The 144179-nt window shown below is 47.4% G+C and overlaps 1 protein-coding gene and 2 long non-coding RNA genes across 5 annotated transcripts; 1 reads left to right on the forward strand and 2 right to left on the reverse strand.

The window, feature by feature from the left end:
- Positions 1-4672: 4672 nt before the first annotated feature.
- Positions 4673-18297, reverse strand: LOC137434305 (uncharacterized). Of its 2 annotated transcripts, XR_013624697.1 has the most exons (4): positions 18159-18297; positions 13922-14233; positions 5954-6066; positions 4673-5750 (listed from the first exon to the last, which is right to left on the reverse strand). It is a non-coding gene; the product is annotated as an uncharacterized LOC137434305 (long non-coding RNA). The 2 variants fall into 2 exon arrangements; XR_013624698.1 differs by lacking the exons at positions 4673-5750; positions 5954-6066 and adding an exon at positions 6511-7120 and having other exon boundaries at positions 14068-14233.
- Positions 18165-109318, forward strand: LOC137434306 (EP300-interacting inhibitor of differentiation 3-like). 2 transcript variants are annotated; one of them, XM_078785478.1, is made up of 11 exons: positions 18165-18226; positions 20662-20784; positions 37529-37609; positions 54993-55123; positions 55299-55522; positions 64416-64515; positions 67250-67340; positions 79359-79450; positions 79704-79752; positions 104903-104985; positions 108944-109318. In XM_078785478.1, exons 1-11 carry the CDS (start codon positions 18196-18198, stop codon positions 109022-109024), a joined length of 1086 nt encoding a protein of 361 aa, XP_078641604.1. In that variant the 5' UTR covers positions 18165-18195; the 3' UTR covers positions 109025-109318. The 2 variants fall into 2 exon arrangements, with proteins under 2 accessions (XP_078641604.1, XP_078641605.1); XM_078785479.1 differs by lacking the exon at positions 20662-20784 and having other exon boundaries at positions 18167-18222.
- Positions 73439-77925, reverse strand: LOC144894018 (uncharacterized). Its single transcript, XR_013624699.1, has 2 exons — positions 77798-77925; positions 73439-73483 (listed from the first exon to the last, which is right to left on the reverse strand). It is a non-coding gene; the product is annotated as an uncharacterized LOC144894018 (long non-coding RNA).
- Positions 109319-144179: the final 34861 nt, after the last annotated feature.

The following is a 144179-nucleotide window of genomic DNA, read 5'->3' on the forward strand; positions in this document are numbered from 1 at the left end:
CACAACATACAGCACGACTCACCTTGGGGATTCTTCTCCTTCGCTCCAACACCTGCAAATCTTTATTGGGGTTATTAAGCACAGCATCGTGATGTGAGCACGGACTTTGTACAGTTTCCATTCCTTCCTCCAACTGCTGGGCTACCTCCGTCGTCTTTTCAATTTCAATTATACTCACTACTGCTTTTTCTTTATTCACCACGACGACCGCTCGCTTTATTAAAATTCCCTCTTCTACCTCAGCGGTCGCCGGCTGCCCCATACCCCGGGTCGCGATTTCTACCCCGGTCCAGTTACCTGTGCTTTTCTCCACTCTGCCCAACCAGTGCTCCTCGACCCGCTTTACCTCGTCGTGCACCCTCGGGACCCCTCGCCCAACCTGCGGTCTCTGTCCCTCTCCGCTTCCCTTCCTTCATATGCGGCCTGCCCCCTCGCCAACCCCTCATTAATTTATTTGGCTTGGCCAATTATGCTCTCCAGTTTGTCCCCTAATCTGCTTCCGACTCCCTCCAATTTGCTTCCGAGTCCCTCCAATTTGCTTCCTAAGTTATTGGTGTTGGCCCTTACTTCTTCCCTCATTGGCATTGCATCCATCTTTTCCACCTCCTTACTCAATCCCCCGAATTTGGTTTTCCAATCATTTCCCATTGGCTCTCTATCGGCCCTTGATTTGTCCCCCTCTATTCTGTTACAAACCCCTTCAACTATTTTGGCCATAAAGGCCCTCATTTCAGCCAAACAGGTTTGCATTTCGGCAGCCGTTGGTGGTACAAAGGGTGCGGCTGCTGCTACGGTCACGGGCGCGGCGACATTTGGTGCCGCTGCAACCACGTGCGCGAGGGCGCCATTTTGTGTACCTGATACCCCCACAACCCAATGTGTATTGCGCTCCTCCATTACTCCCAAATCCTCCCCGGGGTCCTGGGTTGATTCTAACCCCTCTTCTAACTCTACCCCCACCGGCATCCGATCGCCTTGACCATCCATGGCACGATTTTAAATTTAGGATATTATATAAAATTGTGGGCCACTCGTAATTTCAGCGCGCTAAGCGTGCTTCAGTTCCGAATCCCACTCCTGGCACCAAATGTTACGGATCTCTCCGTCGGCCTCTTTTCCCCTTATCGAGGGGGGATTAATCCCCTCGTCTATGACTGACCGACGTGGTCCTGAAGTTGCACAAGCTCCCTCCGGAGAGGCAGGTGCGCAACCTCGTTCGCGACCGCGGATAGATGTTAATTGCCGAGCGGTTTAGCAAACGCGGCACGAACTATTAACAAGAACTAGACCCGATTCCTATTCGTTGGCCAAATCGTGCCACAGGTGTCCAATGGGGAAATCACTAAAGCGACCGGACGAGCATGAAGAAGAAGAACAAAGGTCGGAAATACAAATATAATTTATTACTAATATGTACACAATCAAAGGAACCAAGGAGAAGGAAAGATAATAAAATAATTTACAGAAAGTATGGAAGAACCAGAAGACACAGTGCAGTTATTAACTTACCTAAACAGTCTTACCTAACCCCAGGACAAGACAAAAGACAGACTACGGTCAGACTCACACGAATGGATGGATGAGGCCAGGCACGGATGACTGGAAGGGGAGGAAGGTTCGGCTGGACACGGGAGGACGGCCGGGCCGGGAGTGAGCAGCCGCCGCCCTTCCTCAATCGTGTTCGCCCGGCGGCGGCGCTTCGCAAAAGCTCAAAGCTGCCGTGGTCACCACTGCGGTTGTCTCAAAGCTTCGATGGTCCCAAAGCTGCGGTGGTTTAAAAGCTCAGGCGTGCTTCCTCAGGTGCGTCGCGTGCTCTCCAAGGACTCATCCTTTGGGGGCGTCGCGGGACGGGTTATATAGACCACACCCTCGAACCTTCGTGAACCTCCCCGATCGTTCTCTCTCCGCCCCTTTCAAGCCAAACCCCTCGTCCTTGGTTGGTTAATCGGGGTTGGCTCACTCCTCCTTCCGATGACGAGGGCGGAGACACGCCTTTCTTCTCCAAGCTGACCACATGGGCAATGGAGGGTGAATGCAGTTGGCAATGCAGGCTTTGCAGAAAACCGCCCAATACAGTTGGCAATGGAGGCTGTTCAGTTGGAAGGGGAACTATGTTATTTCATTCGATGCAATGAAGTGTCAACTAGTGGGAACAGAGCCTTAAACTACATAGAATAAGGAGATAACTATTTAGAAGAATATATGATTCGCTACGTGCATGTATATGGATTAACTAGGGGGACGACCTCTGACCTTTACAGCGGAGGGTGATATTTACAACAATTCTCATGACAACAATAAAAAAACACAGGATTCTCAAATCCGCAACAATATTTTCAGAAGTGGAGCCACCCAGAAAAAGTCAGCCGTGGTGGCTGTTTTTTAAAATGCATTTTCAACTTTAGGAATTGTTCCTCGTATTGCAATTAAATTAACTTAGAGGTGTCCATTTATCATAATATCATCCATCCCAGATTGATAGCATGTTGCATGTATGATGTAACCTGGAAACTGGATTGGTCCACTAATAGGCAGCATAAGTGCAGAGTCAGCAAAGTGAAATATGTTCACCATTGTTGTCACAATTTTATGCCTCCGACGACGAATTCTGTTTTCCGGTTGTCCGTCCGGCTGTCTGTCCGTCTGTCCGTCTGTCCATGATAGGTTTTTGTTACCTCGATAACTTGAGAATGGCTGAAGGGATCCAAGTCAAACTTGGTGCAAATATGTACAATGAGGTAAAGATGAACTGATTAGGTTTTGGGGTCATGGTGTCAAGGGTCAGAGGTCATGTTAGGTAAACATCCTGTTACCGTGATAACTTGTGAACCAGTGATGCGATTTTGACCAAACTTGATAGAAGTATATATTATGGTGCAAAGATGAAATGATTAGATTTCGGAATCAAAGGTCAGAGGTAATGTCAGGTAAAAATTTGATACTTGAGAACAGCTGAAGAGATTTAAATCAAACTTGGTACAAGTATGTATAATAATGTAATAATGTGGGTGGAGGCATATCGGTTGACGTCACGATGGCATATGAGGAAGTTACTCCATTTTTTCTTGCTCTGTCCACGGGCCTAGCAGAAAACACCGACAAGGACATGGAGGTACTGGAACAATTCACCATACTACTATATGACCGTACAAGCAGTATGCTGAACATAGACGAAGCTCGGCAAAAGTTGTTCACGAAAAAAGGACGAGCCAAGGATGCAATTCCCCAAACCAAATCAGCCTTGGTGAAACATATAAAGAGGGCTGAGTACTAGTGGCCCAAAGATGTGGTAATCCGAAGGGGCAAGGTCTGGCGAGTATGGTGGATGAGGAAGACACTCAAAATGCAGATCTTGTTGCAGCTGTAGCGCAGGCAGTATGGGGCCGAGCATTGTCATGCTGCACAAAACACCGGTAGTGAGTAGTCCATGACGTTTTGATCTGATTGCTGGTTTCAGATGATTTTAGGAGGTCGCAGTATGATGCACTGGTGACTGTGGGCCCCCTGGGCATGTAATGCTCTACAAGTGGGCCTCTGCTATCCCAGAAGGGCGTCAGCAACACTTTCCCAGCGGACGGCTAAGTGCAGAATTTTTTGGGTTTGGTGAAGTTGAATGGCGCCCCTCTTTGCTTGCCCTCTTCGTTTCAGGCTGAAAGTAGTGGACCCAGCTTTCATCCCCAGTCACTACACACTGTAAAAAAGCATCGCCTTCTGTTTCATAACGTTGCAGAAGTTCTTCACATGCGTCCACTCACCGTTTTTTCAGTTCTGGTGTGAGTTGTCTGGGCACCCACCTTGCAGACACTTTGCTGAACCCCAGCACGTTGTGAATGATATGGTGTGCTAAACCATGGCTAATGTTCAATTGGGAGACCACTTCATCCAGCGTAATGCGACGGTTTTCCCTTAGTAAGCACTCAACTTCTGCAACCATTTCTGTTGTGCCGGCTGTGTGAAGCTGGCCCGAGCAAGCAGAATCTGCCACACTGGACACTCCACTTTTAAACTTCCTATCCCAGTCGTACACCTGCTGCATCGATAAACATGCGTCACCATATTGCATCTTCATTCTGCGATGGATTTCACTGGGATTCACACCCTCACTTCCCAATAAACGGATGCAGAACGTTGCTCCTCCCTGGTGCATGCTTCGAAGGGAGCCCCTATCTTGGAACTGCTCTACTGATGTCATACACTCAATGTTGCCAGATATAAAACAGGCAAACCATGACTCTTACCCATAGATATAACATATGTCGTCTACAATTATTACATACATTACATTCTCGAATTTATAATCGCCATTTTAAGGTTACTTATTGACTGGCGCTCGTACTTCCCGTCCTTTTTGGTGAGCTTCTAGTTCAGGCATTTGTGCCAAAAGCTGGTGCGTTAGCCTCGTTGAGTTGACAAGTGGTGATTCTACTCCCAGTTGTTCATGTCGCTGTTTGTACAGTTTGACCAAATCCACAAGTTTGAATCAGGTGTGCCTATCTAACCGAATGGAGAGGATTAGATAGCATTTGGGACATGAAGTAATTGCTAAATATCGAGTACAAGTTAATTATCTGACACTGAACCCAATGCTGGGTTACACAGCAGTGATGTTACCAGGGTGCCCTGGTAGTGCATTAACATTCACTCTTTTTCATCATTGACCTCTTGCCACAACTCCTGGTTTGTTGACTTTATTAAACTTTTAAACATTGCCAAATGAAAACCATATAATTCTGATGACTGTATACTAATGATTTGCATAAAGAAAATACTTTTCATTTCTGTAAGTATAAACTGTAAATTTCTGATCAGTGATGACACATACTTTCATCAAAACAACCAGAAATCATGGAAAAGTGTTTTATAGGATTAGAATTTGCAAAATCAGTGTCTACATACGTAAAAACATGTACATCCACACTTAGATATTTAAAATAGGATAACAGTATCAATTTCAATGAGGAAAACAATAATTCATTGGATCATTGGTGGCCATCTTGAAAAAATAGTGGCCATATTGGATTTTCAAATGGGTTTCGAGTGATCTATACACGGCAGACGCAATATATCATGACAACTGCAGGAAGACTTTCATGTCTCCATGTTCTGTCTCTGCAGCATCCCGATCGATGACCGCTGAGGATCTCGATACATCCAGAATTATTTGCGCTGATCTATGAAAACACGCGATTCTATTTTCTGCTTCTTCTGTGCAAGTCCCAAGTTCCTGCACCAACTGTATGGTGTTGCTCAATATAGGATCTGCATCACATGCTTATTGAGATATAAACTTCAAAGAGTAAGCAGCACAATGGGAGTATAGAGCTAGGGGAAATAATTGTTTGGTAGCCATTGTACTTTCCATGCATGTTTGCAGCTCTGGCGTATGTTTGCCCATATAGTACGTTGATGTTAAAGCCAAGCCGAGGTTTGTTCAGCGCTGAAGCTACAGCTTCATATCAGCATCATTTTCAATCTGTAGGTTGCACAGTTTGCCAAACCTTGTCCAAGCAAAAACCTTATAGATTTGACAATTATTCTCATCAGGTACATTGTATTTTTGTTTTGCTGGTTCTTATGTGCAGAGACATGTTCGTCTGATACGTTTAACTGCCCCCTATTTTGTCGATCCAATTTAAATACTGCATGTTTGTGGCAAGCTGATTCTTGATGTATCGTGAATTTCTCAATTGCTTTCTTCCAGTTGCTAAAACCAGTAGTTGCAGGAGTCTTTCAGCATCAGCTGTGGCACACTGAAAACACACAATTCCTTTTATTTGTGATGAATAATGGAGCCAAGGAAACCACTCGTACCAATGTTGTTGAAAATGCAGGGTTCTGAATTTTTCTGTCCAAGGTGGTATGCTTTGTGCAGGCTCGTGGTTAGAATGGTTGCATCCATCAATAAGTTGAACAGCTGTAAGTGGTGCAACTATTCCCGGAGACGTGGTGGTACCTTTGGCAATTTCCATGCAAGAAGTTTCAGGCCGAGGTGTCACACACGTACAAACGTCAGTTTCTCCCTCAATGGTACAGGACTGAAGCAGTGGCTCCCTTATCTACTCGTGGCTGAAAAGTAATAAAATAAAATAAATCAAACAATTCAACATTGCACACATATTGAAAAAAAATTTCCCCTCTATACTGAACAACAACAAAAAAAAACACACAGGAGTGCATTTCTAGGGGTACTGGTGCTGGCCTATTTAATAATCAACTTTCAATCAATAATAATCAATTTTAGCTCTTTCACGAGCCTCGATTCAGTATACAAAAAAAATTAAAAAATCCAGCTGCTGTGTATTGTCGTGTGTCTTTCCTGTAGTGAAGACCTCAGGGTGACAGATGGCCAAATGAGCTTTAACTCCAAGGCGTATAACCAACTATGGCGGTACCTTTTGCATGCGCGGAGGGGTGGGGGTGGGGGTAGCAAGTGCTTACCGGCACGGCCGGATGCGATCCGCGAACCCCCAAACAAATAAGCCTACAAGACAAGGAATTAAAAATGTAACAAACTAGAACGGGCACTCGGTAGAGCGCATACCTTCGCCGCAGCTACTGTTCTGTACTTGGCATGGGAGTGTAGGGAACAGAACAACAAAAATACGATTTTGACCTTTTCGTGACCTTGACCTTGACCTTTGACCCGATTGCTCCCAAAATCTAATCAAATGTGTCCCGTATAATAACCAATCATCCCACCAAATTTCATGCAATTCGGTTGAATACTTTTTGAGTTATGCGAATAACATACACACACACACACAGACATACAAATAAATACACAGCGATCAAAACATAACCTTCCGCTTTTGCGAAGGTAATAATGGGTTTAATGAAAATAATGGCAGGATAACAAAAATGAATGTACAGTGAACCAATTCCTAATTGAGGCTCCTCCACCAGGACTCGTTTACAACACCAGGGAAAGTTAAATGAAAATAAATAATGTTCCTGCCTGCCGGCACTTAACTTTGGTCTGGATGGCACGAATCGCCACACGGCACATTGAGCCGTGAAGCGGGAGCAAAACTCCTTCCTCCTCCGCTCGTTCTACGCTCCACAAAGCGCCGCTGTTTCTCAAGCGCACACAGCACAAAGCACAGCCGTCACAAAGCCAGCACTGAGAGAGGGAGAGAACGAGACGGACTCTTCCTCTTTACAATTGCACGCAAGCCAGGAATATGACTAGTTAGGCAGCTTAGCAATTTTTGGGGGAACGACTTTACAAAAGGACCATTTTTATTTTAGTGGTTCATTGGACCATATCCAATAGAATTAGGACCGGAGGCAAGACATATACAGTGTTTGACTTTTGCGCAAATACGACTCGCACAGCATAATATCGAGCAATGCATTTATGCAAATAAATCATCAGCTATTGGAGTTAGTCTAAAATCGTAAATACATAAATTGCTGGACAAATTACCTTGAACAACATGTTGTCTGTTCTAAAGCTATATTGTCATTACATCCTTGTAGTTGCGTACATGTTAAATATATGAAAGGTGCGCGAGTCACAAGTATAACACATTTGTATAAACACTCGGTATTATCTATCTATAATTCCAGTAATCTCTGTGTGTATGTGTGTGTGTATGTGTGTGTGTGTATGTGTGTGTGTCGTTTGTCTGTGACCGCTGTTTCTCGACAACCACGGGTCCGATATACTTGAAACTTGCCAGGTATATTGCTGGGGACCTGAGGATGTGCCTTTTCAAGGTTTCATATTAATCGGAGAAGTAGTTACCGAGCTATGGCGATTTATTTACCCGTACTCGCAAGCCGTTCGCTTTGGCTTTGCGAATGGACCAAACCATTTCATGTAAATAGAGGGGGGGGGGGGGGGGTTCTACCGTACTCGCAAGCCGTTCGCTTTGGCTTTGCGAATGGACCAAACCATTTCATGTAAATAGAGGGGGGGGGGGGATTGTCACCGTACTCGCAAGCCGTTCGCTTTGGCTTTGCGAATGAACCAAACCATTTCATGTAAATAGAGGGGGGGGATTGTCACCGTACTCGCAAGCCGTTCGCTTTGGCTTTGCGAATGGACCAAACCATTTCATGTAAATAGAGGGGGGGGGGATATAATTTTAGATATATATATAGTACGGGCATGCCCTAGTCTATCTATAATTCCAGTAATCTCTGTGTGTATGTGTGTGTGTATGTGTGTGTGTATGTGTGTGTGTATGTGTGTGTGTCGTTTGTCTGTGACCGCTGTTTCTCGACAACCACGGGTCCGATATACTTGAAACTTGCCAGGTATATTGCTGGGGACCCGAGGATGTGCCTTTTCAAGGTTTCATATTAATCGGAGAAGTAGTTACCGAGCTATGGCGATTTATTTACCAAACTCCGCAAGCCGTTCGCTTTGGCTTTGCGAATGGACCAAACCATTTCATGTAAATAGAGGGGGGGGATTGTCACCGTACTCGCAAGCCGTTCGCTTTGGCTTTGCGAATGGACCAAACCATTTCATGTAAATAGAGGGGGGGGGATTGTCACCGTACTCGCAAGCCGTTCGCTTTGGCTTTGCGAATGGACCAAACCATTTCATGTAAATAGAGGGGGGGGATATAATTTTAGATATATATATAGTACGGGCATGCCCTAGTATTACTAATTATTATTACATGGAAGCGTAAGATTTATTATGCAGGCATGCAGAAGTTTTACAAATAACACTGCATGTAATGAAATAAAAGTTAGCCTCCTTGTTGAAAATATATACATAATTGGTTTTTGTCCTTGGTTTTTGTCCAATAAAAAGGTGAAGAACACTGTATATTTCTTGCCTCCGGTCCTAAATCTATTGGATATGGTCTAATGGACCACCAAAATAAAAATGGCGCTTTTGTCAAGCCGTTCCCCATTTTCGATAAATATGCTGCTAAGCTGCCTGACTAGACCGCCCAGGACAGAAAGAGAATATGCGACTGCTCGCGACGAAACCCAACACAGAGAGAGGGAAATGCGTCCGCCTGCGACCAAAGCCAGGACCGAGATAGGGAAATGCGTATGCGAATGCGACCGCTGTGTGAATAACAGAGAGCAGGAATTGTGACTGCTGTGCGAAGAGCCCGGGCCAAGAGAGAGAACACAAATGCGACTGTTCGTGATCAAGCCCAGCCCAGAACAAGAGAGAGAAAATGGCGGGACGTGTCCCTTTTTGCTCCGACGCTAGAATGTTCTCTCCGACGTCACCCGCACTCCAATCAACGAGCGCCATCGAATCGTCCCAACTAATCGCCTTTCAGGGTCTGGCCTCATGGCCAGACCTGGCACCCATCGAGAAGATTTGAGCTGGGTGGTGTAGTGGTGTCTGGTATCGTCGGCGATTATGTTATTTTACAATTACGTGCCGATCGCATGGCTGGCCGAGTGTGCTTTATAATAACGAAGGGAAAAATACAGAGGTGATTACTAGACTACGGATTTTTATGTGAAGAAAATAGGCCTTTTATGTTTTGAAAAGTGGAATTTTTTTTTTTATGTGAAAAAATCCCGAAATATTTTTTTCCCCCATTTTATTCATTTTTTATTATTACCAAGTTTTTCAGAAATCAGTCAAAAAAAGAACAAAAAATGGTTAGCTTTTTCCTGCACAACATTAAGCACTCTGGGCTAGTAAACAGGTAAAAAATGACGTTCAGGTACCTTTATTGCAACCGCATTGTTTGATAAGTAGAGGACTAGAAGAAATTGACAAGACCCTTTTAGGAACGGTTAAAGTAGGTGTTTGAAATCATTATCTTGGTAATGTTCTCCTTGGTGAGGCGGTGTCGGCGGTCGGTGAGGACGTTTCTGTAGACGGAGAAGGACCTTTCCACGTCGACGCTGACGATGGGGCAGTACCTCAAGAGGGGGATGTCGGCAAGCTTGACTCCAGCCGGCACACCAACCTCAGATCCGTGCTGATCTCCATCCAGGATCAAAGCCACTGTCCTCAGCACACCAATGTCGGGATTGCGCTGCAGCACCGCCTTGAACTTGGTGAGCAGGATCTCCTTACGGCAGCCTCAGATCTTTTCGAGCTCCTCCTTGGCCTGATCAAGGAGCTGGAAGGCCTTGGCCAGCTCCATGCCGGCCTCCTCCAGCTGCTTAAGGATCTTCGGGATGAACGACACGTGGGCATTTAAGAAGACCAAACTGAGCTTGATGTCCGCCTTTCCGAACAGGTCCTTGGCACTCCGGATTGCCATCGCGTCGTCATCGTTCAGCTGGTCCACCATGTCCTTGACGGCCTCGAAGTGCCCGGCGTAAAACACCGCGGCGTTGATCCACGTCCCCCACCGAGTCAGAATGGGCTCCGGGGGGAGAGAAACATTGGGCTGCTGCTCCTTCCAAAGGACAACACGCGACGGGGCTTTGACGAACACCTTCTTCGTCGTGGCAATCAGGTCGTTGACGTCCTTGAACATTTCTCGGACTGTCTCGCAGACACGGTGGAGCGCGTGGGCAACGCAAGTCACATGCAGCAAGTCCGGGAAGAGTTCCTTCAGGGCATGGCCGGCCTTGATCATATAGGCTGCGGCGTCGCTGACGAGGACCTTGAGGCACTCCGGCTTGAAATCAGGCCAAAGATAGCACAGCGTGTCATTGACTGCGCGCACGATCTCCCCGGAGTTGGTCTTCTCCGGAAACATGCACTGGACGAGGTGGGGACGAAAGTACCCCTCCTTGGACAAGCATCCCGCGATGATGTTGGCCACATATCGACCTGCCGAATCGGTCGTCTCGTCGACGGACAGCCAGATGGGCTGCTGTCCGAGGTCGGCACGGATCCCCGCCAAGGCCTCGTCGTAGCACTTGTCGAGGTAGTGCTTTCGAATCCAGCTTTCATTGGGGATCTGGAGAGTGATGTGCTTCTCCAGGAACGACCGGAGGGCAGGGTTTTCAAATTTCGACCATGGGATGCCAGCGGCCTGCATGGCCTGGCACAGCTCCTGAGCCACGACGTCGCACTTGTGCCTCTTTCCGCCACCAAAGTCCTCCGTGGTGGCTTGCGTGACCGTCCTCTTCTTCTTCAAGGCCAAGTTGCTCTTGTGGCGGTCTCCTCGGACATGTTGGGCCAGCTCAGACTTCTGTTTCGCCCAGAAAGTCTTTTCACAAGCTCAACAGAAAGCCGTGTCACTCGACACGTACTTGAAGGTGGCCCCATCGCCGCCAGCATTGAATTCCTTCAGCCACTTGACACGAAGAGCAGCACTCATCTTGAGAGGAGACTTGTTCACACTTTGTGTACACTCTCTCACTGTAGTACACCGCCTCACTGCTGTACACGCTGGGGACGCAACGCACGCAAGTGGACGCAACGTTTTGTTTTTGAGATCGATCGCAGTTAAAAATTTCGAAAAATTCCCTAATTTTTTTGAGCGTTGCCAGACATTTTCGACCAAAAAGGCCATTTTCTTTTATTTTTCCCGAAAAAGGGCGAAATATTTTTTTTCTCCGAAAATAGCAAAATAATTTTTTTGCGCGCAGAAAAGCTGTTTTATGTGAAAAAATATTTTTTATTTTTTCACATAAAAATCCGATGTGCAGTGATTACACACTGGGAATTTTATCCATATGCCCTAACTAATTAGCATAGCTCCACCCCCCACATGGAGACACATAACGCTTACCCGGACATCCGACCATGACTTGTATACAGGAAGGTGGCTACACGGCATACGGCACGCGCTAATCTATAGGATCCTATATGGACTAAGGTATTTCATTGCCTACTCTCATACATGTAAATGTATTCTACCTGACAAAACCAGAGCAATTCGACTGCATCGCCAATATGCCTCCGAGTAGTCCCTGCCCATGACAACAGGTAGATACCCTCATTGGCTGTCCTAAGAATAAACAAGTTTGATTTAAATCCCTTCAGCTGTTCTCAAGTATCAAATTTTTACCAGACATGACAGGTTTCACATCGATTGGTGAAGCAGTTTCGGAGAAGGGTTTTTACGGCGTAGCTCATAGGTCAAAGCCATCTAGAATAGTGTTTGTCTGTCCGTATGTATGTATGTATGTGTGTATGTCCCTCACAAACGTACACCAATCAGAGCTGATGATCTGGTCACATGGCAGGGGTGATGTGAGGTGATTACATCTGTGATGTCGTTACGTCGTATGTCGACTGACTCCACACACCGTCATTTTGATTTATATGCCATTCAGGCCGAACATGTTGTCGAACCTGTCATATATCACAATCGCCATGCTTTACCTTTACGTTTTCCATTCAATGTGAAACACAAACAAACCGATTGTTAAATTGACAATCATTGAAAGGTGTATTGAAAGCATAGGTGTTATGGGTGTTCCAATGACAGTACGTTTAGAACTTAGGCTTCATGTCTTCATGCCTCACATTCAGGCCACTTCGAACAAATTAGCCTAGGTTTCCTAATACAGTAGTATCGTTTTCGTAATAATAATGTTACGTTTGTGGGGGTAGATGAAGGAATCCCATAGTAAAGGTAGGACTGTATAATTATAGCGTGGACGTGTAGGAGAAATCTCGATGTACTTAAGTAGGGAGACTGTAGCTTAAGATTGTTCATGTTTCTTAATACGAGGGGTGAAGCAGTGATAATTAGTTAGGTATGAAGGTTGGTTTTCCCCAATATGTGATCTTCCCTCTGTAATTTTCCCTTTACGTTTTGCTGACAAAGCCAGCCATGAAAACCTCCATTAAACAACAATAATCGTCCACTGCAAGCCAGGCAGGTTCCAGGACACTAAGCCCCGCCTTAATGGACCTCATAAGCAGGCCCTGCCCAGTCGAGGCGGAGAAACAGTGGGCGGTCAAAAAAGGACATGAGACCACGCTCCAAAGTTCATGATTGGCTGAGAGGACCATGGAGTTTCGCCAATTTGATTTCCATTTTGCCACAATAATCGCCATTTTCGGCTGCTCGCCTCGGGAGGAAAAACTGTTTCGGCCATCCCTCATCAGGCGGTCTTAAACGCTGATGACAGGACAATAATAATAACGTTAATAATACATTAAATATAATCGTAACACTTCGATCCCTTTGTCATGACTGAAAAGTTGCTGGATTGAAGTGGTGTATGGTTAGTTCATTGTTGACTCAACATGTAGAATAAACCAGTGTCTCAATGCAATCTCTTCATGTCCATGGTGACATACAGCTTAGAGACTTACAGTATTTCAAAAAATTTAATACTTCCATTATTTGCTAATACTGCTATTCCCACCCAGGTCATACTATCCTCTTCAATTACAGTATCAAACAAGCCCAACTATGCCGCTGTTCGACTTTCGGTCTTGTTTATAAATATCGGCTTTCAAGCAAATTTGACTGCCACACCATATGACATGTGACATAGAAATGTACACTATGCATAATGCATATGCATGGGTAGGGGATCACGTTTGTAAAGTTTCGTGTTGATCGGATAAGATTAGTTTTTCTATCCAAGATGGCTGCCAAACCATGTGACCTACGTCATCATTTTCAAACTATATGCAGCAAGTGTTAGATGACATTTGTAAAGTTTCGTGTCGATAGGGTAAGTGGTTTCTGAGATATAATTATTTAATATTTTCCTTCAATCCAATCTGGCTGCCAAACCATGTGACCTTATGATGTCATAAATTTAATATTTCAATACAAATGGGTCATATATCACATGCATGCAATTTCAGATTTTTAGGATAAGGTATTCGATTAAAACATTTATGGCTGGTATTCCACTTCACCAATGACGTCATCATTATCATACTTTTGTTCCCCATTGGGAGTACTTAACAATGTGCCCAGTTTCAAATTTTTCCATTTAGCAGTTTCTGAGAAATAATTTTTTCTGTGTGTGTGTTTAAACGAAGATGGTTGCCATACCACGTCACCTGTGATGTCACAATTATCATAAAAACATTCTGCATGGGTGTCACTCCTACCCTGAAAGTTTCGTCTCAATTGGACATGTGGTTGCTGAGAAAAACGAGGTTTAGATCGTACGGACGGACGGACGACCCGAAAACATAATGCCTCCGCCCACTTTCGGGAGGGCATTGTGTGAGGGAGGAAGAAGAAGAAGAGCCACCTTTAGAGGCCATTTTTCCCTGCAGAGCTGGGGTTGGCCTTTTCCGGGCACCGTGGTCCCCTTTTTGAAGCAATGTTTTATGGCCAGATGCTCTTCCTGCCGCCAACCCTGTTAGTGCCTCTTGCGACACACAGGGAATTACCAGTGAACTGGTACTCAACTGGAACTGTGTGAGGGAGGGAGGTATAAAAACGTTAAATAGAACAAAGAGAGAAACTTACTCGCTTCGACACTGATATCCATGTTGCTAATGTCATTCAGATAACACTGGTCTTCTGGGGTCCAACGAATTACCCAAACTAGCAACGGTACCCGCCCTAAGGGCGTTCAATTGGGAAGCCGAAATGAAAAGGCAAAATATCAGAAATTTAAGGCAGAATTTTTTTTTTGTAAACGATTTATATAAACATCCGTCAAATCATATCACACGTAAATCATCAAAATCAAAACAGTATCTTTAGAATTTCAATAAAAGCCACATCACTGTTCATATCGGTAAATATTATTACATCGTGTTTCAAATTGTGATATAAACTTTTCTTTAGGGAAAAGAATTGAATGATTTTGTACCTCTTCTTCAGCTTATAACTTCAGGATAGACGACATTGCTGATAAAAGTTCCTTTTCTCTCTTTGAAGTTCTTGGCAAACATTTTTATATTGTCACTGCTGCCAATGCGACTCATGGCGACATAAAGCTGTCCATGGCTGAGGAAATCTGTCTTTTGGTAGATGCCTACCTTTTGTAATGTCTGACCTTGAACCTTGTTACTGGTCATTGCAAAGCAGAGTCGGACAGGGAATTGTTTTCGCTGCATCTGGAAGGGGAACAGGTTTTCAGATGGAATGATTGGAATCCTCGGTATGAAGATCTTGTTTCCAGCATGAGGCCCAGTAGCTAGTGTCGCATCGATGAGATTCGGCATCAGGTGTCCACAATGTAACGACTCCCATTGCAGTGGCCATTTTTAGGGTCAATGTTTCGCAGCAGCATGATCGGAGCTCCCTTCTTGAGGCAGAAGAGCATACCGAGGATTCCAATCATTCCATCCAAAAACCTGTTCCCCTTCCAGATGCAGCGAAAACAATTCCCTGTCCGACTCTGCTTTGCAATGACCAGTACCTAACAAGGCTCAATCAAAGTCAGACATTAAAAAAGGTAGGCATCTACCTAAAGACAGATTTCTTCAGCCATGGACAGCTTTACGTCGCCATGAGTCGTGTTGGCAGCAGTGACAATATAAAAATGTTTGCCAAGAACTTCAAAGAGAGAAAAGAAACTTTTATCAGCAATGTCGCCTATCCTGAAGTTCTAAGCTGAAGAAGAGGTACAAAATCATTCAATTCTTTTCCCTAAAGAAAAGTTGATATCACGATTTGAAACACGATGTACCGGTAATAATAGCCGGCGAAGCCGGTGAACGACAGTCACACATTGCTGTTGAAACGGCGCTATCGTCTGATCTGTCGGCACTGATCTTACTGCAAGCTAACTTCTTCTGGTGGAGGAAGCCGCAGTGCCTGGAGAGAACCAGTCCTGAAAGCGACTGAAGTTAGAGGACTACACACATACTGTGAAAACATATATTAAGCCCAGTTAAAATTTCTTAAAATAGGCCCGAAGCTAGCACATCGTATCGTTACTTCCTTAAGCTTCTTGTGACATTTATTGTATGTAGGTATTGGGGAGGACTGTCTGCTCTTCTCTTTTACCAAGTCTTACCAGGTACGGTACCTACTACACCTACCTACTACCAACTACCTAACCCACTGATGCCATCGTGATGGGTAAAATAGTGGCAAGAGGCTTTGGCTTCACCAGTTCATTGCGGCTTTGCAGTCGGGTACTAGTAGCCGGCGAAGCCGGTGTTGTCAATAAACGCGTACGTATTATGTCGAAAACCTGATTATGCTGTATCCCTTGGCTTGAGAATTCCGAAGCGCAATGGAGGCCGCCATCTTGCGGATGCGGAAGTATGCATAACAAATTGAAAAACGTTCAATAGGAGTTTCTTTCACCCGTCGTTGTTTGATTCACAATCTTATGCACCTCTAATTTATAATTAAAAATACTTTAAGACCAACCTCGGCCCGCACGGGCCTGGTTATCTTCAACGAAAGGCGTCACCAAACACCGGAACCAATGAGATTCGAGCATTTGAAAAAATATTTCTAAAACCAAATCACGCAATGTAGGCCACCATTGACCGGATGCGGAAGTTTGCATAAAACAATTGCGAAAAAGTTCAATAGGAGTTTGTTTCACCCGTCGTTGTTTGATTCACAATCTAATGCACCTCTAATGTGTAATTAAAATACGTTAAGACCAACCTCGTTATCTTCAACGAAAATCGTCACCAAACACCGGAACCAATGAGATTCGAGCATTTGAAAAATATATTTTTAAAGCTTATTACGCGTTTCGGACGCTGAAAACGGCGTCAAATATTCTAAAATAGACGAAGAATTATTTTTTAGAAATCTCGCAGCTGTAGGGGATAGTTTTTCACGGCCGGAAATATCCGAAGTTGAGACGGAATTCACCGAATTAATCAAGAAGTAAATTTTATCAATTTTGATCTCATCCAGAATGCAAATGGTACCTACTACACCTACTACACCTACTACACCGACGGTACCTACTACACCTACCTACTACCAACTACGTAACCTACTGATGCCATAGTGATGGGTAAAATAGTGGCAAGAGGCTTTGGCTTCGCCGGCTCATTGCGGCTTTGCAGTCGGGTACTAGTAGCCGGCGAAGCCGGTGTTGTGAATGAACGCATACGTATTATGTTGAAAAGCCAGATTTTGCTGGATCCCTTGAGAATTTCGAAGCTTTGACGCACCAAATCGCTCAATGGAGGCCGCCATCTTCCGGATGCGGAAGTATGCATAACAAATTGAAAAAGTTCAATAGGAGTTTGTTTCACCCATCTTTTTTTGATTCACCATCTTATGCACCTCTAATTTGTAATTAAAATACTTTAAGACCAACCTCGGCCCGCACGGGCCTGGTTATCTTCAACGAAAATCGTCACCAAACACCGGAACCAATGAGATTCGAGCATTTGAAAAAATATTTCAAAAACCAAATCACTCCATGGGGGCCGCCATCTTCCGGATGCGGAAGTATGCATAAAAAAATTGCGAAAAAGTTCAATAGGAGTTTGTTTCACCCGTCTTTTTTTGATTCACAATCTTATGCACCTCTAATTTGTAATTAAAATACTTTAAGACCAACCTCGTTCCCCGGGCCCGCACGGGCCCTGGTTATATTCAACGAAAATTGTCACTAATTACCGGAACCAATGAGATTCGAGCATTTGAAAAAATATTTCAAAAAAGCTTTTTACCGCGTTTCGGACGCTGAAAACAGCGTCAAATATTCTAAAATTGACGAAGAATTATTTTTTAGAAATCTCGCGGCCGTAGGGCATAGTTTTTCAAGGCCAGAAATATCCGAAGTTGAGACGGAAATCACCGAATTAATCAAGAAGGAAATTTTATAAATTTTAATCTCATCCAGAATGCAAATGGTGTCATTTTGAACTAGGTACGGTACCTACTACACCTACCTACTACCAACTACTTAACCTACTGATGCCATAGTGATGGATAAAATAGCGGCAAGAGGCTTTGGCTTCGCCGGCTCATTGCGGCTTTGTAGTCGGGTACTAGTACTTACCGATATGAACAGTGATGTGGCTTTTATTGAAATTCTGAAGATACTGTTTTGATTTTGATGATTTACATGTGATATGATTTGACGGATGTTTATATGAATTGTTTAAAAGAAAAAATTTCTGCCTTCAATTTCTGATATTTTGCCTTTTCATTTCGGCTTCCTAATTGAAACCCCGCCCTTAGGGCGGGTACCGTTGCTCGTTTGGGTAAATTCACTTAAATTTGGGTACATTTGGGTAATTCGTCTGACCGATAAACAAACAATCAAAGGGTTCTCACCGTGTATGTCGCCTATTTATTTCCTTTGTAGTCATTTTAAATGTGGTAACTTTGTGGCCATTTAATTGGGGAAATCTACAGAGAGAGAAAAAAATTGCTTGTGTCGTGTTTGGTAATACGTACTGCGTAGTGACGTGTAGGGGCGTGGCTTCGGTGGTTGATGGCGGCTCGTCATGATGGTCGTGTGGTCTGTGAGAGCTTGGTATTGTCTTTAATAAACCACTTGATTGAAGGAGATTCCTGAACTTACTACAGCTAGGGCGTCCGCATAGCTTTGTACTCTAACTTTCCACACCTTAATCATCATCCTCTTCTTCCTCATCTTCTTTTTCTGTTTCTTTATTCCTCTTCCTCTTCGTATTTTTCTTCATCGTCCGTCCTTTTCTTCTTCTTCTGCTCCTTCCATTTACCTCCTCTTCTTCTTACGGTTTCTAAACATGACGAAAACAGTTTTTTTATTTGATTTTTTAACGAAATTCAAATTGATTAATTAGTGTTCTCCATTTTCTCATAATAAAGGTTTGTTAAAAATTTGATGACAAAAGCTCAAATGGTAAAGTAGAAAGTATCTCAAAATGCAAGTGGACAAAATAAATAAATAACACGGAATTGACGGAAGTGATGTTAAAAACGCGGGAGTTTTGCTCATTGCGGTAGCGTGCGGTAGCTGGAGAAGGGGGTGGAGGTGGTGAGTTTGGAGACTAGGGGATGTGGGAGATGACAAGGAGAGGGGGAATGTGGGAGGTCAGACTGGCTTGAGAATATAGATTATGGTTTGTAGTAGTTTGTAGCGAAAGCAATGCTGGCGATAGAGGTTTAGAAAGAGGAATAGCATTGATTGAAGGCAGGGGGAGGGCACATTCGGTTAGGGGATGTGGTCATACCATAAAACCGCTCGGTAAATAACATCCAAGCCACGTCTGTAACAATTGGTCCAACTGCTCTCCTCAAAATCACCAACGACCTTCTCCTCTCCTCTGATGCTGGCAACCTCAACATTCTCATCCTCCTCGACCTCAGCGCTGCCTTTGACACCATCGATCACACCATCCTCCTCACCCGACTTGAAACCACCTTTAACATTACCGGCACTGCCCTCTCTTGGATTAAATCATACCTCTCTGACAGACGTCAGTTCATCTCCATCAATAACTGCAAATCCCCCACTGCTCCCCTCCCCCAAGGTGTCCCCCAAGGTTCAGTTCTTGGCCCCCTCCTCTTTATCCTTTACCTGTCCCCCCTCGGTCACTTAATCCGCCGTCATGGTCTCCAATTCCACTGCTTCGCCGATGACATCCAGCTTTTCATCTCCACCAAGTCCATCTCCACCGCCACCCACTCTATCCTGACAAACTGCATCACTGAAATAAAATCCTGGCTTCAAATCAACTTCCTCAAACTTAACTGTGATAAATCTGAAATAATCATCATTGGCCCAAAAACGCTCACCAAGTCCACCCATAACTTTGCCGGTTGCCCTCAACATCGACGGTTTCCCAGTGTCCACCTCCCCTCACATCCGGAATCTTGGCATCATCTTTGACCAAACCCTCTCCTTCGACAAATACACTAAACAGATCACAAAGACAGCCTTCTTCCACCTGAAAAACATCGCCCGTCTCCGTCCATCCCTCTCCTCTGTGGCTGCAGAAACCCTCATCCACGCCTTCATCACTTCCCGTCTGGACTACTGCAATAGCCTCCTTTATGGTTCACCCTCAACAATCACCAATAAACTCCAATACATTCAGAACTCCGCTGCCCGTCTACTCACCCATTCCCGGACCCGTGACCACATCACCCCCGTCCTTTACAAGCTTCACTGGCTCCCCATCTCCCAGAGAATCCAGTACAAAATCCTCCTCTTGACCTACAAAGCCCTCCATAACCTGGCCCCATCCTACCTGGCTGACCTCCTCTCCAGACACACTCCCACCCGCAACCTCCGCTCTGCTGGTACCAACCTCCTGACCCCCCCCATCCGGACCAAATTTAGATCCTGGGGGGACAGGGCCTTCTCCATCGCTGCTCCCACCCTCTGGAACTCGCTACCTCACACCATCAGAGACTCCTCCTCACTCACCACATTCAAAACATCACTCAAGACCCACCTGTTCAACACTGCATTCAACATTTAACCCACAGCATCTAACCCCTGACTATCTCCTCTCCTTCTCCCTCCTTTGTGCTTTGAATATTTCCCTATTGATTCTTCTTTTTTTGCAATTGTCTTTATGTTTTGCTATGCGTTATGTTTTGCACTCTGTCAAAGCGTCTTTGGGCTTCCTGAAAAGCGCTATATAAAATAAATGCATTATTATTATTATTATTTGCTTTCGGGTGTATAGCTGTGATTTATCGAGTGAAGCTGGTTCCAGTTTTTTTCCACTTGCTGTTATTTTGTTCATCCCTTTGAAGTGAAATTTATATAGGACGATATATCTGTTTCACAAAATAATTATACACAAAATATACAAGAATATAATAAAATTCTGACAAATGTCAGTCAACGGAGTCGCGCCAGAACGGAACACGTGATGTCATCTGTACTTGTTGTTGTTTTTTATGGGATGCGCATAAGTGTGGCAGATTGTTGAGGTGATCCGTCCTTTTCACCGCACATCAGCAAAAATAACTTCCACCATGGCAGCACCAGGAAGAGTGAATGGAGACGACAGAAATTATGAAGAGGAACAAAGGCGTCGAGAGATTCGGCAACAATACCGTACTCTCATGGACCAAATCAAAGGTAATCACCAGAGACGAGGGACAGTCCCAACGCTATAACTATAGAGTGTAAAGCAAGGCGACATTGCTCATGTGAACAAATCTTTCTGAAGACAGACGTGAAAGCATTCGTTAATGTCCTTGCGTTAATCGTTGTCGTTTATCGTTAATTGTCGTTATCGTTAATGTCGTTATCGTTAATGTCGTTATCGTTAATTGTCGTTATCGTTAATGTCGTTATCGTTAATGATGTCGTTTATCGTTAATGTTAATCTATCTATAATTCCAGTAATCTCTGTGTGTGTGTCTGTATGCGACCGCTGTTTCTCGACAACTACCGGTCCGATATACTTGAAACTTGCCAGGTATATTGCTGGGGACCCGAGGATGTGCCTTTTCAAGGTTTGAAATTAATCGGACAAGTGGTTCCCAAGGTATGGTCACCGTACTCGCAAGCCGTTCGCTTTGGCTTTGCGAATGGACCAAACCATTTCATGTAAATAGAGGGGGGGGGGGTTCTGTTGTCGTTACTGCCACGTGGTTTCACCGTACTCGCAAGCCGTGCGCTTTGGCTTTGCGAATGGACCAAACCATTTCATGTAAATAGAGGGGGGGGTTCTGTGGTCGTTACTGCTACGTGGTTTCAAAGTTTTTTTTTATTGTTGTTTGCACGCACGTACGGGCAAGCACGTACGTGCGGGCACGCCCTAGTTAATCTAATGTGGAAATAAAATGTACAGTTGCATTAATACTTGAACCCGGTTCCCATCAAGTTTTTTTTTTATTTTTTATTTTTTATTTTTTATATACTCAATCGAGGCTCGTGAAAGAGCTGACAACCGCGAGGGAAAGACGGCACAGGACAACCGCGAGGGAAAGACAGCACAGGACAACCGCGAGGGAAAGACAGCACAGGGGGACCGCGAGGGAAAGACAGCACAGGGGGACCGCGAGGGAAAGACAGCACAGGGGGACCGCGAGGGAAAGACAGCACAGGGGGACCGCGAGGGACAGACAGCACTGGGGGACCGCGAGGGAAAGACAGCACAGGGGGACCGCGAGGGAAAGACAGCACTGGGGGACCGCGAGGGAAAGACAGCACAGGGGGACCGCGAGGGAAAGAGCACAGGGGGACCACGAGGGAAAGACAGCACAGGGGGACCGCGAGGGAAAGACAGCACAGGGGGACCGCGAGGGAAAGACAGCACAGGGGGACCGTGAGGGAAAGACAGCACAGGGGGACCGTGAGGGAAAGACAGCACAGGGGGACCGTGAGGGAAAGACAGCACAGGGGGACCGCGAGGGAAAGACAGCACAGGGGGACCACGAGGGAAAGAAAGCACAGGGGGACCATGAGGGAAAGACAGCACAGGGGGACCGTGAGGGAAAGACAGCACAGGGGGACCACGAGGGAAAGACAGCACAGGGGGACCACGAGGGAAAGACAGCACAGGGGGACCGTGAGGGAAAGACAGCACAGGGGGACCGCGAGGGAAAGATAGCACAGGGGGACCACGAGGGAAAGACAGCACAGGGGGACCGTGAGGGAATGTCTTGATGTATATGTACGAACCACTGATCTCTATATTAACTGGAAAGGAGAGGATGCTCATTTTTGAAGCCATTGTCCACCATGTTTGTTCATTTGTTGGTGTATGCACGCAATATCGGAGGTAGCTAACACGCACGTCTCACAGACAGACGCGCGTGAACGCAGACAGACGCACACACACACACAGACGAGCGCAGACAGACGCACACACACAGACACACATATACATACATGCAGGCAGACATACTCATTCACACACATACGCACGCACACAGGCAGGTGCACGCAGATAGACACGCTCAAGCGCAGACAGACACACGGACATACACACACACACACACAGGCAGACACACTCATGCACACACACAGACGCACACACACAGGCAGGTACATGCAGATAGATGCTCGCGAGTGCAGACAGACAAGCACACACACACACACACACACACACACACACACACACACACACACACACACACACACACACACGCGCGCATACACGCACACACAGATAGGTACATGCAGATAGACGCACGCGAACACAGACAGACGCACGCTGGAAGACTCGCTCACACACACATACGAGTGCAGACAGACGCATGCACACAGGCAGGTGCACACAGATAGACACGCGCGGGCACAGACAGATGCGCACACACATACACCCACACGCAGGCAGACACACTCATGCACACAGATGAACGCACAGACACACACACACACACACACACACACACACACACACACACGCAGACTCGCTCACACACACCGACGAGCACAGACAGACACACGCACACACAGACGCACGCACACAGGCGGGTACACGCAGATAGATGCACGTGAGTGCAGACAGACAAGCGCGCGCACACACACACACACACACACACACACACACACACACACACACACACACACACACACACACACACACACACACACAGAGTTTATCTATGAATGATATGTGCTTGTTGGGATTGGGTAACTATCAACAAGATGTTGATTTTAAAAAAACCCAAAAGAATGGAGTGAGAGAGAAAAGAGCGACAGATCAAATAGAAAGCAAACGTGCTCACATTAAGGATTAATATTTCACAAGAAAACACAAATAAAACCCTTTTGTTCCATTGTTAGTGGCTCACAAACTTAATTAAAATGCCCAGGCAACTAATCAACTGGAAATCAAGACACAAAGTTATCCTGCGTTAATGGCTCGGAGTAAACAATCAAATCCTGATTTTGAAAAGAATTACAAATGTCAATAGGAATGTTTCATATCCCAGCAAGTTTGTGAAAGTCCATAACACTGGCATATAATACACGCAGTCACTGATCATTCCGAACCACAATCAAATTTGGCATCTGTTTTGCAACACGTGTCCCAATAAGAGCTTCTGTAGCTCGTTTGCAAAGACGGAGCAGTTTAATCGTGGTGTAGCAGGATGATGCCGTCTTCACCAGTATGTCATCGTCAGCTACCATTTATTGTCATCAACATCTGTACCTGATCGTCATCTACTGTTGTGTCCAACAATGTGTGAAGAGTCGTCTTTCAGCAGGTAACTGCCGGTGCCATTCTTCACATTGCGTCTCATCAGGCGATGCTTATACGCACCTTGAAACTAACGAGCAGTCGTGTTGTTATTAAAGTTCCTCACATGCTCTCGGGGCAGGAAAAAAAAAAACACAGTTCCAAATGGTCCTGACTCAGCTTGTATATGAGATAGTAGTTCATAGGGGCATTTCGGGGCATCTACTAGTGTCGTGAAAATGGTGGTCACGCTTCTGATACAAGCAACAAATCACAGAAATCCTGTTTTCGGAAATCCTTCTTATAGCTTCGGCCCTTTTAGAGAAAGGACAGGAAAGAATAAGTAACTCTTATACCTCTATATGGTTAGACAGGATGCATATTGTTGCGGTTTTGGGAAACCACTAAAAAGTAATGGCAACCACCATACAGGTCCCTTAGAATAGTTATTTCATAGCAGACCATTAACTTAGTCCTTTTCCCTTATTTCGGGTTATTATGTCTTTATGCGTTGGGGAAAGGAAGGACAGGTCCTCCACTCATAAGGGATAATTTGCCAGTCAACGCACCTGGCTCAAAGGCACACCATGGTGTCCAGGCTCAGAAACCCACCAATCAGGTCCTGAATCATTTTGGGGGAACTTGTGGGGTGGAGTAATGAGCTCCACCAATAGGGAGCAAGGACACCTACAAGATTCCCCCCTCCCTCGACGAGGGTGAACAAAGGGATTGAACACGTTTTTGCACTCTCTTGGGCGTGGACTTTGTGACTCAGCACACGTGCATTCGCTCGCTCTGGCCATTCTCCCTCGGCCCACTCACCACGTGTCTGCAAGATTATTCGACTCTGGGCATGTCTCTCTCTGCCGGGTTCACTCAGCCTTTGCACGTGATTGCTCTCTTGGCCGGACTCTCCCTGCTCCCTCTCGCTGCACGTGGACACGGAAAAGAGGCCTTGAACTTGCTCGTTTTGCACGTGTTCATTGTTCTCCACTGGCTGCCGGACTGTCTTTTGGTGCACGTGTGCACGACCTTACCTGCCCAAATCCGTGATGATGATCGACCTCACTCTGCCGTGCTGGGAGGTATCCAGAGCATTGTAGCCTTTGTGCTATCAGGTTTCCTACGTTTGTTTGTTCATTCCCCTTCCCTTCCCCCGTGAAAGTGTGCTGGGCCCATGTGGTGTTTATTTGTAGTAATCGTAATAAGGCGTAGAATAAGCTAAGTTCCTGCTTCTCGCCCCTTTTTCTTTCCTATTTAAATAATTACATTGTAAATATCTGTAAATAAATCAAATTGTTAAAACGTTTTCCTTTTCTCTCTGTCCGTGAATGTCTTTTCCTCCATTGATCCGCCATTGTTCGTACCCAGAGTAAAGATTGGCCGTAACGACATTACCATCACTCTGGTGCTTACCAACGGTTTTCGCTCGGCCATCTAAATTGGTGTACCGCCGGAGGGTTCGGTGTTCAGTAGCGGGATTCCTGTCCGAGCACCGTAACGTGTTGGTACCGGGAATGGGATTTCGCTCCGTCCACCGCAACAATATTATTAGTAGCACATATAAAAAGAGCCGTGTCTTTTTATTATATTAGCACATATTAGCACATATGCATATTAGCACATATATTTAGCACATATTATAAAAAGAGCCGTGTCTGTCTGTTTGTCTGTTTGTTGTGTTATAACTTGAGAACAGATTTCAATAAATCCAACTACGGTTGATTTGGTTACTCCCCGGAATGTTTGTGATCCCCAAAAATTGTTGAATTTTTTTATTTTTATGGCTACATGGACACGAGTGTCAAAACTGCGAATGCCAACATTCGACGTTGGTTATCCCTGCACGGAGAGCAGGATCTCCCAAGAATCCTTTTTTTTTTTCTTCTCCCATATATTAGCCATCGCAGCAACGATTGGTATTTCTGTCAGCAAAGCGACAGGTCTTATATTCTAGTCTATATTATAAAAGGTAGCCGTGTTTGTCTGTCTGTCTGTCATGTTATAACATGAGAACGGATTAACAGATTTCAATAAATCCAACTACCGTGGATTCGGGTAACTCCCAGGAATGTTTTTCATTCAAAAAATATACAGTATATATATATTTTTATCTCCACGATCCAAAGTTGGTTATCTCTGCACGGAGAGAAGAGTCGCCCAAGAATCCTTTGTTAACTTGAGATTGGATTTCAATGAAACCACTCTCAGGAAGTAAACATAACCACGTATCCCTCTCCCTACAAAGATGTTTTATCCACCACGTTGATTCCAAATCCACGAAGCCATATCATACTCATTTACATTATTTTTCTCCAAAATACAAATACATTTCCCAATACAAATTTATTTTTCTCCATTAACAAAATCTGTTTTTTTTTCACAATTACACAAAGATTGGTATTCCCATCAGCGAAGCGATAGGTCTTATATTCCAGTGTATACAAAATTCTAGTGTATATTTCTAGTGTATATTTTTCTAGTGTATAACGCCAGGGGGGTTGACTCAGCCTGTCATCCTTCCGAGGTCGGCAAATTGAGTACCAGTTCGCTGGTAATTCCCTGTTTGCCGTAAAAAGGTGACAAAAAGGGTTGGCGGCAGGAAGGGCATCCTGCCGTAAAACATTGCTTCAAAAAGGGGACCAAAAAACAACAACAACCACGGTCCCCGAAAAAGGCCAACCCCCGCTTGCGGGGAAAAATGGCCTCTAAAGGTGGTTTTATACAAAATGCAAAGGTAACCCCAAAACGAACTAGAGTGAAGTCGATGATGCGCCATCACAAATTCCCACGCCTCCCACCTAATGATAATCATGATTTTGAAGGTGATTGGTTACCCCCGAGCTAACTTACAATTGCTATTATAAGGGGGTTGGCACTTATCAAACCAAGATATTATAGTTTTGTATTTCTAAATAATTTTCTGAAATTTGTACAATTAGTTTTTCACTTGCAAGTTGCGGGATACGATGTGCAAATAAAGGTGGGAAAGGTCTGATTTAATGCAATTTAATTCCAGGCTAGAATCCTTTGTTAACTGAATCCAAATCAGACAACAAAAGGTGAAAATTTTGAAAGGGGGTGTGGACTTTCTATAGGCACTTTATGTATGTGTATATATATGTATGTAACTTTATTTATTTATATATATATATATATATATATATATACAGTATGTATATATATATATATATATATATATATATATATATATATATATATATATATATATTGTTACGTGGTCCCCTCGGTGACTACCTGGTCTCGGTGACCCCCGGACCGTGAGAGGAACTTCGCCAGAAAGTGGTATTATATATGCGCTTTCGCAACGCAATCCCTATGAATTCCACCCAAGAGAAAACTGATTTTCAATGATATATTTCAATGGTAATGATACCATACAATTTCAATGATACAATCAAGGATATATTCCCCGAGCAATCCACCATCCACAATTCACACTCAACAATCAATCCCCTAGATGATTAAGATGGCCATCTTACATACGTGTGTCCCCTTTTGTACTCACGACCCCCTTTGGTCTCTGTCCCTCACAATGTCTCTGGGCCCCTCCTGACCAAGATGATGGTCGGCTTCGCCGCACTCGGGCGGTTGAACGAACCCCGGGTGGACGTTTTTCCACCGGGCAGGTATCGTACCGGGAACCATGGCTGCAGCCCCCTCCTGGCCACGCGAAGCGGGTACTGTAAAGCAGGCAAAAGCCACACGCCGCTTGCCACGCATGTTAGGCCCCAACGTGCGACCCGTACGCGTCTTTGTAGACGGTGCCGCGAACGGTGCCAGACGCTGGGTCGGTGCACGGCCCCACGGCAGCTTGACGTGTCCACCGGGTAGGTACCCGTCCCGGTAACTCCTCTCGCCAGACGGGATTGGGAACGCCGCTTTTCCACACGGCTCAATATCGATCCCACCTCTCGTCGGAGCGGGGCGAGGAAGAAGAATCCTCGTCGCTTCTCTCGACCTCGTGTCTTTCTTCTTCCGTTTCCGGTCTCTTTTTCCAGAAGGGCTCCTGACCCTCCAACCACAACAACCCTTAATCGACTACACATTGATAAGCAAAGACCTGAATAGTAATTCACATACATTCCCATAAATATGTAACAATATACATATATATATATATATATTGTTACAGACGCGGCTTTTAGATGTTATATTGACCGAGCGGTGGTGTATTTAACCGCGTCCGAACAGTTACTCCCCGATTAAAACCCGATTCCACCCGACGTTGGCCAGATCGCCCCACAGATATTCAATCGGGAAATCTCTAAAGCGACCGAAAGAGAATGAAAAAGAAGAAGAAGAATACGGAGGAAGAACCGATTTATTATACACACACAAGCAATGGATGGAAGAAGCAGTAACACAGCGAATCCTTAACTTACACTATTCATTTTTACTTAGCCCCAAGACAAACGAGCAGGACAGGACGTTCACACTTACACAGGGGATAATGCAGGCAGGTAAGGCTTGAGATGGATTGCTTGAGAGGGAGGCAAGGTCGGGAGCGCGCAGTTCGCAATTCCTCGCGGTTTTGGCGGGAAACCCTCCGTCGTGTATCCACCGCGGTAGACGTCACGCGCTGGTTCGGCACACCTGCTCCTCTTCTTGGGGCGGGGCCGTCTCCCTCCTTTCAGCGCGTCTCTCCAAAGCTGGTCTCCTTGCCGAGCACCTCTCCTCTTTTGCTCGGAGCGTTTCGCATCTCACCGCTCCTTTTTGGTGCAGCCTCTTTGCTCCTCTCCCAGGGTCATCTCCAGCTCTTCTCGTAAAGCAGTCCCTTGCAGTCGCTTTTATCACCTCGCGCAAAATCAAGCCGCCGACTCCGAGGGCACGCCTACCGGGTCACTCACCGCGGTGTTGATTGGCTGGTAGGGCTGGTTCACTCCTTCCCTCTTATGACGAGGTGGAGACACGCCTTTCTTCCCCAACCTTACCTCGTGGCCAATGGTGGTTTGAAGAAAACCGGCCAAAATGCGGAAGGCAATTGGAAGGGAGGTTTTGGGGAAATTGGAAGGGCATACGCTTATTTTGTTTGATACAATGCAAAGTCAATCTAGTGGGAAAACACATACTTAGCCTACATGGAATAAGGAAATACACTATTTAAAAGATATATCGTGGCCTGCGTGTACATTTCATGCAATTAACTAGGACGCTGACTGCGACCATTATTTACATTAACAGGGTGTTACCGTACCTTTTGTAACGTTCACATTGTAACGTTCACATTGTAACGTTTCCACTTCGTTACACTTCCCCCAAAATTGTTACACTTCTCAAAAACCGTTACACTTCTCAAATTCGTTACACACTTCTCAAAATCGTTACACTGCACCCCCCTTTCTTCGGGTCCGTACTCGGGCCTATTAAACTTTAACTTAGTGTGACACGTAGGTGTAATTCCCTCTACAATTAACCTGACCCTGAGTGTGACAATTTTAAAACACAAATAAGTATGTCCCCCTATTGCATTGCACCCTGTCTAACAGACTCAAGCCCACAGCTAACCGAATTACGGAATTATTCTCAAACTATACATTTACGGTGGGGAGCATTATTTACAATGACGTGATTTCTTATTTACAACGCAACCCAGGACCTGTGTTTTTTTCTTTTTTTTCTTTTTAGGGAACAAGAGAAAGAAATTCCTGTTGGGAGGGAGGAGACAGCACGCATTGCATCGATGCACCAGTACCAATACCATCAAAGCACCCAAAAGCACCAAACACCACAAAGCACCCAAAAGCACCATCCAGTGCGCAGTCACCATGGCTCATAATAAACGCAACAAAACAACTGGTGGTGGTCTTCTCTTTCTCTGCTGGGCCGATGTTCTTCCCGACGTCTTCTGGCTTCATGCGGCCTAGTTGGAAATAATAAAAAGCACAACTTGTGTCCATTTTTATTTAGGGCCTCAGGGGCCAACTAAGGGTGGTCCACCTGTTTGGCATAGGTGCCACCTTACCGAGGTCCGCAAGCAAGATTCCCTGGCCACTATGGCCGGTTTCCAACAGAGGTGCCCTGCCCCAGAACCTGGGGTCCATCAAGTGGTACTTGGCCGCAGAACAGCGGTCCATAAAGTGGTACATCAACGCAATGCATGCTGGTTCTGGGGATCTCGGGCGCACAATGGCCACCTCACGCACGCTCCCATCGGCACCCAATGGCGCACAGGTCATGTGGGAGACAAAAGAAAGACAATTGAGCGAGGGGTAAGGTCACAAGGGTACACGTCAATAAGGCAATGCAAGGTGAAATGCGTACGGAGGCCGAAGTGAGAAAGCTCGTCCCTACCGTACGTCACCCCCCTGTCACCTACCCTACCCTTGTTCTCACCCCATATGTACAAAAATCTACACATTTACAAATTCGTCACTACTGTCACGTCTTCCCCATATTTCCCCTATACCAAATTCGTCTCCACAATCCCTTTACTTCAAAATTTGCCATCACCAATTCATCATCAATCCTCATAAGGAGGGAGAGATGGAATTACGCACAATGTCACACCCACGTCATGATGCGTCTCACAATCCAAACATTTGCATCATAAAAAATAATCAAAACATGGCATGGTGTGGAGTACCTGTCACCTCAGGTGAGTGGATGCAGATGGTGCGAGGAGATCCTTCATCCTCACTATCCTCTAAATGACTTTAACACACTTTACACTACCCGGGGTCTTTCCCTGCCAATCCATTGGCCAACTTACACTATGGGTTCTAATAACCAATTCCCATTGCCCAACTGTGGTGCTTCTCAATTTGGGGTCTCACTCCCCCGATTCATCTCCCGGTGCTCTAGCACAATTTCTGGGCTGCGACGTGTACCTCTCCCAGCAGGTCTACCCACCTGCACACCTCCACCACTGTAGTTGCCACCCGAGCTTACCTAGCTCCTCACCCTAACCTAACTAACTGGGGACAGCCCCTCTCCTGGCTCTGTCACCCCATGGTGCCCTCTGGCACTGGGCTACCCGGGTCCGTCCTCCGGATCCTCGGGCCCCATCCACAACAACTACTACCGGCTCCCAGCGCCCACCTGCGGCCTCACCTGGCCGACATCCTCACAGTGGTGGAGTGCCCAAACCAACTATACACACTAACAGGCTACACGCCCAGCCATTTCCACAACACCAATGCACCCATCCACATACCATTCTGTCACCCGCACCACAGATGCCAATATCCAACCACAATTTACCTGTACCCTCTACCTAACACTTACACTACCCGCCCCGGGTATCCGTGATGGGGGTCCACTCTTCCCCCATTCACACCTTCGCACCATCCACTCCACTCCACAATTTCCACCATTCTCACTCCACGACCATCCAGTCCAATACTCCAGATATTCCACACTACCATTTATTCCACACAGCCACATACACCTGTTCTTCATTCACCTGTCGTTGCACACCTGTGCAATCATACCTGGTGCCACCTGCACCCTCCTTTCTTCCTGGACCATTTGGTCAACACAACACGCAATCACCGCTACTCCCTCATACACTGCTCCACACACCTGTTCAGTTGCACACCTGTGCAATCACACCTGTTCCATTCTCACCTGTTCAATCCTCACACAGCATCATCTCATCTAACTACTCCCCTCTGAAACTTGCGCTTCCCAGTCGTCCCTTTAAACGATTGCGCTCCCACGTCATTATAATCCACACTAATCTACCTGCGTCCCCACTACAGGTATCAGTCACTAACTAAACTTAACGTTACCTAATGTCAATCTCTTCTAGGGCCCTACACACGATATATCCTAACCCACCCGGGCTAGTTTTCACTGCCATACACCCCATAAGCTATCGCGCATTTGCCCCACCCGTGAGGGATGGTGGATTTGCCATCCCACCACATCGGGGGTCTCTCTATCAATTTTGCTCGTCCAAATTCCAACCAATTCAAAAAATTTTCATTTACTGCCAATTCTACCCACTTTTCTAAATTTCGTATTAAATCACTATCACTATCACCCTCACCCGTCTACTTATTACATCCTCTCGGTGCGCCAATTCACGTCTACAGCCCGGCTTCGTACAGCCGAGCAATGAACGCGATTTCTTTTGTGCTGGCGGCTGGATGCGTCCCGCATTCGGGGCAGGGGCGGGGGCTTACCCGGGCCGAGATCCCACGCACCACCTCGGCGTGGAGCCATCCAATGTCCCGATCTCGACCTGCCGGCACCTCTCAACAAAACGTGGTCGCCATAACGACCCTTCCTATCCAGCCGCCCGCTCCGCCTAGTGGAGCCCGGCCGCGGCCGTTCCACGCGAGGCCCAGCGTGGATCGCGCACGGCGGTCCTTTCGAACCCGCCGTGGCTCGGATCCCCGCTGGTTCTCGCGGCACGCGAAGCCCGGCACGCACCGAGGGCCCGATTCGGCTATAAGTCGCCCTAACCGCTAAACCGGTTACCGTCGACGCTTCACCTGGACGCTTACATGTATACGCTACCCCTTTCTTGCTCATACATGCAGCCGTTCCCATTCTCCTCGTACCTTTCCTTACACACCTCGGTACACTCACTCCGCTCGCCGACTTGGTCACACACCTGACCACCGAACACTTTGGCACACATTCGTTGGTCGAACACCTCACCAACACACCTCTTCGCGCCCCCTCCTCGGTCACTTCCTCTGTGACAATCACAGGTGTGCTCTCATTCGCACACCCAACCACGTGCCTCACTACCAACTCAAATGTGCCTTCCCACACACGCTCTACCATTCCAGGTGTGCATCCTTCCATTCCAGGTGTACATCCTCGCTCACCTGTCACAACCAACTCACGCTCCGTTTCACTCTCACTACTCTCACCACTACTCTTGACAACGCACTCTTTCCTCATGCACCTGTCCGTTACACACCTTTCTCGCGCACACTCTCCCGTTACACCCTCTGTAACACTCACCACAGGTGTACACTCTCTCGTTACTTCCTCTGTAACACTCACCACACCGCGCTTCCATGTACCCCCTCGCACACGCGCTTCGACCAACTCACTCTTGACGGCACACTCTTTCCTCCTGCACCCGTCCGTTACACACCTTTCTCGCGCATCCTCTCACGCACACTTTTTCGTTACTTCCTCCGTAACACTCCCCACACCGCGCTTCCCTGTGCCCCCTCGCACACGCGCTTCGACCAACTCACTCTTGACGGCACACTCACTCCTCGGCGTGCACTTTGTCCTCACACACCCCATGGTCGGACATTCTCGCACACCTCTTTTTTCGCACACCTGACCTGTCACACACTTCACCAACGGCCTTTCACGAACACCCGGATCCAAACCAATCCCCAAGCCGACTGAAGCTTTCCTCACATCTTATACATTGCCACTCACCTCCGTACTTCGTCTCCGCACCTCCTTTGCCACCTGCAAACTCTTTATTTGGTTAGTGAGCATCACATCATGATTTGAACACAGACCTTGTACATATTCCATTACCTCCTCCTGGATTTCTCTCTTAGTTTCTGTCCGTCCCTTCTTAATTTCACTCACCTCTTCTTCCACTTCCTCTAGTTTTTGTTTAACCTCTTTTATTTCTCGGTGCGTCTCCTCAAGTTCGTCCTCTAGGGTTACCGTGACCGTCTCTATGTGCATCCTCACCTGCCGGTCCTTTGTCTCCATTATCTCTGTCACCTCCACCCTCATTGTCAGTTCCTCCCGTACCATCTGACATTGCCTCTGCGTCGCTATTAATTCGTTTTTAATTTCTTTTTGTGTCGCCTTTAACCCTCCTAGTACCGCAGTGTTCTTTTGAACCTGCTCCACTAACTTAGTTTGTCCCTCCGTCAGCTGCTCCACCTCCTCCGTCAGATCTTCTATTCCCCCTTGTAACTTTGCCGTATTATTTCTCACCTCTTTCTCCATACGCTTCTCCCCTCGCTTTACCTCCTCGCGTAGCCCCGAAACCTCCTCACTTACCCCTCGTCGTATTTCCTCCATCTCTTTTGTAGATGCCACCCTCATCTGTCCCAATTCATCCCTCTGAGCATCCAGTTTGGTTTCTACCCCGATTTTCACCTCCTCTATCTGCTCTCCCATTTGTTTGATTTCCCTGGCAGATTGTTCCCCTATTTCCCGCAATTTGTCCTCCATCCTATTTTCTAACCCCATTAACCCATTTTTCACCCCCTCTAACTGATTCTCCTGGGCAGCCATTCTGTTTTCCACCCCCGTTAACCCATTCTTTACCTCTTTTATCCCGTTGTCTAACCCCTCAAAATTTTTGTCTACCTTCTCACCGGTACCCCTCGCTTCGTCCCTCATTACCCCCATCTGGTTTCCCATTACCCCCATTTGGTTTCCCATCCTGTTTTCCATCCCTTTGAAATTATCGTCTGTTTTTACCATAAAGGCCATCATCTGTTTCATAAACAGGTTCCAATTCATTGGCATCTCGGGTTCGGCTACCGCGACCACGGCCGCGGCTAAATTTGGTGCCGCTACACCCACGTGCGCGAGGACGCCATTTCGTGCGCCTGATACCCCCTCAACCACACCTTCTTTACTCTCCTCCACCCTTTCCTCCACATACATTTCCCCGAGGTCCTGGGTCGATTCCACCCTGTCTATCTCTCCCACCGACATCCGATCGCCTTGATTGTCCATGGCGCGATCTCAAAATTCGGGTTTTGCTTTATAAAACAAAATAAATTTCGGCAGCTTGTAATTTTGAGCGCGTTAAGCGCGCTTCGGGTCCGATTTCGGGTCCGATCTCCCTCCTCGACACCAATTGTTACTCTAATAGTACAATTGGTGTTCCAAAATTTGGGCCTAACAAATTTAGTCCCAGGTCCGAATCCAACTCCTCGACACCAATTGTTACAGACGCGGCTTTTAGATGTTATATTGACCGAGCGGTGGTGTATTTAACCGCGTCCGAACAGTTACTCCCCGATTAAAACCCGATTCCACCCGACGTTGACCAGATCGCCCCACAGATATTCAATCGGGAAATCTCTAAAGCGACCGAAAGAGAATGAAAAAGAAGAAGAAGAATACGGAGGAAGAACAGATTTATTATACACACACAAGCAATGGATGGAAGAAGCAGTAACACAGCGAATCCTTAACTTACACTATTCATTTTTACTTAGCCCCAAGACAAACGAGCAGGACAGGACGTTCACACTTACACAGGGGATAATGCAGGCAGGTAAGGCTTGAGATGGATTGCTTGAGAGGGAGGCAAGGTCGGGAGCGCGCAGTTCGCAATTCCTCGCGGTTTTGGCGGGAAACCCTCCGTCGTGTATCCACCGCGGTAGACGTCACGCGCTGGTTCGGCACACCTGCTCCTCTTCTTGGGGCGGGGCCGTCTCCCTCCTTTCAGCGCGTCTCTCCAAAGCTGGTCTCCTTGCCGAGCACCTCTCCTCTTTTGCTCGGAGCGTTTCGCATCTCACCGCTCCTTTTTGGTGCAGCCTCTTTGCTCCTCTCCCAGGGTCATCTCCAGCTCTTCTCGTAAAGCAGTCCCTTGCAGTCGCTTTTATCACCTCGCGCAAAATCAAGCCGCCGACTCCGAGGGCACGCCTACCGGGTCACTCACCGCGGTGTTGATTGGCTGGTAGGGCTGGTTCACTCCTTCCCTCTTATGACGAGGTGGAGACACGCCTTTCTTCCCCAACCTTACCTCGTGGCCAATGGTGGTTTGAAGAAAACCGGCCAAAATGCGGAAGGCAATTGGAAGGGAGGTTTTGGGGAAATTGGAAGGGCCTACGCTTATTTTGTTTGATACAATGCAAAGTCAATCTAGTGGGAAAACACATACTTAGCCTACATGGAATAAGGAAATACACTATTTAAAAGATATATCGTGGCCTGCGTGTACATTTCATGCAATTAACTAGGACGCTGACTGCGACCATTATTTACATTAACAGGGTGTTACCGTACCTTTTGTAACGTTCACATTGTAACGTTCACATTGTAACGTTTCCACTTCGTTACACTTCCTCCAAAATTGTTACACTTCTCAAAAACCGTTACACTTCTCAAATTCGTTACACACTTCTCAAAATCGTTACAATATATATATATATATATATATATATATATATATATATATATATATATATAATATAATTCCAGTAATCTCTGTGTGTGTGTGTGTGTGTCTGTGTGTCTGTGTGTCTGTGTGTGTGTTTGTTTGTCTGTAACCGCTGTTTCTCGACAACCACGGGTCCGATATACTTGCAACTTGCCAGGTATATTGCTGGGGACCCGAGGATGTGCCTTTTCAAGGTTTGAAATTAATCGGACAAGTAGTTACCGAGCTATGTCCAAAAAACGATTCAACCAATCAGAGAGCAGCGAGCTATCACGTGTGCCGAACGTGGCGAACAGACTCTGCCTCGGACGGCACATTTGAGAGCGTATTCATTTATTTCACAACTATGTTGGCGCTATGTTGGCGCGATACTATGTTTTAAAACTAATTTGCGATTCTTTCGCTTTCCTGCGCGTTTGAGCACGCTATGGCGATTTCTTTACCAAACTCCGCAAGCCGTTCGCTTTGGACCAAACCATTTCATGTAAATAGAGGGGGGGGATTGTCACCGTACTCGCAAGCCGTTCGCTTTGGACCAAACCATTTCATGTAAATAGAGGGGGGGGATATAATTTTAGATATATATATAGTACGGGCATGCCCTAGTATATATATATATCTGGAGGCAGAGTGCCGGGAGAAGGGTTGGCGCGTTTCGTGTCAGCCATTTGAGGTGGGGTGTAGAGGGTATATTGGCAATTCCTTTTCTGCATTTCTTGCTGGGCTGGGAGTGTGTGGGACAGAAAGAAGGAGGATGTGTGACGAGGTGGCCCAGGTTGCCTTGAAAGGCTCATTTTGGATATGGAGGAAGTTTATGGAGGCACGTCGAACGGTGTAGGTTGGTTGTGTGTATTTTTTATATTTTTTTATTTTTATTTTTTTTGTTACCATTATTACTTCTTATTTTGTGTATATGAGTGAGTGGGTGAGGGTGTGTGTTTTTGCATGAATTAATTTTTGCATGAGTGTGTTTTTGTGTGTTGAGTGGTGTATGATGTAAGTGTAGGTGGTTGTTTGGTTGGTGTTCTGTATGTATGTGTGTGTATGGGTGTGTATGTATGTGTATGAATGATCTGGTGTGTTTTGTTGGTGAGTGGTGAAGGGTGTAAAGGTGGGTGTTTGAGTGTTCCACCATGTTTGTTTGGTGCTGTGGATTCTGGATGTGGAGGTGTTGTTGTTGTTGTTGTTGTTCGCACTGGCTGGGGGTGGGGGTATGTACGCATCCAGATGCAGTTGCTGCATGTGGATGTGTACGTGCCCCTGCTGGCCCACCTTAGCTGACCGTATCGAGGTTGAAGGGCCGAAACGGGATGATGCTGAGGACCTCGACTGAGGACCCGGTCAGTGCGGCACACTTGTGACCAGGTGTGTTTTGAACTTATATATATATATATATATATATGCTTATAGACTCGTATATGTTAGTAATAACAACGCTTACAATGTCAAACTGAAGTGCTTCCTTCGGTCACAGGTGCGAATTGTTTTTTGTTTTTCTAATACCCTGATTCCATGCAATATTTAGACATTGATATTTCAAGAAAATGATTTGCTTAAAAACTTTGCTAACCAATTTAATATTGTTACTACCGTGGTTTTAGACAATCCTGAAGAAATTATGAGAGCAGAAAACAATGTCCTCGCATCTACTCTGGAACAAGCTGAGGACCTCATTGAAAAAGGTTTGTAGAACACCGACTCACCAGACAGACTTCCATCGGCATCCGAATCAAGAAGTTTTTATTAGGTTTCCTCCACATACAATGTAAAGAAATACCTATTGTTATTACTATAGTTTATTCCCCCACTCTCCCCCGCCTCCTATTTCCAGGTCCAAAAACTTTAAAATAAATGTTCTCTGCAACCGTTGGTCCGATTGGCACACATATTTCACCAATTGATTAGCTAGACCTGTATAATTTTTTACTGCTAATTATGACATAGGTGTTACGTGCTCCTCCAGCCTGGTGTTGGCTTAGCGGCTAGGGTGCCAGCTTAGGATCCTAGGATCCTGGGTTCGAATCCCGGTCGATCGCTGAATTAATGCCAGGGGGGTTGATTCAGCCTGTCATCTTTCCGAGGTCGGCTAATTGAGTACCAGTTCACTGGTAATTCCCTGTGTGTCGTAAAAGGCGACAAACAGGGTTGGCGGTAGGAAGGGCATCCGGCCGTAAAACATTGCTTCAAAAAGGGGACCAACAAAAACAACAACAACCACGGTGCCCGAAAAAGGCCAACCCCCGCTTTGCGGGGGAAATGGCCTCTAAAGGTGGTTTTTGTTTTTGTTTTGTTTTTTTGTTACGTGCTCCTCCCCGACCCCCTGGTCACGGTGTACCTCCGAGCCTCGAGAGAAGTCACGGCAGAAAAATGTGTTATTCTGTGTGTCAAAGATCAATGGAGAAGCCACCCCAATTGTTACTCACAAACAAATATTGTATTAAGATCACACAAGAATAACAGTACAACAACAATAGTATTCAAAAGTACAATCAATATGTCCTATGATGGTACCATCAGTTTTGTAATATATAACTCACTGTGCTCCAAGTGAGTGTAACAAGAACATTCCCCAATGTCTCTTATTCCCGGCTTCAAGACGAAGTTGATTTGCTTCAGCGATCGCGAGAACGCTGTCCAATCGAGACCAGAATCCCATGCGGATGGCAAGGGCAGTCACACAGCCGAAGCTGTACAAAGGCGCCCTCAAGGTGACTGGGAAATCCAAAGGCGCCCTACAGGCGACTGAGAGATCACACCCTCGGGTATGGACGAATTAGCCTTCAAAAAGCCACGTCACACACACGCCCCAGATCGACGTCTGAATGCGGTGAGAATTGTCGAAAGGAAACGAAACCGCGAGCGAAGCACAAGTCCTGCACGAGTCAAAATGGCCGACGGCCTGGTCTCATGGCGCAACAGCACTGCGATGATTCTCTCCTGAATCAATAGCAAAACCTGACACGCAGGTTAATCCGTCACAGTGCTAACCACGCTGTCATAGGGATCCCTTTCATGGGAACCCCGAAAGTTCGCTAGTGACTGTTGTTAGCCAACATTCGCTCAGGACGAAGAAACGACTTGCTTCTTCTCCGACTTCACTCGTTCCACCCTTTTTCTTTCCCCTTCCGCTTCGTCGTCGTCCAGTTCCGGTTTCATTTAAAACATTAACCTTTTTACCTTTTGACAACAATAACCGTCATTTCCCTCAAACCACAATAATAATAATGATACATGGAACCAGAAATGTTTCAAGTGGATGAAAACCACAACAACGGAAGTGATGAATCCGTAACACTTCCTCCCCCACCCCCCTCAAGAAAGAAAGTTTGAACATGGTGAAAACTTTCTTTGAAGGCAAAACTCTCCCAACAAACAAAAGTAAACTCACGCCCAAATCATCAATTCCCGTGAGCAACAATAATCAATATTTCCCAAAAGTAAAGCAGCAAAACTTCAAACAACCTACAGATATTTCCAACGTTAGCTCACTCTGGACAAAGCATCAGCAACGACATTGTGCCTGTCCTTTACATTCTCAATTTCCAAGTTGAACTCCTGCAAAGCCAAACTCCATCTCATCAACCTCTAATTTTATTTTTCATTTTTTGAATGAAGGTTAAGGGGGTGTGATCAAAAATCCAAAGTCAAGCAAATCTATAGCACTTTTTTAGGGAGGCCGAGCTGAGAGCCAGGTTTCATGGTGGTTGGGTGGTGAGGCCTGGAAGTATTCACTACATGGACGCCTTTAGGAACGTGGAGTTCACAGTTAATCCGTGTAGGAAAGTTCACTACATGGACGCCTTTAGGAACGTGGAGTTCACGGTTAATCCGTGTGGGAATCTTGGCTCGGCTGCTCCGCAGCATTCAGTGCTTCAACTCTTCCTAACTTTCATAATAATCATGGTTGGAACGCTTGTCGCTGTAGTCACGTGAATAGCGGTCTCCTTCTCGTCCACTACCCTGATAATCATCCCTTCGGGAGCTGCCGTAACTCTGGGAGCCTCCATAGTAATATCGACTGCGGCCACCACCAAAACTACTACTCCCACCCCGGGAGCCATAGCCACCCCTGAAACTACCTCCACGTTTTCCTCCTCTGTAGCCCCCTCGACGCCCATGGCCTGCCTTCTCTACTGTTATGGTCCGACCATGCAAATCCTTGCCATTCAAATCCTTTTCTGCATCTTTGGCATCCTTTGGGTTTTCAAACGTGACAAAGCCAAACCCTCTTGACTTTTGCGTCTCCCTGTCTTTTATTAGCAGCACTTCCAAGAGCGGTCCATATTTGCCAAAGACAGAGTCCAGAACATCTTCCCTTGTTTTGAAGTTCAGTCCACCTACAAAGAGCTTGCCAACATTGCCTCCATTCATGACTCGTGTGTGCTGACACTTATTTTCAGGGTACTTGACAAGACGCGTCTGTGCCAAGCGTGACGTCAGTACCTTCCTCTTCTCTTCATAGCGCTTCCTTCCCATAGCACGAGTCGCGGTACAGGATGGAAAGATACCCGGAATCTCCTGCTCTAACTGCGCGGCGTTATTTTTAGGCTTTTTAACAAACATCGGGTTACCAGAAACTTGACCACCGGCCAAATCATTCCCGATAACAAAAGATACTCCCTCTACAGGAAGAGTGGCTTGTAAACCTACGGTGACAGGTCCTGACACCAAATCAGACTGCAAATGGATGACATGAAGTGGGGCTTTAACATAGCCACCAACCCCCTGTAAACGAACACTAACACCAGTTAACTTGTTACGACTTTTACTTCCTCTAGACCAGGGTCGGCAACCTTTTTGACATGAAGTGCCAGTTTGAAATGTTCTTGTTAATTAGTGTGCCATATCAACATTAAGTTTAATTATGACACCACATCAAAAAAATACTTCCAACAGTCATGGAATTTTATTCCATCCATACAGGCTACATGCATAGCAACAACATCCATACAGGCTACATGCATAGCAACAACATCCATACAGGCTACATGCATAGCAACAACATCCATACAGGCTACATGCATAGCAACAACATCCATACAGGCTACATGCATAGCAACAACATCCATACAGGCTACATGCATAGCAACAACATTTTAAAGAAACATTTATCTCTCATAATTAGGACATTGTAATGATCATTTTATCATTGTAAAATTTGTCCCCAATGAGGTTACAAATTATATGCACGGACCCCATTTCAAAACACTGCTTTCAGTAACTCATTTACAAAGTATTGCATTGGAAACAAATGTCAAAAAGTGAGAATAAAGTGTATCAAATAGAAATACCAGTACTATACAAGAATGCTGCCATCCTCATGAAAACATCCACATCTGAGTTGGGAAAAAAGAGATGGACAAACAGCTACATATGCAAACCCATGTGTACTACAAATAAACAGATGCCTACCAGTCAGTGTGATCCCTGGCCCTGCTTTCCTTTGCTGAGCTCCATTATCTGGGGGTTGTAGTTAGTCACTTTAAGTTGCACACATGCTTCGGAGTGGTCGGTTGTCAAACGACTGCGGGAGGCCATTTCTTCAATGCGTCGCTCAACACTTCTAGCTGACATGGGAATATCTTTTATTCTTGATTTGATTGTCTCTTTGATGGTAAGCCTTCAAACAGAACCTCTGAGCTACAGAGAAAAGCCTCCTTAATATATTCGCCATCCGTGAATGGCTTTCCACGTTTCACAATGCAATGAGCAATGCGATAGTTTGCTTCAGTCGCATGGTTTTTAGCAATGGCAAAGATTTTGAGGGTGTTGGCTTGCTTCCCATACCTGGACACGGCACGTTTGATGGATTCTGCCTTGTCTGCCTGATCTTTGAAAGTTTTCTCGTGCTTTGTCTCAAAATGGCGCTTAACACTCAACGTTCGACAAACAACATTTTCAAAACATAAAGTACACACAGCACGGTCCTTCTGAAAAACAAAACCCCACTCTTCTGTCCATGAGGGCTGGAATGCCCGAACCTTTACTTCAGCTTTCTTAGCTAGCGGGGTTGCCATCATCTACCGAACCTGAACCGCTTCACTGCACTGTGGGAAATGTGAGCGGGAGGCCGTACCGTCAATCAAACTAAATAAGACAGGCCGCGCAACAGCCAATGGCTGTTCAAGAAGTGATTTGTCATGCAACTGAGAGGGCACTGCTTTCGCCAGCGTGCCAATGATTACGCTGCCGCGTGCCAATGGTGGCACGCGTGCCTAAGGTTGCCGACCCCTGCTCTAGACAGTCAAGTTCGCTCATCTTTTCGGCGCACCGGCACGAGCCGAGAACGGCCCGTGCAGGGGCTGATCCGAGGATCTCACCAAACCGTCCGATCGGTAGTAGCGACGGGCGGTGTGTACAAAGGGCAGGGACTTAATCAACGCGAGCTGATGACTCGCGCTTACTGGGAATTCCTCGTTCGTGGGACACTGTCTCAAGCCCCAGTCCCCATCACGGACGGGGCTCATCAGCCGGCGTTAGTTAGTGTTCTGGTGTTAGTGTTCTGGTGTTACTGGTGTAAACTAACACTAACACCAGAACACTAACACCAAATGGATGACATGAAGTGGGGCTTTAACATAGCCACCAACCCCCTGTAAACGAACACTAACACCAGTTGCCGTCTTCTCTGACAATGGCAAAATGCCCTCAAGCATCAAAGATTGATGTGCTCCTGTGTCCCTCAATACCCTAACAGGTCTTTGGTTAGTCAGGTTTCCATCCAGTGACACAAACCCGTCTGAAATAAAAGGTTTGTAACCCTCTTGAACAAGGTCGTTCTGTGATGCCGTAACTTTGGCATGGGAACCTTCACAAGGCACTGTCCTCCAAGGACGATTTCTCGCATTTGCCAATGCATTCGGAGTTGTACTAGTCTGACTCAGCTCCTGATTTTTCCTTTTCAGGGCGTAACATTGGGACATCAAATGCCCAGGTTTCTTGCAAAAAGCGCAAGTAGGCCCGGAGGAAAAACTCGTGGTCTGCCTCGAGCCCCCCGGAAGATAAGTCTGTCTTGGAACTGTAGTCTTCTGATCCCTAAAAGTCGTGGTATCAGATGTGTCCTCATGGTCATCTCTGGGCCGCCCCCATGAATCTTCGTTCTCCGCACCAGATGTACCATAACTCCCCTGGCGAACTCTAGGCGGGAAGTTAGGTTTGTGGAACTCCATCCTGTGTGTCAAGGCATAGTCATCTGCCACGGTTGCTGCCTCATACAACTCTGGTACCTTCTTTTCCTCCAGATGTACTTTAATGTCCTCGTGGACACACTGTTTGAATTCCTCCACCAAGATCAATTGTCGCAACAGTTCGAAGTCTTTCCCAATCCCCTTCGAGTCACACCACCGATCAAACATGGTTTCCTTCATTCTGGCAAACTCCACATGGGTCTCACTCTCTCTCTTCCTGGCATTCTGGAATTTTTGCTGGTAAGCTTCAGGGACCAATTCATAGGCTTTGAGAATGGCTTTCTTCACTTCCTCATAATCTGTACATTTGTCAATCGGTAAAGCCGAATAGATATCTTGAGCTTTACCCACCAGAACACTTTGCACTAACATTGTCCAGGACCCCACAGGCCATTTTAGCATTTGAGCCACTTTCTCAAAGTGTAAAAAAAACTTGGCTACCTCTTTTTCATTGAAGGGTGGAACCAGCCTCACATGCCTACCAACATCCCAGGCGTTGTGACTGGTTGTCGAACTAGCCGGCATGGATGCTACCTCTCACCGTTCTCTCATTCATTCCAACTCCTTGAGTTTAAGTTCCCTCTGATAATCCAACAACTCGAACGTCGCATCGTTTAGGAGTTATGACGCTTTGAAGTATAAACTTTAAAACCTATCTCCTTCATTATTTTGGAAGATATCAAAGGGAAACTTCAGACTTAAGTTGCCCATGTCTGGAAGTTAAAACTTTATTTGGGAAGTAGCGATAAGTCACATGGTTTGGCCACAATGAATAATTGAACAACAATCTTAAAAACCTTATATCTCTTGAACCGCTGCATTGATTAACATGAAACCTTAATGTTATGTAGCTGTCATAAAGGTGAATAAGTTTTTAAAATTTCAACATGATTGGTTGCACAGTCTGGAAGTTATTATTGTGTGAAGAAGAAACTCTCAATTTTTTATTTTCAGGCCATGTGAATGATTGTGCCGCTGCCATTTTTCGGATTTATTTCCTTTAAAAATCATTTTCTCTGCAGTTGTTGGACCGATTGACAGGAAATTTTCACCATACGAGCACCTCAGCCTGTAGAATCCTTTAATTGTAATTATGATATAGGTGACATGGTATGGGTGCCATCGTGTGGTGTGAAATAGTGTGGAATCTGTGTCCTTGTGGGTCGTGAGAGAAGATTGGGAATAAAAGAAAGGGGTCATTGGATTATGGCGCGATATGCAAATGAGGCGGTTCATCCTCCTCCAGCACTCGCAGAACCAAGCCTCCTATTAAATGAACACAGGGTGCGCTATTATTACCCACAATGAAAAGAGGAAGAACCTTCTCTACCCTTGCTCCAACGCATTATGACGTACTAACCCACTAGATAAGTTGAAGGGACTATTGTAATCTTGTCCTATGAAATAACTCCTTTAAGGGACCTACAGTGCATTCAGAAAGTATTCAGACCCCTGCACTTTTTCACATTTTGTTATGTTGCAGCCTTATGCTGAAATCGTTTAAATTCATTTTTTCCCTCATCAATCTCCACTCAATACCCCATAATGACAAAGAGAAAACGGGATTTTAGAACGTTTTGCAAATTTATTAAAAAGAAAAAACTGAAATATCACATTGACATAAGTATTCAGACCCTTTGCGATGACACTTGAAATTTAGCTCAGGTGCCTCCCATTTCTCTTGATCATCTTTGAGATGTTTCTACACCTTGATTGGAGTCAACCTGTGGTAAATTCAATTGATTGGACATGATTTGGAAAGGCACACACCTGTCTATATAAGGTCTCACAGCTGACAATGCATATCGGAGCAAAAACCAAGCCATGAGGTCGAAGGAACTGCCTGCGGAGCTCAGAGACAGGATTGTGTCGAGGCACAGATTTGGGGAAGCCTACAAAAAAATTTCTGCTGCATTGAAGGTTTCCAAGAGCACAGTGGCCTCCATAATTCTTAAATGGAAGAAGTTTGGAACAACCAGGACTCTTCCTAGAGCCCACAGAGTGGATTTGTAATACCTGTTCCAAACTTCTTCCATTTAAGAATTATGGAGGCCACTGTGCTCTTGGGAACCTCCAATTCAGCAGAATTTTTTTTGTAGGCTTCGCCAGATCTGTGCCTCGACACAATCCTGTCTCTGAGCTCTGCAGGCAGTTCCTTTGACATCATGACTTGGTTTTTGCTCCGATATGCATTGTCAGCTGTGAGACCTTATATAGACAGGTGTGTGCCTTTCCAAATCATGTCCAATCAATTTAATTTACCACAGGTTGACTCCAATCAAGGTGTAGAAACATCTCAAAGATGATCAAGAGAAATGGGAGGCACCTGAGCTAAATTTCAAGTGTCATAGCAACGGGTGTGAATATTTATGTAAATGTGATGTTTCAGTTTTTTCTTTTTAATAAATTTGCAAAACTTTCTAAAATCCTGTTTTCTCTTTGTCATTATGGGGTATTGAGTGTCGATTGATGAGGGAAAAAATTAATTTAAACGATTTCAGCATAAGGCTGCAACATAACAAAATGTGAAACAAGTGCAGGAGTCTGAATACTTTCTGAATGCACTGTATATGGTGGTTGCCATTGAACCTGAGCGGTTTCCCAAAACCGCAACAATACTTCTACCAAGTTGGGCAAAATCCCATCACTGGTTTGTTCACAAGTTATCATGGCAACAGGATTTTTACCAAACATGACCTTTGACCTTGTAACGCAAAAATATAATCAGTTCATGTTTAAATCATTATACATACCTGTACCAAGTTTGATTTAAATCCCTTTAGCTGTTCTCAAGTGATCACATTTTTACCTAACATGACCTCTGACCTTTGATCTGTTGATGCCATAATCCAATCAGTTCATCTTTGCATCATATATACTTATACCAAGTTTGTTCAAAATCACATCACTTGTTCACAAGTTTACACGGCAACATAATTGTTACTTAACATGACCTCTGACCTTTGGCCTTTGACCTCGTGACACCAAAATCTAATCAGTTCATCTTTACCTCATTATACATACCTGCACCAGGTTTGACTAAGATCCATTCAGCTGTTAAATTATCGTGGTCACAAAATAATTGTAACTTAGCATGCAAACTTCGCAAAACCACCTCTGATCTTTGATCTTTGACCTGTTAACCCCAAAATCGAATCGGTTTATCTTTGCATCATAAAACTCGGTGTACAAAACATAAGGAACACCTGCTCTTTTCATGAAATAGACTGAGCAAGTGAATCCAGGTGAAAGCTATGATCCCTTATTGATTGCACCTGTTAAATCCACTTCAATCAGTGTCGATGAAGGGAAGGAGACCGGTTAAAGAAGGATTTTTAAGCCTTGAGACAATTGAGACATGGATTGTGTATGTGTACCATTCAGAGGGTGAATGGGCAAGACAAAAGATTTCAGTACCTTTGAACAGGTTATGGTAGTAGGTGCCATGACAATTGCCAAAAAGTGAACCATGACAATTACAATTACATATGGGCAGGGTACAGCCTGAAGTGGAGATCGGTTTCTGAGGTTTGAGACATGGAATGTAGGGACAATGACAGGGAGATCAGGAGAAGTGGTGGAAGTATTGGTCAGAAGAAGAGTGGACATGTGTTGTGTGCAAGAGACGAGATGGAAGGGAAGTGGTGTGAGAATGGTGAAGGGTAGGCAGGGACAGAAATACAAGTTTGTGTGGCAAGGATGCCCGGAGGGCGTGAATGGTGTTGGTGTCCTGTTTTCTGAGGAGTTTGTAGACAGTGTGGTGAGTGTGACGAGAGTGAGTGACTGGTTGATGATGGTGAAAATGATGATTGGAAAGCTCTTGGTGAACGTCATCTCAGGATATGCTCCGCAGGTTGGTCGGAGCGATGAAGAGGACAAGTTCTGGTGTGCGATAGAGAAGCTGATGGAAAACGTGAAAGATGAGGAAGTTGTTGTGGTAGGAGGAGACCTAAATGGACATGTGGGAAAGAGTATGGATGGTTTTGAGGGAGTTCATGGGGGTTATGGACATGGTGTGAGAAATGGAGAAGGTGAAAGGATTTTGGAGTTTACTGATGGAGCTGATTTGTTGATTTGTAATACTCAGTTCCAGGAAGAGGATAATAAGCTTGTTGCATACATGTCAGGTGGGTCGACGACAACCGTTGACTACCTGATGGTGCATAGGTGAGATAGGGGGCACCTCCGGGACACAAAGGTGATCCCAGGGGAGGAGGCTGTTTCACAGCACCACTTGGTTGTCTGCGACATAAGGGTGAAAGGTGCGAGGAGAGCTCGACGGGTGAAGTACCAACCGAGAATGAAGGTGTGGAGGTTGAAAGAGGTGACAGTAAGGGAGGCATTAAAAGAGAGGCTGAGTAGGGTAGAGGATGATGTGGTTGAGCTTGAAAGTGGTTGGATGTCAATGAAAGCTAGTCTGTTGGGAGCCGTTGGTGAGGTATGTGGATGGACAAAAGGACCACCGAGGCACTCGGAAACATGGTGGTGGGATGATGAAGTTGGAAAGAGGATTGACGAGAAGAAGAAGAAGTTCAAGGAGTGGCAGAAGGCGAAGGGTACGGGAGCAGAAAAAGCAGAGCATGAAAGTTATAAGGCAGCCAAGAAGGCTGCAAAGAAAGAGGTAGGAAAATGTTCGGAGAACGCTTGGATTCGGAAGAGGGTCAGAGAGCGGTATTCAGGATTGCAAAGCAGATAGCGAAAGAGAGGTGTGATGTGATGGGGGCGAGTTGCTTGAAGGATGAAGTGGGACAAATCGTTGTGGACCCAGATGGAATTAAAGGAAGATTGACGAGATATATGGAAATACTGTTGAATGCAGAGCATGAATGGGATGACAACATAGAGAGTAACCCAGTTTTAGGACCGGCAGAGAAGATAACTGAGAAGGAAGTTGAGGAAGCGATAAAAGCAATAAAAACCACCTTTAGAGGCCATTTTCCCCCGCAAGCGGGGGTTGCCCTTTTTCGGGAACCGTGGTTGTTGTTGTTTTTTTGGTCCCCTTTTTGAAGCAATGTTTTACGGCCGGATGCCCTTCCTGACGCCAACCCTTTTTGCCGCCTTTAGCGACAAACAGGGAATTACCAGTGAACTGGTACTCAAATTAGCCGACCTCGGAAGGATGACAGGCTGAGTCAACCCCCCTGGCGTTAATTCAGCGATCGACCGGGATTCGAACCCAGGATCCTAGGATCCTAAGCCGGCACCCTAGCCGCTAGCCCAACACCAGGGTTAATGAAGGGGGAGGGCCTCCGAGCGGGAGGGTTAATAAAAGCAATGAAGAGTAGAAAAGCGGGAGGGCCGACGGGAGATGTGGGAGATATGTTGAAGGCAGCAGGAAGTTAAGTTGGGTTGTGAAGAGAATGACAGAGATCTGTAATCTGGTGGTGAAAGAAGGCCGCATTGCAGTGGATTGGGAACTGAGTACCCTCGTCCCTCTATACAAGGGGAAAGGTGACCCTCTGGAGTGTGGCTCGTACCGAGCGATAAAGTTATTGGAGCATGGAATGAAGGTATTGGAAAGGGTGTTGGAGAGGAGGATTAGGAAGAAGGTGAAGATCGACGAAATGCAGTTTGGATTTATGCCAGGAAGAGGAACGACAGATGCGCTCTTTATTGTGAGGCAGTTGCAGGAGAAGTACATGGAGAAGAGGAAGAAGTTGTGTCTTGGGTTTGTTATTGATCTGGAGAAAGCATTCGACAGGGTTCCACTCGAAGTATTGACATGGGCATTGAGGAAGTTAGGAGTGGAGGAATTGTTGATCAGAGTAGTGATGGCAATGTACAAAAGAGCACGCACAGCTGTATAGACGAAGGACGGGAACACTGGTGAGTTTGAGGTGAAGGTGGGAGTGCATCAGGGGTCGGTACTAAGTCCACTACTATTTGTAGCTGTGATGGAGGTGCTGGCTCGGAACGTAAAGGAGGGTTTACCGTGGTTGTATGCAGATGATCTGGTGTTGATTGCAGAAAGTATGGATGGACTGAAGGAGAAGATGAACAAGTGGAAGGAATGTATGGAGACAAAAGGTCTGAAGGTGAATATCAGAAAGACGAAGGTGATGGCAAGTGGTAAAGCATGTGGTGAGGTGGAAATAACTGGGAAGTGGCCATGTGCTGTGTGCAGGAAGGGTGTCGAAGTGAACTCCATTCAATGTACAATGTGCGCTGAGTGGGTTCATCAAAAATGTAGTGGTCTGAGAGGGTCATTAACCAATGTGGGAGCTACATTCAAATGTAAGGTGTGCACAGAGGGAGCTGCAGATGGAGGAAATGTTAAGTTGGATCTTGGAGACGGCGTGAAGCTGGAAGGTGTGAAAACGTTTTGCTACCTTGAAGACATGCTGAATGGAGAAGGTGGATCAGACTCGGCAACGGTTGCTGGAGTGAAATGTGCATGGAAGAAGTTTCGGGAACTGAGTGGCGTGCTGATGAGGAGGGGAGTGTCATTGAAGCTGAAGGGAAAGGTGTATGCTGCATGTGTGAGGGGTGTTATGATTCATGGGAGCGAGACACGGGTAATGAACGTAGAGCAATAACGAAGGCTGGAAAGGGTGTAAATGCGAATGGTTCGGTGGATGTGCGGAGTATCGTTGAGAGAGAAGAAGACAAATGATGATTTGCGAAAGATGATGGGAATAGAGCCTGTGATTGCTGTGAAGAGGAACAGGTTGAGATGGTTTGGTCATGTGTTGAGGAAGGATGAAAGTGACTGGTTGAGAAGAGTGATGGAAATGAATGTAGAAGGAAGTAGAGGACGGGGAAGACTGAGAAAGACTTGGCTAAAGATGGTGGAAGAAGAAATGCGGGCAAGGGGGTTAACAAGGAGAGATGCAGAAAATAGGGCAAAATGGAGAAGATTGTCATGGGGACCGCAAGGCTAACCCCCGCTCTAGCAGGGAAAATGGCCTTAAAATGCATGTTGTTGTTGTTGTTGTTGTTGTTGTTGTTGTTGTATGGTAGTAGGTGCCAGGCACACTGATTTGAGTGTGTCAAGAACTGCAACACTGCTAGTGTTTTCACACTCGACAGTTTCCCAGTGAATCAAGAATGGTCCACCACCCAAAGGACATCCAGCCAACTGCAAGCCAATGGTCGAAAACGGCTCATGAACAATGCCAAAGGAGGCTGACATGAATTGTGCATCGCAACAGACGGGCTACAGTTAGTCAACTGACAGTCCAGTACAACATTGGTGCTGAAAGACCCCAAAAAAGACCACACAACTCATTGTACCTTTACACGAATAGGGTATTATAGCGCTGTGCAGCGTTCCACTTCTTTCAGCAAAAAAGAAGAACCTGCGGTTGCAGTGGGCTAAGGAACGAAAACACAGAACACTGGAGGATTGGAAAAACATTGCCGGTCTGATGAATCCCGGTTCCTGCTGTTTCACGCTGATGGGAGGAGTAGGGTATGAAGAAAACCACACGAGTACATGCCTCCATCATTCTGTGTGTCATCCATCACGATGTACATGCCGTGTGTCATCATTTCAGGCTGGTGGTGGTGTGGTGGTGTGATGGTGTGGGGGGTTTGTTTTCATGGCACACATAGGGCCCCTTGATAAAAGTAGAACAGCATTTGAATGCCACAGGATATCTCAACATCATTGCCAATCAGGTGCATCCCTGCATGGCAGCAGTGTATCCATCTGCGAATGGATTTCTTCGGCAGGATAATGCCCATGACACAAGGCTAGGATTGTCCAGGAATGGTTCCACGAATATGACAGTGAATTCACCTTACTGCAGTGGCCTGGCCAGTCAACGGATCTCAATCCAATTGAGCATCTGTGGAATGAGATGGAACAAGCTATTCGGAGTCGAGATCCACGACCAGCCAACTTGACACAACTGTGGGAAGTATTGGAGTCAACATGGGCCAAAATCCTTGTGGGAACGCCTTCGACACCTTGTAGAGTCTGTGGGGGATTTCATTGAATTCCCTATCCTGATGGTGGCAGCAGCGACACACTGTGACATATTTTCATTGGCGTCTGCCTGACTAGCGTATAAACTGTTGACCATATCCCATGTTTGGCCTTGGCAAAACATTGTCTCAGAATGAGGCTTATTGTCAACTTGGAGCGTTGTTATGAGTTATTCTGATCCTGGGGGAAATTATAAGAAGCCCAATACGGGTTGTGGCTCGCTGAGATGTTGGTGCTGGTTGTGCTAAGAACCGTGATGTCATCCGAGGTGGTGTTACTGACCTAAACGCTACGTCTCCCATGCATGTATCCTTATCTATTAATAAATCTCTTGTACACTGTCCGAGTTGAGACAAGGTGCCCACGCACGACAAGTCCATCCCCTGATGAATTGAGGCTGTTCTGAAGGCAAAAGGAGGTGCAACTCAATATTAGGAAGGTCTTCCTAATGTTTTGTACACCGAGTGTATATAATTTATACCATGTTTGGTGGAAATCCCATGACTGGTTCATAAGATAGCTCGGTAACAGAATTTTTACCTGACTGGACATCTGACATTTGACTGACCTTTGCCCTCATAACCCAAAATCTAATCAGTTAATCTTTACATCATTATATATACCTGTATGAAGTTTTAATTTGATCCCTTCAGCCGTTCTCAAGATTTTGCGTTAATGAAAACCTATCTGACGGACGGACAACCTGAAAACATAATGCCTCCGGCGACTTAGTCGGTGGAGGCATAAAAAACAATCTGTACCATACTCTTTACAGCGCATTGGTGCTGCCGAAGCAGCTTATTGGCAAGGCTTATACTGGGTGGTTTGCCATTGCCTTCCCAGCGTTTTGTCTGTATTATATCTATTTAAATACTAAGAATCAGAAACGACGCTGATTGTATTACTGTATTTTCCTCCTCATTTTCTCATATTGTATGTAAAGACTCCCAACACATGTGAAGACCTCGGTGTTTGTATCACTAATCTCTATACTAACAAGATAGGTTGTCCAACGTTAACTGGTTCATGGTCTTGAAGCCACCGAAAGCGTGCCTACCGCCATATTCATTCACCCACAGCACAGGAGATTTCGGTTGCGCCAAGATACATACTTGCTTCACGCTGCATGTCAGTCGAAAATTCCATCTTCCTACTCTATTTTATTCCATTCCCGGTTTGAAAAAAAAAAGCATTCATTTAATATTTATCAAATGCCATAGTGTGCTGCTTATGGTTATACAAACCACGACTGATGCTGCTAGTCCCGTTAAACTGGATCTCCTGGGAGGAAGATCCAGGAGGTGCAGTGATAAACACAATGAGGGGGCGTAGCCTCTCTTGACTCACTGGTAGAGCTGCCTGATGGGGGAAGGGGGGGGGGGAGGGCTCACTGGCCTCCCCCACTAGTGACCTCACTTGCACATGGTGTGCGAGTCCTTCTCTCGGTGAACTCTGCCCTCTTCGTGCTTCCCCCACCCATCTTTGTTTTCTGGTCTGCTCAGGGACTGGTGCAAATCCAGTGCAGGGATGCCTTTATGCCAAATACCTTTCGACCATTTCAGACGTTTCATTTGCAATCAATGAGCTTTCATTTAGTACATCCTTCCATTTATTTGCCACACAAAACACACCACACAAAACTAGTCCTGGCAACGGTCTGCAATCTCTGATTGCTCCTTCTGGTTTATATACTGTATATTTATATCATTGTGGTTATCCGGTTGGCCGGTTTAAAATCCTGAGAGTTGTCTTAATATGACTGCAATGGTCGATTGCTTTGAGGTCTTCCCCCTATTTACATTACATTCCCTATTTACATTGCCACGATACCGAGCAGATTGGAAGTCTGAATCAACCCAGTGTTGTGCCGATGAGGTGTCGCAAGTCGTATGCAAATGATGCCGAACGTGCCTGATGTGCAACGCAATCTGGGGGTGCGGTGTTGACTCACCGTGGCCAATTAATCTCTCAACAGACTTTGCTTTAATCACCAAAGACACCCATCACTATCAGGATTCACCCAAGACCAAGTCAGTTTTAATAATGGAAGGAAACAAACGGAAGCAAGAACAATAACAGTGAAAAGCTCAACCCTAAAAAAAGTCCTTAACCCACTACTGATAATTATACACACCCACAAAACCAACAATGAAATGGAACATCCTCAAAATAACTGTTCTTTTGGCCTCACACATGCCACGGTAGAAGGACAAAGCAGGTAATGACAGGACAAAGAATTATGGGCTGATATAGGAAAATATATGCACCGTGATGAAAAAACCACTTTCAAAAAGTTTAATTTCTTCGTGTAATACAGGACTTTCGGGACTTTCAAAATGACGTATGAATGCTAACGAGGCCTTTTGCACATGCGTTGTATATGTGTTTTAGTGACTCGCTCATGCTAGCACTTTTAACTTGACGTTGCTAGTGTGAAATCCAAATCAAATAGTCTTTCAAACATTATTTTCAGCATTTAAATGAATGAGTGGCAATTTCAATATGGTAAACCATAATTATTGTTTCTGGATGCAAATCGGACTCTGGATGCAAATCGAAATATAGAAAATGTGAGAAATATCTGTGGATGAGAGGTGTCGAGTTCCTCTCATTTCCTGTTAATACAGCAGTGGCTAGCGTACACACACACACACACACACACACACACACACACACACACACACACACACACACACACACACACACACACACACACACACACACACACACACACACACACACACACACACTAGCAATAGATGCAGAAATGTAATATAGATTTGTGTGTGCCCACAGAACCAAACAAACCATTTATTTACAACAGACCTCACAGTTCCCCCACCCACTGCCCCATCATCCTCCACCCCCACCCTCTCCAAAAATGATGTTGGTTTGTGTATAGCCTGTGGCTGCTGGTTGCATAATTTTCTGGGGACGAAGCTGCCGCTGATGCCTCTCTTTAACCAGTCATCTGGTACTCATTTTGCTGACCTCCGAAGGATGACAGGCTGAGTCAACCCACCTGGTGTTAATCCAACGGTATTACGGGGCCTCGGACTCAGGACCCTAAGATCTTAGGCCAGCCACCTTAACCATTAAGCCAGCACGAGGCTTCCCAACATGATTAATAGTAAACATAATTATTTTAAACTTACCTCGTTCATTCACAAGCCCAAGATACAACCCGGTGTGTGCATCAGAAGCACCCAAACCAGATACGGTGTGTGCCTCGTACATCTCACTCCCACAAAAATGTAGTTGGCATAGGCTTTGTGGATTTTCACATCATTAAGATATTCTTTGTCGAAGAGTTATTAGCCATTACTTTGTTGGTTATGATGCATGGCATTGTCTTTCCAATTGAAGACGTTAATTAAATAAATTGCCAAGGTTGCCATGTTCACAGGCAGCACTCCCGGAAGGTTCAAAGTCCACTCGTTGGCAGCGATGGTCTGGTTTTGGGTAGAATTTACCCATCCACAATTTAGGCCTTGCACCAGCCCATGTCATCCGGATTTTATAGTATGGGCAGTTATAAGATCTCAGCCCTTTGGGCGAGCTGAAAAGGTTCTCCAACGTTTTCGTCATGCAGAGGCACATACTCTTCTCTCAGGTACTTTTCCAATATTGTCGGCCTCTGTTTGAACCTTTGTGAGCCATTTTAGCTAACGATCCTTATCTCGCATGTACAATATACATTAACTTGCCCCATAGACTGCTGTTCACAGGGGTTTCTGTGCACGTGTGCCGAGCATTCCAGGACAGATTGCATCATCCTGAACGTCCCCTATTACCCCGTTACCAATAAATCAATTTTGTCTGATGACCGGTTTGTTGTGTTCTCGTCAATTTGCTGTCATGTTTGCTATCATTGATGACAAGCTGTGGTTATCTAACCTGCATCCCCTCTCCCCCCCCCCCCCCCCCCCCCAAACACCAATGTTACAGTTAATCAACCACGCGAGGCTGTTCTTGATTCGCAGCTGATTGTCTTGGTTGCATCACTTGGGAATGATTCGGCATCTAAATTGCAAACAGGAGGAGTCACTTTTGATTCGTCGTTATTCGCTGCAAACACGGTAATTTTTGGGGGGGGGGGGTATTTGTGTACTTTATGTGTAACAAGTATGAAAATACCAAAGTAATTGCTTTATATTATTGATTTTCTTTGATCACATGCTTAATATTGAATATTATTGTTATTATTATTTTACTGATGTGTGAAATTTATTGACCATTATGTCTTCCTCCCAGCTTAAATTTTTGGGTTACAGGGATTCAGGATTAGGTCTTTGGAATAAAAACGTTCATGATTTGTCAAGGCCCAGTGGGTCAAGAACTGCCAGTCCTGATTCTTTAGAAGAAGCACAGTTGAATGATTCAATTGGAGAGGTGGAGCTTTTTCCACGAGATGCATGGTGCCAACTGGGGCGAGAAGCATCGAAATACATCCAATCATCTCCTACATTTCATGTGATGTGAGAGCAATGAATATTTTGTTTTCTTGAGTTTTTGCCTTCAGTGATTTCAAGAGTGCAATTTTTTTATGATTTCATTTTATTGATTCTAAGGGTCATGGAGGAGCTGCAGCATAAATTCACACAAGCATGTGTAAACAAACGCATGAGACCACACTGGAATTTACTTTAGACAACTGCAGCCACTGAAATTGGGAAACGTGATTTGATTTCCCAGAGCACTATTAGTTACAGCGACACTAATGTATTTGGTATGACCCGGCTAGGGTCAGAATCGAATTACCTACCTCTTACACACAGAGTGGAAGCTCAAACTATTATGTCACCGGGTAGGCTAAATGAAAACAAATATGCAAATGAGAGCATTTGGATGAAAAACAAGACCGAAAGTCTAACAGCGGCATAGCCAGCCTTGTTTCATACTTTAGTTGAAAAGGATAGTATGACCTGGATGGTGATACCAGTTAGCAAATAATGTAAGTATTAAATCATTTTGAAGTATTTTATGTCTCTAAGCTGTCTGTCACCATGGAAGTGAAGAGATTGCATTGAGACTCTAGTTTATTCTTTATGTTGGTCAGTTAGTCAACACTATCAAAGTAACCGCAGCATCATCCCGACATGCACCACTGTGTGTGTTAAAGAATGAGGTGTTTTACGGCGGCCGTAGTGCAAATCCTGCCACCAACCTCCTTGAGAGAGGACGCAGTGAGTTGGTACTCATTTTGCAGAACTCGGAAGGATGACAGGCTGAGTCAACCCGACCTGACCCAATTCAACAGCTGACTGGGATTCAAACTCAGGACCCTAGAATCCCAAGCCCCCCACCCAAACCATTAAGACAACAACAGGCTCAGGGTGGTTGGAGGCAGTCATAAGAAATGCTTCAATGTTTGAAGAGCCCTTAATCAAAGTTTTAATTATATATGATCTGGGGGCATGCACCCCCTCCACCCCCACCCCATCCCCTTGTCATATATCATCACCCTGTTATCATAATTTCAGTTCCCCCCAATCATCAAGTTTGATAATTTGCCCCAACCAGGTATATGACATTATATATGAACGTTCCCTAAAGGGTGTTCAAAGAAACATAACTGGCAAAGACAAATGGCATTACATTCTACCTTTCAGAAGCGTAATTGTCGGTTATTAAACTCACCCAATATGTCGGATAAATATGTAACGGACATACATACACACATACGGAGAGACAAACACTGTAAACACAGGAACCAAACATCTACGCCGTAAAAAATCGTTTGTTTAATCACGAATTTGCCAGTTCTAAAAGCCTCTTTGCGAGTTTGAAAAAGAGGTAGAAGCGCTAATGTATGGTTTATTCACGCAGCAGTTTGAACGGAAACATGTATTTTTCAACGACAGGAGAAACCCATTAGATTTTTAGAAGAACACTGAACAAGCATACAAAATTATATTTTCAGTGGTGATATTTTGTGAAGCAATAGAAAAATATATACAACGACATAGAAGGGGCCCACGAACAACAACAACCACCACACCCATGACAACAATCGAGTGTTATAAAAGATCCTCATTTTCACGTGTTTTACTTCATGTGTTTCAACGTGTTTGTGTTACACACTGAAAGAAAAACGAAAAAGGTAGAGCATGCAGATTGCAAATACATGACAGGTTCCTTTTTTCTTTTCTTTTTTTCTTTTTGTATACAAGATTGAGGCTCGTGCAAGAGCTAACATTAACCACGAAAAAAACAACGGACACATAAAACATAATAACGGGGTCGGGAGACAAGATGGGGAGAGAGAGGAAAGCGCACAAGTACAACAGTAGAGAACAGGGACATCGGGAGATCTGTGAGAGGGAGAGGGCTTGGGGGAGGAGGCATGGGAAGGGGGGGGGGGAGGGGGATGGGAGAGGTATAAAACACATGGACACTGCTAAGACTTCCAGGAAAGAAGTCGGTATTTCAAGAAAGTGCATCTGGGGTGAATTAACGGGGGTAGAAAAGATCAAGGTTTAGGATGGGGGAAGAGACGAGATGGTGGTGAATAGCTGTTTTGAAGACCTGGAGGGAGGAGTGGGATTGAAGAGAGTGAGGGAGTTTGTTCCAGAGGCGGGAGAAAAGAGGAATGAGAAAGTGAAGGTGGGCAGAGAGTCTTGATTTTGGCAGTGTCATCAGAAAAGGGGGGGGGGGGCGGGCAGACATTACCGCTTTACACAAAAAGGTGTAAAAACAGATCCTTGCAACGACAGACCAATCAGCCTGCTCCCAATTATCAGCAAAGTCATGGAATCCATCATTGCTTCGGATATCAAATCCTTCCTCTTCTCCAATGGCTTGATCTCCGAACATCAATTTGGATTCAGACCAGGTCATTCTACTCTGGACATGTTGCTTCTGCTGTCTCAACAATGGATGGAGATCCTAAATGCCAAACAGGAAATCAGAGCTGTCTCCCTTGACATATCACGTGCCTTTGATACGGTCTGGCACCCAGCTCTGCTTACCAAACTCTCCTCCTATGATAGCCATGGAAATCTCCACGCTTGGCTTGCGGACTTCCTCTCTGGTCATAGTCAACGTGTGGCCCTGAATGGATTTCTGTTCTGGCTGGAGTTCCCCAAGGTAGTGTTCTGGGCCCTGTGATTTTTCTGGTCTTCATCAATGATCTCTCCGACTCTCTGGAAAATCCTCTCTATCTGTTTGCTGATGACTCCACTCTCTGCCGCTCCATTCCTCATCCCTCAGCTCGGCAGTCTGCAGCCTCCTCACTCTCTGCAGACCTGGACAAAATCACAGACTGGTCAAACAAGTGGAACATGTCTTTCAATCCTGACAAATCTCACACTCTTACTATGTCTCTCTGAAAAGACTGACTCGAAAACCCTCCCATCTACTTTCTCAACAATCCTCTCCAAGAAGTTCTGTCGTTCAAGCTTTTGGGTCTCACTATCTGCCATGATCTTTCTTGGGAAAACCATATTTCCAAGCTGGCCTCCAAAGCCAGTTGCCGAGTGGGCATCCTCCGTCGTGCGAAGTCCTTCCTTGGCACACCTGAGCTCCTCACCACATACAAGGCTTTCATCCGCAGCTCAATGGAATACTGTTCCCACCTCTGGGCCTGTGCTCCTGCCTCACACCTAGCTCGACTTCACGCTGTTGAAACCAAAGCTTTCAGAATCATTGGAATCTCCTGCGATGAAGCTAACTCCGAGGGCCTTTCAGTCACTCACCGCAGGCAGGTTGGTGGTCTTTCTGTCTTCTACCGACTCCTCTCTGGCCAAGCTACCCCAGCTCTGTATGTGCTGTGTCCCCCAAATATTCCTACAGGTCGCACAAGATCTGCCAGCAACCCTCTTATGGTTAAACTGCCAAAATCTAGGCTCTCTGCTCATCTTCACTCTTTTATTCCCCTTTTTTCCCACCTCTGGAACAAACTCCCCCACTCCCTTCAATCCCACTCCTCCCTCCAGGTCTTTAAAACACCTGTTCACCACCATCTCTTATCTTCCCCCATCCAAAACCTTGATCTTTTCTACCCCCGCTAATTCACCCCAGATACACTTTTTCGAAATTCCAACTTCTTTCCTGGAAGTCTTTGCAGTGTCCATATGTTTTATACCTCTCCCACCTCCCCCAAACCCTCTCCCTCCCACAGTTCTCTCGATGTCCCTGCTCTCAAATGTTGTGTTTGTGTCCTTCGCCTTCTCTCCCCATCTTGTCTCCCGCTCCCCTTATTTTGTGTTTTATGTGTTGGTTTGTGTCGGTTTGACTTTTTGTGTGATTAATGTTTGCTCTTTCACGAGCCTCGATCTTGTATACAAAAAAAAAAAAAAAAAAAAAAAACCTGATTCGAGTCCACCTGCGGCCAATTCAATTGATTGGACATGATTTAGAAAGAAACACACCTTTTTATATAAGGTCCCACAGTTGACAGTGCATGTCAGAGCAGAAACCTTACCAATGGGGTCGAAGGAACTGTCCGTAGAACTCCAAGATATTGTCACGCGAATCCCTCGGTTAACACCGGAGGACCGCGGATGACCGAACGGCTTTACTTGAGGCGACGATCAGTGGCGCATTTGACTAACAAGCACGGGAGGAAGAAGGAAGAAGAAGAAGAAGCGACAAGCGCGTGCTTGTAGAGGGAATGAACTCCAACGGGAATCCAGGGTAAAATGTACAAAAATAAACACGTTTATTGAACGGAACCCGAGAACAAGGAAACGTGACGATAAAACCTAATTCTAAATTGGGACGTCCCCACACAGACTTCAAATATGACACAAAGGAAATGATTTAATAAAATAAAACGTTCGTCGTGTATTTGTGTGAGATGTGGTGCGTCTTTAACTGTCTGCAGTGGTGCGTCCGTCATCCAACGCGGCCCCATCCGGCCCTGATGCCGACGCAAAGAAGCCTCCGTCCGCCTAGTTTGTGCGCTCCACCAGGCCCCCAGCGACCCACTCAGCGGCACGCCTCGCTCCAAGCTCCTCGTCGGTCGCACACAAGGTCCGTCCGCTCACAGCACCAAAAGCACCGAGCGCCAAGAAGGACCAACAGCACCAAAAGTATCACGAAGATTCAGGGAAGATGCCAACGACCACGCAGGGAAGAAGAACCAACAGATCTCCAGGAGTCCAGCGCAGAGAGAGCTTCAAGCACGAAAGGTCCAGCGCAGAGCCACACAAGCACGAAGGGGCGATCTCCAGCACGAAGGGTCCAGTGTGAAGGGGCGAAATGCCCGCGATCCAGACGTTTTGTCACGCGCGGTGTGATGTCAGTTCTGGCACGTTACCAATCAGAGCCTCGATTCTTCATGGTGTTTCCCGCCTTCCGGCGTCAGCGGCGCTCTTCCTCCAATTAGCGACCCCCTTCTAAATGGACGTTTGGCGCCTTCCGCGCTGATTGGCTGAAGGTTCGCGCCTTCCGCACCAACCAATCACACGTTCCCTGGGCGTGGCGATAGCCTGCCTTGCACAATGTTTGACGCCCACGCCGGCGTTGTACGCGGCCGCTTCCTGCTTGTCTTTCTGGTGCATCTTTTTGTAAGGGAGGGGATTTAATTAATGTGTGCACTAAGGGACCTATCTAAGTGTCTAAATGAGTGCGTTGCCATAATGGACACTGGATTGGCGACAGAAGGAACGACAAACAAAGCAATTTTATCCATAATCCCTGTACTAATTAGCATACCCCGCCCCCCTCGCGGTGGGGTTCACAGATACGACTTATACCGATATCCGGTCTAAACATAGAACTTATTACAGGTAGATTCCCTATCACGACAGTCGAGTACCTACCTTTGCAGATCTATCTGGCTCTAGATATTCCTCTACCCAAATTCATAACAATATAATTGTGAAGAGGCATAGATCTGGGAAATGGTATAAAACTATTTCTAGAGTGTTGAAAGCTCCTAATAGCACAGTAAACTCCATCATTAGGAAATACAAAGAATAGGGAACTACCCAGACTCTTCCTAGAGCTGGCCATCTGACCAAACTGAGCAACTGGGCAAGAAGTACCTTGGTCATGGAAGTGACCAATAGCCCAATGACCACTCTGACAGAACTAGAGTTCCTTGGCTGAGATGGGAGAACCTGCTGGATGGACAACAGACTCTGCAGCACTTCACAAATCTAGGCTTTATGGGAGAGTGGCCAAACAGAAGCCACTCGTGAGAAAAAGGCACATAGCACGCCTGGATTTTCCAAAAAGGCACATGAAAGACTGAGAGCATGAGGCAAAATATTCTGTGGTCTGATGAGACGAAAATTGAACTCTTTGGCCTGAATGCAAAGCCCTACGTCTGGCGGAAACCAAGCACAGCATGGAGCATGGTGGTGGCAACATCATGTCATGGGGATGCTTTTCAGTGGCAGGGACTGGTAGACTTGTATGGATAGAGGGAACAATGAATATAGCTTGATTCAGAAAAATCATTGAGGAGAACCTGCTTAAGAGTGCAAAAGCAGCAAATATTTACATTCCAACAGGACAATAGCCCCAAGCATACAGCCAAATCAACACTGGAATGGCTTCAGAACAAGAACGTGAAAGGCCTTGAGATGCCCAGCCAAAGCCCAGACTTGAATCCCATTGAGAATCTGTGGAAAGACTTAGAGATTGCTGTTCACCGATGCTCCCCATCCAACTTGACAAAACCTGAGAAAATCTGCAAGGAAGAATGTGAGAAACTCTCCCAAATCTAGATGTGCAAAGCTGATACAGACATACTCAAGAAGACTCGAATTTGTAATTGCTGCCAAAGGCACTTCCTTGAGGTATTGACTCAAGGGGTTGAATACTTATGATAATTAGATGTTTCTGTATTAAATTTTCAATTATTTTGGTAAATTATCAAAAATTTCAAAAATAATAAGAAAAAAGGTCCTCTGGTGAACCGTACCAGTGCTCTGCCATCTGAACTATCTGGGTGACCCTGACCAAGGATGGAATTTTCCCCACACATAATTGCCACTCTCTGTCCCTGCTTCTAGGGCACTCGCTTCCAACCATAGGAGCACCAACGGCCTGCTCACGAGAGGGTCTTCCTCCACTGGGAGGACAAATCCATGTCCACTATTACTAAGACCACTGGGAGCGTAGAAACACAATTAAATAAATGAACAGGATTATAACGAATTAATTGACATATGTGGGAAAATTACATGCCCAGACCAGGAATCGAACCCCAGGTCCTCTGGTGAACCGTACCAGTGCTCTGCCATCTGAGCTATTTCTACTCAGGCCAGCAGTTGTTATTGTTTGAAGAAGAAGAAACTTACTATATTATCTTCTCCAGCCATGTGAGTTTTCAATATATCTATTAATTATGTACTGTTTGAAGTCAGTTGCATAATGTCTATTAATTACGTACATCCATTAACCACCATAGGACCCTGATGACCCAAAAGACTCCGAGGATGCAAAAGACCCCGGGGACTCAAAAGACCGTGAGGACAGCCTCATTTTAAAATATATATTTAAAATACAATATTGAATTCAGTTTTATAAAGAGGACGTCATGTATCACGCATGTCTGAGGAAAGTGGGGTTGTACAAAATAATGAAAGAATGTACAAAAACACTCCACAAAATACACCTCACAAAACAAGTCCTGGTGAGGGTCTGCAATCTCTCATTGCTCTTTCTTGTTAGCTCACCTGGAACGAAGTTCAGGGGAGCTTATGCGATGGCGCATCATCAGTCCGTAAACATTTGCAACTTCTTCTCCGAAACCGCTGAAGGGATTGTGACCAAACTTGGCACAAATGATATTTGTTGTGTTGTGACTAAAGTTTGTTCAAGGTTTGTTCAAGGGGGTCTACCGGGGATCAAAGTGGATCCAGGTTTGACCCCCCCAAAATAGGAATTTGCTTTCTTCTCTGAAACTACACACACAATTTCGATGAAACTTGACCACAACCTATCACCACCCGTGCTGTACCAAAGTTTGTTCACGGCATTAACAAAATCTGCCCCTTTGGGGCTCTACGGGGGTTTGCCCACCAAAATAGGTATTTGCTTTCTTCTCAAACTACACACGCAATTTAGATGAAACTTCACCACAATCTTCGTCACCCGTGATGTACCTAATGTTTGTTCACGGCATTAAAAAATGTGCCCCTTTGGGGGAATACGGGAGGGGGGGAATACGGGGGGGGGGGAGGGGTTTGTCCCCCGTCGCACCGCGGAGCGAAAGGGGGACTATGGTTTTACACTCCGTCCGTGTTGCGTCCGTGCGTGTTTCCGTCTGTCCGTGAGTGCGTACTCTTGTGAGCGGAATATCTTGAAAAATAAATGAACGACTACCTTCTAATCTGGGGTGTGGGTGTATCTATGCATAAGGAAGAACGCTATTGAAAATTGGGTCGCCACCTCAAAATCCAAGATGGCCGCCGCCATGTATGTCTGAACCTTGTGAGATGAATATCTTGAACAATAAGCGAATTACCAACTTCTAATCTGGTGTGGGTGTATCTACGCATAAGGAAGAACGCTATTGAAAATTGGGTCGCCACGTCAAAATCCAAGATGGCCGCCGCCATGTATGTCTGAACCTTGTGAGCGGACTATCTTGAACAATAAGCGAAGTACCAACTTCTAATCTGGTGTGTGGGTGTATCTCGGCATAAGGAAGAACGCTATTGAAAATTGGGTTGCCACGTCAAAATCCAAGATGGCCACCACCATATATGTCTGAACCTTGTGAGTGGAATATGTTGAAAAATAAACTAACTACTCTCTTCTAATCTGGTGCGCGACTATCTAGGCATAAGGAAACACGCTATTGAAAATTGGGTCGCCACATCAAAATCCAAGATGGCCGCCACCATATATGTCTGAACCTTGTGAGCGGAATATCTTAAAAAATAAACGAACTACTAACTTCTAATCTGGTGTGTGGGTGTGTCTCCAACCCACTCGCAAATATTATCGACTCTTCCATGTTTTCTGCGTCTTCCACTTTGTCAACTCGCATCACTTCACCGATGGGGGACCTCGGCGTAACGCTTGTCTTCTTTGTTTAAAGTCTTATGATTATGTTAGTATGATTCCACATGCTGCGCTGTCTTCTAGCAACCATTGAAATTGGTTTAAAATACCCCTAGTCAGTGTATTATACTGTTTATTCTACCAGGTGAGCACCAGGGGTATTGCCCCTAGTTTTTTTTTTGTTTTTTTTTTAAGTTGTTGACTGTAGCATAGTAGCAAAGAAAGTATTTATTCAAATTGAAAGTGCAGGAGTTATGATCAAGTTTGATTTATTTGATTTTATGAATATGGTTTCCCCATCCTCTCCATTTATTATGTAATCCCTGTTACTCATATGTACCACCTTGGCGAGAACATGCATATACAATAATCCAATGGATTCATGAATAACATTTGGTCTCTCAGGCTCGGCTCTTTCACATCCGGCCCCGTTATGCCTGCTCCTCCACTGGAGCGAATTCATCGTGTGAAACAGAAGGCAGAGCCAAGCAGCATGCCGACACGGGTATGAAAATGCTGTTTTATGAAGTCGATATATATAAAATGAGCCGTGTGTGGCAGTTCCATCGTTTAGTTGGATAGTTTAAATGTCTCCACCTGCAATTTCTACACTATGGCCGCCAATTTAGGACTCTTCTTAGTATTTCTCCTTTAGAATCCTTTTTTTTGTTTGTTTTTGTATACAAGATCGAGGCATCAATCACAAAAAAAACAATCGGACAAACAAAACATACAATAAAGGGAGTGGGAGACTAGATGGGGAGAGAGACGGAAGCACACAAGTACAACAGTGACATCGAAAGATCTGTGAGAAGGGCAGGGCTTGGGGGGAGGAGGCATGGGAAGGCGGGGGGGGGGGGGGGGAAAGGTATAAAACACATGGACACTGCTCGAACTTCCAGGAACGAAGACGGTATTTCAAGAAAGTGGATCTGGGGTGAATTAACGGGGGTAGAAAATATCAAGGTTTTGGATGGGGGAAGATAAGGGATGGTGGTGAACAGCTGTTTTAAAGACCTGGAGGGAGGAGTGGGATTGAAGAGAGTGGTGAGGGAGTTTGTTCCAGAGGCGGGAGTAAAGAGGAATGAAAGAGTGAAGGTGAGCAGAGAGTCTTGATTTTGGCAATTTCACAAGAAGAGGGTTGCTGGCAGATCTTGTGCGACCTGTCGGAATATTTGGGGGACAGAGCACAGATAGAGCTTGGAGAGCTAGGCCGGATATGAGTCGGTAAAAGACAGAAAGACCAGAAAATTTTTTGAAGAAAGAGATTTTTTTTGTACAAAGAAAGATTTTTGAATGAAATACCAATATTTGGGGCAGAACCCCTCTTTTATAATTCTCTTTATGAGCGGCGCTTATGGATGGAGAGCACAACACCATGAGACCTTGCTGTCTCGATGCATCAAACAAAATTTGATCCATATCGGTCAGGTAGTTTGTGAGGAGACCCTTTGTGACTGTCACTGGAGTCCCCTTTGGCTGCCTAGGCCAATGGTTTGCTTTCACCACAAAAGTCACACGGAATTGGTCATGCTCGATGAATATTTACCTTAATAATTGTTCTTTTTTTTTTTTTTTCTTTTAACCGGCCCAAACTCATTTTGAAAAGGTCCAGTTTGGCCGGTGGCTGCTCAGTGATGAAATCGCAGATGTCATGGATAGATAAGAACTACACCTGGCACCTTCCAAACTAGGCATATATAAGTGTAGCAGTTGTACCAAAGCAAAGCACGAGCAGTGTGACTCTTCAAGTCCCAACCCAAATGATTTGAATTCTGTTATCCCATTGCTGTTTTTCTACCCCTTCCCCTCTCCCGTCTCCCCTGAAATATATCCAATGTTGTTATACAACAAACAACCATGCATTTTAAGGCCATTTTCCCTGCAAGAGTGGGGGTTAGCCTTGCGGTCCCCATGACAATCTTCTCCATTTTGCCCTATTTTCTGCATCTCCCCTTGTTAACCCCCTTGCCCGCATTTCTTCTTCGACCATCTTTCGCCAAGTCTTTCTCGGTCTTCCCCGTCCTCCACTTCTTTCTACATTCATTTCCATCACTCTTCTCAACCAGTCAGTTTCATCCTTCCTCAACACATGACCAAACCATCTCAAACTGTTTCTCTTCACAGCATTCATCACAGGCTCTATTCCCATCATCTTTCGCAATTCATCATTTGTCTTCCTCTCTCTCAACGATACTCCACACATCCACCGAACCATTCGCCTTTCCACCCTTTCCAGCCTTCGTTGCTGCTCTATGTTCATTACCCATGTCTCGCTCCCATAAATCATAACACTTCTCACACATGCAGCATACATCTTTCCCTTCAGCTTGAATGACACTCCCCTCCTCGTCAGCACGCCACTCAGTTCCCGAAACTTCTTCCATGCACATCTCACTCGAGCAACCGTTGCCGAGTCTGATCCACCTTCTCCATTCAGCATGTCTCCTAGGTAACAAAATGTTTTCACACCTTCCAGCTTCACGCCGTCTCCAAGATCCAACTCAACATTTCCTCCTTCTGCAGCTCCCTCTGTGCACACCTTACATTTAAATGTAGCTGCCACACTGGTTAATGACCCTCTCCAACCACTACATTTTTGATGAACCCACTCAGCGCACTTTGTACATTGAATGGAATTCACTCCGACACCCTTCCTGCACACAGCACACGGCCACTTCCCAGTTCTTTCCACCTCACCACATGCTTTACCACTTGCCATCACCTTCGTTTTTCCGATATTCACCTTCAGACCTTTTGTCTCCATACATTCCTTACACTTGTTCATCTTCTCCTTCAGTCCATCCATACTTTCTGCAATCAACACCAGATCATCTGCATGCAACAACTCCCACGGTAAACCCTCATTTACGTTCTGAGTCAGCACCTCCATCACAGCTACAAATAGTAGTGGACTTAGTACCGACCCCTGATGCACTCCCACCTTCACCTTAAACTCACCACTGTTCCCGTCCTTCGTCCTTACAGCTGTGCACGCTCTTTTATACATTGCCATCACTACTCTGATCAACCATTCCTCCACTCCACTGTTGTTATACTGTCCAAAATTAAAATGGAGAAAGCACTCTATATTTAAAGGATTATTGCAGATGTTTCTAAATAAATATAAAGTAAACCTATACCATGGTGCTTTTATCTGTATTCAAATGAATGAAGGTGTCCAGATTAACAATATACTGTTGGAAAAGTCATAAAAAATATTGGAATGTTTTTTGTAGGTTCCTCAAGTTGAACATAACCGTGACAAGGCAACAGAAAAAGAAATAAAGCGTGTGTTGGATATTTTATCAGCATATGTGAAGAAAGATGGTGAGTTCTCCTTTTATCAATACTAAAATATAAGACCCGTCGCTTCGCTGACAGAAATACCAATTTTTGCTGTGATGGCTAATCTATGGGGAAGAAGAAAAACGGATTTTTGGGAGATCCTGCTTTCCGGGCAGGGACAACCAATGTCACGTGTTGGCATTTGCAGTTTTGACACGCGTGTCCATGTACCCATAAAAAAATGTTTTTGATCACAAACACTCCCATGAGTTACCCAAATCTACCATCGTTGGATTTATTGAAATCTGTTAATCCGTTTTCAAGTTATAACACGACAAACAGACAGACAGACACGGCTCCTTTTATAATGTAGATCTTTGTTGTTGTCCTCCCACCGCATGACGCCCGAACCACAGCTTTCCACCCTTTCCGACCTTGGGCTACATGTTGTGCTTCCTCCATAGTGATTCCTGTTTCGATTAGATCATTCTCCACTGTTTGCTTCCATCTGGTTATTGGGCAACCGACAGGCCATGTGGATGATAGATATCAAAATCATTAACTATGTTATTATCTTCATCTTTACCTTTTTTGAGCTGTTCCTCTTTTTCACAAAGTGGGTTTAGACTGGTTTTTTTTTTTGGTTTTTTTTGTTGGTGTACAGAGTCGAGGCTCGTGAAAGAGCTAACATTTATCAAACAAACAAATCAAACAAACAAGCAAACAAAGTATATAAAAATGGGAGCGGTCGACAAGAAGGGGAGGAAGCACACAAACACAACATTTGAGAGCAGGGACATCAGGAGATGTTTTTGGAGGGAGAGGGCCTGGGGGGAGGCAGGATAGGTATAAAACGCAAGGACACCAAGGACTTCCAGGAAAGAAGTCAAAAGTCACTTCAAAAAAGTGGATTTGGGGTGAAATTAGCGGGGGTAGAAAAGATCAAGGTTTTGGATTGGTGAAGATAAGAGATGGTGGTGAACAGCCGTTTTAAAGACCTGGAGGGAGGAGTGGGATTGAAGAGAGTGAGGGAGTTTGTTCCAGAGGCGGGAGAAAAGAGGAATGAAGGAGTGAAGGTGAGCAGAGAGTCTTGATTTTGGCAGTTTAACCATAAGAGGGTTGCAGGCAGATCTTGTGCGTCCTGCAGGAATATTTGGGGGACAGAGCTCAGAGAGAGCTGGGGGAGCAAGGCCGGAGAGGAGTCGGTAGAAGACGGAAAGACCACCAACCTGCCTGCGGTGATTAAGTGAAAGGCCCTCGTAGATAGCGTCATCGCGGGAGATTCCAATGATTCTGAACGCTTTGGTTTCAACAGCATGAAGACAAGCTAGGTGTGAGGCAGGAGCACCAGCCCAGAGGGGAGAGCAGTACTCCATTGAGCTGCGGATGAAAGCCTTGTATGTGGTGAGGAGCTCAGGTGTGCCAAGGAAGGACTTCGCACGACGGAGGATGCCCAGTCGGCGACTGGCTTTGGAGGCCAGCTTGGAAATGTGGTTTTCCCAGGAAAGATCATGGCAGATAGTGAGACCCAAAAGCTTGAGTGACAGAACTTCTTGGAGAGGATTATTCAGAAAGTAGATGGGAGGGTTGTCCAGTCGGTCTTTTCGGAGAGACATCGTAAGAGTGTGAGATTTGTCAGGATTGAAAGACATGTTCCACTTGTTTGCCCAGTCTGTGATTTTGTCCAGGTCTGCAGAGAGTGAGGAGGCTGCAGACTGCCGATCTGAGGGATGAGGAATGGAGCGGCAGAGAGTGGAGTCATCAGCAAAGAGATAGAGAGGATTTTCAAGAGAGTCAGAGAGATCATTGATGAAGACCAGAAAAAGCACAGGGCCCAGAACACTGCCTTGGGGAACTCCAGCCTGAACAGGAAGAGGAGATGAGAGAAACCCATTCAGGGCCACACGTTGACGACGACTAGAGAGGAAGTCTGCCAGCCATGCGTGGAGATTTCCATGGATACCAAAGGAGGAGAGTTTGGTGAGCAGAGCGGGGTGCCAGACCGTATCGAAGGCACGTGATATGTCGAGGGAGACAGCTCTAATTTCCTGTTTGACATTGAGGACCTCCATCCATTGTTGAGACAGCAGAAGCAGCATGTCCAGAGTAGAGTGACCTGGTCTGAAACCAAATTGATGATCAGAGATCAAGCCATTGGAGAAGAGGAAAGATTTCATATCCGAAGCAATGATGGATTCCATGACTTTGCTGATAATTGGGAGAAGGCTGATTGGTCTGTAGTTGCTTGGATCTGTTTTTGCACCTTTTTGTGCAAAGCGGTGATGTTGGCTGATTTCCAAGTAGATGGCAGTTGACCTTGAGCAAATGAGAGGGTGAAGAGAACAGAGAGAGGGAGTGAAAGAGCAGAAGAACAGGATTTTAAGACCCGTGGGCTGATGCCGTCAGGTCCAGTTGCAGAATCAGAGTCGAGGGTTGACAGAAACTTTTCCACCTTGTCAGGAGGAAAGGACACGGAGTCCAGGAGCAGCTGGGTACGACTGGGTATGGTGGGTACAGAGAGGGATGGGTTTGGGACACAAGATTTAGAGGCAAACACAGAGTTGAGGCATTCAGCTTTTTCACGTGCGGAGTCAGCTGTGCAGCCGTTTGAGGTAAGGGAGGGGATGGAGGGGGAACAAACACCAGAAACAGATTTGACCAGATGCCACCAGGATTTGGAAGAGGGAGACAGATAAGAGAGTTCGGTCTTGAGAACGGAGAGATATTGTTTCCTGGCTCTCCTGAGGGTGGACACACACTTGTTTCGGGCTTTGTGAAAGGAAATGAGATTTCCTTCTGTTGGATTTGCTTTCCAGGAGACGAAGGCAAGTTATTTCTGGGAAACAGCCTCACCACAAGATTCCGTGTACCATGGACGGGAGGAAGGGTATGACAACTGAAGACGAGATGGGATAAATCTGTGCATGAGAGAGAGCAATTTACTTTGGAAGAGTTCCCAGGATGAGTTGATGTCAGAGGTGGTAGAGATGGGAGACCAGTCCAGATGATTGATGGCTGCTTGAAGACCGTGCCAGTTGGCCTGAGTGAAATGCCAGACTCGTCGACGCTGAGCAGGCTCCCTGAGAATGGTCAGAGAGATGTCCACTTTAACAAGGACATGATCAGATAATCCGATTGGAGCAGAAGAAGAGCAGCAGACATTTTCAGGGAAGTTAGACATAACCAAGTCCAGAAGAGAAGATGCTCCGTTGACTGAGATCCGGGTCGGGAAATTGACAGATTGTGTCAGTCCCAGTGAGTCGCAGAAGTCCTTTGCTGAGGAGCCATGGCTGGTGAGAGAGGTACCCACACCCAGCCAACTAGCATGTTGACAAATTGAAATCACCACATATGAGGAAGAGAGAGTTGGGATGAGTAGATAGAAGTTGGTCCATATTATCAGACAGCGAGATGTAGATGGAGTCATCGCTGTTTGGTGGACGGTACAACACACATATGAACAAGAGGTGGGAGCGAAGGGGAAGCCGTAGCCAGAGGTATTCCTGTGGGTGAGGTGGAGAGAGTGCAGTGCAGGGCGAGTGAGGAAGAAAGTTTTTGATAAAGATAGCAACCCCACCTCCAGGACGAGGCTCAGGTCTATCATACCGGAGGAGGGAGTAACCCGGGAGAGATACTAAGGAATCAGAGACATCATGAAGGAGGAAAGTTTCTGTTAAGCAGATCACGTCTGGTTTGACAGAAGCAACCTGTATGGAGAGATCAGTTAAGTTTGAATGAAGGCCCCGGATGTTTGAGGTCCATACCGTTAATGAAGAGGAAGGGGGAGCATCAGATACAGAACAGGGGGGAGGAGGGGTAGGGTAAGATGTGGAAGAGGTGGAAGAGGTAGGGAGAGCTGTTGAAGGTGTGTCAGAGATTTCAGAATAGCTCGGAGAAAGGGAAGGATGGGGCGGACAAAAGGTTTGATGGTGATTGGGTGAGGCACAATGAGGTGTTATTTGAGGAGGGGGAAGAGCGAGGCAGAAGGTTGGGGGAGATGGAGGTGAGAGTTGGAAGGGGGAAGAAGCGGGGAGGACGCTTTGAGGAGGGGGAGTGAGAGGGGGGAAATTGAGAAGAAATGAGGGTGGGGAGATTTGAAGGGGAGGGGCGAGGGGGGAGTTTGGGAGGGAAGGGAAAAGGGGAGGGATTTGAAAGGGATGGGATATGGGGGAGATTTGGAGGGGAGGGGTGAGGGAGGAGTCTAGGAGGGGAGGGGTGAGGGGGAGTCTTGGAGGGGAGGGGTGAGGGGGTAGTTTAGGAGGGAGGGGGCAAGGGGGGAGATTTGAAAGGGATGGGTGATGGGGAGGATTAGGAGGGGAGGGGAAAGGGGGAAGATTTGAAAGGGATGGGTGATGGGGAAGATTTGGAGGGGAGGGGTGATGGGGAAGATTTGGAGGGGAGGGGTTATGGGGAAGATTTGGAGGGCAGGAGTGAGATTGGATTTTTGAAAGTGTACGATTAATGGGAAACGAACATTTATTGCAAAATGAGTTTCTTGTGACCTTCGAGTTAAGAATACGTTTAAGGATGCTGGAGGGAGGATGGAGTGCAGGAGAGTTTAGGGAATGTCGAAAAAAGGCACTATAGGAGATGGAATTTTTTTTTTGGGATGAATAGATTTGGTGAGCAAGTCGAAAGCAGCCTTTTAAAGAAGAAGAAGAAAAAGGTGTTATAATATATGACGGAATACAGAACTTGATGGGAAAGTGTAAACATTGAAGGTTAATAACAGTGAAAACTATCTGGGGAAATGGGGGAGAAACACGTGGTCGAAGAATGAACGAACGAATAAGAATGAATAAACGAATGAGAACAGAGAAGGAAATGTTGTTTTTTTTGTTTGTTTTTTTTTTTTTTTAGTTGACATTTACACAAGGAAGTAGGCTATGGGGTGAAAAGACTGGGAAAACAGAGAACGAAAGTTATTGGAGCACAAACGACGGACCGCTGAGAGAAAAACAAAGCCTCAAGGTTGTACACTGTACAAGGCCTCAAGACACGACACGAATTAACACGATTTTCAATACAGGTATGAAAGATTTGCACCGAAAATCCTCCTCGGGACACAATATACGTACACACACCATAAAATAAATACAGTTATAACGAAAATAGAAATGGGAACAATTACTTAACTTCGATTTCAAATCGCTCGCGACGCGGCAAAGGCCTTGCTCGCGACGCGGCAAACAGACGATTAATTTATGAAAGATAAACACCGAGAAACTTCCAAGGTGCACACTACAACTTCACACCCCGAAAGATAAATACAGTTTCGACAAAATACAATTGTGAACAGACTTAACTTTGAAAACGTGGAGACCGTGTGGAGCTTCGAAAATCCCTGCCGCCGTCTCCAAGATCTCGCGAGATCTCAGTAGAATGTTGTAGCTCCTGCCGTTCTCCTTCTTATCTTTACCTCTGCCACCGAAGTTGGGCAGAGGTTGTTTTCACCCCTGTCTGTTTGTTTGTCTGTCTGTGGACAGGATGTCTCAAAAAGTTATTGTTGTTTAAGGATTCAGACGAAATTTGGTGGAGAGGTTGGGTGTGTGACAAGGACGAAATGATTATATTTTGGTGAAGATCTGAATATGGATCTGGATACGAGAATTTTTTTATTTTCAAGTGCTTCTTCACCAATGAGTGATCGGGCCAAAAACGATATAAAGCCTGATATTTCAAAAAACTTGTGGACGGATAATGACAAAACTAGATGGAGTGACAAGTTAGGTGACGAGAACAAGCCGATTAGAATTTGGTTCAGGTCCGAATTCAGATCCGGCCTATCAGCGGATACAAAACGTAAACTGTTCAGCCTGGTGGAGGTTTATGCTCTACCGAGTGCCGTTCCAGTTAATTTTTTCTATCCGATGCTAAAATGGACAGAACACATTTAAACTCATCTAGGGTGTTTCACCTCCTCTTTGTTTGTGGGGCATTTGTTGTTCTTGTCCGTTTAACAACATTATTATCACCTTTTTCTTTGCAAATTGCAAAACCAAAATATTGGGTTATTCTTTCCATCTTTAAAACTACTGCAGTTACAGAAATTGTGCGGTCTACTCAAATAAATAAGAGCTTTATGAACTCCAAAACATTCATATATGATGTGGATTGTTGTAAAAACCAGATCTACAACATTGTCCCAATAGTAAGTTTAATTCAATTTCGATCTCGAGCAACACCTGTAAGAAATCACAAGCATTGTATCAGTATACCATAATCATAGAAGTAACAATGGATTAGCAATTTAGTGCAAGCAAGCCTGGAACATCTAGCAATACGCATCATTCGAGTATGCACTACCACACAGAATAAATGTCACAGGAATGTGTCGGAGCGATGTTCGTCCGAGTTCTTATGGAAGTCTCTCAGTGGTCGAAGGCAGCATAGCACCAGGGTTCAACTTAGACACAATTTCATTACATTCTCCCCGCCGTTAAAACTACACTTCCGCTTGGTAGGAATCAAGCTAGCAGCACATATCATCAGTTAGCAGCAGAGTAATATCAATGAGCAGCAGTTGTCAGTCTTTGTCAATCAGTCCAACCATAGCGGTCGGGGCGGCAAATTTCTCTCCCGGCGCGTGTCCGATAGACACCTGGTACCACATCCCCGAGGCCGGAATCCCCCGCATCGGAATGTCCGCCTAAATCGGGTGACAGCGGTGGCCCCACAAAGCCATACGGATCGGGTGCATGTGGTGATGGAGTAGCCGGTAGATTTTCCATTGTCGGATCGACTATACCGTAAGCCGGCTCGTCAGTATCCCCACATGGCGCAAGATGGCGCAAGATGGCGCACTGAGATTGTAGACTCCCGTCCATTGGGCAACAGTACACGAGCGTGCTCGGGATTGGTTTGGAGAACATGCACTTTGTCAACGAGAGGGTCGTATTTACTTGTGCGAACCGCGCGTTTGAGGAAGGCCGGTCCGGGCTCAGCAAGCCAGCCCGGCAGAGGACGGGTACTGCCCAATCGACGCGGGTTGCGAAACATACGGTCGTGGGGAGTTTGATTAGTAGCGGTGCACAGTAAAGTCCTGATCGAACTTAACGCCCAAGGTAGCGACCAAGCCCATCGGTCCAGCCCTAGTCCGCGGGACTTCAGGCTCGGAGTAATGGCTCTCCATATGATGCCATTAAATCGTCCCACCTGTCCGTTCGCCTGAGGCCTGTACGGAGTAGTATAGCTAGAAGCGATATTATGTTGGAGCAAGAAGTGTCTCGCATCTTGGGATAAGAACACCGCACCTCGATCAGTGTGCACAAAGGCCGGATTGCCAAACATAGAAAACAAGTTCTGCAGACATCGGATAACCGTAGCCGCAGACATATCGCTGCACGGGAAAGCGAAAGGGAATCTGGAGAACTCATCAATGATCGTGAGTAAATAACAAGAACTACTCGAAGCCGGTGAAGCCGGCAGTGGTCCTTTGAAGTCCATTGCCAATCTCTCCCACGGCCGAGTGGCCCGGACCAGCGTACCCATCGGAGGATTGTAGAAGCGAGGTGTAAGTTCAGCGCATACGGAACAGGTGCGACAGAGCCGACGTATATCCTCAACGGAATAGGGAAAGTTTCGACTGCGCACATAATGAGCGAAACGCGTCACACCGGGATGGCACAAGGTGTCATGAAGGATGCGCAGATCCTCAAAGGGGGTGAGACCCGCACACACCGCAGGCCGTGACAAAGCATCTGCAACGAGGTTATCCCTCCCCGGGCGATATTTGATTTTGTAACAGAAATCGGCTAGTTCAATCCGCCAGCGAGTGATTTTCTCATTCTTAATGCGTTGAGCATGTTGCGTGTCGTACATAAAGGCAACACTTTGTTGGTCCGTAATGATCTCAAAACATTTCCCAAGCAAATATGGCCGCCAGCACCTGATAGACTCAATGATGGCGTTCACCTCCTTTTCAACAGACGAGTGTCTTCGCTCCCCGGAGGAGAGAGTCCTTGAAACGAAAGCCGCAGGCCACCCCCCCCCCCCCCTCCAACCCCCCTTCCCCTTTGAGAGAGTGTAGCAGCTATCGCGTGATCCGAAGCATCGCTTTCCAAAACAAAGGACTTGTTTTCGTCTATCGTCGACACAGCGGCACCAGCAATGTCGGACTTCAGGCCATGGAAAGCAGCCTTAACAGCGCCACTCATGGGGAACGCATCGCAATCGACAAGTGGGCGGAGTTTCTCGGAAAAATTTTGAACCCACTTAGAGTAATGAGCAAACAGCCCGAGAGCACGCTTCAAAGAAGCTCGATCGCAGGGCTGGGCCATGTCGAGCAAGGGTCGCAGACGCTCCTTATCCGGAGCAATAGAGCCGTGGGTCACGGTGTACCCCAGGAGATCTATCGTTCGAGCAGAATAGCGACATTTAGCCTCGTTCATAGTCAGGCGATACTTGTGCGCAACCTCGAGGAAGTGCTTCAGATTAGCATCATGATGTTCTTTGTCGTACCCACAAACCGTGAGATTATCCAGATAAACAAAGACATTGGTTAAATTCTCCTTAGCGATGAGGTCGTCCATAGCCCTTTGGAAGCACGCTACCCCATTCGTGACCCTGAAAGGCAGCCGGATGAACTGGTACAACCTCTGTCCGGATTCAAACGCAGTGTAGATGCGATCTGCCTCAGAGATTGGAATCTGATGATACGCACTACGTAGATCGAGAGTGCTGTATACCGAATATTGTGCCACCTGCCGTACCAGAGAATCCATTCCCGGGAGCGGGTAGGCGTCCAATTGGGTAAACCGATTAATCGTCTGCGAATAGTCGATTACCATGCGTTTGCGGTGCGATTCTGTTCGAACCACCAAAACTTGGGCCCGCCAAGGGGACCGACTAGGTTCTATAATACCTTCCTTTAACAGCTGCGCAGTCTCTTCAGCAATGAATTGCGTGTCAGCCCGTGAGTAGCGTCGCGATTTAACAGCCACCGGAGTACAGTCAGTAGTCATATTGGGAAACAGCGACAGTGGTTCAATTTCTATCCCTGCAAGAGCACACACAGCAAGAGTGTCAGTACCACCAAATTCCATTTCCAAACGCCCATGTCGCCAGAGAAAATCATGTCCTCGCAAAACTTCTGCACATAATGCTGGTAAGACCATTAAATGCACATCCGGAAACATTCGACCCTTAATTACAAGCTTCAGTCGACATTCCCCCTTCGTGCTAAGCCATAGCCCTTGAGAAGCCATGAAGATTCTGCATTTTGTTCCGAGAATCGGCCAGCCATGCTTCTGAACAAGTCGAAAATCGACATAACTATCAGTGGATCCGGTGTCAATTAAAGCATTTGCAAAAATTCCTTCAATCATGAGTGGGATAATAGCGCGGGACAGGCCAGGTGGCCCTGCAGATGTCGAGTTGTCGAGAGGAGGCGCTCAAGCCTCACGTGTGGATCCGACGCCAGCTAATGTCTTTCGTGCAGTTGAAGTCGCTTGTAGGCCAGTCGTGCCGCCACCGGAGGGCGCTCGTGCCACGCGCGGAGATCCCAGCTTTCGTGTGGTCAAAGTGGATCGTAGGTCGGTCGTGCCGCCACCAGAGGGCGCTCGCGCCACGCGCGGAGATTCGAAGCCAGCGTACGCAGATCGGGGAGCCAAACCCGGAAGTGGGCTGGGCGTCGAAAGAATTCCTGTCAAGGACAATCGTGCCGCGTACCGCTGTGATTGCGCGAATTGTTTAGTCGACGCGGCAAGTCTCATCATGGTCGACCTCTCAGTTCGGGGCCCACGGAGAGGGGCGATTCCAATCAAGGCCGGGTGAGGCGCCATTTGTTCCACGGGCACGGAGATAAGCACATTCAGCATCAAGCGAGCTCGCCCGCCTCGCGACGAACGACAAACTTTTGCAAAGTGACCCGTCTTCGAACATAAATGACACTTCGCCTCCTTAGCCGGACAAACTGACCTGAGACGGTTCCGGTTCCCGCAGAAATAGCACTTAGCGTTATTTCCTGGCTTGGGTCCAGCAGCAGCGGCCGCTGTCAAACTCGGGTCGGGGTCCTCGAGCGCATCAGGTGCCTCCAATTCCGGCGAGGATGCAGCATCCTCTAGTTCGGCGGAAGCTCTCTCCGGTCGTGTCTGTCAGGATATCCCTGCAGTGACGTATGGGCGTTCATACGAGTCGGCTTGTACCTGTGCTTCGGTGTACACGTGAGATAACCGAAGGGCTGTTTCTAGGGTCAAGTCGTCTTGTTCGAGTAGTCTTTGTCTGACGACCTGCGATCTAATGCCTGAGACAAAAGCATCGCGAGCAAGGTCATCCCAGACTTGTGCATGGGTGCGTACCTCAGTGGTACAGTCCTTCAATAATCGTCGGAGGTCTTGAGCGAATTGGTCTATAGTCTCCGTGGGCTCTTGTCGTCGAGACACAAGCAAATGTCGGGTGTAGACCGCGCTTTGTGTTTTGATGTAAATACGTTTCAGCTCGGCCATAGCAGTATCGTACGTAGCGCACTGTGTAATGGACATGTACACAGTATGATTCACCTTGGATTGCAACACCGCAAGCTTCGTGTCAGCGGTGATTCCCTCCTGCGAATTCAGATGATTAGTCAGGAGCTTCAACCAGTGTAGCAAGCAATTGAGCGGATGCGTCCGGCGCTTGGGGGTCCGCGCAGAAAACTGGAACTTGGATCAGCTTATGAGCCATGTTGGTCTCATTCAGCACGAAGAGAGGAAACTGAATTAATTGTTGTAAAAACCAGATCTACAACATTGTCCCAATAGTAGGTTTAATTCAGTTTCGATCTCTAGCAACACCTGTAAGAAATCACAAGCATTGTATCAGTATACCAATATACCATAATCATAGAAGTAACAATGGATTAGCAATTTAGTGCAAGCAAGCCTGGAGCATCTAGCAATATGCACCATTCGAGTATGCACTACCACACAGAATAAATGTCACAGGAATGTGTCGGAGCGATGTCCGTCCGAGTTCTTATGGAAGCCTCTCAGTGGTCGAAGGCAGCATAGCACCTTGGTTCAACTTAGACACAATTTCATTACATGGATATTTGGTTGGAGCTAAATATACAGAATTTTTACTTGAACTGATCATTCGTCACTCGCATTGTTACTTGTTCCCAGTAATGTCGACTTGCAAAAATAAATAAAACACGAGTTCCCTTACAATTGACTTTGATGCATGAGGAGGTCATTCGGCCCATCAAAGCCTGCGCTTATGTTACGAGATTATTGTTTGTCCGTGCTCTATGCTTGAACTTGAAGCAAGGGGCAGCACGTACCATTTTTAGTTTTTGCTATAATTTGGCCAGGGTTCGAACCTCCAACGTCTTAGACTGAGTGGATGATCTAACCATTACACCACTGAGTGTGGTTAAAACAATCCGTTTGTCTCTTCTGAAACCCACATTGTGCTCTTGTTATAGGCAAGTGGGCAAACCTGTCCATATTCCAAATGCAGAATGGGACAATCACGTATACTGCACATTGAGGGCTATACTCCAATGTTTACCATGCAGTTGTCTAAGGTTCAAAAATGTGTGTTGAATGAAGTGATTGGGTTCATTCTTATTTACGATCCACAATTTTTCCCTCGTTATTGTGGTTGGCTGGGGGAAGAAGCTTGGCCCAAGTCTTTCGTGAACCAGCTGGCCAAGTCTGACATCTGACGACTGAATTTAGGGCAGAAATTTGGAATTTGAATGGTGCCGGAGATAGCTCACCTACTCTTCCTGAAGGACACTATGGGATCTTTAACGTCCACCAACTAATGTTGGGAGGTGGGAGGCCCAATTTAACCTCCATATTAGGGACACATTGATGAAACACCGGGATGACAGTTCATAGCTGGGCCAAGATGCAAACCCAGGCTAGACAGCTTAGAGTCGAGTGTGCATACCTCTGAGGCCTAGGCCATGAATAGTCGAGTTCGTTACATTTCCGAATTGCTTCATACACCAAAAGCTGCCTTATTTTTATGCTTGATGGAAATGGATCGCTGCATAAACTTCTCCTTAAACCATTTGACGGATATTATTTGTAATTCAGTTATCTTGTGTGATTATTGTCCTTTTCACGGAAGATGCACCCCTTGGGCTGTACGAGTTCGTCATCGATCCAAATTCTTTTTCCCGAACAATTGAAAACATGTTTCATCTCTCATTTCTTGTTAAGGTGAGACGGAATTGCATGTACAAATGTTGATATGTTTAAACATCATTTTGATCGTACTGCATTTATATGCCTATATCTTACTTTTCCTGCCTGCCATACGTTTTGCAGCTCCTTGTCAAAGTTATCCCTGCCATCAATCATCTAGATTGGCAGAACAGAATTTGGATAGAGAGGAGGGTGGTGTGCCTTTAAGAAATTATTTTATTTTGACTGTTGCGTTTTATTTGAGACTGGTTTTTGTTGTTATTTTCAGGATGGACTTGTCAGCATTGAATGTGGTGAACAAGGGATGCTGCGCATTGGTATGCAATTGGCAAAAAAGTTGGACTTTTATGTTTATGAGCGACTGTGCAAAGTCATTCTTTTTATGGATTTCTTATTTTGATGGGGGATTATCTTTTATCAGTGTGACATCTTACCATTCAGAGGGTAGCACACAAATTACACATCCAAAAAGTTGTATACAAGATAGTCCACATGGCTTGTGGCCCCTTGCTAGCAACTAACATTTTCTTGACAATTCGTTACGTCTCTGGAGGTCTGATAACTGGATTTTCAAACCACAAGAGAAGGATGACAGCTTGACATCCCTCGTCATTGCCACCTTGAGTGACTGTGGCTGTAGGGTAGCCCGCCTTGTACGGTCAGAACCTCCATGTGGCACTTCCTTCTAAGCATCTCCCCAGGATGCGTCTGTCCCACTTCCCCAAGGCGTTTTTCCTGCAGTGATAACGTGTATAAATAGCTTATAGTTATCATGGTGTTTCTGTGGGAGCAACGGCTTCTACAGGAAGTAAAAATATAACAAACCACAAACACGTAAGCTTAGCTTTTTAAACAGTCGCTAATGCTCTTTATAACACTAAATGAAGAAATTTGGAGGAATCTCGACATCCGTGAAGTAAGATTTACTTACAAAACTGAGCGAAGAGCTACTGTACTCTATATGACCCACAAATGTTGGGTTAATAACATGGCCCTTTCTGCCACTACCGTGGCATTTTTCGTAGCGAACTTTTGAAACTCGCACCTGCTGTTTCATACGAAACAAAGGGAGAAGCTCGGGTTGTGCTCCTTTACCAAGCAGCTAGCTAGCGCTTGCCAAGCCAGCCGTTCCTTAATGGTTTTGAATGGAGTGCTTGCTCAAATGCTTAAACCACTTGGTGATCTCTCCACAAGAAACTTGGTAAATGAACACACACCCAATGTTCTTGAGACCCGCCCATAGATCGACTGTAATCTACTTACCCCAAAGAGGAATGACCCTTCCTGCCCCTCCCGGAGTCTGTGGGTGTACCAGTATACTAAATTTGACAACTGCTAGCTTATGCTCTTAATAGCTGGGCAATAAATACCCTTTTCGTTTGGCCAATCTTCCCTACAATGAATATCTCCCACATTGCAGACCATGCCGAGGTTTTCACAAAACACTTCTAGCCTTGCTACACACTTGATAATTGATTCCTCCCCAGTTGAACATGATAATTTCTTGCAGGATGGTTAACTAGGCCTTCGTGGGCACTCGGACAACTCCGAGGACCATGCATTATTTTGAAAATAAAAAGTGCAATCAATGTGTGATTAATATATTTATGTACTATGTACAGCAAATGTACAATAAACTACAAGCCTTAATGAATATATATATATATATATGTATACAGTGGAACCTTGACTTACGAGTGCCCCAACTTACGAGTTTTTCGAGATACGAGCCGTCGCTCGGGCGGTTTATTGCTTTGAGATGCGAGCCGAGATCCGAGTTACGAGCTTTCGCCACCCGGTCACGTGGTTATCTTGCCGTGCACGTACAGTACGTATCTCTGTCGTATAGCGCTGCATTTTTTTTTTCGCATTTTGGTTATTTCGAGTTCACGCCGCCAGGTGGGTTCTGGTCACGTGGTTATCTTGCCGTGCACGTACAGTACGTATCTCTGTCGTATAGCGCTGCATTTTTTTTTTTTGCATTTTGGTTATTTCGAGTTCACGCCGCCAGGTGGGTTCTGGTCACGTGGTTATCTTGCCGTGCACGTACAGTACGTATCTCTGTCGTATAGCGCTGCATTTTTTTTTTCGCATTTTGGTTATTTCGAGTTCACGCCGCCAGGTGGGTTCTGGTCACGTGGTTATCTTGCCGTGCACGTACAGTACGTATCTCTGTCGTATAGCGCTGCATTTTTTTTTTCGCATTTTGGTTATTTCGAGTTCACGCCGCCAGGTGGGTTCTGGTCACGTGGTTATCTTGCCGTGCACGTACAGTACGTATCTCTGTCGTACAGCGCTGCATTTTTTTTTCCGCATTTTGGTTATTTCGGAAAATTTCTTAGTTTTAACCATGGGGCCTAAGAAAGTGAGTGGCAAGTGCAGTGCTGAGAAGAAGAAGAGGATGATGTGCTTGGATATAAAACACGCAATCGTCGAAAAACATGAGCGAGGTGTCGAGGAGGACGTAGATAACGACAGAGGAGAAGAGCATGCCAGGCCACAACTTGTTCAGAATGCCAGCGATAGCTCGCCTTCTCTTTGTGGAAAACACGGTGAGATCCTTAACATCCAACAACTAATGGGACGCAAACGGGGCGCCCAGTTTAGCGGTACACACATTGATGAATCACCCTGCCTGTGATTCACCCATGACAGGTTATAGCTGGGTCGGGATTCAAACCCAGGCTGGACAGTTTAGACTTTAGAGTCAAGTGTGCGTACCTCCAGTCCAGGCCATCCTGCCAACTTGTATGCTGCATACAGGTGAAATATAAAGCGCGAGATATTTTTATATTTTCTGTATATTTTTAAAAAAATTGGTGTGGTTTTTGGCGGGCTGGAACGGATTAATAGCATTTCAATGCATTTCAATGGGGAAATTTGATTTGAGATACGAGCAATTTGAGTTACGAGCTCGGTCACGGAACGAATTAAACTCGTAAGTCAAGGTTCCACTGTATATATGTATATATATATATATATATATGTATATATATGTATATATATATATATATATATATATATATGTATATATATGTATATATATATATATATATATATATATATATATATATATATATATATATGTATATATATGTATATATATATATATATATGTATGTATATATAGATATATATATATATATATATATATATATATATATATATATATATATATATATATATATATATATATATATATATATATATATATATATATATATATATATAAATATATATATTGTTACGGATCTCGGGGGTCGGCTCTCCCCTTATCAAGGGGGGGTTAATCCCCTTGTCTCTTTAGCTGGCCGTCCCGAGTCCTTAGATGTTATAACGCTCCTTCCGGTCGGTATTAGCTAGGGTCATTGGTCAAAGTAGTCCAAAATACCTACTTACTAACCCGACCGTAAAGCAGGAAAATAACTCACGCTCGAACCACGGATGTGATGGAAAATGCCGAGCGGATAGCAATCCGCGATCCGAGCTATTAACAAATGACTAGACTCGATTGTAGTGGTTCCTAACCGTGCCACAGGTACTCAATTGAGAAAAGACGAAAGCGAAGGGATTAAGACGAAACCAGAAAGAACAGATGAATTTATTACAAAACAAAAAGAAGAGGAAAGGAAAGAATGTACAAGAAAGGAAGAAGAAGAAGCAGGACACAGTGCAGTCTTAAAAATAGTCTTAACTTATGACCCCAGACAAACATACACACTCACACGGGGATTGTAGCTGGTAGGGTGGAAGGTCCAGGTAGATGGTCCAGGCGATGGGGTCCAGGCTCCAGTTGAGGCTCCAGTCCAGGCTCCGGTTCAACGGGCGAAAACCCGCCAGGCAGCTCTGCGTATCGTTGGAACGCGACCGGACCCTTACATATAGCGGGGGGACTGGGATGCTTCGTACGTAATAACTGTACGTTCGCGCCAAACGCTCTCCCTATCAAAGTCCTTTCAATGCGCACGCCTCCAACAAGTCCGTGCAAGTTCTTTGCAAATGTGCGCGCCTCCAACACCGCGTAAGTCCTCCGAAATAAGTCCGTGAAAGGGCTTTGCGTTCGCGCTTATATCATGCGAGCCAAGATCACTCCGCACTTCATAAAGCCACGCCCGCCGGTGATATTCCCTCAGCCCTGGTTGGCTGGTGAGGGCTTACCGGCCACGGCTTTGACGGCTGGTTGACAGGCCACACCTTGTTCTTGGCGTGCCGCCCCCTTTTTCCTCGGGCCTAACCGCATGGCTTATGGCGTCGTTTGAGCGAGCTCATGGGCAGCAGCGAATGCTGCCGCTGCTGGCAGAGGCGCTTAATGGCGTTTCTTGGAGAGGGAGGTTGCAAAATGGACGAAAGGGCCTACTCCTTATTTGATTGACGCAACGCAGATTCAACTATTGGAAACACGGCCTTATCTAAAACACATAATAATGAAATAACTGAGTTCCTATGGTGGCCTACGTGTTGCTTGTGGACTAACTGGGGGTGCAACCTTTAACCTTTAATGTCATATTTACAAGTGATTATTTATTTACAAAAGTGTGGGTTCTAAAACCGCAACACTGCACCCTCCCTTTTTCCAGGCTCGTTCCGAGCCGAAACAAAAGGAACTATCTTTTAAATTAATGTGACACTTAGGTGTGGTTACCCTCTACTTTTAACCTCACCCTGAGTGCGACAGTTTTAATACTAAATATGTCCCACCTACTGCGTTGCATCATATCTAACTGACTCACACCCACAATTCACCGAATTACAGAATGGTCTTCAAACTACACATTTAACTGGTGGGGAGCATTATTTACAAAACACTAATTATATTTACAAACTGCAACCCAGGACCTGACTTTTGTGGGAAAAGAAGAGATGTTTGAAAACAGGAAAATGCCATTGCCATGCACTGCACCGATACACCATACGCCATATGTACCCAATAAAATGCACCATAATAAACAAAATGCACCAAAAGCACCATAAAAGCACAAAGAGCACCAAAGAAGCACCATCACCTAAATAATAATAATAATAATAATGCATTTATTTTATATAGCGCTTTTCAGGAAGCCCAAAGACGCTTTGACAGAGTGCAAAACATAACGCATAGCAAAACATAAAGACAATTGCAAAAAAAGAAGAATCAATAGGGAAATATTCAAAGCACAAAGGAGGGAGAAGGAGAGGAGATAGTCAGGGGTTAGATGCTGTGGGTTAAATGTTGAATGCAGTGTTGAACAGGTGGGTCTTGAGTGATGTTTTGAATGTGGTGAGTGAGGAGGAGTCTCTGATGGTGTGAGGTAGCGAGTTCCAGAGGGTGGGAGCAGCGATGGAGAAGGCCCTGTCCCCCCAGGATCTAAATTTGGTCCGGATGGGGGTGGTCAGGAGGTTGGTACCAGCAGAGCGGAGGTTGCGGGTGGGAGTGTGTCTGGAGAGGAGGTCAGCCAGGTAGGATGGGGCCAGGTTATGGAGGGCTTTGTAGGTCAAGAGGAGGATTTTGTACTGGATTCTCTGGGAGATGGGGAGCCAGTGAAGCTTGTAAAGGACGGGGGTGATGTGGTCACGGGTCCGGGAATGGGTGAGTAGACGGGCAGCGGAGTTCTGAATGTATTGGAGTTTATTGGTGATTGTTGAGGGTGAACCATAAAGGAGGCTATTGCAGTAGTCCAGACGGGAAGTGATGAAGGCGTGGATGAGGGTTTCTGCAGCCACAGAGGAGAGGGATGGACGGAGACGGGCGATGTTTTTCAGGTGGAAGAAGGCTGTCTTTGTGATCTGTTTAGTGTATTTGTCGAAGGAGAGGGTTTGGTCAAAGATGATTCCAAGATTCCGGATGATAAATGCACATAAAAAACATTTCAGAAATAATAAAGGATGTCTGATGTCTTCTTGCTTCTCTGCTGGGCCGATGTATCGTGCCTTGATCTTCTTGCTTGATGTTACTATTTATTAATAAAAGGGCACACACCGCGTCTGCTTTTTATTATTTGTATGGCCAGCAGGGCCAACTCAGGTGGTCCACTGCTGGGCATGGATGCCACATAAAACAGTGGTCCGCAAACCAGACACCGCTGGCAACAACGGTCGGTCCCAGCAGAGGTGCCAGGCCACAGAACGTGTGGTCCATATGTGGTGCCAGGCCACAGAACGTGTGGTCCATATGTGGTGCATCAGTGCAGGCAGGAGGCAGCAAGGGTGCGGGCACACAACTGCGGCACCTGCACACTCCCCTCGGGCACAAAAGAACATGGTCCATGAGTGGGGAAGGAAGGACAAGCAGATTAGCGGGGCAAGGGCGCGAGGGTACACATCAAAACAAAGTAATGCGATATGAAGGGCGCGGGAGAGCGAGCTGAGAAAGCTCGTCCCTAGCGTACGTCACCCCCCATGTCACCTACCCTACCCTTGCCCTTACCTGTATTTACACAATTTGCAATTCGTTGCTAACGTCTTGTCTTTCCCATCCCCTCTAATTCCATATTCGTCACCAATCCCTCCTAAGGAGGAAGAGATGGAATCACAACAATGTCAAATCCACGTCAAGATGCATCTTTCATTCTCCAAAATCGTTTACAAAATCTGGTGTGGAGTCTTTCACCTCGGTGAGCGGATGCGGATGGTGCGAAGAGATTTTCTCCTATCTATCCTTCTAAATGACATTAACACTTTAACTCTACCCGGGGTCTTGCCCTGCGAAACCATTGGCCATCTTTACTCTATGTGGTTCTAAAAACCAAATTCCCATTGACCAGTCTGTGGTATTCTCCAATTTGGGGTCTCACTCCCCCGATTTTTCTCCCTGTGCCCTCGCACAATTTCGTGGCTGGGTCGTGTGGCTCCCCTAGCAGGTCCTACTTACCTGCGCATCTCCGCCACTGAACGTCGCCACCCAAGCTTGCCGAGCTCCTTCACCCTACCATAACCTACCTGACTGGGGAAGGCCCTCCCTGGCGCTTACCCCCTCAGTGCCCACTCTGGCACTGGGCTACCCGGGTCCTCTCCCTAGGATCCTTGGGCCCCGCTGAACTCTACTCAACTCTAACCTGGCTCCCAGAGCCTATCTGCGGCCTCACCTGGCCGAGAGACTACCAGTGGTGGCGTGCTCAACCAACCATACGCACTAACAGGCCACACGCCCAGCCATTCCACTTTACTCATGCACCAATCAAGCAATACTTTGCTACTTTCAGCACCACAGATGTCAATATCCAACCAAATTTACCTACTCCCTCTACCTACTTTTAAACTACCCTCCCCTGGTATTCGTGAAGGGGTCCATCCTTCCCCCATCCACTCCTTCGCACCATACACTCCACCCCACTCAATCCATACTCCATCTACTCCACACCATTCATTCCAGACCATTTATTCCACACACATCATTCTCGAGCATTGCCTCATTTGCTAACCAGCACTATAAGGACTTCATACGTAATGCCTCATTTCATGCGAAACCTCCAGCTCCTGCTCATACACAATTTCTTCACACACACAGCATCATTTAAGCTATCTACTCCCTTCTAATACGAGTGCGCCCCATCATCCCTTATACTAAGCACTCCCTCGTCGTTATCAACCAACTACTCTACTCTACGTCCCCACTACAGGTACAAAAGTCACAACTTAACTCTCAAGTCTCCTATGGTCATCTCTAGGTCCCTATACATTTATCCTAACCCTCCCGGGCTAGTTTGTACTGCCACCCCATAGATCTATAGCTCCTCTGCCCAAAGAATACGATGTGAGGGATGGTAGAGCCACCATTCCTCTACACCGTATACCATTTCTCAACACTGTTGCTATTCCATCAGTCCACTACTCTCGAGCCTCTCGGTGCGCCGTAATACATTTTCGTCACAGCTCGGCTTTGAAAAACCGAGCCATGTATCCTGGTGGTCTGTCTCCTGTAGGTTGGGTCCGTCCGGCATTTACGATTCTGGGGAGGAGGCATACTCGGTCCGAGATTCCAGGGTCCATCCTGGCGCGCGGAGCCTTCCGGTCTCCGGCCCGATGACCCAACCTCACCCGGTCAGAACACCGCCCCCACGAGGGGGCAAAGGACCGACCTGGCCCTTCTCCCCCGGAATCGTGCCGCTACGACACGGCACCGACCATACAGGGCGGAGCCCGGCCCGAATCGTGCACGGCGCTCCTTGCAGGAGTGACGCGGCAACGATCCCCGCAGCACACAAAGCGCACCACGCCCCGAGAGCTCGCGTCGGCTATACGTCGGCCCAACCGCTGCCCCGGTCAGCGTCGATGCTCCACTCGCATGCTCACACCACACGTTCCTTTTCTTACTCGCACATCCAGGCATCTCCATACACTCCATGCATTCCATGCATTCCTCTCGCGCACATTCTTGCGCATCCATTCTACTCGCACACCCCATCATCACACACTCCTCTGTTACACACCTCTCCTCCGTTACCTACTCCGTAACACTCACGGGTGTGCACTCTGTTGCACACCCACTCAGCGCACACCTACCCACGGGTGTGCAATCTCCTGTCGCACACCCAATAACACGCTCTGGTGTGCTCTCCCGCACACTCGCCACAACCAACTCAGGTGTGCATCCTCGCACACTCTTCTCATCCATCCCCCTCTCTTCCAACGCAGACTCTGTACCGCACTCATCACACATACACTCCGATGTGCTCTCGCACTCGGTATCACACTCTCGCTCCGGCGCACACTTTTGTCTCACACGCGCGCCATTTCCTCTCGTACATCTCACTTTTACACAGCGCACAAAGGACCTTCCACGAACGCCCGGGTGCCGTCTGGATTCCAAGCGCGCGAAAAATCCTTTCGCGCCAAATCTTTTCGCGCCATATACAGCCTGGCTTACCTTCGGGATCTTCTTCTCCACACGCACCTGCAAATCTTGATAAGGATTAGCAAGTATGGCATCATGATGTGAACATGGACTTTGCACAAGTTCCATTCCTTCCTTCCACGAGTGCTTTTCTAGGTCTGCCGTCTCTTCCGCCCCAATTTCCACTATTGCTTCTCTTTTAATTTCTTTTTCCTTGTTAAGCTCGACGACCGCTGGTGCTAATAAAATCAAATTTTCTAATTCTGCGGTCGCCGGCTTCCCCATACCCCGGGTCGCGGTTTCTATACCCGTCCACCCGGCTGTGCTCTGCTCAGGCTCGCTTTCCCCGCGCTTCTCAAGCCGCGCTACCTCATCGCGTACCCCCGCAACCCTTCCGCCCGATCTGCGGTCTGTCTCTCCCAATCTGCTCTATCTGGCCACCCACTCTGTTTCCAAACCCTGTCAACCCATCCTCCATTCCTTCCATTTGGTTCTCCTGGGTAGCCATTCTGTTTTCCAGCCCCATTATCCCTTCATTCATTTGGCTACTCACGTCCTCCAATTGGGCCCCTAATTTGTTCTCTAATCCCCCTAATTTGACGTCTAACCCTCCAATTTGACTTCCCAATTGCTCACTATTGGCCCTCATTTCTCCCATCTCCTTACTCAATCCCCCAATTTGGTTGCCCATTTGCTCCCCCATTCTATCCATTTTGGCACACAGTTGGGTCAGGAATAATCTGAGGTCAAACCCCATTTGCACAGCGGCCCCAGCCGCCACCGCGGGCTCGGCCTCCGCCGCCATGTGCGCGGCGCCGCCATTTTGCGCGCCTGCAACCCCCGCTACCACACCTTCTTCGTTTTCCTCCTCCATCTCTCCCACTTCTTCCCTGGGGTCCTGGGTTGACTCTAACCCTTCCTCTGGCTCCTCATTTTCCCCCACTGGCATCCGATCGCCTTGATTATAATCCATGGCACGATTTAATTTAGATCTTGTATAAAATTTCGGCCGCTCGAAATTTTGACCAAATTTGTCCAGATGATAAAAAATTTGGTTCGGGCTTCAAATCCCACTCCCAGACACCAATTGCTACGGATCTCGGGGGTCGGCTCTCCCCTTATCAAGGGGGGGTTAATCCCCTTGTCTTTTTAGCTGGCCGTCCCGAGTCCTTCAAAGTTATAACGCTCCTTCCGGTCGGTATTAGCTAGGGTCATTGGTCAAAGTAGTCCCAAATACCTACTTACTAACCCGACCGTAAAGCAGGGAAATAACTCCCGCTCGAACCACGGATGTGATGGAAAATGCCGAGCGGATAGCAATCCGCGATCCGAGCTATTAACAAATGACTAGACCCGATTGTAGCGGTTCCTAATCGTGCCACAGGTACTCAATTGAGAAAAGACGAAAGCGAAGGGATTAAGACGAAACCAGAAAGAACAGGTGAATTTATTACAAAACAAAACGAAAAGGAAAGGAAAGAATGTACAAGAGAGGAAGAAGAAGAAGCAGGACACAGGGCAGTCTTAAAAACAGTCTTAAGTTATGACCCCAGACAAACATACACACTCACACGGGGATTGTAGCTGGTAGGGTGGAAGGTCCAGGTAGATCGTCCAGGCAATGGGGTCCAGGCTCCAGTTCAGGCTCCGGTTCAGCGGGCGAAAACCCGGCAGGCAGCTCTGCGTATCGTTGGAACGCGACCGGACCTTACATATAGCGGGGGGACTGGGATGCTTCGTACGTAATAACTGTACGTTCGCGCCAAACGCTCTCCCTCTCAAAGTCCTTTCAATGCGCGCGCCTCCAACACGTCCGTACAAGTTCATTGCAAATGTGCGCGCCTCCAACACCGCGTAAGTCTTCCGAAATAAGTACGTGAAAGGGCTTTGCATTCGCGCTTATATCATGCGAGCCAAGATCACTCCGCGCTTCATAAAGCCACGCCCACCTGTGATATTCCCTCAGCCCTGGTTGGCTGGTGAGGGCTTACCGGCCACGCCTTTGACGGCTGGTTGACAGGCCACCCCTTGTTCTTGGCGTTCCGCCCCCTTTTTCCTCGGGCCTAACTGCATGGCTTATGGCGTCGTTTGAGCGAGCTCACGGGCCGCAGCGAAGGCTGCCGCTGCTGGCAGAGGCGTGTAATGGCGTTGCTTGGAGAGGGAGGTTGCAAAATGGATGAAAGGGCCTACTCCTTATTTGATTGACGCAACGCAGATTCAACGATTGGAAACACGGCCTTATCTAAAACACATAATAATGAAATAACTGAGTTCCTATGGTGGCCTACGTGTTGCTTGTGGACTAACTCGGGGTGCAACCTTTAACCGTTAATGTCATATTTACAAGTGATTATTTATTTACAAAAGTGTGGGTTCTAAAACCGCAACAATATCATATATATATATATATATATATATATATATATATATATATATATATATATATATATATATATATATTGTTATTGATCGCGGCTAGATGTTATAGACCGAGCGGTTGGTGACCGCGACCTAACAAACTTACCCGATTCCACCCGAACGTTGACTAATCGCGCTACGCTAGATCAATTGAGGAAAGGACACACGGCTGGATTAAAATGACACGACACCAAGGGTTCAGTTCTCAAGACCTCCGGAGGAGGTTATATTAGGGCGGAAGGTCAGATTACAACTACAAGAGGGACAGCATAGAAAGGCAGGCACTTAGACACACTTATCTTATTCCCGACAGACCACAGATAAACAGGACAAAAACTGACTCACACGGGGATTGATGGCAAGGAAAGCGGGTATTCGATGGCCAGCACAAGGTGCACCTTGTGCTCAGGGACAGGATAGCGCGGCCCAAAAGATGCAGGAGGTCTCTCAGCGCTCGGAGGTAGTGACTTCTCTTTTTCCAAGCTGGGGGCGCATCTCTCGTCACATCCGGTAAGTCGCTGCGTATATCCGGCGGGGAGTGACACGCCCTCGGCTCGTTAGCTCCGCCCCAGATGGAATCGGTCCGCCCTTCTTATTGGGTGCGGGGGGGTTACCAGGCTCCGCCCTTGACGAGGAGCTGACAGCCAGCCCCTTCGTGGTAACCCCGTGGAGCGCATGGGTAATGGCGGCTAACCGAGCCAGAGTGAGGACGCACACTCCCCGCGCGCGCCGTTGTTGTAGTTGTTGTAGTTGTTGTTGTAGTTGTTGTTGTAGTTGTTGTTTGGGGAAGAAGATGGGAGGAGGTATGGGAAGGTCCTAAACTCACTACTGGTGCCATATAATCACATTCTGGTGCAACGAAGAGTCAGAATTAATGGAAACGAGTCCTTAACTGACATAGACTAAGAATAACTAGCAAGATGTCCGAAAGTTGTCTACGTGAGATGCGGTGGACCTGGGCACGACATTTAATGGGGGAAAAAGGGGAAGGTCGGTTCTACAGAGTGTTATTTACAGGCAATGGGACTAGGGAATGGGGGATTGGGGATAGTTGGGGAGTATTGGGGAAATAGGGGAGTATTTACAAGCGGATATTGAGGCCAAGTCCCATATCCGCAACATTGCACCCTTCTCTACCCTCGGGGCGTCCCGACCCGATAAATTTTTACCTATTTTAGTGTGGCACTCAGATGTAGTTCCCTCTACTATTAACTCTACCCTGAGTGCGACAGTTTTACAGATATTCACAAATGAGTAAATATGTCCCCCTGCGACGTTGCACCCTTCTCCTCTCAGAAACACACCCACAGGATAACCGAATCGCGGAAAGAATTCGCAAACTAAACATACAGCCGGTAGGGAGCATTATTTACACAAGACTACGCTGATATTTACACTACGATCCAGGACCTGTTTTTGGAGGAACACATGCAGATGTTATGCATAGAAGAGCACGCATGCCAGCATATCGATACACCAACCCACGAGTGCTCTGTGGCCTTACGGCCTTTAATAATGTGCAGAGCACCCCATCCAAGCACCAAAAGCACCACCCCAGCACCAATCGGTGCACCAATAAAATGTTTAGTAATCATGGTGTGGTGTCGCAGCCGGCCGATGTTCTGCCGCTGGTCTTGCCTTCCTGTGGTGCACTTGGCCTTCTTACTTCCTTCAAAAATAAAGAAAGGCGCCAACCGCGTCCATTTCTGTATTGTGGCCGTCAGGGGGCCAACTATAAGTGGTTCACCTGTTTGGCATAGGTGCCACGTTGACCCAGAGGTCCATCAATGGGTGGTGCTTGGCCGCAAAAGAACTGCGGTCCATTGTGGGTGGCCACAAACATTGCGGTCCATATGGTGTATCGATCCAGGCAGCAAGCAGCGAAAGTGCAGGCCCACAACTGCGTAGCCAGCACCTCTCTCTCCTCTCTCTCTACCCCAAAGCCAGATCCTCGGAGGTGGGAGACAAAAGAAGAAGACAAGTGAGTAAGGTGGTAAGGGCGCAAAAGTGCACGCAACATTAGGTAATGCACACTAGGGGCACATGGGAACCAGGTGAGACAGGTACGTTCCTACCGTACGCTCCCCCCCCCCCCCCCACCAGGTAACCTACATGGCCCCTCCCTTACCCCTTACTGTATCCACACAACACAACACTACCCATAAACATCTATTTTACAAATCAACAAACGTCCCTACTGTCTTCCCCGTTCCTCCCATAAACCAAATTCGTCTTCTCTCCCTCCTAACCAATCAAATTTGCCATTTTCAACTCTCATCAAAATTTGCCATCTCCAACTCAACATCATAATTTGCTATCACCAATTCATCATCAGTCCCTCCTAGGGAGGGAGAGATGGAATCACCCCAATGTCTCATCCACGTCGTGATGCGTCTCACAAATCCAACAGCAATCCTTACTTCCTGCAACACAAAACAAAGAAAACACAGGTGTGGAGTCGTCATCACCACAGGTAAGTGGCTGCGTATGGTGCGACAGGTTCATTAATCCTAACTATTTCCTAAATGACTTTAACAACTTTACACTACCCGGGGTCTTTCTCCGGCCAAACCATTGGCCCTCTTACACTATGGGTTCTAAAAACCAATTCCCATTGAGCAAACTGTGGTGCTTTTCAATTTGGGGTCTCACTCCCCCGATTCATCTCCCGGTGCCCTCGCACAATTTCTGGGCCGCGACGTGTACCTCTCCCAGCGGGTCTACCCACCTGCACACCCCCACCACTGCAGTTGCCTCCGAGCTTACCTGCTCCTTACCCTAACCTAACTACCTGGGGAAGGCCCTCTGGCACTCTCCCCACTCGGTGCCCTCTCTGGCACTGGGCTACCCGATCCATACCCGGGATCCTCAGGCACCCACTCACAACTACCGGCTCCCAGAGCCCACCTGCGGCCTCACCTGGCCGACATCCTCACAGTGGTGGAGTGCCCAACCAACTACACACACTAACAGGCTACACGCCCAGCCATTTCCACAACACTAATGCACCCATCCACAATACCATTCTGCAACCGCACCACAAATGCCAATATCCAACCACAATTTACCTATACCCTCTACCTAACACTTACACTACCCGCCCCGGGTACTCGTGAAAGGGGTCCACTCTTCCCCCATCCACACCTTCGCACCATGCACACCACTCCGTACCACTTACTCCAACTCTCTCCACACACCTGTACTTGCACACCTGTGCTCTCACACCTGGTGCCACCTGCACCCTTCTCTCCCCAAGCGCATTCGCGCTGATCCACAACACTCATTACTCACACACTGCTCCACACACCTGTCCAGTTGCACACCTGTGCAATCACACCTGTTCCATTCTCACACACACGGCATCATCTCAGCTAACTACTCCCTTCTAAAACTTGCGCTTCCCAGTCGTCCCTTTAAACTATTGCGCTCCCTCGTCATTATCATCCACACTAAACTACCTGCGTCCCCACTACAGGTATCAGTCACTAACTAAACTTAACGTTACCTAATGTCATCTTCTAGGGCCCTATCAATATAACCTAACCCACCCGGGCTAGTTTTCACTGCCATACACCCCATAATCTATTGCTCCTTTGCCCCCATGGGAAGGTTGGCAGGGATGCCACCCTTACCCACCGGGCCCATCGCTCACTTCCAATTTTGCACATCAAATTTCAACAAATCAAAAATTTGCCAATCACTGCCCATCATCTGCCAATCACTACTGCCAATCCTTTGCCAATCAAATTTTGTTTTTCTCTAATTTCGGGGCCAAAACACTAACCTCATCACCCAGTCTACTCACTAATGCCTCTCGGTGCGCCAATTCCCGTCCAAAGCCCGGCTTCGTAAAGCCAAGCCATGAATGCGGGTTGTTCTGTGCCAGCGGCTGGATACGTCCCGCATTCGGTGCAGGGAAGGAGGTTTACCCGGGCCGAGATCCCACGCACCATCTCGGCACGGAGCCATCCCATGGCTCGATCTCGACCTGCCGGAATGCCTCAACAAAAAGTGGTCGCCATGACGACCCTTTCTATCGGGCTGCCCGCTCCGCCTAGTGGAGCACGGACGCGGCCGTTCCACGCGAGGCCCAGCACGCACCGAGGGCCCGCTTCGGCTAAAAGTCGACCTAACCTCTAACCTGGTTACCGTCGATGCTTCACCTGGATTCTTACACCCCGCAGCCCGTTCCTTGCTCACACATCCAGCCGTCTCCATGCTCCTCGTCGTACCTTTCCTTACACACCCAGGTACTCTCATTCCACTCACAGACTTGGTCACACACCTGACCACCGAACACTTTGGCACACATTCGTTGGTCGCACACCTCACCAACACACCTCTTCGCGCCCCCTCCTCTGTGACAATCACAGGTGTGCTCTCATTCGCACACCCAACCACGTGCCTCACTACCAATTCCAGCGTGCATTCCCACTCACGCTCTACCATTCCAGGTGTGCTTCCTTTCTCACCTGTCACAACCAACTCACGCTCCGTGTCACTCTTACTCCTCTCACCACCACTCTTGACAACGCACTCGCCCTTACTCCCGACAGCGCACTCTTTCCTCATGCACCTGTCCGTTACACACCTCTCTCGCGCACACCCTTGCGCACACTCTCCCGTCACACCCTCTGTAACACTCACCACAGGTGTGCATTCTTCCTTGCCTTTGACAGCGCACTCTTTCCCCATGCACCTGTCCGTCACACACCTTTCTCGCGCACACCCTTGCGCACACTCTCCCGTCACACCCTCTGTAACACTTACCACACCGCGCTTCCATGTGCTCCCTCGCACACGCGCTACGACCGACTCGCTCTCGCCAGCACCCTCACTCCTTGGCACGCACTTTTTCCTCACACACCCCAGAGTCGGACTTTCTCGCACACCTCCTTTTTCGCACACCAGACCTGTCGCACACTTCACCAACGGCCTCTCACGAACACCCGGGTCCATCTCGACCCCCAAGCTTCTTAAATCACCTGGCGCATCATACGCACGACCATATTGGTCACCACTTACACCGGGTCCTCTTCCTCTTCGCTTCTCCTCCATCACCTGCGAATCCCTCATCCAGTTAATGAGCACATCATCACGATCCAAACACAGACTTTGGACCAATTCTTTTACTTCCTCCTTTATCTCCTTCTTATCCCCTCTCCGTCGCTTCTTAATTTCGCTCATCCCTTCTTCCACTTCTTCTAATTTCTGCTTCACCTCTTTTATTCCCCGGTACGTCTCCTCAAGCTCGTCCTCCAAGGCTACCTTGACCGTTTCCATGTGCGTCCTCACCTGCCGGTCCTTCGTCTCCATTACCTCTATCACCTCGTCCAGCCTCGTTGTCAGTCCCTCACGTACCATCTGACATTCCCTCTTCGTCGCTACCAAGTCATCTTTTAGTTCTTTCTGTGTCGCTTTTAAACCTCCTAATCCCGCAGTGTTCCTTTGAACCTGCTCCACTAACTCCGTCTGTCCCACCGTCAGCTGCTCCACCTCCTGCGTCAGGTCCTCTATGCCCCCTTGTAACTTTACAGTCCCCTTTCTCACCTCCTTCTCCATGTGCTCCTTACAGTGCCTCACCTCCTCGCGCACTCCTCCGACCTCCTCACTCACTCCTCTTCTGATCTCCTCTCCCATCACTTGCATCTCCTGCCCAGATGCCACCCTCATCTGCTCCATTTCCTCCCTGTGAGCATCCAGTTTGGTTTCTACCCCCATTCTGACCCCCTCTATCTGCTGCCCCATTTGTTTAACTTCCCTTTCCGCTTGGTCCCTCATGTCCCTCAATTTGCCTTCCATGGTGTTTTCTAACCCCTCTAACCCTTTTTGCATCCCTTCCATTTGATTCTCTTGAGCGGCCATTCTGTTTTCTACCCACTTTAACCCCTCCTGTATTTCCCCTAATCTACTGTCTAATTTCCCAAATTTCTCGTCTAATCCCTTAAAATTATTGTCTAACCCCTCACCGGTACCCCTCGCTTCGTCCCTCATTACCCCCATTTGGCCCTCCAATCGCTCACTATCAGCCCTCATTTGCTCACTCTGAGCATCCATCCGGCTCCCCAAACCTCCAATTTGGTCTCCCATTTGTTCCATAAAGGCCCTCATTTGCAGGAGGAAAAGGTTCGAATCCACCAGGGGCGCTGCCACGGTCGCGGGCGCGGTGACCAGCGAGGCGCCATTTTGTGCGTCTGCTACCCTCGCTGCTTCGCTCTCCTCGCGTCCCTCAATTTGGTCCTGGACCGACCCTGCCTCACTCTCCACTACCGGACCCCAGCCGACTTGGTCTGCCATAGCGCGACTTTCAAAATTCGGGTTTTTATATTTTGTAAAACACAATCAAATTTCGCCTTTATAATTTCGAGCGCGTAAACGCGCTCCGGGTCCAATCTCACTCCTCGACACCAATTGTTATTGATCGCGGCTAGATGTTATAGACCGAGCGGTTGGTGACCGCGACCTAACAAACTTACCCGATTCCACCCGAACGTTGACTAATCGCGCTACGCTAGATCAATTGAGGAAAGGACACACGGCTGGATTAAAATGACACGACACCAAGGGTTCAGTTCTCAAGACCTCCGGAGGAGGTTATATTAGGGCGGAAGGTCAGATTACAACTACAAGAGGGACAGCATAGAAAGGCAGGCACTTAGACACACTTATCTTATTCCCGACAGACCACAGATAAACAGGACAAAAACTGACTCACACGGGGATTGATGGCAAGGAAAGCGGGTATTCGATGGCCAGCACAAGGTGCACCTTGTGCTCAGGGACAGGATAGCGCGGCCCAAAAGATGCAGGAGGTCTCTCAGCGCTCGGAGGTAGTGACTTCTCTTTTTCCAAGCTGGGGGCGCATCTCTCGTCACATCCGGTAAGTCGCTGCGTATATCCGGCGGGGAGTGACACGCCCTCGGCTCGTTAGCTCCGCCCCAGATGGAATCGGTCCGCCCTTCTTATTGGGTGCGGGGGGGTTACCAGGCTCCGCCCTTGACGAGGAGCTGACAGCCAGCCCCTTCGTGGTAACCCCGTGGAGCGCATGGGTAATGGCGGCTAACCGAGCCAGAGTGAGGACGCACACTCCCCGCGCGCGCCGTTGTTGTAGTTGTTGTAGTTGTTGTTGTAGTTGTTGTTGTAGTTGTTGTTTGGGGAAGAAGATGGGAGGAGGTATGGGAAGGTCCTAAACTCACTACTGGTGCCATATAATCACATTCTGGTGCAACGAAGAGTCAGAATTAATGGAAACGAGTCCTTAACTGACATAGACTAAGAATAACTAGCAAGATGTCCGAAAGTTGTCTACGTGAGATGCGGTGGACCTGGGCACGACATTTAATGGGGGAAAAAGGGGAAGGTCGGTTCTACAGAGTGTTATTTACAGGCAATGGGACTAGGGAATGGGGGATTGGGGATAGTTGGGGAGTATTGGGGAAATAGGGGAGTATTTACAAGCGGATATTGAGGCCAAGTCCCATATCCGCAACATTGCACCCTTCTCTACCCTCGGGGCGTCCCGACCCGATAAATTTTTACCTATTTTAGTGTGGCACTCAGATGTAGTTCCCTCTACTATTAACTCTACCCTGAGTGCGACAGTTTTACAGATATTCACAAATGAGTAAATATGTCCCCCTGCGACGTTGCACCCTTCTCCTCTCAGAAACACACCCACAGGATAACCGAATCGCGGAAAGAATTCGCAAACTAAACATACAGCCGGTAGGGAGCATTATTTACACAAGACTACGCTGATATTTACACTACGATCCAGGACCTGTTTTTGGAGGAACACATGCAGATGTTATGCATAGAAGAGCACGCATGCCAGCATATCGATACACCAACCCACGAGTGCTCTGTGGCCTTACGGCCTTTAATAATGTGCAGAGCACCCCATCCAAGCACCAAAAGCACCACCCCAGCACCAATCGGTGCACCAATAAAATGTTTAGTAATCATGGTGTGGTGTCGCAGCCGGCCGATGTTCTGCCGCTGGTCTTGCCTTCCTGTGGTGCACTTGGCCTTCTTACTTCCTTCAAAAATAAAGAAAGGCGCCAACCGCGTCCATTTCTGTATTGTGGCCGTCAGGGGGCCAACTATAAGTGGTTCACCTGTTTGGCATAGGTGCCACGTTGACCCAGAGGTCCATCAATGGGTGGTGCTTGGCCGCAAAAGAACTGCGGTCCATTGTGGGTGGCCACAAACATTGCGGTCCATATGGTGTATCGATCCAGGCAGCAAGCAGCGAAAGTGCAGGCCCACAACTGCGTAGCCAGCACCTCTCTCTCCTCTCTCTCTACCCCAAAGCCAGATCCTCGGAGGTGGGAGACAAAAGAAGAAGACAAGTGAGTAAGGTGGTAAGGGCGCAAAAGTGCACGCAACATTAGGTAATGCACACTAGGGGCACATGGGAACCAGGTGAGACAGGTACGTTCCTACCGTACGCTCCCCCCCCCCCCCCCCCCACCAGGTAACCTACATGGCCCCTCCCTTACCCCTTACTGTATCCACACAACACAACACTACCCATAAACATCTATTTTACAAATCAACAAACGTCCCTACTGTCTTCCCCGTTCCTCCCATAAACCAAATTCGTCTTCTCTCCCTCCTAACCAATCAAATTTGCCATTTTCAACTCTCATCAAAATTTGCCATCTCCAACTCAACATCATAATTTGCTATCACCAATTCATCATCAGTCCCTCCTAGGGAGGGAGAGATGGAATCACCCCAATGTCTCATCCACGTCGTGATGCGTCTCACAAATCCAACAGCAATCCTTACTTCCTGCAACACAAAACAAAGAAAACACAGGTGTGGAGTCGTCATCACCACAGGTAAGTGGCTGCGTATGGTGCGACAGGTTCATTAATCCTAACTATTTCCTAAATGACTTTAACAACTTTACACTACCCGGGGTCTTTCTCCGGCCAAACCATTGGCCCTCTTACACTATGGGTTCTAAAAACCAATTCCCATTGAGCAAACTGTGGTGCTTTTCAATTTGGGGTCTCACTCCCCCGATTCATCTCCCGGTGCCCTCGCACAATTTCTGGGCCGCGACGTGTACCTCTCCCAGCGGGTCTACCCACCTGCACACCCCCACCACTGCAGTTGCCTCCGAGCTTACCTGCTCCTTACCCTAACCTAACTACTTGGGGAAGGCCCTCTGGCACTCTCCCCACTCGGTGCCCTCTCTGGCACTGGGCTACCCGATCCATACCCGGGATCCTCAGGCACCCACTCACAACTACCGGCTCCCAGAGCCCACCTGCGGCCTCACCTGGCCGACATCCTCACAGTGGTGGAGTGCCCAACCAACTACACACACTAACAGGCTACACGCCCAGCCATTTCCACAACACTAATGCACCCATCCACAATACCATTCTGCAACCGCACCACAAATGCCAATATCCAACCACAATTTACCTATACCCTCTACCTAACACTTACACTACCCGCCCCGGGTACTCGTGAAAGGGGTCCACTCTTCCCCCATCCACACCTTCGCACCATGCACACCACTCCGTACCACTTACTCCAACTCTCTCCACACACCTGTACTTGCACCTGTGCTCTCACACCTGGTGCCACCTGCACCCTTCTCTCCCCAAGCGCATTCGCGCTGATCCACAACACTCATTACTCACACACTGCTCCACACACCTGTCCAGTTGCACACCTGTGCAATCACACCTGTTCCATTCTCACACACACGGCATCATCTCAGCTAACTACTCCCTTCTAAAACTTGCGCTTCCCAGTCGTCCCTTTAAACTATTGCGCTCCCTCGTCATTATCATCCACACTAAACTACCTGCGTCCCCACTACAGGTATCAGTCACTAACTAAACTTAACGTTACCTAATGTCATCTTCTAGGGCCCTATCAATATAACCTAACCCACCCGGGCTAGTTTTCACTGCCATACACCCCATAATCTATTGCTCCTTTGCCCCCATGGGAAGGTTGGCAGGGATGCCACCCTTACCCACCGGGCCCATCGCTCACTTCCAATTTTGCACATCAAATTTCAACAAATCAAAAATTTGCCAATCACTGCCCATCATCTGCCAATCACTACTGCCAATCCTTTGCCAATCAAATTTTGTTTTTCTCTAATTTCGGGGCCAAAACACTAACCTCATCACCCAGTCTACTCACTAATGCCTCTCGGTGCGCCAATTCCCGTCCAAAGCCCGGCTTCGTAAAGCCAAGCCATGAATGCGGGTTGTTCTGTGCCAGCGGCTGGATACGTCCCGCATTCGGTGCAGGGAAGGAGGTTTACCCGGGCCGAGATCCCACGCACCATCTCGGCACGGAGCCATCCCATGGCTCGATCTCGACCTGCCGGAATGCCTCAACAAAAAGTGGTCGCCATGACGACCCTTTCTATCGGGCTGCCCGCTCCGCCTAGTGGAGCACGGACGCGGCCGTTCCACGCGAGGCCCAGCACGCACCGAGGGCCCGCTTCGGCTAAAAGTCGACCTAACCTCTAACCTGGTTACCGTCGATGCTTCACCTGGATTCTTACACCCCGCAGCCCGTTCCTTGCTCACACATCCAGCCGTCTCCATGCTCCTCGTCGTACCTTTCCTTACACACCCAGGTACTCTCATTCCACTCACAGACTTGGTCACACACCTGACCACCGAACACTTTGGCACACATTCGTTGGTCGCACACCTCACCAACACACCTCTTCGCGCCCCCTCCTCTGTGACAATCACAGGTGTGCTCTCATTCGCACACCCAACCACGTGCCTCACTACCAATTCCAGCGTGCATTCCCACTCACGCTCTACCATTCCAGGTGTGCTTCCTTTCTCACCTGTCACAACCAACTCACGCTCCGTGTCACTCTTACTCCTCTCACCACCACTCTTGACAACGCACTCGCCCTTACTCCCGACAGCGCACTCTTTCCTCATGCACCTGTCCGTTACACACCTCTCTCGCGCACACCCTTGCGCACACTCTCCCGTCACACCCTCTGTAACACTCACCACAGGTGTGCATTCTTCCTTGCCTTTGACAGCGCACTCTTTCCCCATGCACCTGTCCGTCACACACCTTTCTCGCGCACACCCTTGCGCACACTCTCCCGTCACACCCTCTGTAACACTTACCACACCGCGCTTCCATGTGCTCCCTCGCACACGCGCTACGACCGACTCGCTCTCGCCAGCACCCTCACTCCTTGGCACGCACTTTTTCCTCACACACCCCAGAGTCGGACTTTCTCGCACACCTCCTTTTTCGCACACCAGACCTGTCGCACACTTCACCAACGGCCTCTCACGAACACCCGGGTCCATCTCGACCCCCAAGCTTCTTAAATCACCTGGCGCATCATACGCACGACCATATTGGTCACCACTTACACCGGGTCCTCTTCCTCTTCGCTTCTCCTCCATCACCTGCGAATCCCTCATCCAGTTAATGAGCACATCATCACGATCCAAACACAGACTTTGGACCAATTCTTTTACTTCCTCCTTTATCTCCTTCTTATCCCCTCTCCGTCGCTTCTTAATTTCGCTCATCCCTTCTTCCACTTCTTCTAATTTCTGCTTCACCTCTTTTATTCCCCGGTACGTCTCCTCAAGCTCGTCCTCCAAGGCTACCTTGACCGTTTCCATGTGCGTCCTCACCTGCCGGTCCTTCGTCTCCATTACCTCTATCACCTCGTCCAGCCTCGTTGTCAGTCCCTCACGTACCATCTGACATTCCCTCTTCGTCGCTACCAAGTCATCTTTTAGTTCTTTCTGTGTCGCTTTTAAACCTCCTAATCCCGCAGTGTTCCTTTGAACCTGCTCCACTAACTCCGTCTGTCCCACCGTCAGCTGCTCCACCTCCTGCGTCAGGTCCTCTATGCCCCCTTGTAACTTTACAGTCCCCTTTCTCACCTCCTTCTCCATGTGCTCCTTGCAGTGCCTCACCTCCTCGCGCACTCCTCCGACCTCCTCACTCACTCCTCTTCTGATCTCCTCTCCCATCACTTGCATCTCCTGCCCAGATGCCACCCTCATCTGCTCCATTTCCTCCCTGTGAGCATCCAGTTTGGTTTCTACCCCCATTCTGACCCCCTCTATCTGCTGCCCCATTTGTTTAACTTCCCTTTCCGCTTGGTCCCTCATGTCCCTCAATTTGCCTTCCATGGTGTTTTCTAACCCCTCTAACCCTTTTTGCATCCCTTCCATTTGATTCTCTTGAGCGGCCATTCTGTTTTCTACCCACTTTAACCCCTCCTGTATTTCCCCTAATCTACTGTCTAATTTCCCAAATTTCTCGTCTAATCCCTTAAAATTATTGTCTAACCCCTCACCGGTACCCCTCGCTTCGTCCCTCATTACCCCCATTTGGCCCTCCAATCGCTCACTATCAGCCCTCATTTGCTCACTCTGAGCATCCATCCGGCTCCCCAAACCTCCAATTTGGTCTCCCATTTGTTCCATAAAGGCCCTCATTTGCAGGAGGAAAAGGTTCGAATCCACCAGGGGCGCTGCCACGGTCGCGGGCGCGGTGACCAGCGAGGCGCCATTTTGTGCGTCTGCTACCCTCGCTGCTTCGCTCTCCTCGCGTCCCTCAATTTGGTCCTGGACCGACCCTGCCTCACTCTCCACTACCGGACCCCAGCCGACTTGGTCTGCCATAGCGCGACTTTCAAAATTCGGGTTTTTATATTTTGTAAAACACAATCAAATTTCGCCTTTATAATTTCGAGCGCGTAAACGCGCTCCGGGTCCAATCTCACTCCTCGACACCAATTGTTATTGATCGCGGCTAGATGTTATAGACCGAGCGGTTGGTGACCGCGACCTAACAAACTTACCCGATTCCACCCGAACGTTGACTAATCGCGCTACGCTAGATCAATTGAGGAAAGGACACACGGCTGGATTAAAATGACACGACACCAAGGGTTCAGTTCTCAAGACCTCCGGAGGAGGTTATATTAGGGCGGAAGGTCAGATTACAACTACAAGAGGGACAGCATAGAAAGGCAGGCACTTAGACACACTTATCTTATTCCCGACAGACCACAGATAAACAGGACAAAAACTGACTCACACGGGGATTGATGGCAAGGAAAGCGGGTATTCGATGGCCAGCACAAGGTGCACCTTGTGCTCAGGGACAGGATAGCGCGGCCCAAAAGATGCAGGAGGTCTCTCAGCGCTCGGAGGTAGTGACTTCTCTTTTTCCAAGCTGGGGGCGCATCTCTCGTCACATCCGGTAAGTCGCTGCGTATATCCGGCGGGGAGTGACACGCCCTCGGCTCGTTAGCTCCGCCCCAGATGGAATCGGTCCGCCCTTCTTATTGGGTGCGGGGGGGTTACCAGGCTCCGCCCTTGACGAGGAGCTGACAGCCAGCCCCTTCGTGGTAACCCCGTGGAGCGCATGGGTAATGGCGGCTAACCGAGCCGGAGTGAGGACGCACACTCCCCGCGCGCGCCGTTGTTGTAGTTGTTGTAGTTGTTGTTGTAGTTGTTGTTGTAGTTGTTGTTTGGGGAAGAAGATGGGAGGAGGTATGGGAAGGTCCTAAACTCACTACTGGTGCCATATAATCACATTCTGGTGCAACGAAGAGTCAGAATTAATGGAAACGAGTCCTTAACTGACATAGACTAAGAATAACTAGCAAGATGTCCGAAAGTTGTCTACGTGAGATGCGGTGGACCTGGGCACGACATTTAATGGGGGAAAAAGGGGAAGGTCGGTTCTACAGAGTGTTATTTACAGGCAATGGGACTAGGGAATGGGGGATTGGGGATAGTTGGGGAGTATTGGGGAAATAGGGGAGTATTTACAAGCGGATATTGAGGCCAAGTCCCATATCCGCAACAATATATATATATATATATATATATATATATATATATATATATATATATATATATATATATGTATATATATATATATATATGTATAATTTTTTTTAATTGACTGCTTACCTTAATCAAGTTCCTCATGGAGCATCCGCCCCTCCCCCCTCCCCCGGTCCTTTCACAAGCACAAGCACACAATATGATAATAACCAGTTTTCACTTTCAGCAGTATTCTCCCAGTCCATATGCACTCCGATCAAGATAATTGTCAAATTATTGTTGTAAACTCCTAGCGGGGCGTTGCGCTGCCGTAGTTGCAGGAAACCTGTGTTTGTGAATAACCCAATATATGGCTCCGGCTTCTCTGCACTAATAGCTTGTGTCAATGTGATACAGGATTGGTTCCGCTGCACCATGAGAGGATGGATCATTCGGGCAACAAACAGATGATCACATCATTGTCCATGCAGAAATGGAAGGTAAAATGTTTGTTTTGACTACATTCTTCAATAAAGAATACTGTAGTTGTTTTGAACACTAATTGTAATTTTCTTGCAAAAATGAGAGTCCAAGGCTCATGGAGAATTAAGTGCTTTTATAAAATAAATTACAAAGGCGTCATTTTCGATGAAATTCCGAAAGGGCAGATAATATTAAGTGGCACCAGTGTCGTGAGAAATGTTTGAGAGGTTTAATGAAGTCAGTGGCCAATGTTTTGAGAATCTGATGCACAGTGAGTGCATTCAGAAAGTATTCTGACCCCTTCACTTGTTTCACATTTTGTTATGTTGCAGCCTAATGCTGAAATCGTTCAAATTCATTTTTCCCCTCATCAATCTACACTCAATACCCCATAATGACAAAGAGAAAACAGGATTTTAGAAAGTTTTGCAAGTTTATTAAAAAGAAAAAACTGAAATATCACATTCACATAAGTATTCAGACCCTTTGCTATGACACTTGAAATTTAGCTCAGGTGCCTCCCATTTCTCTTGATCATCTTTGAGATATTTATACACCTTGATTGGAGTCCACCTGTGGTAAATTCAATTGATTGGACATGATTTGGAAAGGCACACACCTGTCTATATAAGGTCTCACAGCTGACAATGCATGTCGGAGCAAAAACCAAGTCATGAGGTCGAAGGAACTGCCGGCAGGGCTCAGAGACAGGATTGTGTCGAGGCACAGATCTAGGGAAGCCTACAAAAAAAATTCTGCTGCATTGAAGGTTCCCAAGAGCACAGTGGCCTCCACAATTCTTAAATGGAAGAAGTTTGGAACAACCAGGACTCTTCCAAGAGCTGGCCGCCTGGCCAAACTGAGCAATCGGGGGAGAAGGGCCTTGGTAAGAGAGGTGACCAAGAACTCGATGATCACTCTGGCTGAGCTCCAGAGATCCTGTGTACCTACCGTCTGCCGCATATAGAAGAAAGAAAATAGAAAAAATTCCGAGCTTGATCTCCACCTTTTAGGAAATGTTTAGATTTTGTTTGTTTGTTTTTTTCAGTCGAAAAATCGAGCCTCACGAAAGTGCTAGTTGACAAAATGCAATGATCTGACAGTGGTGCCACTGGTAGATAAAACAAGAGAATGAGCTCTTGGGTCACTCATAGTGAGTAGTTTGGAATAACTGTCACTCAAGCTTTTGAGTCTCACTATCTGCCATGATCTTTCCTGGGTAAACCACATTTCCAAGCTGGCCTCCAAAGCCAGTCGCCGACTGGGCATCCTCCGTCGTGCGAAGTCCTTCCTTGGCACACCTGAGCTCCTCACCACATACAAGGCTTTCATCCGCAGCTCAATGGAATACTGTTCTCCCCTCTGGGCTGGTGCTCCTGCCTCACACCTAGCTCGTCTTCACGCTGTTGAAAGCAAAGCGTTCAGAATCATTGGAATCTCCCACGATGAAGCTAACTCCGAGGGCCTTTCACTCACTCACCGCAGGCAGGTTGGTGGTCTTTCTGTCTTCTACCGACTCCTCTCCGGCCTTGCTCCCCCAGCTCTCTCTGTGCTCTGTCCCCCAAATATTCCTGCAGGTCGCACAAGATCTGCCTGCAACCCTCTTATGGTTAAACTGCCAAAATCACACTCTCTATTCACCTTCACTCTTTCGTTCTTCTTTTCTCCCGCCTCTGGAACAAACTCCCTCACTCTCTTCAATCCCACTCCTCCCTCCAGGTCTTTGAAACAGCTGTTCACCACCCTCCGAGGGCCTTTCACTCACTCACCGCAGGCAGGTTGGTGGTCTTTCTGTCTTCTACCGACTCCTCTCTGGCCTTGCTCCCCCAGCTCTCTCTGTGCTTTGTCCCCCAAATATTCCTACAGGTTTCACAAGATCTGCCAGCAACCCTCTGATGGTTAAACTGCCGAAATCGTGGCTCTCTGCTCACCTTCACTCTTTCATTCCTCTTTTCTCCCGCCTCTGGAACAAACTCCCACACTCCCTTCAATCCCACTCCTCCCTCCAGGTCTTTAAAACAGCTGTTCACCACCATCTCTTATCTCTCCCCATCCAAAACCTTGATCTTTTCTACCCCCACGAATTCACCCCAGATCCACCTTGTTTGATTGAAATTCCAACTTCTTTCCTGGAAGTTCTGGCAGTGTCCATATGTTTTATACCTCTCCCACCCCCCTCCCCCTTCACATGCCCCCCCCCAAAGCCCTCTCCCTCCCACAGATCTCTCGATGTCCCTGCTCTCAGATGTTGTGTTTGTGTTCTTCCCCCTCTCGCCCCATCTTGTCTCCCGCTCCCCATGTTATATGTTTTATGTGTTGGTTTGTCTTTCTGTGTGATTAATGTTAGCTCTTTCACGAGCCTCGATATTGTATACAAAAAATAATAAAAATCCCATCTTCCCCCATCCAAAACCTTGATCTTTTCTACCCCCGCTAATTTCACCCCAAATCCACTTTTTTGAAATACCAACTTCTTTCCTGGAAGTCATTGGTGTCCTTGTGTTTTATACTTTTCCCACCCCCCCCCCCCCCCCTCTTCCCACGCCCTCCTCGCCCCAAGCCCTCTCCCTCCCACACATCTCCCGATGTCCCTGCTCTCAAATGTTGTGTTTGTGTGCTTCCCCTTCTCTCCCCATCTTGTCTACCGCTCCCTCTTTTTATATATTTTGTTTGTCTGTTTGATTTGTTTGTGTGATAAATGTTGGCTCTTTCACAAGCCTCGATTCTGTATTTTAAAAAAAGAAAAAAAAAAAGTATTGTTGTTGCAAGTGTTTGAAATAAATAATTAAGACCTCATCTTCTTCTTCTCTTGCCTTTAAGAGGTGAGGTCCAATGGTACTAATATTCTGCCCTGCCTTGACCATGATACTCCTCACTTCCCTCTGTCCTCAACCAACTCTCCCCACCCTCCAACAACCGCTACCTTATTGCCTCACACAATCCTCCCATCTCAGCCACGGTCTACCTCTTCCTCCTCCCTCTCCCTAAACCTATCCTCTCTTTGCCATTTTTTCTTCCTCCATCCGCACCAAGTGTCCAGCGCACTTCAGCCAGCATTTCACCAATCTCTCCGTCAAGCTCATCTGCACACCAATCTCCAACCTCAGTTCATCCATACTCCTTCCATCCACCCTCTTCATTCTCGCAATCCTTCTGGCACAATTGTTCTCAGACCTGCAGCTTCTGTTGTCTCTCTATCAGTGCCACCCTCTCCAGACCACTTCCACATCATTCCTCACCTTATCTCCAGCTCTCCTTTTTGCTCTTGTATGTTGCCCATACAGGTGCAATCCAATGTAAATGTTCTCAATGACATTAATGTTATTTTAATGTAAAATGAGTGAGTGTGTGCATGTGTGTATGCTCTATTGTTAATGTCCTCGATACTTTAACAGCCCCAGTTAGGTATTCTCATCTTTGTGTGGGTTAACCAGGAAGAGGTTTTGCCCCAAGTCTTTCACAAACCGGTTGGCCAGGTCTGAGCTATATATCTGTTTTTAAGCCGTTTTGACCCTGATGAACCCAAATCTCCACCCATTGGAGTATGAACCGGTGGTCAAATCCAAAAAAATAGTTACCTATTTCATGCACCCCCCAATGTTGATTGCATATACAAAGTTTCATTAAAGTGTTTAAAATGTGCCTGTAATTCCATGTTTTGGTATTTGACTTTCTGACCCAGGGGGTGGGGGGAAAAAATGATACTGCTCTTGCACCTTTGCCATGTGGTGATCATAACGACCACGTTTGGTGAATTTCTGCCCAAATGTTTAGGAGATAGCATGATGGACAGAGCCGATTACAATATCCCGCCAGTTTGTTTTTTTCTTCAAGAAGCGCAAGGATAAAAGAACATAAAATTAAGAACATAAAAGAACATAAAGATAAAAGATCATAAAACTTACACTTTAAGAGATTAAGTTGATGCGCTTGTAAAATAACTATAATTCATCCCTTCCTGGTTTTGCTTTTCAGGAGATAATCGATACACTCCATATCCATCAAGCTTTGATTCCTGTTCCTGCAGTCTTCTCAGGAACTGAGATGCAACCGTAAAAATGCAACCATACTCATAATGAATCTTGAAGAATGGATGTTTTTTTTTTTGTTTGTTTGTTTTGCTCCTACTTGTTTCCTGTTTTTCTTTGGTCGTATTTATTGAACAAAGGGTCCTGGCATTTTGTGGCACTCAATTCATTCCAGTCTTTCGTTCATTTGTAAAGGTAATGTTGCCATAGTATTTCTCTTTGCAGGCAAAGTATTTGATTGTATTTTGTGCCATTTGTGTGTGAAGATGACGGGTTAATCCATCATTTTACACTTGTAAGTATTAAAGATACTGTTACAGACGTGGCTTGGATGTTATTTACCGAGCGGTTTTGGTATGACCACGTCTGCACAAGATTATACTCGAACGTTGACTAGTCGCGCTACGCTAGGGCAATAAAGGAAAAGGACACACGGCTGGGTTTCAAATGACACGACTCCAAGGGTTCAGTTCTCAAGACCTCCGGAGGAGATTATATTCGTTATGGAAGGTCAGATTACAGGGACGAGAGGGACAGCAAAGGAAGATAGGCACTTAGACACAACCTTATATTAACCCCAACAGACGACAGGTAAACGGGACAAGGCTGACTCACACGGGGATTGATGGCAGGAAAGCGGGTATCGATGGCTCCAGGTGCACCTGGGCTCAGGGCAGGATCGACTCGGTCCAAAAGATGCAGGAGGTCTCTCAGCGCTCGGAGGTGGCTCTCTTGGCTTCTCAAAGCTCAAGCTCGGGGCGCATCTGACGTCACATCCGGCGCGGGGCCGCGTATATCCGGCGGGGAGTGACACGCCCTCGGCTCGTTAGCTCCGCCTCGTGGAATCGGCACGTTGCTTCTCATTGGGTGCGTGCGGGGGGGTTACCGGCTCCGCCCTTGACGAGGAGCTGACAAGGAGCCCCTTTGTGGTAACCCCGTGGAGCGCATGGTCTGGAGCGCGTTGTCTGGAGCGCATTGTCGATGGCGGATAACCGAGCCGGTGGGAGGACGCACACTCCCCCCCGCGCAGCGCCGTGCCCCTCTGTTGTTGTAGACGGGGAAGAAGATGGGAGGAGGTATGGGAAAGGTCCTAAACTCACTACTGGTGCCATATAATCACATTCTGGTGCAACGAAGAGTCATAATTAATGGAAACGAGGCCTTAACTGACATAGACTAAGAATAACTAGCAAGATGTCCGAAAGTTGTCTACGTGTGGTGCGGTGGACCTGGGCACGACATTTAATGGGGGAATAAGGGGAAGGTCGGCTCTACTGATTGTTGTTTACAGACAATGGGACTAGGGAATGGGGGATTGGGGATAGTTGGGGAGTATTGGGGAAATAGGGGAATATTTACAAGCGGATATGGAGGCCAAATTCCATATTCGCAACATTGCACCCTTCTCTACCCTCGGGGCGTCCCGACCCGATAAATTTTTACCTACTTTAGTGTGGCACGCAATGTAGTTCCCTCTACTATTAACTCTACCCTGAGTGCGACAGTTTTACAGATATTCACAAATGAGTAAATATGTCCCCCTGCGACGTTGCACCCTTCTCCTCACAGAAACACACCCACAGGATAACCGAATCCGGAAAGAATCCTCAAACTAAACATACAGCCGGTAGGGAGCATTATTTACACAAGACTACGCTGATATTTACACTACGATCCAGGACCTGTTTTTGGAGGAACACATGCAGATGTTATGCATAGAGAGAGCACGCATGCTAGCATCGATACACCAACCCACGAGTGCTCTGTGGCCTACGGCCTTTAATAATGTGCAGAGCACCCCTTCCAAGCATCAAGCACCACCCCATCACACAGTGAGCACCATCCGGTGCACCAATAAAGTGTCTATGAATCATTGTGTGGCTGCTGCTGGTCTTGCCTTCGTGTGGTGCACTTGGCCTTCTTACTTCTTTTCAAAAATAAAGAAAGGCGCCAACCGCGTCCATTTCTATATTGCGGCCGTCAGGGGGCCAACTGTTAGTGGTTCACCTGTTTGGCATAGGTGCCACGTTGACCCATAGGTCCTTCCACGGGTGGTGCTTGGCCGCAAAAGAACTGCGGTCCATTGTGGGTGGCCACAAACATTGCGGTCCGTATGGTGTATCGATCCAAGCAGCAAGCAGCGAAAGTGCAGGCCCACAACTGCGTAGCCAGCACCTCTCTCTCCTCTCTCTCTACCCCAAAGCCAGATCCTCGGAGGTGGGAGACAAAAGAAGCAGACAAGTGAGTAAGGTGGTAAGGGCGCAAAAGTGCACGCAATACAAGATGATGCACACTGGGGGCACATGGGAACCAGGTGAGACAGGTACGTTCCTATCGTACGCCCCCCCCCCCCCCACCAGGTAACCTACATGGCCCCTCCCTTACCCCTTACTGCATCCACAAAACACAACACTACCCATAAACATCTACTTTACAAATCAACAAACATCCCTACTGTCTTCCCCGTTCCTCCCATAAACCAAATTCGTCTTCTCTCCCTCCTAACCAATCAAATTTGCCATTTTCAACTCTCATCAAAATTTGCCATTACCAATTCATCATCAGTCCCTCCTAGGGAGGGAGAGATGGAATCACCCCAATGTCTCATCCACGTCGTGATGCGTCTCACAAATCCACAGCAATCTCATTTCCTGCTACAAACCAAGAAAACACAGGTGTGGAGTCATCATCATCACCTCAGGTAAGTGGCTGCGTATGGTGCGACAGGTTCATCAATCCTAACTATCTCCTAAATGACTTTAACAACTTTACACTACCCGGGGTCTTTCTCCGGCCAAACCATTGGCCCTCTTACACTATGGGTTCTAAAAACCAATTCCCATTGGCCAAACTGTGGTGCTCTTCAATTTGGGGTCTCACTCCCCCGATTCATCTCCCGGTGCCCTCGCACAATTTCTGGGCTGCGGCGTGTACCTCTCCCAGCGGGTCTACCCACCTGCACACCTCCACCACTGTAGTTGCCTCCGAGCTTACCTGTTCCTTACCCTAACCTATCTACCTGGGGAAGGCCCTCTGGCGCTCTCCCCACTCCGTGCCCTCTCTGGCACTGGGCTGCCCGATCCACACCCGGGATCCTCAGGCACCCACTCACAACTACCGGCTCCCAGAGCCCACCTGCGGCCTCACCTGGCCGACATCCTCACAGTGGTGGAGTGCCCAACCAACTACACACACTAACAGGCTACACGCCCAGCCATTTCCACAACACTAATGCACCCATCCACAATACCATTCTGCAACCGCACCACAAATGCCAATATCCAACCACAATTTACCTGCACCCTCTACCTAACACTTACACTACCCGCCCCGGGTACTCGTGAAAGGGGTCCACTCTTCCCCCATCCACACCTTCGCACCATGCACACCACTCCGTACCACTCACTCCAACTCTCTCCACACACCTGTACCTGCACACCTGTGCTCTCACACCTGGTGCCACCTGCACCCTTCTCTCCCCAAGCGCATTCGCGCTGATCCACACACTCACTACTCATACACTGCTCCACACACCTGTCCAGTTGCACACCTGTGCAATCACACCTGTTCAATTCTCACACACACGGCATCATCTCAGCTAACTACTCCCCTCTGAAACTTGCGCTTCCCAGTCGTCCCTTTAAACTATTGCGCTCCCTCGTCATTATCATCCACACTAATCTACCTGCGTCCCCACTACAGGTATCAGTCACTAACTAAACTTAACGTCACCTAATGTCAATCTCTTCGCTAGATCCCTACACACCATATCCTAACCCACCCGGGCTAGTTTTCACTGCCATACACCCCATAAGCTATTGCTCCTTTGCCCCCACATGGGAAGGGTGGCAGGAATGCCAGCCTTACCCACTGGGCCCATCGCTCACTACCAATTTTGCACATCAAATTTCAACAAATTAAAAATTTGCCAATCACTGCCCATCATCTGCCAATCACTACTGCCAATCCCTTGCCAATCATCAAATTTTGTTTTTCTCTAATTTTGAGTCCAAAACACTAACCTCATCACCCAGTCGACTCACTAATACCTCTTGGTGCGCCAATCCCTGTCCAAAGCCCGGCTTCGTAAAGCCAAGCAATGGATGCTGGTTGTTTTGTGCCAGCGGCTGGACACGTCCGGTACTCGGTGCAGGGACGGGGGTTTACCCGTGCCGAGATCCCACCCATCACCTCGGCGTGGAGCCATCCAATGTCCCGATCTCGACCTGCCGGAATGCCTAAACAAAAAGTGGTCGCCATGACGACTCTTTCTATCGGGCCGCCCGCTCCGCCTAGTGGAGCACGGACGCGGCCGTTCAAAGCGAGGCCCAGCACGCACCGAGGGCCCGATTCGGCTATAAGTCGTTCTCAACTCTACCCCATCTAACGTCGATGCTTCACCTGGACGCTTACACCCCGCAGCCCGTTCCTTGCTCACACATCCAGCCGTGCCCATGCTCCTCGTACCTTTCCTTACACACCCAGGTACACCCATTCCACTCACAGCCTTGGTCACACACCTGACCACCGAACACTTTGGCACACATTCGTTCGTAGCACACCTCACCAAAACACCTCTTCGCGCCCCCTCCTTGGTCACCTCCTCTGTGACAATCACAGGTGTGCCCTCATTCGCACACCCAACCACGTGCCTCACCACCAACTCCAGCGTGCATTCCCACTCACGCTCTACCATTCCAGGTGTGCATCCTTCCATCCCAGGTGTACATCCTCGCTCACCTGTCACAACTAACTCACGCTCCTTGTCACTCTCACTACTCTCACCTCCATTCTTGACAGCGCACTCACCCTTACTCTTGACAGCGCACTCTTTCCTCGTGCACCTGTCCGTCACACACCTTTCTCGCGCACACTCTCCCGTTACACCCTCTGTAACACTCACCACAGGTGGACACTCTTCCTTACTTCTGACAGCGCACTCTTTCCTCGTGCACCTGTCCGTCACACACCTTTCTCGCGCACACTCTCCCGTTACACCCTCTGTAACACTCACCACAGGTGGACACTCTTCCTTACTTCTGACAGCGCACTCTTTCCTCATGCACCTGTCCGTCACACACCTTTCTCGCGCACACTCTCCCGTTACACCCTCTGTAACACTCACCACAGGTGGACACTCTTCCTTACTTCTGACAGCGCACTCTTTCCTCATGCACCTGGCCGTCACACACCTTTCTCGCGCACACTCTTCCGTTACACCCTCTGTAACACTCACCACAGGTGGACACTCTTCCTTACTTCTGACAGCGCACTCTTTACTCATGCACCTGTCCGTCACACACCTTTCTCGCGCACACTCTTGCGCACACTCTCCCGTCACACCCTCTGTAACACTTACCACACCGCGCTTCCATGTGCTCCCTCGCACACACGCTACGACCGACTCATTCTCGCCAGCACCCTCACTCCTTGGCACACACTTTTTCCTCACACACCCCAGAGTCGGACTTTCTCGCACACCTCCTTTTTCGCACACCAGACCTGTCGCACACTTCACCCACGGCCTCTCACGAACACCCGGGTCTATCTCGACCCCCAAGCTTATTAAATCCCCTGGCGCATCATACGCACGACCATATTGGTCACCACTTACACCAGGTCTTCTTCCTCTTCGCATCTCCTCCATCACCTGCGAATCCCTCATCCGGTTAATGAGCACATCATCACGATCCGAACACAGACTTCGGACCAATTCTTTTATCTCCTCTTTTATCTCTTTCTTATCCCCTCTCCGTCGCTTCTTAATTTCACTCATCCCTTCTTCCACTTCTTCTAATTTGTGCTTCACCTCTTTTATTCCCCGGTACGTCTCCTCAAGCTCGTCCTCCAAGGCTACCTTGACCGTTTCCATGTGCGTCCTCACCTGCCGGTCCTTCGTCTCCATTACCTCTACCACCTCGTCCAACCTCGTTGTCAGTCCCCCACGTACCATCTGACATTCCCTCTTCGTCGCTATCAAGTCGTCTTTTAGTTCTTTCTGTGTCACTTTTAACCCTCCTAATACCGCAGTGTTCCTTTGAACCTGCTCCGTTAGTCCTTTTTGTCCCTCCGTCAGCTGTTCCACCTCCTGCGTCAGGACCTCTATGCCCCCTTGTAACTTTACCGTCCCCTTTCTCACCTCCTTCTCCATGTGCTCCTTACAGTGCCTCACCTCCTCGCGCACTCCTGGGACCCTTTCGCCCAACTTGCGGTCTCTGTCCCTCTGCTCCCTTGCCTCTCTATCGGCCCTCATTCCGTTCGTTATTTCTTCAATTTGGTTTCCCAATCGCTCACCCTGAGCATCCATCCGGTTTCCCAACCGCTCACCCAATCGCTCAATTTGGCTCCCCATACTCATCTGTACAGCTGCCTGTAACTGCGCAATGAGGGCCTGCATGTCAATCGGCTGCATGTTAAAGCCCGTTGATACAGCGGGCTCGGCTACCACGCGCTCTTGCGAGGCGCCATTTTGCGCGCCCGCTACTTCGTGCGTGACGGCGCTATTTTGCGAACCTGCCGCCCTCACTGCTTCGCTCTCCTCTTGTCCCTCAATTTGGTCCTGGATCGACCCTACCTCACTCTCCTTTACCGGACCCCAGCTGTCTTGATCCGCCATAGCGCGACTTTCAAAATTCGGTTTTTTTTTTTTTTTTTCGTAAAACAAATTCAAATTTCGCCGTTATAATTTCGCGCGGGAAACGCGCTCCGAATCGATTCTAATTGTTACAAATTTGGGCCTAATAACGCGTGGGAAACGCGCTCCGAATCGATTCTACTTGTTACAAATTTGGACCTAATAAATTTAGTCCCGGGTTCGAATCCCACTCCTGACACCAATTGTTACAGACGTGGCTTGGATGTTATTCACCGAGCGGTTTTGGGATGACCACGTCTGCACAAGATTATACTCGATATTATACCCGAACGTTGACTAGTCGCGCGATGCTGGGTCAATGAAGGAACAGACACACGGCTGGGATTAAAATGACGACACCAGGGATACGGTTCTCAAGACCTCCGGAGGAGATTATATTCGTTACGGAAGGTCAGATTACAGGGACGAGAGGGACAGCAAAGGAAGATAGGCACTTAGACACAACCTTATATTAACCCCAACAGACGACAGGTAAACGGGACAAGGCTGACTCACACGGGGGTTGATGGCAGGAAAGCGGTTGTCGATGGCTCCAGGTGCATCTGGGCTCAGGGCAGGATCGACCCGGTCCGGTCCAGAGATGCGGAAGGTTGCACAGCGCTCGAGGTGGCGTCTTTTCGTCTCAAGCTGGGGGCGCATCTGACGTCACATCCGGCGCGGGGCCGCGTATATCCGGCGGGGAGTGACACGCCCTCGGCTCGTTAGCTCCGCCTCGTGGAATCGGCACGTTGCTTCTCATTGGGTGCGTGCGGGGGGGTTACCGGCTCCGCCCTTGACGAGGAGCTGACAAGGAGCCCCTTTGTGGTAACCCCGTGGAGCGCATGGTCTGGAGCGCGTTGTCTGGAGCGCATTGTCGATGGCGGCTAACCGAGCCGGTGGGAGGACGCACACTCCCCCCCCGCGCAGCGCCGTGCCCCTCTGTTGTTGTAGACGGGGAAGAAGATGGGAGGAGGTATGGGAAAGGTCCTAAACTCACTACTGGTGCCATATAATCACATTCTGGTGCAACGAAGAGTCATAATTAATGGAAACGAGTCCTTAACTGACATAGACTAAGAATAACTAGCAAGATGTCCGAAAGTTGTCTACGTGTGGTGCGGTGGACCTGGGCACGACATTTAATGGGGGAATAAGGGGAAGGTCGGCTCTACTGATTGTTGTTTACAGACAATGGGACTAGGGAATGGGGGATTGGGGATAGTTGGGGAGTATTGGGGAAATAGGGGAATATTTACAAGCGGATATGGAGGCCAAATTCCATATTCGCAACATTGCACCCTTCTCTACCCTCGGGGCGTCCCGACCCGATAAATTTTTACCTACTTTAGTGTGGCACGCAATGTAGTTCCCTCTACTATTAACTCTACCCTGAGTGCGACAGTTTTACAGATATTCACAAATGAGTAAATATGTCCCCCTGCGACGTTGCACCCTTCTCCTCACAGAAACACACCCACAGGATAACCGAATCCGGAAAGAATTCTCAAACTAAACATACAGCCGGTAGGGAGCATTATTTACACAAGACTACGCTGATATTTACACTACGATCCAGGACCTGTTTTTGGAGGAACACATGCAGATGTTATGCATAGAGAGAGCACGCATGCTAGCATCGATACACCAACCCACGAGTGCTCTGTGGCCTACGGCCTTTAATAATGTGCAGAGCACCCCTTCCAAGCATCAAGCACCACCCCATCACACAGTGAGCACCATCCGGTGCACCAATAAAGTGTTTATAAATCACCGGTGGTGTCGCAGCCGGCCGATGTTCTGCCGCTGGTCTTGCCTTCGTGTGGTGCACTTGGCCTTCTTACTTCTTTTCAAAAATAAAGAAAGGCGCCAACCGCGTCCATTTCTATATTGTGGCCGTCAGGGGGCCAACTGTTAGTGGTTCACCTGTTTGGCATCGGTGCCACGTTGACCCATAGGTCCATCCATGGGTGGTGCTTGGCCGCAAAAGAACTGCGGTCCATTGTGGGTGGCCACAAACATTGCGGTCCGTATGGTGTATCGATCCAAGCAGCAAGCAGCGAAAGTGCAGGCCCACAACTGCGAAGCCAGCACCTCTCTCTCCTCTCTCTCTACCCCAAAGCCAGATCCTCGGAGGTGGGAGACAAAGAAGCAGACAAGTGAGTAAGGTGGTAAGGGCGCAAAAGTGCACGCAATGTAAGGTGATGCACACTGGGGGCACATGGGAACCAGGTGAGACAGGTACGTTCCTACCGTACGCCCCCCCCACCAGGTAACCTACATGGCCCCTCCCTTACCCCTGACTGCATCCACAAAACACAACACTACCCATAAACATCTACTTTACAAATCAACAAACATCCCTACTGTCTTCCCCGTTCCTCCCATAAACCAAATTCGTCTTCTCTCCCTCCTAACCAATCAAATTTGCCATTTTCAACTCTCATCAAAATTTGCCATTTTCAACTCAACATCAAAATTTGCCATCACCAATTCATCATCAGTCCCTCCTAAGGAGGGAGAGATGGAATCACCCCAATGTCTCATCCACGTCGTGATGCGTCTCACAAATCCAACAGCAATCTCATTTCCTGCAACAAAACAAAGAAAACACAGGTGTGGAGTCATCATCATCACCACAGGTAAGTGGCTGCGTATGGTGCGACAGGTTCATCAATCCTAACTATTTCCTAAGTGACTTTAACAATTTTACACTACCCGGGGTCTTTCTCCGGCCAAACCATTGGCCCTCTTACACTATGGGTTCTAAAAACCAATTCCCATTGGCCAACTGTGGTGCTTCTCAATTTGGGGTCTCACTCCCCCGATTCATCTCCCGGTGCCCTCGTACAATTTCTGGGCTGCGACGTGTACCTCTCCCAGCGGGTCTACCCACCTGCACACCTCCACCACTGCAGTTGCCTCCGAGCTTACCTGCTCCTTACTCTAACCTAACTACCTGGGGCAGGCCCTCTGGCACTCTCCCCACTCGGTGCCCTCTCTGGCACTGGGCTACCCGGGTCCATCCTCCGGATCCTCGGGCCCCATCCACAACTCTACCGGCTCCCAGAGCCCACCTGCGGCCTCACCTGGCCGACATCTTCACAGTGGTGGAGTGCCCAACCAACTACACACACTAACAGGCTACACGCCCAGCCATTTCCACAACACTAATGCACCCATTCACAACACCATTCTGCAACCGCACCACAGATGCCAATATCCAATCACAATTTACCTGTACCCTCTACCTAACACTTACACTACCCGCCCCGGGTATCCGTGATGGGGGTCCACTCTTCCCCCATCCACACCTTCGCACCATGCACACCACTCCGTACCACTTACTCCAACTCTCTCCACACACCTGTACTTGCACACCTGTGCTCTCACACTTGGTGCCACCTGCACCCTTCTCTCCCCAAGCGCATTCGCGCTGATCCACACACTCACTACTCATACACTGCTCCACACACCTGTCCAATTGCACACCTGTGCAATCACACCTGTTCCATCCTCACACACACGGCATCATCTCAGCTAACTACTCCCTTCTGAAACTTGCGCTTCCCAGTCGTCCCTTTAAACTATTGCGCTCCCACGTCATTATCATCCACACTAATCTACCTGCGTCCCCACTACAGGTATCAGTCACTAACTAACCTTAACGTTACCTAAGGTCATCTTCTCTAGATCCCTACACACAATATCCTAACCCACCCGGGCTAGTTTTCACTGCCATACACCCCATAAGCTATTGCTCCTTTGCCCCCATATGGGAAGGGTGGCAGGGATGCCACCCTTACCCACCGGGGGTCTCTCACTACCAATTTTGCACATCAAATTTCAACAAATTAAAATTTTGCCAATCACTACCCATCATCTGCCAATCACTACTGCCAATCCCTTGCCAATCATCAAATTTTGTTTTTCTCTAATTTTGGGTCCAAAACACTAACCTCATCACCCAGTCGACTCACTAATACCTCTCGGTGCGCCAATCCCTGTCCAAAGCCCGGCTTCGTAAAGCCAAGCAATGGATGCTGGTTGTTTTGTGCCAGCGGCTGGATGCGTCCGGCATTCGGGGCAGGGACGGGGGCTTACCCGGGCCGAGATCCCACGCACCACCTCGGCGTGGAGCCATCCAATGTCCCGATCTCGACCTGCCGGCACGTCTCAACAAAACGTGGTCGCCATAACGACCCTTCCTATCGGGCTGCCCGCTCCGCCTAGTGGAGCACGGACGCGGCCGTTCAAAGCGAGGCCCAGCACGCACCGAGGGCCCGATTCGGCTATAAGTCGTTCTAAACTCTATCCCGTCTAACGTCGATGCTTCACCTGCATGCTTACATCCCGCAGCCCGTTCCTTGCTCACACATCCAGCCGTTTCCATGCCCCTCGTACCTTTCCTTACACACCTCGGTACACCCATTCCACTCACAGCCTTGGTCACACACCTGACCACCGAACACTTTGGCACACATTCGTTGCTCGCACACCTCACCAAAACACCTCTTCGCGCCCCCTCCTCGGTCACCTCCTCTGTGACAATCACAGGTGTGCTCTCATTCGCACACCCAACCACGTGCCTCACCACCAACTCCAGCGTGCATTCCCACTCACGCTCTACCATTCCAGGTGTGCATCCTTCCATCCCAGGTGTACATCCTCGCTCACCTGTCACAACCAACTCACGCTCCATGTCACTCTCACTACTTTCACCTCCATTCCTGACAGCGCACTCACCCTTACTCTTGACAGCGCACTCTTTCCCCATGCACCTGTCCGTCACACACCTTTCTCGTGCACACTCTCCCGTTACACCCTCTGTAACACTCACCACAGGTGGACACTCTTCCTTACTTCTGACAGCGCACTCTTTCCTCATGCACCTGTCCGTCACACACCTTTCTCGCGCACACTCTTGCGTTACACCCTCTGTAACACTCCCCACAGGTGTGCATTCTTCCTTGCCTTTGACAGCGCACTCTTTCCTCAGGCACCTGCCCGTCACACACCTTTCTCGCGCACACTCTCCCGTTACACCCTCTGTAACACTCACCACACCGCGCTTCCATGTGCTCCCTCGCACACGCGCTACGACCGACTCACTCTCGCCAGCGCCCTCACTACTCCTTGGCACGCACTTTTTCCTCACACACCCCAGAGTCGGACTTTCTCGCACACCTCCTTTTTCGCACACCAGACCTGTCGCACACTTCACCAACGGCCTCTCACGAACACCCGGGTCTATCTCGACCCCCAAGCTTATTAAATCCCCTGGCGCATCATACGCACGACCATATTGGTCACCACTTACACCGGGTCCTCTTCCTCTTCGCTTCTCCTCCATCACCTGCGAATCCCTCATCCGGTTAATGAGCACATCATCACGATCCAAACACAGACTTTGGACCAATTCTTTTATCTCCTCTTTTATCTCTTTGTTATCCCCTCTCCGTCGCTTCTTAATTTCGCTCACCCCTTCTTCCACTTCTTCTAATTTGTGCTTCACCTCTTTTATTCCCCGGTACGTCTCCTCAAGCTCGTCCTCCAAGGCTACCTTGACCGTTTCCAGGTGCGTCCTCACCTGCCGGTCCTTCGTCTCCATTACCTCTACCACCTCGTCCAACCTCGCTGTCAGTCCCTCTCGTACCATCTGACATTCCCTCTTCGTCGCTATCAAGTCGTCTTTTAGTTCTTTCTGTGTCACTTTTAACCCTCCTAATACCGCAGTGTTCCTTTGAACCTGCTCCGTTAGTTCTTTTTGTCCCTCCGTCAGCTGTTCCACCTCCTGCGTCAGGACCTCTATGCCCCCTTGTAACTTTACAGTCCCCTTTCTCACCTCCTTCTCCATGTGCTCCTTACAGTGCCTCACCTCCTCGCGCACTCCTGGGACCCCTTCGCCCAACCCGCGGTCTCTGTCCCTCTGCTCCCTTGCCTCTCTATCGGCCCTCATTCCGTTCGTTGTTTCTTCAATTTGGTTTCCCAATCGCTCACCCTGAGCATCCATCCGGTTCCCCAACCGCTCACCCAATCGCTCAATTTGGCTCTCCATACTCATCTGTACAGCTGCCTGTAACTGCTAAGTGTAACTGTAACAAATTTGGGCCTAATAACGCGTGGGAAACGCGCTCCGAATCGATTCTACTTGTTACAAATTTGGGCCTAATAAATTTAGTCCCGGGTTCGAATCCCACTCCTGACACCAATTGTTACAGACGTGGCTTGGATGTTATTTACCGAGCGGTTTTGGTATGACCACGTCTGCACAAGATTATACTCGAACGTTGACTAGTCGCGCTACGCTAGGGCAATAAAGGAAAAGGACACACGGCTGGGTTTCAAATGACACGACTCCAAGGGTTCAGTTCTCAAGACCTCCGGAGGAGATTATATTCGTTATGGAAGGTCAGATTACAGGGACGAGAGGGACAGCAAAGGAAGATAGGCACTTAGACACAACCTTATATTAACCCCAACAGACGACAGGTAAACGGGACAAGGCTGACTCACACGGGGATTGATGGCAGGAAAGCGGGTATCGATGGCTCCAGGTGCACCTGGGCTCAGGGCAGGATCGACTCGGTCCAAAAGATGCAGGAGGTCTCTCAGCACTCGGAGGTGGCTCTCTTGGCTTCTCAAAGCTCAAGCTCGGGGCGCATCTGACGTCACATCCGGCGCGGGGCCGCGTATATCCGGCGGGGAGTGACACGCCCTCGGCTCGTTAGCTCCGCCTCGTGGAATCGGCACGTTGCTTCTCATTGGGTGCGTGCGGGGGGGATACCGGCTCCGCCCTTGACGAGGAGCTGACAAGGAGCCCCTTTGTGGTAACCCCGTGGAGCGCATGGTCTGGAGCGCGTTGTCTGGAGCGCATTGTCGATGGCGGCTAACCGAGCCGGTGGGAGGACGCACACTCCCCCCCCCCGCGCAGCGCCGTGCCCCTCTGTTGTTGTAGACGGGGAAGAAGATGGGAGGAGGTATGGGAAAGGTCCTAAACTCACTACTGGTGCCATATAATCACATTCTGGTGCAACGAAGAGTCATAATTAATGGAAACGAGGCCTTAACTGACATAGACTAAGAATAACTAGCAAGATGTCCGAAAGTTGTCTACGTGTGGTGCGGTGGACCTGGGCACGACATTTAATGGGGGAATAAGGGGAAGGTCGGCTCTACTGATTGTTGTTTACAGACAATGGGACTAGGGAATGGGGGATTGGGGATAGTTGGGGAGTATTGGGGAAATAGGGGAATATTTACAAGCGGATATGGAGGCCAAATTCCATATTCGCAACAATACCATTGCATTTTTCACAGGCCTTTGAACATACAGCATAGCTAAAATCCAAATTGCTGACACCAGTTTGTAGTTACAAATACCCGAACCAACAATTATGTATCTCCTTCGTGTTGTATGTCGTCTTTGTCGCCGTCATCCTCACTTGAATGCACATGTAAATGCTGTAAAGGTTGTGCTTTTTCTTGGAATTGTTTGCTTCTATATTGCTTGTTTTTTATATTTGGCACTTCTTTTTGTGTACATGATTGAGACTCATGAAAGAGCTTGGACAGAATGGAATGAAAAAAAATAAAGTGGGAAACACCAACATCAGAACAGAAGTGATGAGATCATGGGGAGGGGGAGAAAGACGTATGGGTTAAACAAGCTGGAATGCAGGAAGAGGAAGGGGAGAGCAATGATGAAATAGAAAAGGAACAAACGAAAATGTGGGGGAGGGGTGGGAAGTTGTGGTTTTTCTGTCTTCCCTCGTCACTGAAATGTTTTGATTGCGAACATTCCTTGACAAAGTATTTCACAAAATACAAATTTGATGGCACTGAAGCTTTAAATGAACATTTTGTGTATTTCCAAATATCTGGTTTATTTGTGGTGGCCTTCTGGAAAATGTTTTTGGTTGTCAGTCTGGATGGCCACTCAAACTTTGTGCATTTTATGTTGCTCACCGTCACTGAGAGATGGATTTTGTCTGTTGTAGTATATATCTATATAAATAAAGGAGGAGTGTGTGTGTGTGTGTGTGTGTGTGTGTGTGTGTGTGTGTGTGTGTGTGTGTGTGTGTGTGTGTGTGTGTGTGTGTGTGTCTGTCTGGATGTCCGCTTATAACTCAAGAACTACACATCGGAGAAAAGTTTTAGACACAGATTCGGAATCAGCATAAAATTCCGGTCGTATAGGCTACTTTCTATTTTAATATCAATGGTTTAAAAAACCGGGCCAGCTGCAATTCCATGGTGTCGTTTGTGGCGGCGCTATTGCCCCTTTCCGATCCCCATGACGCATTGCGGTTCCGATTCGCGATAAGGTCTATGCGCTATCACCGACACTTTTCCATAACTTTTAATCAGATTTACCTTATCGTCCATCGTAACCACATTACGCTTGGAAACACTAGCATTATCCTTCTTCGGACCCATGGCTAACACAGACACAGTAAAGGAATACTGTACGTCGCCTCTGTTTTGAATGAGAATCAGCAGTTGCGCGTACATACAGTATACTGTACGTACATATTTATATTTTTTTATTGTGCTTTTTATTGTATTTTAAATTGTTTTTTAGCTTCTTTTATTGTTAATTTATGTACTATTTTATTTATTTTAAATATATTTTTAAGGAAAACAAATGTTTTCACGTCCGTAGTAGTGACGTAATGTCGCACATAATGACGTTCGCTGCCCGGTCATGAAAGAAATTATGATTCTCTTGCCAAAGTGACATGAAGATCAGGCAGTAAACCTCCCAACTGAGTTTCTCAACAGTCGTCAGCCTCAAGGACTCCCAACACACAGGTTGATTCTCAAGGTGGGAGCACCAATCATGCTTCTTTGGAATCTTGATCCACCAAAGCTGTGTAATGGAACACGATTGATAATCCAGCAAATGATGCTGCATGTCCTAGAGGCAACCATCCTCTCAAGACAATACAGAGGAGAGAAAGTATTCATTCCAAGGATACCACTTATTCCACCTGACCTTCCATTCTCCTTCAAGAGGATTCAGTTCCCAATCAGGCTATGTTTTGCTATGTCCATCAACAAGGCGCAGGGGCAATCGATGAAGGTTGTAGGCCTGAACTTCACAGAACAAGTGTTTGCCCATGGCCAGCTGTACGTGGGCTGCTCAAGGATTGGAAAACCAAGCAATCTCTATGTCTTGGCACCAAGTAAGAAGACCAGAAATGTTGTATACCCAGAGATTTTGAGAAATTGAAAATTGAAAAAACGTCATTTAGGAAATGTAGTGAAATTGCTCTAAAATATACATGTTCTTTTCATCATATATTTGTATTATTCTTATTCAACCCGGGCGAAGCCGGGTACCTCAGCTAGTATATATATATATATATATATATATATATATATATATATATATATATATATATATATATATATATATATATATATATATATATATATATATATATATATATATATATACATATACACATACACACGTGTATATATATATTGTTGCGGATTCGGGGGTCGGCGCTCCCCGTATCAAGGGGGGGTTAATCCTCTTGTCTTTTAAGCTGGCCGTCCCCCAATCCTGGAAGCTATGATGCTCCTTCCGGTCGGAATTAGCTAGGGTGATTGGTCAATGAAGTCCCAAATACCTACTTACTAACCCGACCGTAAAGCAGGGAAATAACTCCCGCTCGAACCACGGATAAGATGGAAATTGCCGAGCGGTTAGCAATCCGTGGCCCGAGCCATTAACAAAGACTAACCCGATCCTGAGCGGTTTCCAATTCGTGTCACAGGTACTCAATTGAAAGAAAGGACGGAGGCGATCGGATTAGGAAAACCACGAAATAACAAGGTGATTTATTTACACTCAAGAAGAAGAAGAAACGAAAGGAATATACAAGAAGAAGAAGAAAAAGCAGGACACAGGGCAGGCTTACCGAAACAGTCTTAACTTATTACGACCCCAGGACGAACAGACACACTCACACGGGATTGTAGTGGTAGGGGAGGAAGGTCCAGGCAGATGGTCCAGGCGATGGGATCCGGCTCCAGTCCAGGCTCCGGTTCCGCGGGCGAAACCCGGCAGGCAGCTTCGCGCGTATCGACGGACGCGAGCGGACCTTACGTATCTCGGGGTTACATATATCGGGGGGACTGGGATGCGGCGTACGTAATACGTAGCTCGTGCCAGCTCTCTCTCTCTCTCCCGATCAATGGCTCGTATCACAGGCAGTTCCTGCAATCAGTATCCGTGCAGTCCTTTGAAACAAGCGCGCCTCCCAATCAATAAGTTCATAAAGCGCCTTTCCCAACGAGTTCGTTACAATCGATCATCCACTGCGCAGTCCTCTGCAAATGTGCGCTCCTGGATCAGTTCGTGCAAAAGGAGCCCGCCAAAAGAAGTCCGTGAAAGGGCTTTTCGCGCGCGCTTATATATATCGCGCTTTGAGATCAATCCGCGCTCTTTGAAACCACGCCCGCCAGCGAGCTCACCTCAGCCCTGGTTGGTTGGCGAGGGCTCACCGGCTCCGCCCTTGACGGCGAGTTGACAGGGCCACGCTTCGTTCCCGGCGCTCCGCCCCCTTCTTCCTCGAGCTTGACCGCGTGGTTAATGGCGGCGCCTGTGCGCACGCTAACCAAGGCGCATAACAGAATTGGGAGAGAGAGGTTGGCAAAATGGCCAGAATGGATTGGGACCCTATCTTATTTGATTAATGCAACGCAGATTCAACTATTGGAAACGCAGCCTTATCTGAAACACATACTAAGGAAATAACTGAAAGTTCCTATGGTGTCCTACGTGTTGCTGTGGCCTAACTATGGGTGCGACCTTTGACCTTTTAAATGATGGAATATTATTTACAAAGTGAGGGGTTCTCAAAACCGCAATATATATATATATATATATATATATATATATATATATATATATATATATATATATATATATATATATATATATATATATTGTCGCGATCCCGGCTGTGAAATGGTTTCCAGCACGGAATACGGACGTTAATGTCCGGGCTTCAAGTAGTCCACGGAGTGGACAGAGAGAACTCAAGAAACACAATTGTGTTTTAATCGGCCTTCTAGGGGTAAGGCACGATGCTTTATTGGCTCGATCACAAAAACCATAAATGGTAACAGAATGGAATACACTGCACAAAGCCTGCAGGAACTGTCGGCCCCAGAAGCTCCAAACAGGACGCAGGCAAGATCACTCGCGGTTCCAATCGACGATCTCCGGGACTCGGAGGGTAACAGAGTGGAATACACCGCACAAGGCCTGCAGGAACGGTCGGCCAGAGAAGCTCCAAACAGGACGCAGGCAAGATCACTCACGGTTCCAATCCACGAGATCCGGGAATCACTCGTTCTCTTCCGGAGTTACTCACTCGTAAAATACAGAACGGTAACCGATCAGCCCAACGCGGCTGTCGTGAAGATTAAGGGAAATCCCTTTATCTATTTCCCACTCGGCCTTCGAGTCACGTCCGTTGCATAAGATGGCGACCGCGCTCTCTGACCCTCCCCCAATCACGTGCCGAATCGCCTCCCGATCGCGTGAGGCTCCAAGGAGGCCACGTCACGCGGTGGGCGGGGCACCAAATCTGGGTGAGAACAGGTGGTTTCACCGGTGGTTTCTCACAATATATATAGATATATATATTGTTACTGATCGCGGTTTAGGATGTTGTTTGCCGAGCGAAGGCTCCGCGACCGAACAGTTGTTCCCCGACTCACCCGATTCACCCAGAACTTTGGCCGTATCGCACCGCAGCTGCCCAATCTGGAAAAGACTAAAACGACGAAATGCAAAGAGGAAAAGGAATAAGACGAGAAGACGGACAGAAGAGTAATTGGATTTATTATACACACAAGCAAAAAGAAAGCAGTCACGTTTATTTACAACACATAAGACGCAGGTGACACAGTGCAAATACTAGCTTATACAGACTTAATTAAATACCCAGGGACAAGACACACAGAACAAACTCACGTACACAAGAAGGGTGGAAAGGCAGGAGGTGGATGGCTGGAGGGAGAGGAAGGTCCAAGGGGGTCCTGCTGCACGATCGGCGCGTTTAGCAGCCGCCGTTCCTTCGCGGCCCTGCTCAAAACCGCCGTCCAGGCCCCAAGCGGCTGTTGGGTGTTGTTGCTGCTGTGGCCGCCGCTTGCTTTGCCAGGACTCGTCTGACTCGTCTGGTCCAAACCCTCAACTCAACAACACTCTTGCACGTCTCCCTGTCCAACCACTCTTTCTCTCTTGGTCCAACCACTCTTTCTCTTTCTTGGTCCAACCACTCTTTCTCTCTCTTGGTCCACTCACTCCTCACCACCGACCACCCCACGCTTCTTGCGCGCGCGCCTTTATAGCGCCTCCGGCGATCAAGCCGCCGGCCTTCAGGACACGCCCATCGGTGTGCTCACCTCGGCCCTGGTTGGTCACGCGACCCTCTGGCTCCGCCCTTGATGACGACGGGCGGGCACGCCCCTCTTCCCCGACCCGAGCACATGTTCAATGGTGGTTTTGGAGGGGATGTAATTGGCAATCGAGGCTTGGCAATGACGAAAGGGGATGTGAAAGGAAATGGAGATTTTGGGGATGGGAATGAAAGGGGATCTTTTCTCTTTCACTGGTGCAATGGAGTACTTCAATTAATGGGAGACACAGCCTTACCCTAAAACACAGAATAAGATATAACTATCGAACAGGGGTATTCTATTATTGGCTGACGTGTATGCTTGTGGACTAATTATGGGATGCCCTTTTACCTTTACACAGCTCCGGAGGCAGGGGGCACAGAATAAACAATAATAATAATAATAAAGCACACAATCAAAAAAATATGCAGTCCTCATATCCGCAACACTGCACCCTCCTCCTCTTAGGCACGTCCCGGGCCGACAACTTTTTTTATTTAGTGTGACACGTAGGTGTAGTTCCCTCTACTTTTAACCTGACCCTGAGTGCGACAGTTTTAAAACATAACTAAATGTGTCCCACTGCTCCATTGCACCCTGCCTAACAGACTTACGCCCACAGTTAACCGAATTGCGGAATGGTCTTCAAACTACACACTGACGGTGGGGAGCATTATTTACAATGACGCTATTTTTATTTACAAGACTAACCCAGGACCTGTGATTGTTCTTTCTGGGGGGGAGACAGTCTGCTCTGCATCAATGCACCATGAACGCACCCAAAAACGCACCAATACACACCCAAGCACCAATCGGTGCAGTCACCATTGTTCATCAATGTTCAACAATAAAAAATAAATCAACAACCCCTAACCCTGCAGGTGATCTCTTGCTCTTCGGCTCCCTCTGCTGGTTATTATTATTTGTTCTTCCAGATGTTGTCATTCTTTCATTTTCTTACTGGCGGCCTATTTGAACTGAAAAATGCACCCAATGTGTCCTTTTTATTTGATTTTATTTATGGCCCACAGGGCCGACTAGTGTGGTTCACCTGTGGGGCATCGGTGCCCTGTGGCCAAGGTCTGCCAGCAAGATTTCGGGCCCTCATGGCCGGTTCCAGCAGAGGGGCCATGCCCCAACCCATGGGGTCCATAAGTGGTGCTCGGCCACAGACATGTGGTCCATAATGTGGTGCATCGATGCAGACAGCTGGTTCTGGGAATTCCGGGCGCACAATGGAGGACTCACGCACGCTCCCCTCGGCACCCAATGGCGCACAGGTCATGTGGGAGACAAAAGAGACAATTGAGCGAGGGGTAAGGTCACAAGGGTACACATCAATAAGGCAATGCAAGGCGAAATGCGTACGGAGGGCGAAGTGAGAAAGCTCGTCCCTACCGTACGTCACCCCCCTGTCACCTACACTAACCTTGCCCTTACCCCATATTTACAAAATCTACCCATTTACAAATTCGTCACTACTGTCACGTCTTCCCCATATTTCCTCTATACCAAATTCGTCACCACAATCCCTCTATCCAAAATTTGCCATCACCCAATTCGTCATCAATCCTCATAAGGAGGAAGAGATGGAACATCAAGCACAATGTCACACCCACGTCATGATGCGTCTCACATTCCAAACATCTGCACAATAAAATAACAAAACATGGCATGGTGTGGAGGTACGTCATTTCAGGTGAGTGGATGCAGATGGTGCGAGGAGACTTCAATCCTAACTATCTTCTAAATGACCTTAACACACTTTACACTACCCGGGGCCTTTCCCTGCCAATCCATTGGCCAACTTACACTATGGGTTCTAAAAACCAATTCCCATTGACCAAACTGTGGTGCTTCTCAATTTGGGGTCTCACTCCCCCGATTCATCTCCCGGTGCCCTCGCACAATTTCTGGGCTGTGGCGTGTAGCTCTCCCAGCAGGTCTACCCACCTGCACACCTCCACCACTGTAGTTGCCACCCGAGCTTACCTAGCTCCTCACCCTAACCTAACTAACTGGGGAAGACCCCTCCTGGTTCTGTCACCCCTTGGTGCCCTCTGGCACTGGGCTACCCGGGTCCGTCCTCCAGATCCTCGGGCCCCATCCACAACAACTACCGGCTCCCAGAGCCCACCTGCGGCCTCACCTGGCCGACATCCTCACAGTGGTGGAGTGCCCAAACCAACTACACACACTAACAGGCTACACGCCCAGCCATTTCCACAACACTAATGCACCCATCCAAAGACCATTCTTTCACCCGCACCACAGATGCCAATATCCAACCACAATTTACCTGTACCCTCTACCTAACACTTACACTACCCGCCCCGGGTATCCGTGATGGGGGTCCACTCTTCCCCCATTCACACCTTCGCACCATCCACTCCACAATTTCCACCATACTCACTCCACGACCATCCATTCCAATACTCCATACCATTTATTCCATACACCTGTCCTCCATTCACCTGTCATTGCACACCTGTGCAATCATACCTGGTGCCACCTGCACCCTCCTCCTCTTCCTGGACCATTTGGTCAGCACAATACACAATCACCTTCACTCACTCATACACTGCTCCACACACCTGTTCAGTTGCACACCTGTGCAATCACACCTGTTCAATCCTCAAACACACGGCATCATCTCAGCTAACTACTCCCCTCTGAAACTTGCGCTTCCCAGTCGTCCCTTTAAACTATTGCGCTCCCACGTCATTATCATCCACGCTAATCTACCTGCGTCCCCACTACTGGTATCCTTGTCACTAACTAATCTTAACGTTACCTAATGTCATCTTCTAGATCCCTACACACAATATCCTAACCCACCCGGGCTAGTTTTCACTGCCATAAACCCCATAATCTATTGCTCCTTTGCCCCCCTCGTTGTGAGGGATGGTGGATTTGCCATCCCACCACATCGGGGAGGTCCTATCAATTTCGCTCGTCCAAATCCAACAAATCAAAAATTTGCCATTTACCGCTAATCACCGTACCAATCATCAAATTTTGCCTTTTTTCTAATTTCGGGGCCAAAACACTATCCTCATCACCCGTCTACTTATTAGATCCTCTCGGTGCGCCAATTCCCTTCTAAAGCTCGGCTTCGTACAGCCGAGCAATGAATACGGGCTGTTTTGTGCCAGCGGCTGGATACGTCCCGCATTCGGGGCAGGGACGGGGGCTTACCCGGGCCGAGATCCCACGCACCACCTCGGCGTGGAGCCATCCAATGTCCCGATCTCGACCTGCCGGCACGTCTCAACAAAAGGTGGTCGCCATGACGACCCTTCCTATTGGGCTGCCCGCTCCGCCTAGTGGAGCACGGACGCGGCCGTTCCAAGCGAGGCCCAGCGTGGATCGCGTACGGCGGTCCTTTCGAACCCGCCGTGGCTCGGATCCCCGCTGGTTCTCGTGGCACGCGAAGCCCGGCACGCACCGAGGGCCCGATTCGGCTAAAAGTCGCTCTAACCGCTAACCCGGTTACCGTCGATGCCTCACCTGCATGCTTACACGCATACGCTACCCCTTGCTTGCTCATACCTCCAGCCGTTCCCATGCTCCTCGTACCTTTCCTTACACACCTCGGTACACTCATTCCGCTCACAGACTTGGTCACACACCTGACCACCGAACACCTTGGCACACATTCGTCGCTCGCACACCTCACCAACACACCTCTTCGCGCCCCTCCTTGGTCACCTCCTCTGTGACAATCACAGGTGTGCTTTCACTCGCACACCCAACCACGTGCCTCACGACCAACTCAAGTGTGCATTCCCACACACGCGCTACCATTCCAGGTGTGCATCCTTCCATTCCAGGTGTACATCCTCGCTCACCTGTCACAACCAACTCATGCTCCGTGTCACTCTCCCTACTTTCACCTCCACTCTCGGTCGCGCACTCACCCTTACTCTTGACAGCGCACTCTTTCCCCATGCACCTGTCCGTTACACACCTTTCTCGCGCACACTCTTGCGTACACCCTCCCGTTACATCCTCTGTAACACTCACCACAGGCGTGCATTCTCCCTTATTCTTGACAGCATGCACTTTTCCCATGCACCTGTCCGTTACACACCTTTCTCGCGCATCCTCTTGCGCACACTCTTTCGTTACTTCCTCCGTAACACTTACCACACCGCGCTTCCATGTGCTCCCTCGCACACGCGCTATGACCGACTCGCTCTCGACAGCACACTCAATGGTCGGCGCGCACTTTTTCCTCACACACCCCATGGTCGGACATTCTCGCACACCTCTTTTTTTGCACACCTGACCTGTCACACACTTCACCAACGGCCTCTCACGAACACCCGGATCCATAGCAACCCCCAAGCCGACTGAAGCTTTCCTCACATCATATACATTGCCACTCACCTCCGTACCTTGTCGTCGCACCTCCTCTGCCACCTGCAAACTTTTTATTTGGTTAGTGAGAACCTCATCATGATTTGAACACAGGCCTTGTACATATTCCATGACTTCCTCCTTTATCTCCCTCTTAGTTTCCCTCCGTCTCTTCTTAATTTCACTCACCCCCTCTTCCACCTCTAATTTTTCCTTTACTTCCTTCATCTCCCGGTGCGCCCCCTCTATCTCTTCCTCTAACGCCACCTTAACCGTTTCTATGTGCGTCCTCACCTCTCGGTCCTTCGTCTCCATTACTTCTGTCACCTCCTCCAACTTCTTCGTCAACCCCTCATGTACCATCTGACATTCCTTTTGTGTTGCTATTAATTCGTTTTTAATGTCCTTTTGTGTCGCTTTTAAACCCCCGATGATTGCAGTGTTCTTTTCCACTTGGTCCGCTAGTTCCCTTTGTCCGACTGTCAGCTGTTCTACTCCCTTCGTCAGACCCTCTATTCCCCCCTGTAACCTAGCCGTATTATTCCTCACTTCTTTCTCCATACGCTTCTCACCTCGCTTTACCTCCTCGCGTAGCCCCAAAACCTCCTCACCTACACCTCGTCGTATCCCCTCTTTCATCTCCTCCATCTCTTTTGTAGATGCCACCCTCATCTGTCCCAATTCATCCCTCTGAGCATCCAGTTTACTTTCTAACCCGATTTGCACCTCCTCTATCTGGTTCCCCATTCGTTTGATTTCCCGGGCAGATTGTTCCCCTATTTCCCGCAATTTGTCCTCCATCCTATTTTCTAACCCCATTAACCCATTTTTCACCCCCTCTAACTGATTCTCCTGGGCAGCCATTCTATTTTCCACCCCCGTTAACCCATGTTTTAATCCCTCACCGGTACCCCTCGCTTCGTCCCTCATTGCCCCCATTTGCTCACCCTGAGCATCCATTTTTGCTTCTAGCCCCATATTTGCCATTAGTATTAGTCCTTGAGCCAGACCAAAAGTAATGCTCCGGCGGGGGGAGTAATTCTCATTATGATTTTCCATTAGACCAATGTCTCAAGTGTCAGAAAAGGTGTGATGGACATCTGAGAACAGTAGCTTAGTGCCCGGATGGACGCCATCTTTGAAACCACCCAGCTCGAAAATGCCCATTTGGTGGGGTACATTGTTGCACGTGTATCTGGACTTCTTTCTATACTAGCTATCGATGTGCGGTTGACGGCTAAATATACGTCCGATGTGTACCGTCTAAATAAAAAATAATATGAAGCATTTTGTTTTAGATTAATTATTATAAAAATCAATTATCGAAAAAAAATCATATATTTTTCAATATTTTATTATTAGACTTGTACTTTTTTTAGTGAAACAACACTGGTATGATTTTCCAAATTATGCATTGTGCTACACCGTTTATCTGTCTATAAAAATAACTCAAAAACTACAACATATCATCCACCACGAGTTTACAACAAATAAATGTAAAGAGGCATAAAATGACTTAGGCCGCCGCTGGCATTATCTATTCTGACGATAACGCAAGTTAGGAATGTCGTACGGAGAGGATTTTAACACCATACGATATCTAATAAGCAGGCGGAAATTGTTACATAGGAAATCTGCACTTTGGTGGCCATCTTGGATTTCAAAATGGCCGCCAATTATATTAATTATTCATTACTAGAGTTTGGAAAGACGTATGGAGCTGATTTTAACACCATACGATGTATATTCCTAATAAGCAAGCGGAGGTATCATTGAACATGTCATGTTTTAGTCAAATAACACCGGTATGATCTTCCAAATTATACATTTTGCTAAACCGTTTATCTGTCTATAAAGATTTTCAGGCAATTTGGCCTGCATTATAATAGAGAACAACATATGCTATACAATATACAGTGCACACAAAGTTAATCATCAGAGTCGCCATCAGAGTCATTGGCATCCTGAGCCACGATAGCATCATCCTGCACCATGTTGGAGCATCCCTGCAGCTTACACACAACAGTGCACTTCAACCCATTCAGTATGCAGGAGCAATCTGACGGTCGACACGTCCTTCTGCATGTGCATGAGATGAGATTCAAGACGACATCTGGAGCTGGTAGACCCGCCATCCATCGGATTGTGAGCGAACCGCCATCATCGAGTTCCCAACCATGTCCTGCTGATGGTGTTGGGACGTCTGGTAGGTTTTCAAGGCTGCGTCGCCAGATAGCCGCCTGATAGTTGGCCCTAAGCGTATGCTGCATCAAGGAGTCTTCACAAGGCGGCAATTGTCCAGATTCGATCTGGCCCTTCTTTGCACAGAACATGTGATAACGGAGCGAATTAACACCGACGATCTTCGTGTTCTTGGCGTACAGCTGACACGTGAAGGCCTGAATGCTATTGAAGACGTCTGTTGGTACATTCCACGAAGATCCCAGATCTGTGAATGCTTGAAGATACAGCTCATTCGCTTGCACAAGCTTCAAAGCCTTTATCTTTCCTTGGCTAGCCAGAGCACTCACAGTGTCACACCCGCTCCATGCATGAAGCCCTGGCAATGCACTGCAAACTCCAGACCCCAATACCGCAGCCAACTTTCCAACGTCGATCATTCTGACTCGAACCTTTGTTCCTCGTCTGATGAAGAGCTGACTATCGATGGTTCTGCTGAGATGAAGACTGATGATCAGAACGTCGGTGTCATCTGCCACTAAGATGATCGTCTTGTAGTGGGTAGCGGCGTGCTTTGCGTGGAGAAACATACGCGTGTCTGCTTCCTCGTGGCTACATTCGAGTGCTTGCACCAACTTCCACCTATCGCGGGTCAGTACCAGACATTTTTCACCACAGGTGACATACAGTGTTCTGTTGCCTAGCTTTTCGCGATTTGTTTCATGTTTCCACGACTCCGCCAGAAACACAACCAGTTTCTCCTTTGTCTGGCTGCAAGCAAGGAGACGCCACCAGTTCATGATTTTGTGTGCGGGTCTGATCTCGCTGAAACTGATGCCTTCATTTGAACCGCGGTTCACACGCTCAGCTGCTTTGATGGATTCTTCTGTGTATGTGTCAAAGACAACATCGATGCGCTCACTGCCTTGACCAGCATGAAGCGCTGCAGCAAGGATGCGGTCAGATAGTTCTTCGAACGTGTCGTTCTCGCCATGCATCTTTTGTATGAGAGCCATCGCATCAATTATTGTTGCACTTCACTTGTCAACGTTCTCGGCTGGTTCCACAAGACCTTCCATGTGTTTCGCAAGTGCAGCTTTGTTCGTTTTTTTCATTGACCCATCAACGTTTGCCAAAGACCATGGTAACGGCCCTAGTGGGTGACAAAGGACAAGTTGCATGTCGAGGTTCCTTGTCTTGGCGATGAGTATCATGGTGGCAAACAGTTGTCTGTCAGCTCTCAGGACGATCTCCTTGTTTGTGCCCTTCACAACTTTCTGCTTGATCTTACCAAAGGTCTTCAAGTTTAGCTTGTTCAATGTGTCATGAAAGCCTGTTCCCTCTTCAAGACGTTTCTGGAAGCTTTGATACGCCGCTTCCCCCTTTTGCAGGGTGTTGAGTAGGTCATTAGAAACGTCCTCCCTCGCAGCCGCTCCGGTAGATATACTGAGAAGACATGACGGATCATCGGCGAATGGATTGGTCCAGTCATTTTCCAGTAGATCACAGATAGCTGTGACGCCAGACTCATCACGTTTGATGTGAGAAGTAGACAAGTCAGGGTGCTTGGCGTGAGATGTGTCGCTGCCATTCACAAGGATAGTTTCTCGTAGTTGCCTCAGTGCAGTAGCCCGATTTTCTGCAGTTAGATAGTATCGTGACACAGCCCCTTGTCGAAGACTAAAACCTCGTGTTCCTCCAGCTGTTTGCGTATCTTTGTTTACTGTTTCTTCTGTTGTCTGATCAACAGCGATTCTGGCAAATGGATTCCCTGGTCTAAGCTGTACGGAGAAGTAGCCTTGATTGAAATGCCTGTACAACTCGGGGCATGTTTTGTGGAGTTGCGTCATCTGTGCATAGTACACTGGTAGATATCTAGCATAGTTCACCTTGTTCATTGCGAAACACCAAGGGATCACTCTTCTGACACAAGCCAAGTGAAGCATCCAGTCGCCTTCTCTATCCGCACGAATCAACCCCAGCAGGGTCTCTACCATATCAATATACATCATCCAGAAGCGAGCCAGGTCTCCATGTTTGGTTCGCAGAAAATGTAGGTATTTCGCGAACATGTCAAAGCTCTGTACACATGAATCATCATCGAGAGCAGCAGCGAGAGTCTCGTGGCAAACATCCTCCTTGATGCTGCGAATTTTGAGGTCAGTGCTTCGAATCTGGGGTTCCTTGTCAGGATGATTGCTTTCTATCCACACCTGGAAGCCCTTCCAAATGATGCGCATTAGTGCCTCGTACATCAACTTGTGGAGTCGCACAGCACGGTTGTATTGCTTGCCTTCCAGAACCCTGTTGATGGAACCTTCAGCGATTACTCCTGACTCAACAGCTACATCCCGAAGGCCTGCATCTCCAAACATTTTCCCAATGCTCGACATGAAGTTACAGATGGTATGGAAGTTCCCCATCATGAGCACGATTCTTCCATATCGATCGACATCTTTCCATGCTATTTCGGTCGCCTTAGCAAATAGTGCCTGGTCTAGCACCACCGGTATACGCTCAAGCTGAAGTGATGACATGATGTTCAGAGCTTCTCTGAGGATTTCTTGCACTGTTGCCATATCTGTGGCAGGCGCGTTTATAGTCGGCAGGTAGCCAACTACATCTTCCGTCACCTGAACACGATCTCTAGTCATGATGTTGAAACCAGTCCACGAACTGATTGTCTGGTCGCATGGTTCCAGCATGCGAGTCATAATCCATACGTGATTTCGGCGCTGCGCAAGGGATGTTGCGCCTGCAAGAGTGTCAGAAAGATCTGCAGGCTTGATTGCAGGTGGGCCCTCTCGTTTCCCACCGCTGTATATTGGAACTAAATCGCTGGATGACGGGATAGATCGCTTCTTATCTGCTTTGGATACTGCCGATGGAGGTTGGGGCGGCAAACACGACTGCGACTTTGGTTGGACGATGATACCGTTGACGCGATGCGATGTTCCGCCACCACTCAGCGATTCCTCTAGCCTGTCGATGTTATCGAATGCTAATACAGTCGGGACCGAAGGGTGCACATGTGACGGAAGTGGTACTGTATCTTTCTCCACACTTGCTAATTTGTCTATGCATAGCGCTGTCTCGATTTCTTCCAGAACTGTGTATGAACATCCGTGCCCGAGTCGATTCAATATTCTGATGACCTCTGTATTACCGGTGAGCGTTTTCATGACCCACGGAAGTAGGACATGCTTCGATGTTCTGATGGTACCCCGGTGTACAGCATTGATGATATCTTGAGCCATCGACCATACCAGTGTGTCGGCACGCGCAGAGCTACCCCCACTCCCGCAAATCAAAGTATGCAGAAATACACGAAGAGAATCTGGTATCTTCACGTAATCTGAAGTGAGTTCTGCTGGCTGAGGCGGCCAACGTTCATTGTAATGAGCATCTTTGATCTGGTGTCGCAGTGAAGTAGCTGCACGCACAATGTTACTTTCACCGTCCGTTCGTTCAAATGCTTTCACTTCTGCTTTCAGGTTTACGCACTCTGCAGCAATCTCTCGCTTTGTCAGATTATCGGGCATCAAGTATACACGGTGTTTCACATTGAAGAAGATGAGCGATTCTCCAAACTCTCTTTGTAATGTGCGCTGCAGATTCTTCTTGATGGAGTCACGAACATCAACTGAAAATGTATCTGAAGACAGGATATCTGTTGCAACATCAACTATTGGAACAATCCTCGGGTTCAAGAACAAGTCAGTGCGAATGAAATTGAATATACATCGTATCATTTCTTTTTTCTCGATATTATCTTCAATGTCAGTTTCTACTTGAGGTTTTTGGGGCCGTGTGTAGTTTCTATAGCAGGAGAAGTGGTAGTGAGCCTCAGCTGCAACCATATCTCGTGTAGTCAATGCCAAAACTCTCTCATCATTGCGAGCTGTCGCAGCATCTCTTATTGTCTTATCTGCTCGAAGTTCAACAGCCAAGACAACTGTTTCACGGGTACGACTGCCTTTTATGAATTTTGAAGCACGCTGGCAAAAAATGCATTTATCATCGTAGACCGTTGAAGTTGATCCTGTCTCTTCCCGTGATGATCGTCGTCGCACCGCATCGCCAGTATCAACTGAAGAACTTCTAGCTGCATTGGTCAAAGTAGCTAGGTGGTTTTTGTGAGTGAAGTCTGATCTACAAGCCCTATGGTATAATATTGGAATATTAGGAAGTTCAACTGCGCCTTCTTGGACTAGCTTTAGAATTGGATAAAAGTTTCTAACTGCGGCTGCGTCACACAATGTCTTCCAAGAACTGTTGCCCGCTGCCTTGCTTAGTTCAGAGAGTGGTGACTTCTTGCTGCACAGGATGCACGTTCCGGACTCAGGTTCAATCTTCGCCCGTTTCGCCTCGACACCGGCCATCTCAGCTGAAAGAACAAAAAGACTGACGTTAGATTACTCCGATATCCGAAAAGCTCGCCAGCTTACATAGACATACTCATCCAAGTCAGTGAACATGTTAGATGGCGCCACAATACAACTCTATAATAGAGTTGTATGTGGCGCCATCTAACATGTTCACTTTTAGTTCTTAAGCCACCCACCCCCCCCCCCCCCCCCCCTCAGAAATTAATCAGGTCACCGCAACAAATCTCAGACTGAGATATAGAATATAGAATATAGATATAGAATAGACTGACGTCACTTTCGGCACTGGGTTCTGTGGGTTGATTATCGGCGGGAAATTCCAACTGACATAGTTTCGGTTTGTGGAAAGTGCATGCCTTTTCATATATTTTTTGTGTACACTCGTGGTGGATGATATGTTTTAGTTTTTGAGTTATTTTTATAGACAGATAAACGGTGTAGCACAATACATAATTTGGAAAATCATACCAGTGTTGTTTCACTAAAAAAAGTACAAGTCTAATAATAAAATATTGAAAAATATATGATTTTTTTTCGATAATTGATTTTTATAATAATTAATCTAAAACAAAATGCTTCATATTATTTTTTATTTAGACGGTACACATCGGACGTATATTTAGTCGTCAACCGCACATCGATAGCTAGTATAGAAGTCCAGATACACGTGCAACAATGTACCCCACCAAATGGGCATTTTCGAGCTGGGTGGTTTCAAAGATGGCGTCCATCCGGGCACTAAGCTACCGTTCTCAGATGTCCATCACACCTTTTCTGACACTTGAGACATTGGTCTAATGGAAAATCATAATGAGAATTACTCCCCCCCCCGGAGCATTCACTTCAAAAAATGGCCGGTTGGCTCAAGGACTATATGGCTGCATTAATCTGCGCCATGAGGTCCCGCACATCAATTCCCGCTATTTGCGCAGCGGGCGCGGCTACCCCGCGTTCGTGCGAGCTGCCACTTTGTGCGTCTGATACCACGTGCGCGAGAGCGCCATTTTGTGCACCTGATACCCCCTCAACCACATTGCCAATGTTCTCCTCATTGCTCCCCTCCACATACATTTCCCCGAGGTCCTGGGTCGATTCTACCCCGTCTATCTCTCCCACCGGCATCCCGTCACCTTGACCAGCCATGGCGCGATTTCAAAATTAGGGTTTTGTAAAACAAAAGCAAATTTCGGCTACTTTGTAATTTTGAGCGCGTTAAACGCTTCAGGTCCAAATCCGACAATCCTGACACCAATTGTTACTGATCGCGGTTTAGGATGTTGTTTGCCGAGCGAAGGCTCCGCGACCGAACAGTTGTTCCCCGACTCACCCGATTCACCCAGAACTTTGGCCGTATCGCACCGCAGCTGCCCAATCTGGAAAAGACTAAAACGACGAAATGCAAAGAGGAAAAGGAATAAGACGAGAAGACGGACAGAAGAGTAATTGGATTTATTATACACACAAGCAAAAAGAAAGCAGTCACGTTTATTTACAACACATAAGATGCAGGTGACACAGTGCAAATACTAGCTTATACAGACTTAATTAAATACCCAGGGACAAGACACACAGAACAAACTCACATACACAAGAAGGGTGGAAAGGCAGGAGGTGGATGGCTGGAGGGAGAGGAAGGTCCAAGGGGGTCCTGCAGCACGATCGGCGCGTTTAGCAGCCGCCGTTCCTTCGCGGCCCTGCTCAAAACCGCCGTCCAAGCCCCAAGCGGCTGTTGGGTGTTGTTGCTGCTGTGGCCGCCGCTTGCTTTGCCAGGACTCGTCTGACTCGTCTGGTCCAAACCCTCAACTCAACAACACTCTTGCATGTCTCCCTGTCCAACCACTCTTTCTCTCTTGGTCCAACCACTCTTTCTCTTTCTTGGTCCAACCACTCTTTCTCTCTCTTGGTCCACTCACTCCTCACCACCCCACGCTTCTTGCGCGCGCGCCTTTATAGCGCCTCCGGCGATCAAGCCGCCGGCCTTCAGGACACGCCCATCGGTGTGCTCACCTCGGCCCTGGTTGGTCATGCGACCCTCTGGCTCCGCCCTTGATGACGACGGGCGGGCACGCCCCTCTTCCCCGACCCGAGCACATGTTCAATGGTGGTTTTGGAGGGGATGTAATTGGCAATCGAGGCTTGGCAATGACGAAAGGGGATGTGAAAGGAAATGGAGATTTTGGGGATGGGAATGAAAGGGGATCTATTCTCTTTCACTGGTGCAATGGAGTACTTCAATTAATGGGAGACACAGCCTTACCCTAAAACACAGAATAAGATATAACTATCGAACAGGGGTATTCTATTATTGGCTGACGTGTATGCTTGTGGACTAATTATGGGATGCCCTTTTACCTTTACACAGCTCCGGAGGCAGGGGGCGCAGAATAAACAATAATAATAATAATAAAGCACACAATCAAAAAAATATACAGTCCTCATATTCGCAACAATATATATATATATCTATATATATATATATATATATATATATATATATATATATATATATATATATATATATATATATATATATATATATATAATTATATATATATAATTATAATTATATATATATATATATATATATATATATAATTATAATTATATATATACAATATATATATATACCATTATTGATGCCAAGTTGTATCACTTACTCACTGGAAGCAGCAAATGAAAAAAAATTGAAATAAAAGTTTTGTTTATAATATTTTTGGCGTTATTGAATGGAGAGCAGAACTTGAGCACTCCAAGTGTATATATTAATGCAGTGACAGCGGCGCTTTGATTAATTTTTGTATGTCTGATGCGATTTAAACTTTTCATCAAATCAAGACTATCACACAAGTGTCTTTGCAGATTGATTTTATTTTTCTTCCAATATCTCATTTGTCTATAAGAATTTATCTCGTGTTCCACTGGAAATTGTTCCTGATGAGGCATAAATGATGAATAAATATTTAGAGATAAACCAAGTGAAAAGTATTGTTGCGGTTCTGAGAGTGTAAATATAACATCAATAAAGGTTAAAGGTTTGCCCCCATAGTTAGTCCACAAGCAACACGTAGGCCACCTTAGAACATTAGTTATGTCATAGTATATGTGAGGATAAGGCCATCTCCAATAATGATACCTGCGTTGTGTAAAATAAATAAGTATAGGTCCAGTTCATTTTGCGGCCCAACCTCCAAATCCACCTCGTTGAGCAGCATCCATCCCGCGCCCCGATTCGGCTAATCCACCTCGTTTGCCAGCAGGGTTAGCTGCCAGTTGCTTGCTCGAACTAGTCGGGTGGCCACGAGGTAGGCCTGGAAAAGGGGAGGAGCGCGAGGAAGAGGTGTGGCCGCATCAAGCAGCACGTCAGAAGGCGGTGACGGTGAGAGCCAACAACCAACCAGGGCTCGGGTGACATGGCGTGAGGGGCGTGGTAAGGGGGCGGCTGGCAAGTTCCAGAGGGTTCGCTGGGCGGCGCTATATAAACGCGCGCCCAAAGCCCTTGGACAGGACTCGTTAGGAAAGCGCATGGTAAAAAGGACTCGCTGGGGAAGGTTCGCTTTGTAAAGGACTGTCCAGGACTGACGCAACAGCGTGCATGAAAGAGGACTGCAGCGGATACGCGCTTGCATGAGGATGTATGCTATGGAACTTGCATTGGGGAGCGCCCATTGAGCGGTATTTGGAGTGCATATAGCGCCAGTTTGTTTATTACGTACGCGGCTGAGCCGCGAAGTAACCGCCAGCCAGCTTTGCCTCTCGCCCCGTAATTGTCCGCTCCGCGTCGACGACCCACGGGGCGCCTCTGCCGCCCTGACCATCTCCTTCACGGTACGAGTCGAGGACCGGAGTGAGCTGCCTGGACACCATCATCCCTGGACCATCACCCTGACCTTCTACATCCCCGTGTGAGTGTGTCTGAGAGTGAAACGGGCCTGTGTCCTGGGATAAGTTAAGACTGTATAAGCTTCACTGTGTGTTCTTCTTCTCCTTCCTGTACAAATTGTAAATAAACCAATCTGTTCTTCCTGTCTTTCCTGATTCGACCGTATCAGTCCTTTCCTCCATTGGGTAAGCGTGGCACGATTCGGAACCGCTCAGATCGGGTTTAGTTCTTGTTAACGGCTCGGATCACGGCTCGCTATCGCTCGGCGTTTCCACTACAACCGTGATTTGGGTGGGGTTATTTCCTTGCTTCCTGGGAGGCGGTAATTAGGTAATAGGAATTCGGCCTACGACCCTACCCAACGCTAACCGGAAGGAACGTCATAGCCCCGGATCACGTCGGCTTGTAAAAGACAAGGGGACTAATCCCCCCTTGGTAAGGGGAAAGGCCAACGTTGAGATCCGCAACAGTATCTTAAAAACAAATCCTCTTAATAGATAAATAATGTTATCGCTAAGGTGATAAACATTTAAAACTCGATACAGCAAAAGATTTTAAAATGTGGCTGAGTTATAATCATTCAATAATGGTTTGGTTTTGAGACACATTGTCATAAAAAGTACGTATTTTATGAATACTAATAAACTCGGGAGCGGCGGCAGGGGGTCATGTTTTTATCCTTACTTATTATTGCCAATTATCTATATAATAATAGCGTAAGGACTCGACTTTGTTATCCCTTTTACGCCGCACCCAGTGACCCGATGCCCATGGCACTAATGGATTTACGATCTACGAACCGCGCTCTTTGTTTATCACGTACAGCCATACTCGAAAAATCTGAATTAGCCGACGTTGGGGCCCAAAAGCATCCGATTAACTGCCGATACGACGCCATCTTACGACGCCATCGTATTGGCGTCTGCTGGGTGAAGGCGAAGCAAGCTGTCCGCTGATTGGACAGGCGAAGACGAAAGCAAGTCGTCCACTGAGTGGACAATCCAGAGCATGCATTTGTGCCGGTGTCGGCGATCGTTGTTCATATATGCACTCTTCATTCTCATCTTTCTTCCTAACTCTTACTCGGACAAGCAAATCCCCTATGCCATCCATAATGGTACACTCTATCCATACACCACATCCTCCCGTGGATGTTCCACGGGTTTCGGCTAGTTATTACTATTACTTGTGTTGAATCAGACCATGCCTCACCATTCTAAATTCCCAATAATAAAATTTACTTCTTTGAAGGTGTTGGTGGAGGGAGTGGGTTGTTCCTAGAGGGGAGTGGGGGGGGGGGGCAATATCGCAACTCACA

This window comes from Myxine glutinosa, chromosome 10 (assembly GCF_964187855.1).
Source record: "Myxine glutinosa chromosome 10, kmMyxGlut1.1, whole genome shotgun sequence".
NCBI lineage: Eukaryota > Metazoa > Chordata > Myxini > Myxiniformes > Myxinidae > Myxine > Myxine glutinosa.

Excerpts from the sequence above, each read along its gene's own strand:
- LOC137434306 (XM_078785478.1), top strand. The coding sequence starts at position 18,196 with ATGGCGGCTCGTCATGATGGTCGTGTGGTCT. Across the intron at positions 18,227-20,661 it reads TCATGATGGTCGTGTGGTCT|CAAAAATAACTTCCACCATG; the intron begins GTGAGAGCTTGG and ends ACCGCACATCAG. Across the intron at positions 55,124-55,298 it reads CGTTATTCGCTGCAAACACG|CTTAAATTTTTGGGTTACAG; the intron begins GTAATTTTTGGG and ends TCTTCCTCCCAG.